Here is a 130913-nt window from a genome sequence, read left to right on the forward strand (position 1 = left end):
AACCTTCCGCCGCGGGGGGAGAGGGGGGAGGGGGAAAGTAGTCCCTTTGCGCCCTTCTCCCGGGCCGAGCCGGCGGCGGCCCCGCGGCCTCTGGCGTTCCCTGCGGGCCACGCCGTGCGGCGACCAGCCCGCCCGCGCCCCCGCCGCGCACTGTGCGGAGCCCTCAGCCCAGAGGCACTCGCGGGCGGAGAGATCCCGCACGGCGCCCGGCCCGGCGCTACGCCTCCACCTAACCTCACAAACGGAAGCGCCGGGCCTTGGCGATGGACGGCGGGCGACAGCCAATGAGAGAGCGGGATGGCCTCCCAAAATGTAGGTTGAGCCAATGGGAGCGCGGGTGGGCGGGGCCTAGAGACGGGCTAGCAACGCAGGTTGAACGGAGTCCCAGAGCAGGGCTGGGATGAGCCTCAAAGTTCGGGGCGATCGCGGCGGGGGATGTAACGCCGCCGCCCCGGCTCCCGCCCGCCCGCTGCCGCCCGCCCCGCCCGCCCGCACGCGGCGCCTCCCCCCCGCCCGGCTCGCCGCCTCCCCCAGTTTTTAAACTCCGTTGCCCCCCCCCCCCCCCCCCTTCCCTCTCCTCCCCCCGCGTTGTTCTCCTTCCCCCCACCCCAAATGCCAGCCATGATCGAGAAGGGCCCGGAGGTGTCGGGGAAGCGGCGGGGCAGGAATAACAATACCTCCGCCGGCGCGAATCATAACAATAACGGGAATAACAAAAGTTTGGCTGCTGCCCCCAACGGGAACAGCAGCAGCAACTCCTGGGAGGAGGGCAGCTCGGGCTCCTCCAGCGATGAAGAGCACGGTGAGCGCGGCGGGGCTGGCGGGCGGCGGGCGGCGGGCGCGGCGCACGCGGTAACGCTCTCTCTGCTCCGCAGCCGGCGGCGGCATGAGGGTCGGCCCGCAGTACCAGGCGGTGGTCCCCGAGTTCGACCCCGGTGAGTCGTTGGGGGCGGAACTTGGGCGAGGGCGGGCGGGTGGCAGCCCCCGGTGTCCCCGCGCGGTTCCCTCACCCCCCCTCCCCCGCGATCACACCCCGCGTGGGCTGACCCTCGGCCTTTCTCGGGGCGCCGACCCGCTGCCCGGAGCCGTGGTGCGAGGACGGAGCCCGATGCTTTCCGGAGGGCGCTTTGCGGGCGGCACCGGGAGCGGGAGGCTGCCGGCCGGGAGATGGCAGTTGGCTAACCGATTCCCCCCCCCAACCCCCCCCTTTTTTTTTCTTCTCCTTCTCCCTTCCCCGACTCGTGTGTTCAACCAACTTATGAATGCCTTTGTGCCTATCTCGGTCCGTATTTTTTTTATTGTCATTATTTTATTTTTTTCCTCTCTCTCCATGAAGCCCTCCGACTTCCCCCCCAGAAATATTTTACATTCCAGCTATTCTGCTGCAGCGCTTTGTAAGCTAATTTAAAGTGGTAGGAGAGCAAATTTTGAGCAGACAAAGGAATTGTGGCTGTACGGAGAGGCAGGTGCTGGCTGCACGGCACTGGTGATGCATCTCGGCTGTATCTGGGCGCATAAAGACAGCCCGGTGACCTCCTTAGTTTGAAATGTAAGCGAATTTTGTTGCATTGTTCCTTTGTGACCTGGGCTGAGGCTACCAAAGCCCTCCTCCCATCTGGACACCTCACGTTCGGAGTTGTCCCTCGCCTTGCCCAAACTTAATGCAATCCGCCGTCCCTCTCTCTTAAAACAAAAAGAAGGATTTGGAAAGCTGTGGTGGCTCCTGATCGAGTAACCCTGACAGCAACTATTGTGTGCGTTTGGGAGGAGCGTTCCTCCTGGCCGCCCTCGTGCTGCCTGCTAATACGTTGGATGCCCTTTTATTATTATGTGGTACATATATGTCTATTTTAACTGTTAACACTCTCTGGAGGTGAATGTTTTTTTTGTTTTTTTTGTTTTTTTTTTTTCTTTCTCAACTTCGGTGTTACTTCTATTGATTTACAGTGTACTTCTTCCCCATTCCTTTCCCTGTGTTTCTCACAAAACCCGATGCAAGCTCTGGGCACATGGGAGTTCCATGGCTGCTGGACCAGGAGGAGAAGCTGTGTGGGTGTTGGTAGTTAGCTGCAGTTGACACGGTTTTTTCACTCTGTAGGTCAAATGCAGCATCACTGTAACGCACCACGCACATCGTGCTGGCTATCAGCCAGGTATTGCAACAATACTTGGGCTTTTTGGTCACCACTGTAAATGATGTTCTTTTGTGCAATTCATTTCTTTAACATAATAGGGGGGGGCTGGGGGGGGGGGGGGGGTACAGCATGCTTCTTCCTCTCTATTATGCGTTCAGTTATACATTGTTCTGATTTTAACTTTTAGATGTGCTGTGACCTATACGTAGGTTATTACTTTCTTCACTGTGTGTAGTGAAAGGGCGGGGGAGTGTGTGATGTGGAGAAACCACCTTTTTTCTGAGTAAATACACCTCAGCACAGCTTCAGCAGGCATGCTGGTTTGGCTGCACAGAGGGCAGCAAGCCTTAAGTACATCCACCTCAAGTACACAAGCAGTTTTCTAGTGACCTGAATGGGCACTGCATCCTTTCTTTACTTCCTCCTCCCCACCCCTCCCCCCTTTTTCCTTTTTCTTTTTAAAATGTATACTTTTCAGTTAGTAAGCTTCAGGTGAACTTTTGTCTGCTCATGTACTGGAGCCAGTGTTGCCCGTCAAATTACTTGAGATTAATTTTTCATTGAATTGTTCCCTGAATTCTGTGACTTCTCAGTCCTCGAAGCTAAATGGCTGTGGTATGCTTATTGATGTGCCTCTTTCTCGCTATTTTTAGGAAAGCAGATCCTAAATAAGCCTTAAAGAAACCCTAAGCAAATCTGAATACACTGCACTGAGACCCTTTCAATAAACTGTAAAATTGGCCCATCTTGCTGATAATTTCAAAGTTAAATGAGTGGAATGGTGTTATCAGAAGACACTGTATCTGTTTCTTGGTAGAAATGTTAGGGACTGCTTGACCAAAAGATCCTAAAATTTGAGGGTTACTTGGTGTGGAGTCCTGGTGGCTTTCACCTTCAGATTGTCTAGCTGATAAAACGCACAGGGCTCTTGCTGCTCCAGCTGTGTGTGAGGTGAAACATGGCATAGAACAGGGAGTCTGTGTGTGTCTCTATATATATAGAAAGAGAGATACGCAATGAATTTAATGAATAAAATAATGAATTCAATTATAACTTTGGTTAGATTGAGGTATATTTGTAGTGCTGACTCTTACATCACCATTTTTACGTGGGTGTTCCTCTGTCCCCACGCATAAGGGCAGAGAAAGCATTTTGTTCTGTTTATTTCTGAGCCACAAGGTAGCTGTGGCAAAGAGCAGGTAAATAAGGAAAGCTTTCCTGAAATCTTTGTGTGAGGCTGGGGTGTGCAGAGAGGTAGGCAAGGCTATGGCTAGAGTACAGAGAAGTGGTGGGATGCCAGTTTGGGCCTCATGAATGTAATAGCTTCAGTGCAAAAGTACTGAGCTGAAGGGGCTGAAAGTGGAGTGTTTCCACAGTTCTTGTCTGGGTTCACACAAGAATGGTTGCTCAGGATGTCTCGATGTGGAGGACAGTGGTTGTCTCTTTCTGGAGCAGACGGGGAAAATGATGAAGGATTGTGTTTCTTTTTTGGCATAATTCTTAAACCCAGCGAGTTTTTAATGCCCTGTGTGGCCAGGGAAGGGCTGTGGATGCATGAAGCTGGCAGTCTGGCTCGTAGCCCCTCAGCTGCCCCTTTAGAGGTGGCAAGGCCTGCTCTGGTGCTGGCAGGGCCTATGGCTTCCTCACTGCCTGCCTTCTTTCCTGTCCCAGGCCGCCCTTTGGAAACAGTTCTTGCTGCACTGATCCCTGCTTCTCTAGTTCTCTCAGAAACAAGTCACCCGTCTGTTTCCTGTAGTGTAGGACTTAAACTCTCTTACAGAGTAGTTGTTCACTAACAACGAGGCTTGTGCAGAAGTAACATTTGTATTTGATGAGCTGATGTAACTAACCGGGAGGAGAACAGGCAAACTTCTGGGTTGAAAATACTGTGCCAGAGCTTGCTAGAATCAGTAAAATTTGTACTTCAGCTGAGTTTCCCTGTCTGGACTCTGTTTCACAAACATAACGTGAAAATTTGCTGTCAGCTCTCCTGTGCCTTCTTTTATTAGAGTTCATAGTCAAATATTTGACTTCCACCTGAAAATTGTGTATGTTGAACAAAGGCTGTTATCACCAAGTCAGCATTTCTTGAGAGTTCTCCATCTGAGACACTGAGGATTTTGAGGACAGAAAACTATTATGGTTCTTTTAATCTATATATATGAAACCCACATGTCCTATTAATGGAAAAACTTGGTGGCAGGAAACATTGCATATCCTAAAGCTAAATAAAAAATCTTTCATATGGGGAAATACTAATACTGTACTTGACCATTTTACTTGTTGCTTATTAATTTATATGCCCTTGCTGCTGGAGTATTGAAAATAGGAGGAAGAAAACATTAGTGAGCGCTTTCACTCGCACAGGGAATACAAAAGGAAGATGAAAGCTTGCATAATTTTGAGGAGTGTTAAGCCTCTCCCTTTAGGAAGTGATCTGTTCCACATTGTGGTGTGTATTGGAGGGCAGACCAGCATTTTTTTTCTTCTTTAGAGCACTACAACTTTATATTCCTTTCTTCCTCATAACTTCGTTTTTTACTGCCATGATATTGTGTGTCTTTGAATATCATTTTTGTCAGTCATCTTTGCAAAGTAGAAATAGATGAGGAAAAGCTGATTCAGTTCAGCAGTGTCCTGCTGTACAGATCCAAAGTTGAGCTGTGTCTTCAGTGACTTGTTTCCAATACTGATCTCTTCCTGTTATTTCTTTGTCACACTCTAACAGTTTAAACAGTGGGAGGAAATACTCTATAGTGCTTCCAGATCTAGGTGCCTACTGGAAGGTGCTTGCTGCCGCACGTCAGTGGAATCCTTGAGGATCTTGTTTTCTGTCCCACGCAGCTAGCTGTACTGCATGCTCCTGTGCAACCAATCTTCTTCTTTTCTTTCACAGCCAAGACTGTGTTGTTTCAGTGTTGCAAAAAGAAGGGGGGGAGGGTGTAACACCCAAAAAACCTTCAAACAAAACCTTATCTTTCTAACAGTCAGAAAGTGTTAATGCAGTCGGCTGAGAAGGAGAGAAATGCTGTCTGCTGCCTCTGATCAGAGTGCAGGTAGGGAAGTGGTGGTGCTGTGTGCTGTAGAGGGAGGTGCCTGGAGGGAGTTGGGATGCATTCATCCAACTCTGGCTGTAAGCATGGCCACCCTCCCCCTGTTTAGGATCAGAGGTGGGAGGTTATTGTGGACCAGCCCCTAAATGGTTGACACCTTTAGAATAGCTGTATTTCTTTGTTGTAGGGGTTAGGTTGTGTCTTCAGCTACTTGGCAGGATTACCCAGAAAGGTGCAGCTGAGTCATGGCTGCAGAGGCACCTATTAGGCTACACAACAGGGACTGCCACTCATTTAACAAGGGATTGTTAAAAGGCCCCTTATGACTTGCACTTGGCAAGCCCAGCTTCCAGCCAGCTTGTTCTGTTTCTTTGTTTGCAAATAAAACTGTTAGTCCTGTACCTAACAGTCTTAATAGTTTGCAAATAGACGGAGCACCCAGTAACTATAAGAGAAAATGGTATTTAGATAAGTGGACTCATAAGAACAAGAAGCAGAAAAATAGTGTGCTCTTTAAGTGAGATGTTGGGATCTATATCTAAGCAAGTGGAAAAGGCGCAACCACGCTCCTTCTACTGGAAATACTGGTATCCTGGAAGGCTATCTCATTTCCTCAAATGGCTTTGCCTTAAACACAACAGTCAGGAACTCCCTTAGTGCAGCAGTGTGTTTGGGAAAGAAGAGAGATTAACGAGGATGTTTGATCTAATCAGAAATACCAAACAAAAATATGATAATGACCAGTGTGTTTGGGCTGACAGAGGCCACATAGTTTCTTGATCAAACCTGTTGTGTCTTGATCTTTTCACTGTTACCTGGGGAGACTTGCACCATCTCCAAAAACTGTTTCCCCACTTTGGTGTTGGATATATGCTTGGAAATGAGGTGGTTGGGCTTTTGGAAAAGGGGGAGCCTTATGAATTCTAGAGAATGTGATTAGATTGTGGGTCTGTTTGGAGAAGAATGGACACCTAAAACCATTAAGCTTTGTTACAACATAACTTCCTACTTCCTAACTTGAGTTTTCAGGTAGTATCAAGTGTTTTAAATTCTGGTTGACCTTGTTCTCCTCTGCCCCCCGTGAAAGATTTAGCTACTGTGGCTTGTCTTTGCAACTTCCTGCTGGGAGATGCCTCCTCTAGTTATAGTTTGCTTAGCCCCTTTCTCCATCGTGGGCTGTATTGGTCTTGCCCTGCTCCTGCCACAAGGCCAGCCTCTTTGTACTCCCTGTACTGCAGAGCAGACAAGGAGCTCCTGTTGAATGCCATTGCACAGAACTTGATTTTTCAGCTGTCTCAACTCTATCTAGGTGTAAGTGGTTCTTAAGGCCAGGCTGGTCCCTGCTGCCCCAGGGGAGGGGAGATGGCTTCTGCCTCTCCTTGCTGTGCTGGTAGCTCTGCCTGTGGCTGGGGGAATGCCTCTGCCAGTCTTGTTCCTCATCAGTACATGAGGCTCACACAGTTATGTGGCAGGCAGTTAGGGAGGGTGAGGGGGGGAACTGCCTGACCACTTCCAAATTAGGAAAGTGGTGGTCACTTGTAGATGCTGGCACTATTTTATTTTATTTTATTTTTTTAATTTCCTTAAATCCAAACTGGAGACAAAGGTCAAGAGAGCGGAGCTTAAGTTGAGGAATTTTCGATCTATATCTGGCACCCTAGCAGGAGCACAGCTGTAGGTTTGGTGCTGTACCTCTTACCTATGAGCTTCTGTCCCCATGGGGACCATGTCTTAATCTGCATGGCTCCACAGTTAGTTTTCAGCTCACCTGCCTGTCCTGTGAAGGGTGCAGAGATCCCATCCCACCTCATCCCAAGGCAGGGTTTCAGAGCTCTCTTGTTCCTCAAATAGTACAAGAAGTCCCTTCCCAAACTTGAATGCTGTAGTAAACAAACAAGTCTCTGGTGCAGCCAAAGCCTGTGGCTTCCTTCCCTGCCTGGCACATGTAGTGTTTGTATGGGGAGGTAATAGCTGCCTCATGCACTGGCAGGTGTATTAATGGCAGGACTGGAATTAATACTAGGTAGAGGGAATGCTTTGTTCTTCATAGCTGGTTCCTGCTGCTTAATGAGTTGCTCTTAAAACTCTTGTTTTCAGTTTTCAGCCCTGGTTAGTTCTGTGACTTGGCCGAGTGAGAGCTTAGAGCTCCCTGTGATTAGTCATTATAATTAGCTCAGAAGTCTTTGCCTCTGATCAAGGTGCACTGTATAATGCGGCTTACAGTGGGCTCTAGTTCTGTCACATACATTCAGTGTGCTATAAATGACAATGCATTGTTAGACATCTGTATGTATTCTTTTTTTAACCTGTGTTGCAACTTTAATAAACTTCACTGTGAACTGGGCAGGTAAATCTGAGTAATGGCTTCTCAGAACCGTGGTACTTTGTGTCTCTAGTTCCCTCAGAAACAACAACTTCTGGTTATGGCAAAGACTCACCGTGACAGCTGTAAGTCAAAGGCAGTAGTAAAGCACTGACTGATCCCATTGGTGAGGCTGGAGACTGAAACAGAGAGAAAACTTTGTGGTGGCAAAAAGAGCACGCTTACTTCCCAGGAAGTGTGTACCTCTGTGCACTCTGTGCACTGGGGAAGCTTCTCTTTCGAGGCTCTGATTTGGCTGTGTGACATGATGAGCAATGCCATGTTCTGAAGTGTTTAAGCTCAAAAGAAGAGTTCAAAATGCAGTTCTTCAAAATATAAAATTGATGTGTAAACTGACGGTGATCTTAACAATGCTTTTATAAGGAATCTTAGATTAGGTTTCTCTCCACAAGCTTTAATTTATAGTTCCACATGAAAGTTTTGACTTCTTGCTTTTCGAAAGTGCAAGAGGACGTGCTGTGCTATGCCTTGCTGAAGGCAGCATACTCTACAACTGGGTTGCTTTTGTGCTCCCGTTACAGTTTGTTTTGAAATGGAACAGACTGATGTGACTGCTTTTAAGTATTGTAGTCAAACTTGCTAAAATGGCTTCACTTCTCGCTAAAGGGTTTTAGACTAAACAAGTGTGTTTACCTTTCCAAGTATCTTCAGAAATTCAGCTCTGTGCAGCAGCTAGCTCTTTGAACTTCATAAAGGAAGTATTGGTAAACGCTGCCTCTCTGGGGGGAGGAGGCTGCAGCAGTGTGATAAAGTGGCAAAAATCCCCTCTTAGAAGGAAATTCTCTATGCTTCCCCCTTCAGCACCATCTTTCAGTTGTGCAGGTCCCCCTGGGGGCCATCAGCAGGGCTCCCCAAGTACTCTGTGCATGTGTGTAACCATGTATCTCTACAAGAATGCTCCCCCATCCATCAGAGACAGCAGGAAAAGTCATTCTGGCCTCAAAGTTAATTCAACTTCCTTGCTACCTGCCTTATTTCTGTACTCTTCAGCTGAATGGATTTTGTGAATAAATCTCTCAATCATCTGAAGAGAGCCTAAGGCTTGTGGTGTAGCTTTTGAATGGGAGGGATTGAACCATGCAGCTGCCTGTTGCAGACCTGCTGTCCGTAGGTATCTTGGTAGCCCGTCATGTGCAATTTTAGACAAGTAGATGGATTGGGCTTTATCTTATGTAACTAATTCCATTTGAAAGTTGGGTATTGAAAATAATTACCAGTGTATGTGACTTGGAAATGGAGTCCTTTCAGACTGCTTAACCCTCATGTGAAAGCACTGCTTGACAAATGTGGAATCATACCTTTGGCTTCTGGGTTCAGAACCCCCAACTAGCATGTACAAGCAAAACTGATACTTGCTTAATGTGCAGCCTCCTCTGTTAACTGTTCCATAGTGAGAGCCCCAGCAGAGGGGCTGCGAATGGCCAAAGGTTTGGAAGAACCACTGCTGTGTCAGGAATGGTCTTTTCAACTGGGAAGCCAGGGCTAGGGAAGTCTGGTTTACATAACAGCATTGTTTCAGAAGCAGCTCTTTACTCAGAGCTTGCATTGAAATAGAGAACATTTCTGTTTCTTCTCCATTGTTTTTGTTGGGGGTCCAACCTTGTCCGCTGCTCTTGTTAATAGCATCATTTTGAGTTTTGGGTGTGTATTGGGGGGAGGTTTTTTTTTTTTTTTTCTTTTTTTTTTAACTGACAAACCTCTCCCACTCCCCATTTTAATTGTGCTAAAAGCTATCTTTCCCACATACCATATAGCCGTTTGCTGGAGTTGCATTTTTCTGTGCTTTGGTTGCTAACAGCTGTGTAAGAAACTGAAATCCCAGCTTGTTGTGCCACTCATTGTATACGATCTGGAGGTGCCAGCAGGTATCTGTTCCCTTCCTGACAGCCCTCCATACCTGTCAGGATGTACCAGGTGCAGCATTAGTGCTGCTTTGGTGCTGTTCTCTGTCTGTGAATCCCAAAGGTGCCCCAGTGAGACCCTCTGCAGCCACCAGGTGCTGTGCACAGCAGTAGCCATGGGAACACAGGGAGGATGACACAAGTTTAAAACTTCAACTTGTTGCTAGGCAGACCCAGCTCGATGTGGGGATTAAGTAGTCTTAACAGCAACAATAAATCACCTCTGGTATTCCACCTCTTGTGGAGGGAAGGCAGCTTGATGCTCTCCACATTTTGACTTCATCTTTGAATGGACAGGATCAAATCTGTGATGGAAGGGTTCACTGGCACCAGCCAGCTCTCCAGGAAACCTGTCCTGAGCAGCTGTTAACAGAGACACGTTGGCTTGCTGAGAAGAGGGAAGGGATGGGGCAGAGTTCTAGCAGGTCAGTTTTTGTCCAGCTTTTCCTTAAAGAACAAAGTGCTGCAAGGTAAAGCCATGCATCGTCCCATGCAAAACTGTTGTGTGGCTCATGCAGTCTAGAAGTTGTGGCCTGCATTAAAATAGATACTGCTGAAAGTGACGTATGCTCTAAACAAAGGTCACAGGCTTAAAATATCACAAGATTGCTTTTTAACTCTGGCTGTAAAACCTTAAAATTATGGCTAAGGCAAGATAGACACTTTATAAACTCAAAATGCTGTTGCAGACTGTGTTAGCCCAGCTGCCAGCATGTGTTGGGTGAGCTGGGTTAGAGCTTTTAGCTTGGGCACTTCTGATAGCTCACCTTGTGTTTTGGCTCATCCCGTTTAATAAACAAGGGCAGCATTCCCTCGCGTTATTTTAGGAGTTGATGCCTGACAAAGGATGTATGGTAAATTATAGGGACTGCAGTGAAAGGGACTGCAGACTCAACCTCTGAGGAGAGCTGGGCCTCGTGCTCCTTGAGGACTGAACTGCAGCGTGCCTTTGTCTCTGCACCTGTTGGTTCCCTGTACTCGAGCAGTAATTGGTTCTGCTCTGGCCACTGGTTTAAATGGATCTTTTTATTTTATAAACATTTGCTGTGCAGTAACTGTCAGTCCTGTTGGAATAAGGCCATCTGTAGAGATGCTCCCAACTACCACCTGCTCGTTTTCTTAGGAAAATACACTCTTACCTAATTTAACCTCCCCCAGCAACTGCTTTGAAGTTGTTTTCCCCCTTCACACTGTGGCTCACTACTGCCCATTTTCCCTCTGACCACTTGAACAAACTGCGATTGTCCTAGCCTGTCCTTCCAGAAATTCCTTGCTTTTGAGGCTGAAAAATGGTTGCATGGTTTGTGCCCAAATATTTTTGTAGTCAACTCACTTAGAAGGTTTCTTTCCTTTAATGTGCCTCTGCCTTTTTTCATCCCCAAGTTGCTGTTTGTGGTTCTCCCACTTTTATTACAACTAGTGTACAGCTTGCAGATCCTATCTGTCCACCTTGTTGTCAGCCCAGCCCTACTCTGATTTCTGCTCTCTGTGTTCCCAAGACCTCTTACCATGTGCTCTGTCACTTCCTAAGAGGCACCTTGTCTATATCAGACTTGTTCTCTGAAGTTCCCTCTTATCACTTGAGCAAATAACTGAGCCTTGGGATGGTGGGAGAGCACCATCTGAGAGCCCAGGGTTGTGGCAGGGTGGGCAAGTGCCCTGCAGCACTTTCTTTTTCTGCTATAGGCTTGGTTGCAAGGCTCAGCTTTGGATGTGCTGAGCTTGGTGGTGCAGGGGGAGAACAGCTGGATCTCATCTGGTGTTCCCATTGCCTCCCTTCTCCTGGTGAGCTCTGTGCAAATATTGAATGACTCGGGGGAGAGGCTTGCTGGTGGGAGCTTGGTGGCAGAGCGAAGGTTTTTCAGAGCTGTCCTCAGGCTTCCAGCCTGAGATCTGAGTTGCTTGGCAAATTGTTTCCTTCTGTGTGTGCTGGCTCTGAGCAGCGGGGTTGCTCTCTGGGAAAGTGCCACATTGTGCTCTAGTTCCTAATGTATTTTGGGTGGGTTTCTGGTTCTGTAGATTTAGTTCTGAAGGTGCACTCCTCTGAAATCTGGTTTGGAGAGGGAGTGAGTGGGATTGCTTTATTTTCTCAGGCACCTTCAAGTGAGGCAGGAAGCTGTCCTGCGCATGCAGTCCATGTACTGTCCTTACAGTGCAACCAGGGCAGGCACAAATCCTGCCAACGTCCTGTAAATTGGCAAGAGTATCTGGTTGTGTATTTAGGTAACAAATGACTTTTTTCGTTTGGTGCTGAAGCAGAGGCAGCTGGAGCTGGTGCTGTAGGTGTGCATAGCTGGTGCTGTGATGCAGGTAGTGACTTGAACAGCATTGTGTGCTGGTCTTGGAGCAGAGCTTTGGTAGCCTGAGATGGGCTGTTGTTGTTTGAGAGAGCAGGTGTGTGCTGGAGGAGCTGTGTGAACTCTCGAGCTGCATAAAGCGTGTGTGCAAGTAGTTAAGTTAGGCAAATCAGTGTCTTTTATTGCAGCAGTCTTGTTGAGGTTGTTTTGGAATATAAGGGAAAAATAAATGCAAAACTTTGTAAACCCTTAATAAAAATATTTTTAGAATTCAAGGAAATCAATAAGGCGTTGGGGGAATTAGGCTTGGCAACAGTCCTCATTGCTCTGAAACTTGCAGGGAAGGGGACTGTTTCACATCCTCTTTCCTAAGTCCTTGCAAAAAGGCTGTGGGACAGGACTCCAGCCTCCTCTTCAAACCAAAGTCTCCAGCTCAGCTGGGAGGAATGCTGCTCTGTCTGGTTATCACTTGTGCTGGCAGCTGCCTTTTTGCCCAGAGCAATGCCTCCTGAGCGGCAGCAGCGTGTCCTTTTGTGGCAGCTGGAGACAAGGGGACTACTGGGTGCAGCAGCGCTGCTTGCTAAACGATTTCGGTGTCTGCTGGGGCAGAGGGTGGGAGTAGGTGTAATGAGCTCCTGTGGAAGAGCTGGGCAGGAGAAACCTTTCCAGTGACTATATAGTGCCGATATAAAAAAAAGGCAGCATGTTTAATTTGCTGGAGGTTGGACCAAGCTTGGGGCAGGTGCACACCCAGACCATTCTTAATGTGGATAGGTACCTGCTGAATTGTTTGTCAAACGTGAGAATAAAAGGCAAAGGGCTGCGTTTAACCGTTTTTGATGCTGTGTCTTAAAAATAGCTTACATTTCTGAAGTGAGCAGCAGTTGTAACCAGGGTTTTAAAAATTGGCTCGGTGCTTAGAAGCCATAGTGGGAAACACCTGTGCTGCAATACGCCATGCAGCATCAAGGGATAGAATGGTTGGGTACTGCTCGCTCACTGTGCTGTTGGTTGGCTGCTGAGGGGTTTCTCCTTGTGTGCTGGGTTTGCCTTAGTGCTCCTTTTGCTGCTCAGTTCTTGCTTTTTTTTTCATCAGTAGAAAAAAAAAATCATGGAATCATAGAATGGTTTGGGTTGGAAGGGACCTTTAAGAACTTCTAGTTCCAAACACTTGCTGTAGACAGGGAGACCTCCCTCTAGACCAGGTTGCTCAAAGCTCCATCCAGCCTGGCCTTGAGCCCCTCCAGGGAGGGGGAATCCACAACATCACTGGGGGCAGCCTGTTCCAGTGTCTGACCATGCTCACAGTAAAGAATTTCTTCCTAATATCTAGTCTAAACTGGCTTGATATCTGTATTTCACTGCTCTTCAAGTGATGCTGAGCCTCTGGAGTGGGAAAGAATGGATCTAGTTTGTCTTAGCTCAGTTTTACCCGTGTAGAGCTGTGGCATGCAGTTGAGACACCGATGCTGTCTTCAGACTAAGGAAGACACTACTGCACTAATGTGCTAATTTTATACTCTCTCTTGGCAGGTTGCCTTTGTAATCAAAGGGCTGGAAATTTTTCAGTTTGAACAAAATGTTCTAAGTAGCTGTTCTCTTGGTAGAAATGGATTTGGTACGGGATGCTACCTTCAAAATAAATCCATCTTTCCATATCTCCTTGGGCGCAATATTTTTAACTGTAGTTCCCTTTCTGACTAAGTGAAATTGCGGTCAAGATCTGGCTGAGACTTAGCTGTGGAGTTTCTTGAATGGAGCTGTATGTCACTGATCTCTGCCCCTCTGATGGGAATGGAGATGGGGGTGTTTTTAGAAATGGTGGTTCTAGCAAATTTCAGTGGGATCGCCCTATTATATGTGATTTCCACTCCTGCTTGGTTAGTAACTGCGTACAGCCTTGGTATGGTCAAAATACAAAAGCTTGGTTTGAGCATTTGCTGTATTCTGGTGAGTTGTACAGTACCCAGCATGTGGGAAATTATGCAGCTGAGATTTGCTGTCTGCTTCTCATCAACAGTGTAATAGTAATTAAAAACATCTCTTGATTCCTTTGGGATTTTTGTCCTTGGTTTTAGGGAGTCGGTGAACACTGACTAGGGAACATATGTATCCACATTTGTTTTTCCCAACTGAAATATCCATGAGTGCAGAACAGTCACAGTGCGATCACATTTTTAAAGTGGTTAGAAATGAAATGTTAACTCAAAGGCCATGTTCTGTTACTAGAAAGCTTTAAACAAATGGCAGAATTGCTTCCAGGTTGTAGGAAACTTTTGTCCTTCTGTTGCCTTTTTAAAAAGTATTTTCCAGTATTCTTCAATCTATATAGATACTATAATGAGAGCTGGCTGCTAAACTTTGTTGCTTTGAGTTTGAGATGAAACAAAGCTCTGTATGCCATATGTTAAAAGGACGAGCAGATTTGACAACAAGAATGTGTTCCATCTCCTTGCATTTTGGCAAGGCTCTGTAGTCTTGGAGGCTGGCTGTACGGAGAGGGGAATCAGGGAAGATGCAAGAGGGACACAGCTTCCAGCTCTGCTAACCTTGCAAGTGTTTTAGAAGGGGGCAAGAAGAGGAGAACCGGCACAGAAGGGTGGAAATGTGGCAGTGGAAAAATTCTTCTAAATAAAATCTCATGCTCTCACTGTTCTCTTTGAAAGGTATTTTGTGTTCCCGTTCTTTCATTGTTCGGTAGATTAAATAGGTAGTTGCCAGCTCAGGTGGGTGTAAATCTAACCTCCTTGCCCTTTGGAGAACATGATCTTGAGATGTATTTCTGAGACAGGAGATGTGAACTGGAGACGTGGGAGTGGTGGAAGGAAAGCTGTGTTCATGACAGCGTCTCAGTAGTCAAAGGCTGCTGTAGTTGATGACCTTGCTGAAGTGTGCTGGCTGCAGAGTGGACTGTTAATTGGTACTGCAGAGCTGGGCAGTGTGGTGGTCACCGTGGAGATGATGACTGTCTTGCTGTGACCTGTGATAAAGGTGTGCAGGAGGTTGCACGTGAGCAGTTCAGCTGTCCTGGCAGCGTGCATTCCTCTGTTGTTCTGAAGCCAGGCAGTGTTCCTTTGTATCTCCACTGGGGTGCAGGGACCTTTTGTGTAGTTCCTTGTGCTTCAGCAGGCCGTGAGGGAGCCAAATGGCTGCTGGCTCTGCAGAGCACATGGCAGCCAGCTGCAGGGAGAGCTGAGCAGGGAGCACCGTGCAGGCTGGCCCTTGGCACATTTGCTTGGCTAAGCAGAGATGCAAGGCATATGCTCTGCAGGGTCAGGTGTCTGAATTCACCTTTGAATGGATCTCCTCCAATCTTGTCACTTCAGGTGGGTAATACAGGTCTTATTCTTCTATCTTTATGTACTTTAGTCCTACAGCTTCTTACCTAAACATTTGTTTGGCTTAAATCGCAGAATCACAGAATCACCCGGGTTGGAAGGGACCTCAAGGATCATGTAGTTCCAACCCCCCTGCCTATCAGGGCCACCAAACACACACATTCAGATCAGGTTGCCCAGGACCCCGTCCAACCTGGCCTTGAACACGTCCAAGGACAGGGCATCCACAACCTCCCTGGGCAGCCCGTTCCAGGGCCTAACCACTCTCCTTGTAAAGAACTTCCCCCTAACATCCAACCTAAATCTTCCCTCCCTCAAAGGGTCCCTATGATTCTTTCTCTTTCCACCTCCAACATCTTCTTTCACCAGACTCCTTTGCCTGTCTGTATGCTACAGCTGCTGCTTTATGCCTGAGCTGCACAGAACACAGTATCTCTTTCAGGGGTGGAAATAGTACCTGTATTCCTGGAGCTCTGTGAGGCTGGAATGGGGCCTGCCTAAAGTGATCACCTGGGTCATGCCAGTTCCGGTGCCTTACTCCATGCAATGACTCAACCTCCTGCTCTGAAAAATGAGCAACACAGCCATCACTCATGTGCCACGCTAGTGTGGTGCATTCATTGCATGAGCCTCCTCTGCTCCTTGGTGTTCTTTCAGCAACAGGTGGTTATGCTGATGCTTGATTTGGCTAGGCATAACCAGGGCACTCTTCTTTAAGAGTAGGCACTTTATGCTGGCATTGTTAGGCACAAGATCCCTGTCCTACTTGGATCACAGTACTGTTATGCTCTGTTATTTCACAGATGTGTCCGTGTCAAACAACTAGGGTGACAAAGATCTTGTCAAAGCAGGTGTTCAAGTGGCTATTTAGCTTGCATTGCAGTGAGCCGTCTTCATGTAACCACAACTGAGTGAATCAGAAGTGCCAGTAAACTTTGGAGGTGGTAGGAATAGAGCTTCTGAATAGCATAAAGTAAATTTTTGGCTGTAGCCAAGCTGAGCTAGGGAGTTAGTGAAGCAAGCAAGGGGATGAAATAATGACTGTGGACAGACCCTGAAAAGAGCTGGATGGGGGAAGCTGCCAGCTCACCAGAAATGGCTGTTCTGTGTGGTTGTCTAATTGGCAACCATAGGGGAAAAAACACGTAGGACATTGGGATTTCATGCCAGTGTCTGAAGGGCTTGGGGGCTTGTTTGACCACGAGGTGGTTTGTGAAGCTGGTTGATCGTTTCCTTCCAGTGCTTAGAAATGTAATAAAGGGAGAAGATGGGACACTGAGGGGAGAAAAATAATTTGCTTTCCCTTTTTCGGTTGTTTGAGGCTTTGGACTGTAGAATTATAAACTTGTGTTGGGATTAGAGAAAATGGATTCTCTTCAGAGTTCATGGCTCTTGGTACCTCTCTCCTCATAGGGAATCACGGGATGCTCATGTGCAATGGGGAAAGTAGCCACTAATCGTAGTTAGGGCAAGTCTTTAGTACACAGTTAATCCAGATACTAAGATGAGCAATGAACACCTCTGCTCTGCATGTGTCTTCTCCATAGCTGACTCTTAATTGAGTTCTTGTGGATCTTTTTCTGTTAACCCCCAGCTGGGTCACCCCTCTTAATGCTTATGCAGTCTAGGTTGGGCTTAGGTGAATGAGAAACTAGTTGAGATTGTTTCAGCTTGGTATGCAGATATAGTGATATTTTCCTCTCCTTATTCCCCCTTCTTGTTCTGAAAACCATTCTCCACTTGATTTTTTTTTAATTTATTTTTTAAAACGAGGAAATATCAAGGCTCTTTTTAACAAGGGCAGGTAAGCTTGGATTAGGTTACTTTGCCCCACAGCGAGGAGCACTGACATCTGAAGATAAGGGGGGGGAGGGAGAAGAAAACTCAAAAAAGGGCTTGGCTTCATTAAGCAAAGTCACCTAAAATGTTGACATCTGAGAATCATTTCCACTTGGCATAGACTGTGACAGGTGTTCCACCATAGGAAGCTCATTACTTGACTTCCAGAGTGACCTTGGGCAGAAAGTTGAACCTTTTAGTTTTCCATTTTCCGTTGAAGCTAACTGTTGTTCAGCATGTGGGTGGAGTGGAGAAGCAGGCTAAAGCATTTCAGAATAAACCAGACAATGTTTTACAAAGCAGGACTGGAATCCCCCATATAATTTGGTGGCAACTAAGATAAGGGAGAGGAGATGCCAGTGTTTGTGGTCTGTCTTGTTGATGTATCTGAAGTCTGATCTGACCACAGTGGATTAATTCATATTGTGAACAGGGAGAAATTTTCCACTGTAATCTATCCTGCAAAAGTCAAAAGCATTTCTTATGGCAGGATAACTAAGGTGCATTAACTATTCCACTGTGAATTCCTGGTAGAGACAGTGTGCTTTATTGCAAAGCAGGTGCTGGGCTTGTCTAGCCATTGCATGGAGCTGCCTGTGGGGAAGGGGGAGAGAGATCTCCTTAGCAGGGAAGGCAGGAGCTAGATTTGCACCTTCTCTTACAGCCTGCTTAGAAGAAAGAGGGATACAAGGCAAATAAACGTGTGTTGAAATTAAACTCTTTTGCCGGACCAGTACTATGCATTGTGAATAGCACTGACTTCTCTCGAAGTTTAATCCTGTCCCTCTGCTCTTAGTGGAGTGATGAGGGCCTGGAAGGCTTCCTAGGCTGTCCATCCCTGCCTGTATAAGAACATGTTTCTTCAGGTTACCTGGACTCCTGGTTGATATTGCTGCCTCTTGTGCTTGCTCCTGTAAGAGAAGCTGCTCCTGGGACCACACGATGATAAAACCTTCCACCCTGCTTTTACTTTGTCCTGTGCTTCTAGAATATTGCTTCTGCAGGGGAAGCCTGGCATGGTGGAGCAACTATAGTGCTGGAGCTTGTTGGAAGAGAAACCTTCTTCCACCTTAAGCAGAGGGTTTGGAGGATGTGACTTGGCAGTTTCTCTTCCACACTTCTTTCTGTGACTGCTTCACCAGAGGGTTTCTGAGAATCTGAAAGCTTGTCCTCTGAAAATACCAAAGGGGAACACAGAATGTCTGAGAAAATAAGAAAACTCTTGAGGCAGTGTGTTCTGGCATACTGGATTCAAGCATGTGCCTGGAGCCCCAAATTTCCGGCACTGAGCCCTCATCTCTGCTAAAGAAGCAGAAGTGATGCTAACAGGAGTGTGTTCGCTTCTCCTGGACTCTTCTTTAGCTGCCTGCCTAAACAACACCCTCTGTATCACTCACACCTCTGTCTCATGCCTCTGAGCTAAGCTAATTTTTCCCTGTGATGGTGTAAAACAGGGAACAAATTCCAAATCTGTATTAAATGACAATTCTGTCACTATCCCCTACTAAGAGTTGAGAGCACAGCTGGTCTGTGGAGACACCGCAACATTTGTTATCACCGTGTGTAAGGTAGCCAGAGGGTGCTGAGTTCCTGCAGCATCCTGTGGAAGCCCTTGGTAATGGCAGTGTGTGGCACTGGTTCCTTCAGCCATTCCACGTAAGGTATGTACCTGTTATTTGGGAATCTTAACAGAGCTTATGTTCAGCCAGCCCTTGGAAAGGAGAGGGTAAAATAGGTCTTAAAGAGTGTCAGCTGTCATCTCTGAAAATCACTGTCAGTTGGATAGTGGGATTATCCTGCACTCAGTTACGATGGTGCCTCAGGGTACCCTGAAGGGAATAAAATCCTTGGCAACTCTGATACAGAGACATAATGCAAAGAGGCCATCCTGTGGTTCAAGGCCTACTGATGACCTGCTTTACCAGATGCTATCACGATATGGATAAGCAGGATTGGGTCCAAGGCTATGACCAAGTGCACCTTGCTGCTGTAGCTTGGCACGTATGTTAGGCGAGCGTACTGGTGAGCAGAGAGGAGGGCAGAAGATCAGAGCAGCAGTGAGGTTTCTGCTGGATCTAGCAGTTGAGCAACCATTGTCCTAAGCATCACACTGTGCGAAAGGTGCGCTGAGAGAAGAATAAAACCAGCACTGGCTCGGCAGCCTGCTTCTTAGTGTGCACACGAGTGTCTTGGAAATGGTTCATTAAGGTATATTGCTAGCTATACAGAATATCTTGTGTCTCAGAGGAATTGGTCTGTAGCAGTGCCTTGGTTATCGTATGACTTTTTGCAGGGTATATCTATCACACTAATAGAAATCATCCAGCTGTCATGTCTGGCAACAAAAAATCCGCGCTACTTTTTCCTGTAAACTTGCTGCTAAATGGTCACAATGTAAACAAATTGGTGGACTAAGCCTGAAATGCATGCTGCTGGCTTGGCCCTTGCTTGGTGTTGTGTGCAAAGGGGTCCCCAGGCACAGACTGGGAGGCTGGCTGCTTGCAGCTTGTCTTTTCAGCACTGAATCATAGAATACCTGTGGTTGGATCGGACCTTTGCTGTTATCCAATTGCACCCTCCCCTTGCTATGGACAAGGAATCTTCCTACCAGCTCAGGCTGCCCAGGGCCCTATCCATCCTGGCCTTGAGTACCTCCAAGGATGGGGCATACACAGACTGGGAGAAGAACTGCCCTACTGAAAAGGACTTGGGGAAATCTGTGATTGCCGTGAGCCAGTGTGGCACTTGACCTTGCTGAACTTTGTTAGGTTCTCATGGGCCCACTTTTCAAACTTGTCCATCTGGATGGCGTCCTTTCCTTCTTTCCATGTCAACTGTAGCACTCAGCTTGGTGTCATTCTTAAACTTGTTGAGGGTGCACTCAGTCCCACTGTCTAGGTCATTGATAAAGATGTTCAAGAGCACTGGTCCTAAAACAGACCCCTTCGGGACTCCACTCACCACTGGCTACCACCTAGATATATAATAATTGACTACAGTGCTCTTCTTTATGCTTTTCAGCGAGTGATCTTTCTCAGAAACTGGCTTAGAGATATGGAAGATAGGGGTGTGCAGCACCATGTTGTGGCTGTAGTTCTGCACGTAGCGGAGCAGAAAGTGATGTTCCTGGAGTTGTGAGAGCAGTCCTTGAGGTCTGTCATTAGTCACATTGTGACTGGCTCTGCTTGAGGGCTTGCAGCATGGTACTGCTGCTAGTCTGCAGAGCTGTTTCCACTACTTGGCTTTATCAATCAGTTAAAAATAAATTCGGAATTTCTGCATTGGCTGTTTGCTCAGCATTGAGGTGTAGGTGTAGGTTGGCTGCTGTCAGGAAGAAATCCCTTATCTGGCTGGGAAAACCCACCTTTCTACTGTCAAAACTTGCTGGGAGATGGTTTGCTATAGTAGTACAAAACACAGCTCTGCCAGTGTAGCAGGAAATACAGTGGGAATGCTCTGGGGATGGTTTTGTACTTGACTGCTATGAAGTAAATCCATGAACTTCAGAGCATCAGTGCCATGAGCCAAAGCCCGGTGAGGTCAGTGGAACAAGATCCCCAGGGTCAGAGAACTAGGCTGGGCCTGCACCTTTCTGCTTACTCTCCCAGATTGTGGCGTGATAGTGTTTTTCCCATCTCCCTGTAGTGTTTTTTTTTATGTAGCTGTGAGATTTAACACACAGTATTGTTTAAGTGGTTTTTTTTTTATGTAGCTGTGAGATTTAACTCACAGTATTGTTTAATAATATCACCTGCGATCCTCCAAAATTATAGATTTGCAAGAGACTTGATTAGAACATAATGATGCATTAAAAAGTGCTTTCTAACTGGTCTTGGAGCTTTTATACGAATAAAGGAGAATAAGATACAAAATATTTCATTTTCGTTTGTGAAGTTTTTTTTTTTTTTTTCTAATAGCTGTCTTTAGCAATCATTTGCAGGTGGCTCACCTGGTGATGGGGTAAGACTTGCTGCTCTGAACTTCTCAGGCTCACTTCTGCCAGCCTGTTTCATAAAGGCTCTGCTGTCCTGTTCACACTACCTGGCTGTAATAAATACACTGCTGTGGTGCACAAAAGAAGGATAGGAAATGGAGGGACGAAACTTGTATTCAGAACTGTTCTGTTGGTAGTTGCTTGCTTCTGCTTCCTTCATTTTCCTGTGCATTAGTCTTCGGTGTACTTATTGCTGGAAAGGATAGGCGGAGGTACAGTTTTTTGTGTTCTGTGGTTTAGCAGTGATAGATCATTAGCTTTGCTAACTAACTTACACTCCTTAACTACTGCATTTTCTTCCTGGGTTTTCCAGAAGATCTTGCTGACTTGCATCAAAACAGGAAGTCTGCAGTGCTGTAAACAACCGGGTGGTTCGGTCTGATTTTTTTTTTTTTTTTTTTTTTTTAATCCAACATTCTACTGGCCACATTAGAATTCCTTTTAGTGGCTCCAGTTGTCCTGAGCTAGGTGTTTAGACTGCCTTGTGACACACAGTAGCCTATCAAGGGTCATTGTAGAGGTATTTGAGGGAGAGTGGAGTTGGCCCTGCCTTGAATCTCTGTAGTGTTTTGGCAGTATTCCGTACAAAGGTGCCATATTTGAAGAAATAGCACAGTGTCGGAGCATCCTTGGACTCAGCCCAAAGGTTGCTGTCTGTCTTACTTGACTGAAGGAAGGGGAGGCTTAGTCCAGCAGCCTTTGAGGAGGAGTACACCGGAGGGACACAGGATTTTGTTTCTGCGGCTCTGTTGACTCAGTGGTACCAGTATGACCACAGAAGCCTCCTTCCACCACAAGAGTGGATGTGAAATGTGGTCTGACTGCTTTTTCCACTGAGTAAAACTGCTCCGTTTGCTCTCATTTTCAACACCTGTACAGAGATTTGGATTATGTCATGACTTCCTGCTTGGAGTAGCAGCTATAGGTGGGCATACTGTACTCTGCAATGAAACCTCTGGATGTGAGAATGTGAGGAACTCACATATATACTCCCTCTATAGGTCAGATATGAAGGTATCATTCTCTTGCAACGTTGTTTTAAGTAAAGTTTAAGGTGTGTAGCATAACTCTGGCAACAGATCTGCAGAGGCGTAGGGTTCTGACTTGTTCTTTGCTGAAAAGCTTTTCCTGTGTGAGCTGAGCTAAGGTGTAAATCTAATCTGCTCTACTTATGGCTGTGTAACTGTTGTGGAAAATCTCCAGCCAGTTGTGGATGGCTTGCTTTTCCCCCATCCTTTATTCTCCTTCCTTTGGAGTCTCCTGTTTAGGAAGGGATTTTATGAGATCTCAAATGTTGTTTGTGAAGCTGTAACCTTTCCTAGGTAGGCAAGGTATCTCATGTACCAATTTGAGGCTGTGAAGCTAAGGTCACCTTTCATGGTGCCGTTGGAGTAAAAAGTTTCTGTCCCCTCAGGCCAGGAACCATTTTAGGGAGACCTCTGATATCTAGGTCACTGGAATGGCTGATGTGAAGCAGGAGTCCTGTACAACCTGCCCAGGTAACTGGCCTGACACCGGTGTCTGCTCCCACCTGCACTGGAACTGGATGGACAAGTTGCATTTGCTGTTGGTGTCTGTACTGGATAAATTATGAAATAATTAAGGGTGTGACTGCAAAGCTGCCCTGCTGCAGAACTTCTTTTTTTTTTTTAACCTCCTCCACAGGCAAGTGTGGTGATCTTGTCTTGGCGAGCTGTTAATACTGAGAGAGAGTTGTGTTAAATGGAATTCTATTGCCACGGTTATCTCCAGGAGGTTGACACTTCCCTTTGATTTGCTTCTCAACTTGGAGTGCACTGTGGTGAATATGCTCCCAAGGACTGTTGGTGCCTGTCCTGCATGCATGTGGCAGTGTTTTCTGCCGTGGAGCCTGGTATGCTGTGCTGGTGATCTTGTTCAGACTTTCTGGCACTGTGCGTGTGTGTCTGCAAAGTGCTGAGTATTATTGCAAGTTTGAAGGCTGGAGGAAAATCAAGGCACAAAGGAAGATGGTTCTGCCCGGGGAGCAAAGCCTGATTCCCTACAGTGCATCCCTGTGCCATGTATAGCGCTTCCGTGAATGGTTCTGTGGAGTATCTCAAGTCCTTTTATTTCTTGTCCTCAATCACTTTCAGTGGTAGTTGGAAATAAATCCATTTTCATACAGCTTATTCTTCAGAACTGCAGTGCATATGCTTTATAGCAGACGGTCTAAGCTTCTGTTGTAATGTGCTCAAGAGAAGACATGGGTCTCCTTTACAGCTCCTGGCTGTATAAAGGTAAGGTCTTCATAAATCAGTAATGAAATGCAGGGATTCCCATTCTGAGGGACAGATCTTTAAGGTCTACAGGAAGAAAATAGTTCACTCTCTTCATTTTAATAAATAAAGAGGTGATTTTCCTGCTATATTTAGTGTTAGGGCAACCTCACCTTGAACATGAAGTGCATTTCTGGGCTCCACACTATAAAAAGGTTGTTAAGGTTATTGAAAGCCTGCACGGGAGGGCACCTAAGCTGATGACAGGGCTGGAAGGCAATGACCTGTGAGGAAAGGCCAAAGGCATTGGGCTATCCAGGCTGGGGAAGAGGAGGCTGAGAGGCAGCCTCACTGCTGAGGGAGGTGATGGAGTCAACTGTCTCTGGAGATGTTTTAGAAATGTGGAGATATGGCACTGAGGGACATGATCAGTGGGCATGGTAGGGATAGGCTGGGATTGGACTAGGTGGTCTTAGAGGTCTTTTCCAACCTTAATGATTTTGTGATTTTGTACTTCCATATAGCTCCCTGAGGAGGGGAAGCATAGAGATTCTATGCTCTGCTCCTGGAACGGCAGGATGGGAACGGCACAAAGCTGTAACAAGGGAAGGTCAGACTGGATGTTAGGAAAAATATCTTTCTTGTAAGAGTGGTGAGACACTGGCATAAGATTCCTGGTGAGGTACCTGATGCCCTGTGGCTGTCAGCATTCAGGAGACATTTGGACAATGCCCTCAGTAATGTGCCTTAACTACTAGTTAGTTCTTAAGCGATTGGGCAGTTGGACTTGATGATCTTTGTGGGTCCTTTCCAAATGAATTACTCTTAAGTGTATTTATGGATGTCTTGTAAATTGTGGGCTTGAAGTCAGAGCTGGCACAGAGACTAAAAGCCAAGTGGATGATACCTTTGACTGGTTCATCAGTTCATCAACATAGCATGGTGTTCCAAGAGGGCCAGATAGTTCTGTAGGGAAAGATGCAGTACATGAGACAACATTTAGTCTCTGTGGAAAGGTCATGGATGTAATGTACTAAATGTGAGAACTTGATAACAGAGGAAGAGTAAGTAATTTGTGCTCAAAATCCACTTTCTTCTCCCCAAGTACAGCATGGAAAAATCAGAAAGGGTTAGAGGTGAAAAAGCTTTAAAAGGAGATCACTGCTGCACCCAAGTTGTTCAGAGGATTTCTTGTAATTAATTAGTTACAATGTTTGCTTTGTTGAAAACAACAATTAAAAAAAAAAACCAAACCAGTATGTGAAATGTTATTGGTGAGTTGTGATTGGACTTTCCTTTAGTCCTTGCAGTTACCATGTTACAGCAAAAGATATTTTTATTTAGACTGGGATACTGCACTTGTTTCTTTACCCTTGCCTTAGGTCTTTATGTACTGGTTCAGAGCGGGGAGTATATATAACTTTCTGTTTGAGTTAACAATATGGATACTTTCTATTTCTGATGCTTTTCCTCCCTGCTTTGTCTCAATTTAGAGAGATACCAACTGGCAACAAATACGCTTGTTACCTTACTGTGCTGTGATGTGCTGGTCTCACTTCAGAATAGCAACAAATGTACCTTGCCTTGAAGAGTTTTATTTGAAAGCATATCTGATGAAAATTGATGTGCTAACTCAGTTATGCATGACGTGTTTCTAATTCCCAGGCTAGTAAATGAAGTTCATGTTCTTGCAGCTGATTTCTTAGAAAAAATTCTGGGAAAGAGCGGGTAGAAAGAAAAAAAAAAAAAACAAACTCATTTTCCCTGTATATCTCAAAATTTCAAAGAATGCTGCCTCTGGGTGATGCATTGAGTGATCAAGAGTGATGTTTATGCTGTAGTGTACCAGGACAGATGGTTTCCAACCTGTGAGAACACAGGGTATGGCATACACCTTTCCCTTTGTCCTCTGTGTCCCACACTGCCAACGATTTGGATGTCTGGGACAGTTGCCTTTCTGCTTCACAAGTGTTTTTAGAGGCAAGGCATTGTTGAGAATGGTGATTTCAAGGCCATGTACAATAACACCATGACAAAGAAAAGGGAAGAACAAAGGAAACTCCCCATATTTTTGAGCAATGATAGAAGTGGTAGAGTTTTGTGGTTACAAGGGAGATCTGTACAAAAGAGCCAAGCTTATGTAGGAGGAGACTGCTGGTATAGCTAAATTGTGAACTTGGGGATGATGATTGCTGCTTCTATTTAAAATAAACAATCCCTTATGTTATGGTTTTTAGTGCCCAAAACTGATGGTTCTGTAGGAACAACGGGAGGGATCTCAAAAATCTGCTTTCTTAGCAGTGTTAATAGCGCATCCTTGACCTTCACATCTGACTTGCAGCCTCAGTTTAGGAAGGTTCACAGTATGGAGGTTGATGTGAACAATCCTAAACCCGATGAGAGAGCACAGGTGACCACCTAAAGAGGCTCTGACATGGCACTGTAGTGGTCTGGGTGACTCTGATGCATATGCATACAGCTTGTGGGGGGGATAGCTCTGCAGCATTCTTCCTTCAGGAGAAGGCTGTAGGAGAAAAATGCTTACATTTTGTCTCTATATACCATAGCCCAGTACAACATTCCCTGTCTGTCTCTCTTCTCCTCCTACAGGGGAAATTCCTCCTTGCAGGTGGTGCAGTACAGCAAAGGCATGGTGCCCTTGTGTTATGTGGAGTGTTACTGCAGGGCACAAGCTCAGCCTGCTGGCACGTGACCTGTTTCAGGAATGGAGAGGCAGCCTAGAAGCTGTGTGTGAAGGCTTTATCTTTCCAACAGCATCACCCTCAGCTAAGCGAGGATTGGAAGAGAAAGGGTGGTTACTCTGTTCCCACATAGACTGCTTGGGTGGGATCTTCAGAAGAGCTTTGATCTTGACTGGGAAGTGGGGGAGGGGAGGTTACATTGCTGGTGTTGAATGGGAACAAGTCTTCCAGCCCTTCTGACTGCAGGCAAAGAACTATCCAAGGGCAGTGAACAGGAGGTGTAGAAACTGCGGTGCTCTGGTGTCACCTTTCCTAGAAATTGCTGCAGAGTTCTCTACTGGAGATAGCACTGATATTTAAACATGCTGTGAAGAGGGAGTGCTGTGTTCTTGGTGCATTGCTATAGTCAAGGGTGCAAGGATTCTCAAATACAGTACACATCTTATATGATGTTGCTTAAATTATTGTGCCTTCTTGTGAGGAATAATTTAAAACCTGCTCTCCCAGCATCTGTGCTAGTCTCATGTGATTCTTCTACATACTGACTGGTTATTACATAAGGAGGAGATCCTCAGGGGGATTTCATCAATGCCTATAAATACCTGAAGGGAGGGACCAGAGAGGATGGATCCAGGCTCTTCTGAATGGTGCCTAATGAGAGGACCAGAAGCAGTGGGCCCAAACTGAACCATAGAAAGTCCTGTCTGACCATCAGGCAGTGCTGTGTGGGTGATGGAGCAGTGGCACAGGCTGCCCAGGGGGCTGGAGAGAGTGGAGTCTCCTCCTTGGAGGTCTTCAAGAGCCATCTGGACGTGGTCCTGTGTGTCCCTGCTTGAGGGGGTTGGAGCAGACGGACCCAGAGGTCCCTGCCTACCTCAGCCAGTCTGTGATGCTGTGAGGTGCTGAAGTTGAGGGGGGAATATGTTGGGGCTCTGGTCCTCACCCTAGAACTGCTGTTGGACTGATGTCTTTGGATGAACTTGTTCATATGTTGCCTCTTATGGTGAAGGGAAAATGAGGGCTTTTGGAGAGGATTTTGTTTGCAAGTTAAGACCAAAACTAGTGCTAGTTAGACCAACTAGCATCTAAACTTTCTTGCATGTAAGCTGGTGCCTCTGATTCAGGACCAGCATCAGGTGCAATGGGATCATCTTGTTGAGCAAGCATGGGACAGCTGGTAGTGGATGTGGAACACCACAGTGAGAGAGCAGATTTGTAAAGTTTTTTAAGAAAAGAAGCTTCTGTCTTCCTTTCTCTGTGATCATTTGAGGGAAAATATAAGGCCCCACGAAGTCAGGAGCCTGGCAGTTTGATGTACTGTGTGCAAAAGGTGGCTACAGCTCAGGTCTTGGTTGCAAGTTGGCTCAGCTGCACTAAGAGTGGTGGTGGCTGGTCCCTGTTTCACAGCCCCTCTCTTGTTGCACTGAAGGATAGACTACATACTTCTCATAAAGCAAGAGACATGTGAAATCCAGATGTCAGGGAAAAGCATCTTTCTGCAAATGCAGGACTTTCTTTCACTCTAGTGCTATGGAATGGTGCAGGCCAGAGTGGAAACAAAGAGAGCCCTGCGTTTCTGATGAGGGTCCTCTTGGTGAAGCCCCTCTCTGCAGGGGAACACTGCATGCTCCCTGGCCTGCCGTGCCCTGTGTTCTTCGACAGCCAGCTTTCCTGTCTGGTGCCAGGGTGTCACAGCTTTTCTCTGCTCCAGCCCACATCTTTACCCATGAGGCTGTTCTGTTCTCCAGGGAGCTCTGTGCAGATCTTTTTTTTTTTTTTTTTTTTTTTTTTTTTTTTATTCCCCTGAAGGCCCCAGAAACCTAGCAGGGTTTAGCTCCTCAGTCTCTAATAACTCTGCTTTTCTAAATACTGTCCCTCCCCTGAGGCTCTCTGTCCTCTTTCTGTCCCTGTGTGTTTTGTTTCCCTCGTTGCCCTGTTCTTGTTGCTGCTCTTTTTTTTCCTTCTTTTTTTTTTTTTTTTTTTTTCCCCTTCTGCATGGATATGTCTAACACCCTGTTAAGCACTTCTCTGCAAGCTGGGTGAGCTGAAGTTTGGCGCTAAGAAGGCAAAACAATAAAATCTGCATGGGTCACCGATGCTGAGAAGGTGATGGTGTGGGGAAAGTGCTCCGGTGGTCAGGGTGGTAGCACAGGGTTTGGTGTGGAGAGAACTGCAGAATGCTTCCCAAAGCAGTTAGAGCTCACTGTGGTGCCCTGTGGAGAGCTGCTTGTCGCTTATAGGGAGTTATCCAGTGGTCACGGGGTAAAGACAACAAGCTTAACAGTTTTCAATTTGTCCAATACAGTGTGGAACAACCTAATTGATGTATGAAGAGACACAGCTGTATTCCTATCAAACAGCTGCTGGAGGCTGGCCACTGCATTTTTCCATTATGTAATTTGTGGGAAAGGAAAACGAGACCTCTTGGCTCTTGCATAGGCAGAGATGCTCTGGCTAACATGATGGGTTTTGGAAAGAAGGAGAGGGATTCTTTTGCTCTGAGCGTGAATTAAATCTAAAAGGAATTTTTTGAAAACTCGAGAAAACTGTGGAATTTTCAGCCTCAATAAAGATGCATTTAAGTCCTGAATGGGATTTTAGTCCTCAGATTGGAGAGAGTAATGGCCCTGAACACAGTAAAATTAAGTTAATTTTGTGGCTGTATATCAGCATGTGTGTAAGGGCTGCACTGCAGCACGTGGTGCCAGAGACGTGCTGTGGGACAGGTAGGTGTGCTGCAGGCTCCTTCTCCTGCTCTACTGGGCAGCTGCTCCTCCTTCACTCCCGGGGCACCGGACCAGGTTCCACCCTCGGCTTCCCACCAAACCGCACTCTCCTCCTTCCAGCAGCAGGGCTTGGCTGCGTTTATCTGCATTGCCAGGCTGGCACTTGGCTGCTTTCTCCTTATCTGCCTCACCCCCTCTGTCCCCTCGGTGCTCCCTGCCATGCAGTCATGGCTGCAAAGCAGCGCTTGGTCTTCCTATCCCCCTTCCCCTGGCACACTGCTTTTTTCCCTTCTGCTCTGTGTGTGAGTGCTGCTCCAGTGCTTGCCACGTGGTTACTGCATGTCAAAGGCTGTGTGTGCATGAACTTCTTTCTGTGAAAGGGAATGGGGAAGGGGACCATGCCTCAAGTGTGCATGTGTGGGTACATTTTCACTGCTTTGCTTTTCCCTGAAGCAGCGCAGAGTGCTCTGAATGCTATGGGACTCTTTGTGCTCACCTTCTTGAACATGTCCTAATTGATTTCTTTGCAAATATGCTGTGGTATGCAAATGCTGGCACTGCTGAAGTAGCACTTGTAATCCCAAAGCGAAGGCAATTCAGGAAAATCCAGCATCCTTTCAGGGTTGTGACCCTATTTGCTCCTCTGTCCACCAGTGCTCCTGCTGCTGCCCATTGCCAACATCTCCTCTCCCCCAGCCATGGGTCCCTGGCACTCTTTAGGATTGCTTATGCTTCAACATGAAGTGGGAGTGTGGGCAGAACTCAGTGGAGAGTGTGTGCAAGGAGCAGTGAAGAAGTTATCATGCTCTGAAGTTATTAATGCAGGTGCAAGACAAACTTGTTCTGAGAGTCTTTTGGAGGCTGGGGGAGGAGAAGAGAATCCAGCAGACTTGTGTCGGAAAGTCATCTAGTGAAAGGTGAATGTTAGAGACAAAGTTATAAGATCTGTCATGTTTCCTAGCTGCATTTAAATATAGTACTTACTACTTCTCCAAGTTTGGCAAAAATGAGGGAAAAAACCGCCTGACTTGTGAAATCCGTAGGAAAATTGTGATCTAGTGGCTTTCAGGAGCTGCCTGCATTTTAAGGACACGTTAAATCCAACCTTGCGTTTTTGGATATTTATCCTTCTAGCACCCAGCGAGGTGTGCAGGCAGCAGGAGAAGTGCTGCCTGTGCCTTGGGGAGCCTGCGAGCTAATGAATACAGCAGTCATTTCCAAGGAGAACCGGGAGCAGATTGAGGCTTTACAATCTGATTTGAAATACTGAATGTGTTATTTATGGGCTCCTATTTGATTTTGGCATTTCTGAGAGTAGGATGATGAGGAAGGATGACCCATAGAGAGGGCTCTAATGCAGGTCCTAGGAAACCTGGCTCAGCTTCTGCATGCCTGGCTCAGCTGTTCGTATGCTGATAAAGGCTCCGGTATGACGGCAGGGGTGTTGTGAGGATAAGGACCTGGGAGACCGTCGTGAAAGGGGGTGAGAGGAGGATATGTAGCTGTCACAGATGTTTAGAAGTCGGATTTGTGTGGGTTAAACTGGGCATGCTTGCAGCCTGGTGACTGCAGTTGCACGCCGTGTTGGTGCGTGACTCAGATTGTGGGGTGGGATTTGATATATAAGCTGCTCTTACGCTCGTCTTGGCCTGAGGACAGGTGTCTTCCTGGAGATAGCTGCATCAGTATAGCAAGTTGGGGCCTTCTTTCAGAGGCTGCAGTCTCTGCCGCTGTCAGCCGAGGCACTCATGTAACCCATGGAGAACCAGCTGGAGGTAGAATTGGCGGCATTAGGTGTGGTAGAGCAGAGTTGGCCAGCCCGGCCAGGGTCCTTTGGGATGGCTGCACTGCTTCTTGTCCTCCCCACGCAGTGGTCAGTAGTACTTTGAGTTAGGCAAGAATCTGCGTTTTATAATGCTGCTTTCTAGGCACTTGTTACTTTCACTAATCAGTGTGAGCTATCTCAAGAGGATGCTGTAGTGTGAACTTTGGATGGGTGGGAGGGGAAGGGGTGTTGCTGAAAGCATCAAAAAGTAATCTCTTTGCTAACATGGCTCTGACTTGCTTGCATTGGGCGATAAACTGTCCAGCTGGTCCTTAGCATGTGGGAAAGCTGAGTAAAATGGTGCTTGATTGGGTTGCAAATACTTGTGTGTGCTGTGAAGTTTGAAGCTTTACAGGGAAGCTGGGCCTGGTTTTTGAATAAGGAATTTCAGGGCTTTCTGAAGCTGAGGTTGTGAGTGTGTCTTTTCTAAGCATGGACAAAAATCCTGTTCACCTCTGCCCTGGTTTATTCCCAAAAAGTGCTGGGGAATGGGGAAGGGTGGCTGAATCTGGCAGGTGGGGCATGCTTCTATCAGTGGTCTGAATCCCTGCCTTCAATGGGGAGGGGATGGGGAACCCACAGGCTCAGGTAAACCTCTGGGCTCTTTGCTCCTCCTGTTAGGCCATCTGCGAGGTGGTTGGGAAGCCCAGGGAAGCCAGAATTGTCCCACAACCTGTTATAGAGCAGCCACTGTGCACTTCTCACTCTGGAAAAAGCAGCACTTCTGTACTCTCCATTTGAGATGACACTTTTTTTTTTTTCCTCTCATTTCTTATTTTCACTATTAACAGCTGAATTGTCCCTTCATCAGTATGTAAAGACGGTATATGAAAAAGGAGGGAGTGGCTGGGGTACTGTGGATATTTACTTGTGGAGGGGAGAATGGGCAACTTGTTCAGTCTTGTGACAGCATGGCAATAAAAATGATAGGTAAAACTTGTTGTTTAGTGCTAAACAGTATTTAGATGGGGTGGGGGGGGGGGGGAAGAGGATGAGTGAGAAGCAGCTACGTATACAATAGTGGTCTCTAAATTAGCTGCTGCATTTCTAGATAGAGATCTTGGGAGTCATAGTGGTTTTTTCATCAACTCAATGGTAATGGTGAAAAGGCAAGTGTATTGTTAAAAGCTGTTATGAAAGCATCAGAGAACAAAACAGAACCTAATTATGGCGTGTTTTATAAATCCGTGGTGTGCCCTCTTCTCGAACAGTGTGTGCAGTTCTGGTTGTGCCCCATTTTCATCCCTCCCTCGTGCATACATGCTTCTCAGAGCTGTGAGATAACAAGATAAAGTGCAGAAATGGTTCTCCTTCTCAGTGCCAGAGAGAAGCAACACCCAGGCTGTCCTGCCTGGAAAGCAAATGAGCGAGAAGAGTGTGGTAGAGGGTCTGTGACACAGTATGAGACAAGGAGGAGGTGAGCAGGGCACAGTTACTTCTGCTTCTCATGAGCCAGGAAATGGGGCCACCAAATGAAATGTCTGGGTGGCAGCTTCAGAGCTGAGAAGGGAGTGTGTGCATGGGTTTCTTTGTTCTTCTTCAGACAGTAAACATATAATTAAATTGTAGCACTCTACCACAGGATGTTGTAGATGCCAAAATTATAAATGGGTTCAAAAAGAATTAGACAATTTGATGGACTTTTTTTTTTTCCTCCTTCCATGAAAAGCCATTAAATCCAGTGATGCAGACGCAGTGCCAGGCTCAGGAAGTCTCTGCTCTTGCCCTGCTCTCATACGTTATCCCTAAGTGCTGTCAGTGAATAATCTGAGCAGCTCTTCTTGGTGGGGTGGGGGAGCATGGCGGAGGAGCTGGGTAGTGGGTGGGAAGAGCTGGGGGCTGGCTGCACAGAGAAATGGGAGGCCGAGTGGGTGCAGAGCTGTGTGTAGGAGTCTCTGATTGCCAAGGAAAAGAGGAGGCAACAGAATGACGATCTATGGTGGAGAAAGGAAGATGTTTGCCTTAGATTTGCTTTCTTGTCAGTTTGGCTTTCAATAGGTTTGGCAGCACCTAAATATTTGTCAGCGTTGTAAAACTGGCACTTGAGAGAATCGTGCAAGGATTGTTTCTTTTTATAATTCTTTCAGTGTAGGTTTCTGTATTCAGATCTTTCTTGCATGCACGTAGGCATGGCGTGGTCACTGAAATGAAAGTGGAAGGGAAATAGCGTGGAGGAGGGAAGGAAGGAATCCTCTTGTCAGGTCAGCGTTCAGGGAGACTGAACAGAAACCAGCAGCAGTTGTCTCACTGGGGCTGTGGCTCACCAGTATGTGTGCATTTACCTGCTCCTGGCAGGCTTGGTGCTCTGGGTGAATACTGTGGGGCAGCATGCTGCAGAGGGGCAGGGAACCTGCAGGAGCTGCAGCCTGATGTACATGAGCATTTCTCTGGTTCTTGCTCAGGACTGCATTACATACAGCTACCAGCCCTCCTCCTTCTGATGATAATAATAATAATAATAATAATAATAATAATAAAAAAAAAAAATAAAAAAAAATCAACGTTGCAAATCTACGTTTTCCAAAAGGCTTGTGAGATCTCTGGTAAAATCTCATCCAAACATGCGTTTTCTCCTCTTAATTTAATAGTTCAACGCTTTCTTTAAAGAAACTCTGCCCCTTTCCCTCTCTGTACCAAACCCGGCCGTGTCTAGACAAAAGCCTGCCATGATTAGCAGAGGTGTGATTCTCAGTGCTGCGTGTGGGGGGGTGTATCCATACTTCTGATGTTATGCTAATAGATTTCCTGCTCCTCCAAGGGTTGCAGGGCTTGTGTATGCAGAACTCATGGCAATGCCTGGATTGGAATTGCATGCATATAGAAAAATAATTTTGCACTCTTGAAGTATATGGTGAAGGGCTGTTTGCTTGTATAGTTATTCAGACTTCATCTCTGGCTGCACATTGGTGCCACCTGCTTGCAGGAAAGAATGAGTGGACTCATGTTATTCAGGAAAAATGTGAAGGCGAGGCCTCAACATCTGCTCGGCTTTGTTCAGCCTGGCCTGGGCTGCGGGCACAACGCAGGCTTGCAGCTTCTGCTTTATTGCTGGCATATAAACTAGCGAGGCAGCTTGGGCCAGATATGTGCTTAAGCTCTTTTTAAGCTCTTTTTTTTTTTTTTCTTTCTTAAATCCTAAGATGTGAAGCACAGACTGAGTGCTTGAACTTGGTTACTTGGAGAGAAAAAAAAAAAAAAAAAGAGAGGAAAAAAAAAATGTGTACAGCAATATAGTTTCTTTTTTTCTCTTCCAACCTTTCTAATGATGATAATTTTTTATCGCTACAGAGTGACCTTTGTAATCATTGCTGGATGATTAATCTTTAACGGGGTGATTTTTTTTTTTTTTTTTTTTAAAGCAGTGTATATATATATATATTTTTTTTACACTGTTGTGAGGTGTGAGATACTGTGGGTTTTGCAGCACAGTTACACCGAAGGAATAGGCCCTTCAGTCTGCATGTGCAGTGCCATGGCTCTGTTCCTAAGCCCAAATGTGGCCTTTGTCTCCCCAGGCAGATACAGAAATGTCCTCAGAACTTTATTTGCATATAGATTGCAGTGCCAGTCGGGTGTAGTCAAGTATAGGAAGAGGTAACTGCTGCTTAATTTATAACTTCTTAATTAAAACCCTTCCTTAAGTTGCAGGATTCCCGTTTAGAAAATTCTGCTACACGTGAAGCTGTGTTGTAGCATGTACAAATATAGCATTGCTAGGAGGCATGGGCTGCTGAAGCCAGGCAGTTCTCAGAAGGCAGAGGGAAGGGGATTGCAGCACTGTGTGCTGAGCTGGAAAGTCACGTGCAGGAGGAAGGAGCCGGGCAGCAGAGTTCTCCACGTGGCGTCGAGCTGTTGCTTCAGACACCAATGCTAGCCGCAGGGAAGGAAGGTGGGGATGGCTTTTCTCCCAGCTCTTAATTTTGCTTGAATTCTCTTGTGCCCCATCAATATTTCTTTGCTGTAAATGTTGTGCGCTTATGAGTGTGATGCTATGAGCCCAGGCAATATCAGTGACCCAGTGGAAAATGGCTTTTCAAACTATGGGAGCTGTGTCTCCTTTGTCTTATTTTGCTTCATGAGTGCTGTAAACAGGGGTTTTACTCTATGCAGTAAATATAAGATCAGCATCAATAAAGAAAGAACAGAATTTGGGAATGGAAGCACTTGTTTAGTCTCGCTTCACTAGAAGTAAATACATTTAGACCTAGTCCAAAATCTCTTTGAACAGCATTCAGCTACTAAGTTACTCTGTATCAGCTCCAGCATTTCCCCCAAATAATGAAAGCATACGTTCACCTCCGTATACTGTGCAGTTTTTGTTTCATGGATGATGTCAAGGGTTACATTTTAAAAGTAAGAGGGTGCTTCTTAGACCTTTTAAAAACTTGCAGTATTTGATTTAATGGTGAATTAATGCCACTTACTGGGAGGGAGGAGGAAACAAAGTGCTATTAGTAATGCAGGAGCCTTTGCAGGTGGGTATTCTGCTGTCCTGTACCTTTGGGATTTCAGTCTTGGTGTAAACTTCAATAACTTAATGAAATATGTTGTTTAGATCTGGATACCTTTTCTTAACTGATGCCTGACAAAAGATCAGTCAGTACCTGAAGAATTCCCTGTTTTATGGAAAGTGTTGGTTTTGTTTTGTTTCGTTTTTTATAAGCTGTGTTGATTTGCTCTTTCTTTCCTGCCAAGAAAGATGGAACAGCGTGTATCTGTATCAAGCACCTGGCTGTGCTTTCTCTGTGTTACCTTTTGCTGTCTTAGCTAACAGAGGAATTCAGTAGCAGCAGATGCCCCCTCTTTGTGGCCTGTGTTGCAATGCTCTGGTAGTGATGTTTTGCAGTGTATTTTTTCTCCTTTGAAACACAGGGCTCCCATAGCTCTGAAATGCCTTATGCAGGCAGCAGAAGGAAAAAAAAAAAAAACCCAACCCACTACAGACTGCTGGAAGGGTTACAGAGGGAGGGGTGAGGGCTGGGAATCCTCCCTTGCAGCTTCATCCTGACTTGGGCAGGGTGGAGGTGAGAGCAGTGTGTCTTGGCATCTGCAGGAGGCTATGATCATACCTCTGAAGAGTCAGGAAAGGTGCCAGAACCAGTAGAGCGTGCTCTTGAATGACGCAGCCACGGTGGGAGAATGCAGCATCCTTGGGCAGAGCTGCAAGATGGAGCAGCTCTCTCAACTGCAGAAACCCAGGTGTGAGCTGGCACTGCTTCTTCATGCAGAAGCAGAAGATAGGTGATGGTGGTGGGTGGCTTCCTGAGGAGCCTTGGCTCCCTCTGAGTTTATTCTGGCACATTATGCTTCTAGCTGGGAGAAGAAAAATGAAGTGGGATGTATCAGGCTAGAACTGCGCAGCACTGGGCTGGCTGGGGCTCCAGGTGTCCTGCCTGCCGTCTGTTCCTGTGGGGATTGCGCACGCAGTCCTTCAGGCAGCACAAAGCTGTGCTGCGCCGGAGGGAGAACTTCTGCCTGTTCCCTGGTTTGTTTCTGCCCGGAGAGGCTCCTGCTATGGCTAATGGCAGTGGGATGAAGTTCTGCATGAAGGCAGAGCCCCCCACATGAGTCTGCTGCTCCCTGTGCACCCACTGTGCTGTTTGATCTCACAGCCAACTGATTTGGTTTAATAACTCAGGGAGAACTCTGTTTGTTTTTTATTTTGCCAGGTTAGTTTTAACAAAGCTGCTTGGTTCAGATCGAAAGGAGGAGGCAAGCATGTGTGAGGAGAGTAGGGTGATGCTGGCAGGGCAGGGCCCCTCTTCCTACAATAGCACCGAGGTGTTGGATGGGCTCTTGCTGTGAGATGCTGCTTTCACCCTTTGGCCTTCTGACTGAGGTGCTCCAAGGTTCTTGGCTCACCCCACTGAACGGACGTCTGGCTGGGATGAGGAGTGGTATTCTACAGCTTTCTTTCTGGGCTGATGACTGCAGCTGCTCTATGGCTCAGACTGGGAAGGGGTTGGGATCAGTCATAGAACCACAGAATTGGTTAGGTTGGAAGGAACCACAGAGGTCATTGTCTATTTCCAACCACCTGAGGAAGACACTGTGACCTGCAGGGGAGACTTTGCACCTTTGACACTGCTCAGCACTTTAGCAGTGGCCTTTTTAGTAGTTTCTGTTTGAGAACCCCTCCATTTCCCTCCTTAAAAGAAATCTTGACCTCCCTGACACAGGCTGGGAGAGAATCACCCTTCTTGCTTGTGGTACTGCTGTGTTGGCAGAGTTTGTGCATATGGAGCATGGTGGCTGAGGAGCCTGCAGGGCATACATGTGTGTCCTTGCTCTTACTTTGCTCTTCCCAACACAGATCTGTGGTTTCATGCCAACACAGGTGTATTCATGATGACAAACTGAGCAGCATGTTCAGCACTCAGCTTGTTCATGCAGTTTTAATTTTAGCACTAACACAGCTTAAGCTTGCATGGAGAAAATAAGAAGTTACAACATATGCAGGAAGCCCGTTACGATACGTGCATACATGTATGTCAGGCTGCTGGTGAGGTTATGGGTGTTGCTCAGGGACTGGAGGCTGTGCTCCTTGGTCTGAGAAGCAGTTCCAGACCCCAGGGATGAGTTGATACATGTATAGTGGAATTTGCAAGGGTGTTTAGGACTCAGTGACTGTAAGTTCCTTGGAAGGAACTTGCAAGCTCTGCATTTCTGCTCTGTTTCTTCAGAAGGTCCTGGCAGGGCAGAAGCTCTGCTTCCTCCTTGGAATGAATGCAGCAGTGCATTGCTTGAGGAGGAAGGGAGAGCTTTAAGAATCCTTTCTGTGTTGACCTCACTTTCCTTTTTGTTTTCTTCCTGTTTTCTGAGCTGGGATCTCTCATGTGGGGTCTGAGCTAGACTTACCTCTGAGGCTTTAAACTGTGTGGGTGGCAGTGGCAGAGTGGGGCTGACGTGTCTGTATGTGAGTGCAAATTGAGCAGGCAGATGCTTATGAGCAAAGCTGTCTCTTGCAGCAACCTTCACAGCAGGGGAAAGATGCTTTAAAAAGACTCAGAGGCAAGACATATTTTGTTTTAAATCAATCTAATGCCTCTTGGAGTCCGACTGATGCTGCTGAATGAAACCTCCCTCTTGTGGTTTCTGTTTTTCTTTTTTGGTTTTTTTTTTTTTGTAGTTGTTTTGTTTGGTTTTTTTTCCCCCTCCTTTCTTTGTGGAAATCATTGCAACAGGTTTCCAAAAGCTCGAGAAGAACTGTTGCTGGGGCTTGTCAGCCTACAAGCAGAGGAATGGTAACTCAAACAGCAGTGTTGGCTCTGCTTTGCAAATGCACTGTGGTCAGCTGCATGTTGCTGAGATGTGTCCTCCCAGCTCAAAAACAAAAAAAAACACTGCTGCTTTTAGGATAATGTTGGCTTATGGATAGCATGTCATGCCTCATTTTTTTTCCCCTTGTACTGGGTGAATTGTTTGTGGGCTTGTGCAGTCAACCAGATCTGTAAATAGGACTGACTTTAAAAATAACCTTTTCTTCGCATAAAGAGTTTTAACCTGGATTTGTCGGTCTTTCACTTCTTTGTGCAGTCCATCAAAGAGTTGTCTGTGCCCCGGAGGATATAGGGCAGGGTATGTTCTGGGGAAGCGGGATGGGGGTGGCTATGGAAAAGAGCAATGATCTTGTGCCTGATCAGAGGAGCTGGGCTGCCCATCTCTGCTTGGTGAAGGCAGTGAGAACTTGCATCCCCTGTGAAGTTTGGCCCTGGATCAAAGCTAAGGAGGGGCTGCTTAGAACAGGCCTCATGCCTTGGTCTCTAAGGTGAGTAGTATGGATGAAAGAGCAAGATTAACTGAAATGTCAGGTGGCCTTGTCTGCCAGTGTAGTTTCCTGAAAAGCAGGTTGTCCTGCTATAACTGCACTTGCGTAAACAAGCAAAGTGACCCTAAATTGTTACCCTAAAAAAATATAAACCTTGTCTTCTTAAGTGACTGTTTTTATGTAAAGTATGTAACGGATCACATTCATTTAGCTTTTCAGTTTTGCCACTAAAGTGTAGAGTGTTTGAATTCACCCTTTGTGCAGGTGAAGAGATGGGGAAAGGAATTCCCTCATGTTTGTGCTCCTTGTGCTGTGTCCCTCTCAGGAGGGGCTCGTGAGAGCTGCAGACTGTTCCCTCTTGGACTTGATCCCATGGATCCCTTCCAGCTCAGGATATTCTGTAATTTTCGGGGGTTCCTGCAACTCCGGCGGTGGGTTGCTGGTGTGAGGAGCTGAACTGGGACTGACACTGGAAGGGTTTAACTTCTGGAGATCCTATTGGTTTCTGTAGGTATTTTTAGGGGATGTGAAAGTGCTTTTCAGTGTGATACAAAGTGAGGAGAAAGCTTGCTTTCTTTCTCCACGTTTCAAACCCTTCACTGAACTAAATAGCAGGACAGATTGTGGAGTAGGGAGAGTGAGGAGCAGAATTTAATGAAGCAGAGGTTTAAGGTTGTCTTTTTCTTTACATTCCTGACCTAGACTTGATATGGAAGAGAAAATAAAATTTAATCCTAAAAGTTGCAAGACTTTTTGTAAAGTTTAAGCTATGTAGTTTTAAATTCAGACACCTTTTGTGTTCTATTTGGATGCATTCTCTACCAGAGGCTGTTTTTGCATTTCTCACTACTGATTTTCTGCCTAGTATAGATCGTAAAGAACACAGACTGTGTACAAAATATGTTGTGTGTGCAGTTGCTATCCTTGGATTAAAAAAAAAGGTATAAAAGAAAAAAAAGTGATATAGAAGTTCTGTATCTACTGCCAGGCTTGCTACGAAAACTGAGAAAATGGTGGTGAAAATAAACTTTGTTTTCTGGCAGGGCTTAGGAAATAAGGTAGGCTGATGTCTGGATAATTAAAAGTAAAATTTTAGTTCCTTGTTAGTATTTACTGGTCTTCCCTTCTCCAATACTTGTTATATTTGCTTTAAACTTGATGTTGAAGTATCTTGTCATCTAACCCTGTGTGTTCTTAGCTGAGCAGATTTGGTGTTAAGAACCTCTCTGTTGCCAAGAGATGTGGTGGGTGCTCCATCCCTGGAGACAGCCAGGGTCGGGCTGGATGGGGCTCTGAGTACCTGATGGAGCTGTGGGTGTCCCTGCTCACTGCAGGGAGTTGGGCTGGATGGCCTGTAAGGCTCCCTTCCAACTCAAACAGTTTTGTGGTTCTAACAGCGATCAGACCATGAGCATTCATGGTACTGTAACTGCTGAACCTTCTGACCTGTTGAGTGGCCAGGAGCTGCTGCTGGTGCATTGGAGATGAAGGAGCAGATAGTGCTCTGATTTTGTTGCGCGATGAGATGTCAGGGCCCTGGCACTACATCTTCTGTGTCACTAGTTTTCTGACCTGTTGTCTTTCCATGTATCACAAAATGGTGGTGCAGAGAAAATAGCGCTGTGTTGAAATGTTGCATAAGGCTGCAGCGTTACGTGGAGCTCTGCAGTGGCAGGAGTGCTGCGGGCACCTAATGTGAGCTGCAGGTTGCTCTGGGCCGGGGCGGCTGGCTGAGCTGACTGTGCTACTGACTCACAGGGCAAGTTTCCTTCTCTCCTCCTCTTCTTCTGATTGCTCAGCACCCAAGAACAGTAGCTTCATGAGAACATGCTGTTGAAACTTAACCTTTACCTTGAGGTTGCTCTCTTCCTAAGTACGTGCAGCTGTGGTTCTTTGCTTTTGGTGCTCTCGCTCTCAGCCGGTGCCAAGTTGGCTAATGCCAGGCTGGTTCTCACAGGTGTGATGCACAGCGTTTCTCTGAACTGGCTGAGTAAAAGGGCTGATTTGAGACACTCTGATGTGGGGATGGAGGGATTTGAGGCCTTTTGGGATAGAGAGGAGGTTCTCAAAAGTGAAATCTGGGAGGTTCATGTGTACGTACCCTGAAGTGTTCATCTAAGTGACGTGACCAGGCTTGGGGCCTGCAGCCTGAGCACTGCTCCTCCCTTTTCATTTAGCAATGGCTGGAAGAAAAACAATCAAGTATGCTGGAAGAGAAACCTTAATTAACTTTTAATTTAGATCTAATGTATGCTGCTTAGTGCAGTGCTTGAAAGAGTGAGTTTGTGCTATCTGTCATGTTATATAGGGAGTGATGCTTTGGAAAGAAAGAAACAAACAAAAAAAAAAAACAAACAAAAAAACAAAAACAAAACAAAACAAAAAACCAAGGAAAAGCCTCAGGTCTGAATGGGAAGATGGGGTTTTTGACTCTACAGATGGGTTTCATAGCTTGATTAAAAGCTGCAGATGTGTGGTAAGTTACTTTAGTATCCATTTTGCATCTGAAATGACTTTCTCTATAACGTGGTTTTTATCTGTTTTCTCTGAAGCCAAACTTGCCAGACGAAGTCAGGAGAGAGAGAACCTCGGCATGCTGGTCTGGTCGCCTAATCAGAATCTCTCTGAAGCAAAATGTAAGTCTCTTCAAATTCTTCTTTTTCCTCTTAAACATACAGCTTAAAGAATATGAAGGTACCACTTTCAGTACAGAGGTTATGTCTGTGACCTTTTCATTATGCTTTGAAATGAATTTGAGCATTGGAAAAAAGAAAAGCCTATAAAGCAATCCTGAAAAGAACTTTGTTCCCCACTGGGCAGCTGCTCAGTGTGTCGAATCCATGGATGCAGGGAAAGCAGCAGAAATGTGACACTTTCTTCCTTGCTATGAATTCACGATGCTTATCTGCAGGCCTACACGATATTCTTGTTTGCTGCTGGTGCTGTAGAAGATGATGAATAACTGCTGAGAGCTAAATGAAAAGTATTCTGGAGGTGGGGGTGGCAGAAATCTCTGGCGATTTGTAGTACCTTTTTCTGATAAAGACACAAAATTCACATCTGGAGCTCATGGAGGTTTGAATGCCAGAACAATTGCAGTGCCTTGGAATTCCACGTGAGGGCAATTATCAGCTCTGTGTGTGTATGTCTGGGAGCAGGTCTCAGTGCTGTTGCCAGATGGCAGAACTAGTGCTTGAAAGGTTTGTTGAGCTACAGTTCTTCTCGTGAACAAGCAGGGCTCTCTTGATTAAAGGGCTGCTGTTCGTACAGTAACTAAACCTGAGGAGGCAGATGAAAGGAGCTATTTTTGATTTTGTGCTTATTCCTTTTTAGCTTTCTGACTCTAGGATCAAGAATAAGAATCGTTATATGCCTATCTTCTGCAGTTGTTTGTGGTGATAGTATTAAGCTGACCACCAGTTTTCCCCTAGATCCAAGGACTAGGATCCATCACAGCAGTTACGGGGCTTCTGCTAATTAAAGCAGCAGAGACTGTACATAAACTGTGCCAGGAAGTCACTGAGGTCTGCCCTGGGGCATTTGTTCCACTGAGGAAGTTGCCCCTTAAATTATGAAAGGATTATACTGTGATCTGAAGATGAAAAGGGCTTTGCGAAGATGATGTCTGCCTTCTCCCTTTCCAGTGGGTGTCTTGTCTGCTCCCTGCTGGCTATTGGATGCTGAACTAAGTAAGACTGATGAGAAGTGAGATCTACTTGACAGTTATCTATGGTTGCTATATACCTTTTCAGAGGTTTCTAGCAAAACACTTTTGCCTTCACCAGAAGGAAAGACTGCATGGGTCATTTGTGACAGAGGATTTCTGTAGCTGCCTCTCAAGTGAGAATCTTGTGAATCTCAGCTGTGCTTGGGAACATTCAATTTCTGTCTGATAGGAAAGGAGTTTTTTGAAGACAGAGGGAAGTTGGAAATGGAATGATGATACATGGAATTGAGTAAAATGATCCTTGACACAAAACTATGGACGTATCAGCTAAGATACCACAAACCTAAGAAATAATTAAAACTTTAATATGACTAATTTAAAAGCTAGGTAGCAGTTGACTGTTGCTGGCACAACAAAAGTTGGGAGAAACTTTGTGCGTGTAAGGGCAAGATAACTATGTAGACACATCAGTGATTTCACCACCTAAAGATGCAGAATAAAACTGTAAGTATTTCAGACTGTGTTTGGGGCAAAAGAAGTATGACCCTCCTATGTGGTATGCAACATACAAAATATCTCTTAGGCACCTAACTGTGTGGAGACATGGTTGTCAAACAGCGTCCAGAAGCAATAACAACAAAGGGGCACTGGGAGAGGTGGCTGAGGGGACCTGGGATGTAGGAAAGCTCCAGCAGATGGGGGAGAGCTCTGCAGGGAGGGAGAGGGAGGGAGAGAACTGAAAAGTAAGTTGGTTGATCATTGCTTTGTCTAATTCAGTACCAAAAGAGATAACGGTTACTCCTGTCTCAACTTGGCATTATTTAAAAATTACCTATGAAAAACAATTTCTCTTGAAGATGAGTGCTTTTATTCCATGAGTCTAGAAATGGATTAATCTACAGAAATAACTTTATCTCTAATGTATTCAGCCAGACATTGATTTGCTACTGTGTGAAAATTTGATTCAGTCTCCCTTTCTGGAATCCTTGAGTAATCCTCCTCCAACACCTAGCATTCTGCAATGTCTATTGGGCACTTTATTATGAATAACAAGCAGAGTTTCCTGTTTTATGGTACATGAAGATGAAGTATCGGGAAAAGGAAGCCTCTTCAGCTGTTCTAGTGTTCATTTATAATTTTTGGCGTTTGTTGATGGTGAATCCTAATTAAATGAGGTCTCTTGAGATATCCAATAGGACTAATGATCCACATTTCCATCAGCGATATGGAAGCTGATATGGGATTGCAGTGGAGAGAAATTGAGGATGAGCCATAGATTGATGGGATGGGAAAGTGAAGACTACTGCAGTCTTGTGGAGTGCTTTGGGTTTTTTCCTAGCTTGGACTGCTGCCTACATGGTGAGTTCTTAATGACCCAACTGCAGAGTTATGAGTCTCAGTTCTAACAGTTCTGCTCTTACCTTCTGCATCAAGGCTGATGTTTGGAAAGAAGTAGCTGGGAGAGCAGTTTTAGGAGCACAGTGAGCAAGTAATGTGACAACACTTCCACCATTGTGCTTGGCCAGGAAGATGATGGGGTTGTAAAGAGTGAGGTGCTCACTGGAATGGTTTGCTGCTTCTGAATGCTGCAGTGTTCAGGAAGAAAACTTCAGATCAGAGGCTCTAATACTGAACACTTCTGTTCAGCTTACTGAAAAGAGACTGAAAGGGGGCTTAAATTTTCACAGAAGGGAATTTGGGCGTAGTAAAAGATGTGCATAATGCAAATTAAAGGCTGCAAGAAAAGTTCACACATGTTGAAATGAAATGCCTGAGTACGTGCTCTTCATATTGTGATTTGCTACTGGAAGCAATGGATTCCCTGTTTTTTTTTTTTGATGCCTTTCTCAGCATTAGAATGGATTTCTCCTCCTCCTTGGAGGGGAGAAATCAATAGCTGCATGAAGCAGCAAATGGAAGGAGTTGTGCTTTCCAGGAGATTGGTGCAGCCCCCTTGAGCTGTAACTGCCGTGCATCCCAGCTAGTGCATCTGTTCTTAGCATGTGTATAGGCTGAAGTGTAGATGAATGAACCCTTCCAGTCAGCAGCGTTTTGGTACCTGTGACTACTTGTTCCATTTGTCCTCCAAAACTTTTGATCCATCCTGTGCCTTTTTTTGTGGTAAATTCTGTAGGAGTCACAGGACTTTTCTCTGTGGCTTTAGTTCTCCCTGTTTAAACTCTGTTTAGTTCTCTCTGTGGCTGTAGTTCTTGTGGCTGGGGCTGCATGTGAAGATGGAAGTTCATGTGTAAGCCAGGATGACCTGGTGGGTGTCTGCTCCAGGCTCATACAGTTAGTTAAAACTTGCTGTGGTCCCATGTGCCTTACAGACTAGAGCAGTTCTGTAATCCCATTGGAGCAACCTGTTGCCTGGGTGCCATGAAATAATGGATATAGTGGAGAAGATTTTAGATAAACAGACAACTCCAACAATCCACCATCCCTAAAAAACCCCCACAAAACAACAAGAAAAAAATCACCTAAACAATGATTGTGCTCTGCTCCCCTCCAGCAAATAACCTGTTGGCACACTGGTTGCTTAGCTTTTTTAATGTTGTGCCTTGTTAACCAGTCACTAATCCTGGTACAAATCACTTTCTGCCTTGCCCTATATTAGTATGAAAGTTCTCTATCTACTGCCAGGCTTTTGCATTTGGGGGATCACGTGCCTAGTAGTTGCCAACACTAGTGAGTTCACAAAGTTAGCCTGAAGCGAGAAGTCTGTTTTCAAGAAAGGTCACTGTGCAGTGTCTGAACATCGGACTTAAAATAACCACTCCCCTTCCAGCTGTGCTCCAAGTACCCCGTGTCCTGTGACTGGAGTCCCACCTCCAACAAAGGTTGCTCTCAGTGACGCCCCTGAAGACTTGGTGCAGCTGAGGACAGCTGCTAGGGAAGGGCGTGAAGAGATGTGTGAGGTGACACTGAGGAGCAGGAGCAGCGAGGTGGAAGGTGGACATCTGCCCTCTGAGTGGCACGTGGGAAATAGGGAAGGAGAGGGAGATGGTGAGAAATGCATCGTAATGATGCTGTGGAAACTCTGTGCAGGCTAGAGCTGGGCCAGTGTGAAGCTATTTATAAAGCAGCAGTGTCTGTCTCTGTGCCAAGTACTCCAATGGGTGGAACATAAAAATGACATTGGGTTGGTTTAGAAATAAGTAAGTGCTGGCACACTGCAGCTGCCCAGGAGGAAGGAATGGAAACCAGGCAGGAGAATGGGATGTGATGATTGCTTTCACACATCTGTAGTTCAAAGGTGAACTACAGGAGGAGAAAGATGTATTGTTTAGCTTGAGATAAGCTCAGTTTTGGAAGTGGTTTGTCTGCTCTGGCAGAACGTGCCTGTAGCTGTGAGTTTTGGTTTCTTGCTGTTACCAGGTGTGGGGATGTTGTGGTGGGTGTGACCAGTGGACTTGCTGTTGCTGGGCTGTTGCTGAAGTGATGGGCACCGTCCATGTTACCTGCAGGAGGGTGGATCATGGGTGGCAGCTGGTCCTCTGTCTGACCTGGTGGCTCTCCAGTCCTGTTACCCTGTGGCATCTCCTCCTGCCAGTTTGCTGCTGGCTGCCTGCTGTATGCTTTGCCCACACTGGGTCTGAGTAAGCTGTAGGCAGCCCCCCTTTTCCTGGGGGGGGAAGGGGAAAGTGGGTGAGCCTGAAGATGTAGGGTCAGAGGAATGCTGGAGTTGCAGGAAGCAGCGAGTGCTTTCCTCAATGGGGGCTGGGGGGGGGAGGGGGGGGAAATTCTTAAATGTGCTGCAAATGGATCCTGGGAAGGCAGCAGCATGCCAGCTGAGGCTCTGATAGAGTGCTGGTTGCTATGGTTACGGAGGATGTTAACCCTGTAGGGTGCGTTTTGGCAAGGTTTGGAGTTAAGTGCCACCCACTCATGATGATTGGAATGGGGGGGGAGGGGGAGTGCAGAGCAGTGGTGCTCCACCCTTAACCTATGAGCTCAGTGCTGTGTCCCATCCAAGTCTGGATCATGTGCAGGGTGTTGATGTGCCTGTTGCCCTCTTTGGGATGAGAGAGTTCTGGTGGCTGTACTTGGGTGTGATGGAGAGGTCGATCCCAAAATTTTCTGAGAGCTGGCTGCCTTTACGTGACTAGGGAATGTCTCTGTAGTTCATGGGTTAATCTTTGCATAGAACAGACTAGGGTTATTCTTCCATTTCTCTTTTAAGGAGACTTTACACAAGCTTGAAAATTCTTTGTCTGAATTTTCTAACCTAAAATGACTGACAGTATAAAATGTGTATCTTCTCATGTTTCTGAGTGTGCCTTTGAAAGGACTCAACACAGTCTGTGAAGAGTTCCTGTTTTCAGCACATAGCTGAGCAGGTTGTTTTAAGAATGGCTTCTGTGTGGATAGACCCTCTCACCCTGGGCTCACTTATTTTGGCTTCTAAATTCTGTGTGGGCGTACGATGCCATAAGCAATTATCATCAGTTCTTATTTTCTTGGGGTATAGTGTGCCTAGGAATAAATAAATGTGAGGGGAAAACCTCAAATGGGAGAGGCTAGACTGGGGAAAGCGGTCATAAAATCACTTCTAAAAAATGAAGCTTTTATTTAGCAAGATGTTTGAAATGGAAGGGGTTATTGCTTCAGAGGTACCCAAGGACCATTCCAACCCCTGCCCCATGCAGCAGCAAGAGAAGGAGGATACAGTCAGATGTATGTCAGCTGCTCTAAGTCCCTTCTCTCCAACGTGCTGCAAACAGCATCCTTGAGGTGGCTGGAATGGTGGGTTTGATTTCCACAAGTGCCCCCCCCCCCCCTTCCCTCTTATTGAAAGATGATGGGGCAGTGATCTGGATGGCACTTGGTGGGAGTGCAGCCCTCTTGGCTCCAGAATGAGAGAGTGGGGGCACCTGAGGCTTTGCCACCAGAGAGGTAGTATGAGCTCTTAGCAGAGCTTACACTTTGGTATTTGTGCTGTGGGAGGCTCCGAAAGTTGGGGTCCGTGTATTGTGCTCTTTCTGCTTGGGGGTTTTCTGCTTGTTTGTGTCTGAGGTATGGTGGTGGCTTTTTTTAATAGTAAGGAAAGTGTTAGCTGCCAGGTATGTGTGAGGGGAGGACTTAAGGGACTGTAATACTTGCCTGCAAATACACGCTCACCTTTTGTTGCTCTGGACAGAAAGGAAACAAAAATTGAAGATGAGCCCTCTTCCTCCCCGGGCCCCCCCCCCCCCCCAAAAAAAAAAAAAAAAAAAAACAAGCCAGAAAACAATTAAAAAATTAAAAAAAAACAACCAACCAAAGCAAAGGAGCAAGAAACAAACAAATGAAAAAAAATCCAAACCCAGCAATGCACCACTTCTGATCTTTCTGTCTGTGTGTTCCTTCTCTAGCAATAACGCTTTTGCTGTCCCAGTGACAGCAAAAAGGATTAATGGAAGAGCAGAATTGGGTTTGTGTTTATCCCTAATCCAAATTTCAAATTCTGCAGCAAACCTGGCAGCTGTGAAGCTTGGATGCAAATACAGTAACTGAAGAATACAACTCCATGAATCCAGAAATGAGATAACTGGTGTTTAATTTAAGATCCTACTTGAGTGTAGCTGTAGAAATAATGCAGTCATGGCCACTTCTACCAGCAGCTGCAGTTGCTGTGCTTAAGCAAACGCTCAGAAGATGAAGATGAAGGGATACAGTATTTCATGTGAGCTGAAGCAACTGGTAATGCTTGAAGTGGCAATATTACAAACAGCAAAAAAGATAGCAGGCTTCAAAGGCTGTGGGTGTCTCCCAGAAATGGCTGGGCTGCCTCAAACTTCGCTGCAGTTCTCCTTTGTTCGTCGACTGCTGTGCTCTAGTTGCTGTTGCAGTGCTGTGTGGAAATCTCAGAGCCCAGCTCTTTCATCATTCTTACCGCAGGTTGATGTTTCTGGATCCTGAATGCATATTTAAATGAGGATGAGGCTTTAACCCTTTCACAGTGGTTTGTATTAGAGCTGGAAAAGCAATCTAGTTTATTTGTGTCGTTTAAGGTACAATGGATTTGTTGAGAAATATATATAAGAATAAAAACAAAAACTAACACCTCCTCTAAAAAAATTCCTTAAGGTAGAAACTGTGCTCATGAGTATCCAGGAGAAGGCTGCCTTGTCTAAGGTAGCTGAGTAATCCTGGAGGAATTTTGTGCTGCTGTGCTGGGAGGGTGGGCAGTCCCCAGTATCCTCATGTGCCTTGTTCTCTCCTGCCACCTGTTTGTTCCTTATTCTCACTGCAGTGTGAAACAGGCCTCTGAACGTGCGGAGATGACCCAGTTTGGAGGTGCCAGCTGCCACTACTGTTGCTACTGCAGGGATTGAACCAGGGCTGGCACTAGGAAGAGGCGTTTTTATAAGAGAAGTTTAGAGGCAAGATGATGTGGATGTAATGGAGTGATGATGGCAGCGTTAAGAGTCACCCTGGCAGCAAGCCTTGATTTGAAATGCGTTTGGGAGCAGTCCTAGCCAGCCTGATAGGTGCTGTGCAAGTTGTAGGACCAGTACAAGGAGAACTGGCAGGCTGCGGCTACATCCTGCTGCTCTGGCACAGCCCTGGAACAGGCTGAGCGTGTCCCTGCCTTGCTGGCTTCAGCAGGAATGGCAGGCTCTGAGGGTTTCAGAAGGCTTAGGTCTCTTTTTCTGACCTCTTCTCTCTTACTGTAGCTTTCAGGTAAGAATAAGAAGGGTCAGCATGTGAGAGGTAGCTTTTATTCTTTTTCAATCCTAGAGCAGGTCAGCAAAAGCACCAGTGGGTGCATATGGGTATGTGATGGGAGCCGTGTGTGGGAAGGAGGAGCTCTTGTATGTATGTCCTTCATTGACAAATGCTTGAGGAAGTCGTGGCCATAAGTTGGCTGTGATGAGTTAGTACTGCTGAGTATGGCTTTTATAGAGGTGCTAGCTCAGAAGGCTGAGGGTGTGTGCCAGAGCTTCCCTCACAGGAATGTGTATGCTGTAGCGTTATTTTTTCTAATTAAGAACTGCTCCTGCTGATTATTTTCCCATACTCTTTTTTTTACTCCCTACATTCAAGTTTTTTTCGGATCATGTGCTTCTCACACATACATGCAGTGGTAGAGGTAGCTATGAATTTTCTAACACTGCAAGCATCAGAAACAATATAGAATCATAGAATCACAAGGTTGGAAACGGCCTACAAGATCATCCAGTCCAACCGTCTCCTCATCACCATTGCCACCACTAGCACTAAACCATATCATGCAGCACGTCATCCAGACGCCTCTTGAACACTGCCAGGGACGGCGACTCCACAACCTCTCTGGGCAGCCATTCCAGTGCCTGACCACTCTGAGAGAAAAAGTTCTTCCTTATGTCTAATCTAGACCTCCTTTGATACAACCTGCGGCCATGACCTCGTGTCCTGCTCGTCCCTATGTATCACTCCTAGGGAAGGACTGGGCTTCTAAATCAGATTAAAGGAGTTGACCACCTACCACTGATATTCCAGGATCTCCTAGTTAGTTACATTGATTTATTGCGGGTTTTTAGGATCAGCCTTCAAGAGAGGATGTTGTATGTAATCTGTGTGTCAGCATGTACTATGTGGATCTGTAGGCTGGCTTTATCTAAACTGACTTAATTTCATATACTTTTTTTAGTACCCTAATACCTGTCAACATAATGTACTTTGATTTCCAGGCTACTTTGAAGTGTGTGTTGTCCAAGATCGGGCTGTGTAAGCCTGCTGCCTTTCTGTAAGGACCTCTTGGATGGGATAAAAACACTTCTACAATTCATTGATTTCAGACCTTTTGGAAATGGAGTTAAAAAAAACAAACAAAAAAAAACCACCAACAACAAATGAACAAGTATAGGATTGGATATCTTGAGTGTTTATGGTTCCTGAGTGCCAGCTTGTCTACAGTAGGGTAGTCTGAATGTTTACCCAAATGCAACTTCTGATGTCCAATAGAGATGGTGTTTTTAATGTAAACCTGTTTTATTTCTTGTGTTCTCCTGTTGTCTGGGAATAAGGTACCAGGAATTCTGTGAAGAACTACAGTTGTTTGTTGCTTTGGTTCATGGCCTGTCGTGTTCTGTGGTGAAGCAGCTGACCTGTTCTTGCAGCAAGCGGGAATAGAAATGTTCAGTAGATTGATGGGGCAGACAGCTAGAGGTCAGAGGCCCAGCCACCCTTGGGATACGTTGCTACCTGTAAGTTATGCAGTACCCTGTGTGCTGAGTTTCTTGTCTCTGTTGTTCTGTTCCCTTGTAGCTTTCTTGCACCCAGGGGATAATGGGGCCTTTCAGGTAAGTCTGAGAAGTAATTTTTGATTCTCAGCATCCAGATGTAATAGTGCTAAGAGTGTTGTTGTGGGAAGGTACTCACTTTCTCTGGAGGGGTCAGCCCCAAACATCTGAAAATGAGTTTTTAGCTATAAATCTAGCAGTACTTCTCAGCAATACTTCAGAAGCTACAATGAAGGATTAGTTTTCATCCAACATCAAGCTGCTTTCACTTACTCCCTGTCCTTTTTGATCTTGTTCCACAACTTTTTGTCACTCAAGTGCAGAGCCCTTCTGGGTCACTGAGAACTGTCTCAGTGGTCTGCTCCAGACCATTCTTTCTCTTCCAGCTGGGCGTTGGAAAGAAGGGCACCAGCAGCAAAGAATAACTACAATTATAAGTGTTGCCTTTGTGACTAAACCCCTTGCCATCCAGGAGCAGAGGCTTCTCCTGTTCCAGCTGCAGTGGAGCTGGGGATTGTGACCGCACAATCCTGCTTCCAGCAGCCATGGGTAGCTCCTCAGCATGGCTCTGACTTTTCCTCTTGCTGTCTTGCCTGGTATGTCCTATCCACCTAAGTGACATTCTTTAAGGAGATGGCTAAGGGACAAATTGTTCATTTCTTTTGCCTTTGTGTGCATTATAAAGGGGGTCAGCATGGCTTCTACTCTCTTGTGACGGGTTTTATTATCAGTAGCATTAATAATGAGCTGTGATTTAACCTGATGGCTCTTCTGCTCCCACACACCCCTTCTGTGCGTGTGCCCTCATGCTTCACAAAAACCCTGGGCTGTGCTGTCTAGGGAGCTTGGCTTTGATATAGTGGGTTTTTTTTTTTTTATGTTCCTATGATAGAGCATGTAACTGTTTTGATTTTAGGCAAGAGCTCTCAAAATCTTGTTGAGTGTAGGAAATGGACCTTGTGGAAGGTTTTGTCCTCTTCAGAGGGCTTTGGATCTGGGTATTTGTTGGTGGCTTCTGAGACTGGATGACAGCGGGCTGCTTGATCAGTCCTTCTAGTAGTCTCTGCTGACCCAGAGTGAATGCTCTGTGTGTTTGGTTTTGTTTTTATTTTTGTGTATGAGGCTGTTTCTGTCAAGAGTTACTTTGCTCACTCATTCAGAAAATGATTTTCATGGTGTTTTGTTGTTTGATGTAATTCGAAACAGTAATACAGCCATTTTGCAGTCTACAAACTTCAGTGTTTGCAGCGTAACTGGAGAATGTTCCTAGGCATGAGACCAAGGGTGGACCTTACATGATACAGCTAGTAGTCTGAATCTGTGGCTTCCCATTCTGACTCTGTCATTACTATGTGACACAGTTTATTTTTTTCCCAGAGTAATGAATCTGTGGCTTTTGGAAACGAGGCACTGGATCGGCTGTTATTTAGGAGTGCGAAAATGAGTAATTTACATAATAAAATCTTGATGAATGAGTCTTCTGACCCATGTTAATGTCTATTGCACTGAACCATCTGATGAAATGAAGATTAAAAAAATCTACTACCTATTGTCACAAGTGTATCAATAATGTTATTTGCAATCAAGGGCATGCTCTTGCCTTGAAGTATATAATCTGAGACTGTATAGTCTTCCCTTAGAGTTACCTCAAGCCATGGTTTGATAGCAGAATAAATCTGGCTTTAGGGATCTTCATACCAAATTGAGAGCATTGTATTGAATAATGTGGAGAACCGCTCTGTAAACTTGCTTTGTTGTTCAGGAATGTGCCTCATTCAATTATCCTGTCTGTTGACTTCTTATCTGTGTCTTGGAAGGTCATACATGGGATGGAGTATTCCCTTCCTACTAGCAGGTACTGCATAGTAGTTTGTGTTCTTACACAGCTCCAAACCCAATGCTATGTGCTCTAGTTAATTACACTTAATAAAATCAAGTGTGTCTGTCTGATTTAGAACCAAATTTGCACTGCTGAATGAGCAAACCTTGCTCAGATCCCACATGCTCATCATGGATTAGGTTTCCAAAGTGATTTGATTGTGGCTCTGCCTATTCTTTGCTGGGTCCCGAGAGTACTGTTTCCTCTTGGCTATCAGATCTTCCTCATCCTTCCCTTCTACAGAAGGTGTGCTGCTCCTCGAGTACAACAGTATTTGCTGTCAGGACAATTTCTAGCTGAAATGTGTTGCATGTGTAAGAAGAGTCCTCCATGTGCATCCTTACCATGACCTTTGAGGCAGAGCAGTAGCAGCATTACAGGGTGAGGGAGGTAAGTGTATATAGCCGGCTGGCTTTCCTTCCTTCTGGTGGTCCTCATTAACACCTTCCTCCCCCCATCACACACAGTGCATCTGTACCAAAAGCAGTAGCTGAGCTTTTCTTGCCCTGATGTGATAGCATCAACTGAGGGGGCAACTTTAGGAACAAACTTGTGTTGGTAAAAGCTTTAAAAGAAACATGCATGCTAGCAAAAGGCCTTTCCTGGTAAACAGCTTGAAATAGTTCTGACAAGCTGCAAACAGTGTGCTGGATTTCAGTACAATTGTGTCTGCAGTACAGCCTTCTTGTTGATGCAGCAGAGCTGAAAGGCAGGTGGGTCAGATGGTTAGCCATCCCTGGAGCTTCAGCTTTGGGCTTTTCTCTGGCCATGCAAGGGGGGGGACTAAGAAGGGGAAAAAAAGGTGGCTAATAGGTATGTTTCTTTGCTGGCATTCATGGCTTGCTGAAGTCAAATAAGGGAGAAAGCCTGCCCAGCTGGCAGTGTGTAGGATTGCCTCTTCTGACAGCAGCTACTCATGAGGGCATTTCAGTATCTTTTGACTAAAACTCAGGGTTTGTATGACTTCACTGCAGCTTGGGTTAGGGTGCTAGCACAGCAGGAATATGCTATTTTTCACGTGGATCATGTTTCCAGCCCTGTTCCTTGGGGATTCAGGCAGATGTCTGTGCTCCCAGGTGGGATGAGGTGGCTGGGGGGGAAGGTTGTGATGTGCAAGTGAAATCTGAGCTATGGGAGGTAAGTACGTGGATGAGGAGCTGCAAGATATGGTTTAGAGCTTGTGGTAGCAGTGGTAATGGGAGGACAGTTGGGCTAGATGATCTTGTAGGTCCTTTCCAACCTTGTGATTCTCTGATTCTAGGTGGGTGGGAGTGTGAGGCGTGCTGTGCAGTCCCTTGGCTTGGTACTGTTCCCCTGCTGCAGGGTATTCCATCTTGTTCCTGCTCAAGTAAGGTCTGTTTTTCTTTGCCCTGAGGTTGCAACAGTCTCTTGGCTCACAGGCCTTAACTCAGTTCTATCTACAGCACAATTCCTCTCACACCTTCACTCACATGAAGTGTGTAAGCTGCCTTTGTGTCACGGTCACTGGTTCCTAAACCAGTCTTGAGAGGAGGGAAGGGACAGCAACGTATCTGTGCTGGCTCTCCTTTCCTCCTGCCCGTGATGCACTTTTGTCTTTCCAAAAAGATGAAGCAGTTTTTCTGAGGCATACGAGCTTTTTAAAGTAGATGGGTTTTGTTTGCTTTTGTAAGTGATTCTGCCCAGGAAAGTGGTCAAGCCCATCTCTCTTTGATCTCTGCCTGCTCCCTGCTGCCTCCTGTTGCAGCTCACTTCAGTGAGGCTCTTGTCTGAATTCCTTGCTTTTTGTTCCTTCCTCCCTGTGCTGTGGCCACGAGGTGGCAGGAGTGTTCCACCGAAGCCATGAGACGGCAATGCAGCTGCTGCTGTTACAGCCGAGGTAGAAACTGTGGTTAGTTGTTTGTGTGCTATCATAACTGTGTTTTGAAATTTGGAAAAATTTTGCATGTATATGTCTAACCCATGCTCTTTACTTCCCTTATATAACACTGATTTATTCTGGGGCTTGACTTTTTTCTGCTCTGAATGAAGAGGGAGAAGAAGGGGAGATGTACAGCCACATCCGAAATTCCTCACAGGTTCCAGAATTGATCAAACCCTGTGAAGCACGTTACCGAGGCTGTGAAGGCTGCTTTTTGTCCTTATTTCACCCTGTTCTGTCAGGGTATTGCATCACGTAATATGCAAAGTGTTCAGAGCTCCTGCAGTACCCCAGTAATAGGGGTGAACTGAGGTTGCAGCAACAGCTCTACCTCTGCATTCCTGTTGCGTTCTGTGGGCTTTAGCTCTCCTGCTTCTGCTGCAAACCCTGCTCGGGGTCAGTGAGTCCACTGAGCATGATGTGATGCTTGTGGGGTCTTTAAAAAACAAATAGGGTGCAGGGCACGAGGAGAGAGAGTTCTTCAAAAAGACCCACTTGGAGTGATTGCCTCATCTGATGAAATGGTGATGAGGGGAGTCATCGCTTTCAGGCATTTCTCTTCTTAGAGTTCTCCCACCCTGAAATTAATGCTCTTGTTTTACATCTCTGAATTCAGTGCTCGAGGATGCAGGACTGAAAATCAGCAATGCAGTTGTTTGCTCATGTCAGGGAGAAGCGTCCCCTTTCTTTTGCCTCTAGTGAAAAATTCTTGTAGGAAGGTGGTTAGCAGGAAAAAAGGCTGTGTGAGAATATGATCTAGAAATAATCACAGCATTCAGGGGGCTGAGGGCACCATTTCGGTCACATGCTCTTCTCTTTCTACATGACAGAGGGGAGGCATCTTTCTTTGCTTCCTTTCTCATTCCCTTACATCTCCCTTCCCTGTGTTAATGCTACACTCAGGGTTTCTAGTTGTCTTATTTTTGGTCATCTCCCTTCTTGTGCTAGGAAGAGGGGATTTTTTTTAAGCATCTGAGCACTCTCTGCTGTGACGGTGTATGCAAAGCTCTGTGTTCCCATTGTGTCTACCTCTTGTGCTACTTCAGCCCTCCTGAGCATAGCTAGCTGTAGGAAGGAGCTCTCTAGGTTAGTGCTCATTGTGGGATGGGCAGGGGGGTTCTGCTAATCTCCACACTGCTAAAATGTGTACAGGATAAGAAATGTAGCCAAACTGGTAAAAAAACAAAAACAAAACAAAAAAACAACAACAAAAAAGCCAACCCAGTTTATTACTCTGTTCTCTGTCCTCCCCTCATCTGGTTTCTAGTAGCAACAAGAGCCTGCACAGGAATGGTGCATTTCCTGTGTCACACATCTGTCTCTATCCAAATGTTGTCTTTGTGGCCTGGTCTGTGTATGAATTTCTTTTCAGAATTGAGAAATGAGTTGCATGGAAGGGAGAATGTTCTCATCTCCTTGGTTTGGATAAAGTTATGCTGTTAGAAGAGCTTGTGGAGGCATAGCTGATGCTGGGGAGAACGGGACAAGACTGCACTTCTGCTCTCGCTCTTCTGGAAAGCAGCTAAGAGCCATGCTGGCACACTGTCTCCTCTGGTGCAAGCAGGGCTCTGCTCCAGGCTCCTCTGGCGCTGAGCTCTGATGTCTAAACAGATTGGTGGGTTACACGCTGAGCATGACTGAATGCCACTGAAATGCAGTGGAGCAGAATTTCACGTGCCTGCTGCCCTGGGCTTGCTGGAAGTGCATCAGGGAGGCAGAGATGGAAGAGAACACTTATTTATCTAGCGTGGCATGTGAAGCATTGAGCTTGTGGCAATTCCAGGCTCTACTGGTATGAGAGACTAAAGGGATCCTGTGACTCAGTTGGTGCCATGGTCTTTCTTGCTCGCTTCGTATACAGGGAGATGGTAAAGAGGAGTAAGCGTAGGGATTGCTTAAGAGACTGTCAGACCTCTCAGATGGTGCAAGCATCAAAGCAAATGAGCCCATGATTAGCTGAGAAATGACAAGCAAAATGGGCTATATCAGCTCGTTGCCTGCCTGTGTACCAGAGTAAAGTACAATGGTATACTCCTTGTCTTATTTTTTCTTTGCCTGCAGATGCTTCTAGAAGGAGCTTTCCTGTGTGCTTGTGGTTGGTTAATGACCTTGTTGTCTTTCTCTCTTCCTCCTTTGTAACAGTAAGGTGTAAAGCAGCCCCCACCATGACAAGAAAAGCATCCTATCTCCTTTCAGCGTGTCAGATTGCTGATAGGCTATTTGGCCCTGTGGCATTCTGACTTCATTCGAGAAAAGTCCTATTGGTGTGGGGAATCCTTGCTAATGTCCTTGTGGGGCTAGGAGAGAAAAGACCACTGTGTTTTTGGGGAGTAGGAAGCATGGGGAGGAAGAAGGAAGTTTTTCATTGCTTTTAATAATCTGGCATAAGCACGCTAATATGCTGAAGAGGAGAACGACCTCATCTCTTTTCTGCATATGTTAAAGGATGAGACGCTGAAGTCAAATCAGGAACTGTGGATCTTTCTACAGTGAAAATGAGCTGGTTAATGCAGCAGTGCTTAGCATTCAGGGGCTTAATTCAGCCTTGGACTTTAGAGAATTCAGCTCCTTTCCCTCCCCCTTCCTTCACCTCCCCCTCAGACAAAATATATAGCACTGCATGTGGAATACCTGTCCTAAGGAAGCCAAGAGTACTTAGCTGAAGTACTGGGAAATGCCGCACTTAGGATTTCCTGGCAGCTTTTGCTTTTGGTATGGTTATGAAGTTTGGGAGCATGAGAAGTTGTGCATCTGCCCACATCCTGCTGATGTTCCCTTTGTTGCTCAGTGTGTGAGGAGGAGGCAGTTCCCTTTGCTGTCCCCCATGCAATCCTGCTGGATCCTGTTGTCCCCCAGGGTCTTGGTCTGCAAGCTTTTTCTTTCCGTAGCAAAGCTGGCTTCAGAGGTTCCTACCTTTCTGTAATTCACAGGATGTTCAATTAAGCAATGCAGCAATTTCACTCAGCTTCTGTCACCTCCACAGTCTGTGCAACTGTTTTATGTTTGCATAATGCAAGAAGGGATAGTTATTGTCCCTTAGAAACAATTTGCTGACTTGGAAAGACAGATGTGTTTGTGCTGCAGGGGTGCAAATGAATGGCTGTGGCTACACCATTCCTCAAAGGGCTAATAAAACTTTGACTGAACCCCTCCAGAACATGATCCAACAGCAGTTCTGTCAGCCTTTGGGAGTGCCTGTTGTGCTCTGGTGAGTGGGGAGAGCATGTGGGAGCTTGGGTGAGCTGGAGCTCGGTAGGGTGTCCTTGCTGACGTGCAGCTGCACCCTTGCTGACTGTGCCTGTATGTCATGCATGCTCTTCTCCTGCCAGAACATGTGGCCTCAACAGACTTTCCTATGGCACTTAACCCTTTTTTGCAACACCTTTGTGTGAAAATTAGTTAATGCATCTTGCTGCCAAATGAAGGGCTGGTGTTGATATCAAGCGCACTGTTGTCTAATAAGGTAGGGTGTCTACTTCAACTACCTAAGTTTTATTTGTCTATAATGATGATAGGCTGAGAAGAGACTGTGCCTTTTCTGATCTATCCTATCTTTTGCCCCATAATTACTGAGCTCACTGCTTAGGTCTCTCAGTTGAAGAAAAGAATTGAGGAGTGCCCCAATGTGAAGAAATGACTTTAAGAAATGCCACAGACTCACTGTGAATTCTCACAAAGGCCAAAAAAAAAAAAAAAAAAAAAAAAGTGGGAGAAGCACATGTGAGAGCTGAAGTTAATCATGAGGCACAAACTGTGGGAATTGTGGCTTCCTCAGCTGCAGTGCTCACAGCCTCATTTCCTTCCTTGGGTGCTGCGCATGCTCTCCGTGTCGGTATGGGAGTAGGGTGCTCAGCACAGGAATCTCACTGCATCCCTCCCTGAGTATCTGCAGAGAAACAAAGGAGAGGGGATTTTTGAGCTCGTTATTAAGTGACTCGCCTTAGAGTTCAAAATAAGTATGTGAGTGAATTCTGGCTATGCATACCTATTTGAAGCCTTCCGGGGGACTTGCACATCAGGGATCTTATGGTCGACCACTGCTTCCAGCGTGCTTCCAACAGGGGCAGTGGGAGTCTCACGTTGTTTTTAAGGATGCCATCTTCTCAGTGTGTCAAATAATGACCAAGCACAAGGTTCAGAAGAATGGCACTGAGTGCTGACTTTGATCTTGTCCTCAAATGGGTGCAGTTGGATGTAAAGTAAGCTCAGTCACTCATACTAAAATAGACATTTGGGTTTTAGTCCCATCCATACAAAATATAACTCCTCAGGGCATCCTCATATTATAAAGGTTAAAAGCTCGCAGGGGCCTAATAATTCATAGAAGTGGGGTTTGATCCAAGATGAGAATTGCTGAGGCATAGGACCTGACTAATTTGCCAAGATATCTGCAGTGATTGTGCAGCACCAGGATTCTGGTAGTATTGGTAGGTATGGGTTGTGTTTAAGTGTTTTGTTCTTAAGAAAACAGCTGCTTTGGGGTGGGGGAATTAAAGAAAAAAATGGGATGCTCATATCTCTTTGAAAAACTCATGGCTATACAGTCTGGTGAACAAGATCTGTATCAGAAACTCTTCAGCGAGTAAATGAGCAGACCATAGGAGAAAGGCTTGTGCTTTTAATGCAAAAATATTTGTGGTTTTGAAATACTATATATGATGTTTCATGTTACTGACCTGAGTATCATGTATCATTTAGGCGTGTTATGGATCTAGGTGTTTGTTTTTCTTCTGTTTCCTTCCTTTCTTGAGTTGTTGGATTCAGTAGCTCTTCACCTGAGTTCTTTGTGGAGGATACAGTGACCATGATTGCAGTCACAGCTGCAGGACTGGGTTTTAGCCCGGGGAGAGGAGATGAGATCATTGTATGAAATGCCCTTATTTCTTCTCTTTGTTTTTCAGTGGATGAATATATTGCCATTGCTAAAGAGAAGCATGGATACAATATGGAACAGGTAATAAACCTTTGAATACTTACCCTACTTAAAAAGTTGTTTTCAGCAGATATTGAAACTTGTCTTAAAGTGGCTGCCTACGAGTGCCTCTTTCTTCCCCTTTGTACTGCTTGTGTTTTTTCTTCTGCTTCTCCCTAAACTGGTTGTTTGCAATGGTAACCTGTCGTCTGGGAGTGTAAAGCTCACCCTGAATTTGGCATAAGAAGTCAAGATAAGAAAAACAAAACCAGCATCATAATTTCTAGCGGAGTTAGGCCATGGGCACTACGCTTCCTGTGATGACCACTCCTTGAACACTTTTGAAACCCCCAAACATCATGAAAAAGACTGGTTAGTGGGGATGGCTCATCTTTGGATAGCTGCCTGCTTGTGTTGCATTTTCTAATTGATCACTCCACGTCTGCTTCATGGATGTCTTGGCAGTTATTAATGAATGAGTTGTTGAACCACCAATATCTAGGGCTTTTTACCCTGAAACTGTATTGCAAACTGTATTGCAGTTCACAGATAACAGCTCAGGTGTCTAGCTGTCCCTAAGGCTAACCAGTGTGCCCTTAGCTTAGAGATTGAAATCCATTTTTGAGGGGGCAAACCTCTCCTTTCCTTGGTCTAAGACTGTGTACTGATGGTCTCTGTAACTAGCATCAATTTTAACACTTGTCAAGGGAGGTGAATTGTGACTGGGAAGTTTTTCTGAGCTCTTTTTGGAGTTTCCATATTCACTAATAATTTTCCGAAAAGGTAAGGCAGGGAATTGCATGATCTTCTGTATGAGCAAATTGCATACTGTTTCTGCAGAGAGATTCTCAGAAAACTTGCAAATTCATGAAATTCAGGCACAGGCCGTTAGCATAGAAGCCAGTGATTTGGTCAGGCAGGGGTTCTATTTAAATGACTCTGCTGTCATCTTTGAGTCAGGCTTTCAGTGGTTGATAGTCATCCTCAAAAAGATTTCTTGTGGGATGTGAGGATTGAGTTAGCCAGAAAAACTTTCAGCAAAATCAGGGATGATCAGAGTGTATATTTATAGTTTCTAAGACTAGAAAATTGCAATAAAAGGAAGAAAAAAGTACCAAAAGCCTGCGGACGTAAATCCAGAAAAAATCCCTGATGGCTCATGTCGATTGAGCTGGGTATATCCTAGTACTGGAAATAGTGGGTAATATTTGCTAAGAGAGATTGCCTTAGGGTTTTGTGATTTCAGTGGAGAAGTATCCACCAAGTAGACTGATCCAGAAGATGGATGAAAATGAGGCTTGTGATTTTTAAACAAACTGAATTCTTCTGTTTTGGAAAACTTTATTTGGCTAACACAGATTTCTTTTCCTGTAAATGCTACAAATAGATATCTCCCACTCTTCAAGCATCTCTAGCTCATCTGTCTTCCCCTTGGCCCCTATCTCCTGAGTACAGTAGAGAAGTTAGGGGACTTCCAATCAGGACAGAGTAGTTGAGTTGTATGTGTAAGTGCTCTTCCTAACTCTATTCTCATTCTTTCCCTAGCACTGGTGCTCTGGAGATATGTCCCATGTCCTTTGGGATGTACATGTGCCCTGGATCTTTTAATATTTACTGGGCAGCCAAGCTAGGCACTTCTAGGAAATAGCTGGGAAGGATCTGTCTTCCATCTGCAAAGCACATTCTCACTTTGTATCAGAGGGACTAGCGTCAGGGCTTTCAAATCAGGATGATTTGTGTCACCAAGGGACACTTCCTCTTAAGCAGGTATCAGAGTCACTGTTGGCTGAGTAGCTCTGGAAAAGCCCATACAGACTCTCTGGAAGCCAGTCAGAATGAGCTTTAGGATTTGGGCTTTGCTGGCTGGTGTATTCCTGCCCACACACATCTCCCCAGACAGCCATTCTCCTCGGGCCACCGTGCAGGTGGCTTGGCTAACACTGTAACACGGATTCCCATTCCTCCATCTCTGTCCCCTGCTCAAAGCCTACCATTGCTGATGAAGACGTGTTGGCTTGTTGAAGTGAATGGTGAGCTGCCTGGCTGGTGTCCGGGGCACGCACCCAGCTCTGCCCAGAGGCTCTCCCATCCAACTGGCTGCATCCGTGCTGCGAGTGGCTCCTGTACTGTTGTCCCTACTCTGCCCGTGGCCCAGCGCCATGCTGTAGGCTCCAGTGCCAGCAGGTGACTGATGGGGGCTTGGGGCCGTGCTGCTAGGGCTCCCCTCAGCCTTGCCAGCTGTGGGCAGGTGAAAGGCAGCCTTCAGCATGGCAGCCTGTTTCAACTGGTGCTGGCAGGCTGTTGTGCTGAGCTCTGGGAGCACTGCAGTGGGTTGGCTCTGTGCTGTGCCTCTGCCAGCCTGGATCATGCGTCCTGGGACAAAGGAGGCTGGAAAAGCTGAGTGTGAGACTCCAGAGTGCTCTCCTCAGGGAGGATGGTGGTGGAGGGGTGTATACGAATATTGTTGGTGCTTAGGCTTATCATATACATCTGACAATGCTATCATCTTTGCTGTGTTTTTTTTTTTTTTATTTTAATGCACGTGGTTTTCTTGCAGCAATAAGGAAAGTCTTTCTGTATTTCATTTGCTTTGTGTAAGCAGCTATCCCGTTGGCCCTTACTAGTAATTAGCAGTATTTAACACCCAAGTGGCTCATTCCATGTTTTTCCCTTGCTTTCTCTTATGGAAGTTTTGTATAGCACTAATGTGAAGTTGGTGAGGATGATGAGACAGAAAACTTGGTCCTTGATGCCTGCAGAGAAGCTTCTTTCTCTCCACACTTGCCAAAGTAGATGGATGTAACTGAGTTTGTGGCATCTGGGACACCTTGAGCAACTGTGTTGTGACCAAGACTTTCTCTTGTTCCAACTCTTGGCGAAAGGGGGCTTGTGAGTGGGGGATAGAAAAGTGCTCTGACAGCTCTGAAAGGCCAGCAGGGTCAGGGCAAAATCTCGGGTAAGATTAATGATTGTAGTCTTGCCCCTCTGCACAGTTTCAGTGAAGCAAGAATCCAAAAAGGAACTGCTTTTTGCATAGCAAAGCATAATGGGGAAGCCCCAAATTCAGAGTGATTTAGTAGCTCTGAGTGGAATGGATGAAACTACTAGGTGGGGATTACTGAGGCTGTGAAACCCAAACTGAGTTTGCATATGACAAGCAGGTTACTCTGGTGTTTTACTCAGCATGTTAGGGGTTGTTTTTTCTTTGCAGCCCTTGTGCAAGGCTGGTTTCCAGCTCTGCAGAGTCAGGCATTCCCAGAATGACTTGCAGTGGTCAGTGCTGTGCCAGATGCAGCCATGTGTCATAATGCATGTGAGCTGTGTGCCCTCGGGAGAGGGGTGGCTTGAGATGCACGTCTGGGGGATACAGGAGGGGCTGTTTGCAGGTGGTGAAGTAATGTTCGTACTTGTCTGATTTTCAGTTCCACAGACTGCTGCAGCAAAGTGAGAGAGACATAGCCTACAGAAACAAATGAGCTGCCCCTAAATGAGATTATTTTCTCCTTTCAGATGGGGACACTTTAGCAGCAGGTCAGGGTTGCACGCACTGTTTGCCCTGTGCTTTCCTGTGTTTTCATCCATCTTCTCACCTTTTCTTGCCCTGCCCCTCAAAAATAAGCCTCTAAACAACCAACAAGAACCTCTGCCACCAGAAGAACCTCCAACCTGCAGCCCTCCTGACTGTGTGGGAAATGGTGACAGTTCAGCAATGTCAAGAAGCTTCCTCAAGTTCAGTCTGGCTTTTAGGTGGCCTTCTCATGGCTTTGCTTAGCTTTTCTGTGCGTATAGTGATCAGTCTAGTTGGAATCACTTCAGTTTTTTCTTCTCCTGTCTCTCAGCTGTTACTCCTTCCTAATTTTACTATCTCCATAATTTGATTAAATTTCAATTTGCTCAGTGTGTAACAATGTGGGTCAGATTCCAGGTTTCTTGCACACACACGTGTCTGACATAGCTGGGAACTGAAAATTATGGTTAACCTGGTGCCTGAAAAAAATCCTGTAGCTGTTCCTTTGCAATGATAATGCTACTTGTGATTGCAGTTGTCCCTGTGGTGTCCTTGTTATTTCTAGGCTCTTGGGATGCTGTTTTGGCACAAGCACAACATTGAGAAATCTTTGGCGGATCTGCCAAACTTCACTCCATTCCCAGATGAGTGGACAGTGGAAGACAAGGTCTTGTTTGAGCAGGCTTTCAGTTTCCATGGGAAAACCTTTCACAGGATCCAGCAGATGGTAAGTAGTGTCAGAGGGCTGAAAAAGCAGGGCAGACAATTGGACAATCTTCAGTGCTGAGCTGCTGTGTAACACTTCTGAGAGAGAGCAGGCCGAAGGGAAGATTGGAGGAAAAGTAATATTGTGACTAGATAAAAACAGCACTGCTTCTGGAGTCCATACGGAAGTGTTTTCCTGAAGTGCTTTGCCAGCTCAGTATAAATTCTGACTGTGCAATTTTTATTGGTTGGAAATTATGGTTTTCAGTCCCCTGTGTGCTGCAGTAGTGTTTGTCTCAGCTGGAGTTCAAGCATGGTCTGTACACACATGCCCACCCACACATGGAGTAAAGATTATCTCCGTGCAAAGTTGACTCCTTTCCTGCAGCTTGCTTTTTAGGAATTCATTTTGAGCGTGAAGTCTGTGCTTAATGTGATTTGGGACTGTCAGTGGATGTGTGGTGAAGGTTTGTATATCATGTCAGTCCTTTGCTTTCAATTTCTAACAATATTTTTAAAACTGTTATTGAAAGCTTCAAGGGTAGGCTTTTGCCTGGAAAGGGAATTGCTGGGGTGTGCGTGGGTAAGGGCGCAGGGTGTCAAAAACCCAACTTCAAGCAAAAGGTGATGAGGCTGCCTTTTGAAATATAGAGATGATGGAATGTAGATTTTTATTTTCTGAGTCTGTTTTTGACTAGCTTGCCACCAGAGAGAGAACCAAACTCTTCTCCATGCTCCTTCAACCATGATTGCGACCCATGTGGTTACAGTTTGTTCATCTCTAAGGTGGAGGTGAAGGCCTGCATTGCAGATCCTATTGAAGGTTAACCTACCTCCCAAGCATGAAGGGAGGTCACTGAAGAGTCAGGTCCCTTTTTTACAGAAGGTGGCAGAATAAGAGGCTTGTTCTCCTCATGTCCTCCTCGAATGTCCCCTTACTGTTCATTTGTTCTCAGAGTCCTGTAGCACTCAGTTGCATTGGTTCGAGGCTTGCACATGCTCTGGGCAGCTGATGCAGGCAGTCAGGAGAGTTCAGAAGTTGTGGACTCCTGAAGGTCGAAGCAATTTTCTTCTTTGTTCCTCTGTTTTTAATTTACTGCTCAGGGGGAAAGAGCAGGGGCATGTCCTGTGGGGGAGGAAGGAGTATGACCTGTTGCTCAGTTTAATGCCAGAGCAAAAAAATTACAACTCAGATTATGTGCAGAAACATGATGCTGTCCCTGGGTGAAGTGCATCCAGTACAGGGATGCCAAACTCGTACACTGTTCCCTAGGTATATTTTTCTTTTACTGTTGCTCCCAGAAAAGCCATCCTGTATAAAAGGAATTAAATGGCACAAAGCTTTGTGTTTAGCAGGGGACAGGAATCCATGGCTCTGGAGCATGTTAGTTTCTATCTGTTGGCCCATTAGCACCGGTGTGGCTTGGAACCAACGAGAGAGTCGCTGAAGCCAGGGAATGGAAGATGAGTTTACGTTATTTACCGGAGCTGATTCTGATGTTCTGGCACTCTTAGCGTGTGCTTATAGCCAAGCTGATGTTTGTGACAAACAGCCTTGTCCCTGAGTTTGTTCTGTGGAACTCTTTAATTCCAACGTAGCAGCCTGCTGCATGGCTATTGGCAGCCCCACATCCAAATAGCTCACTGTGCAGGCACAGTGTGTATTTTGGCCTGGGCAGATGGATTTATGCCTGAGTGTAACTGTGGGCCAGGGTGGTAGTTTGGTGTGATCCATTAGGACTTAAAGTCAATATGCAGTCTGAAAACCAGCTTATCTCAAGTGAAGATTTAAGCTCTAGTATCTCAGTAATTTGGCTGTTGCTCAGTTTTGTTTTCTTCCCACTCGTGCGGCCCTCTGAGCTGAATCACAAGCTCACCTAAAACATGTTTTATTCAGCAAAAGGCTGGACTTTTATCTTGTAGAAATCCTGTGTAAGAATGTGCATGCTGAATACCTCCCAAGCAGAGTTAATGTAGCTTTAGTCAGTTCTGAGGCAGACTTCTTATTCATAACCACAGGGTAATGACGTTACAGTAAGAGGACTAAAAAAATATCTGACTTGTGGTTTTCCTATATCCTCAATTAACCATACAGTAATGTTTCACCTTTTGAAAACATCTTTTGCTGAGACCTTTGAATATGCTTCATCACATGAGTGATGTGAATGGGGCTTTTTAACCCAGTAACAAAGATTTGTTTGGGATATAGCCTGCCATTCAGCAATTCCTACATTTGCTTCCACATGCCTGTGTTAGCTTTTAAAACTGCTTGCTCACTCTCAAGGTCCTGTTTTGGGTTTGCTTTTGCTATGTTCCCTTGATGTGAAGAGAAACAGCTACCTGGCATGGTTGGTTGAACGCTTGAGGAGATGTTCTTTAGAGATTTTAATGTCACAAATAGATGATTTTAGCCTGAAACAGTGTTTTTGTTTTTTTGTTTTTTGTTTTTTTTTTTTTTTGCAAGGCTGCAGAACTGTCTTTCTTGACATTCTGAGAGAATTCAAAGTAGAGAGATCAGATGTTCCTTGACAAAAACAGACCAATTGTATGTGTACTCCTGGGGATACCTTACATATAAGCGTATAAAAGGATACATGTTTAATTTGCAGCTTCCTGACAAATCAATAGCCAGCCTGGTGAAATTTTACTACTCCTGGAAGAAGACGAGGACTAAAACTAGCGTGATGGACCGTCATGCTCGTAAACAAAAAAGGGAGCGTGAGGAAAGGTAGGTTTGCAAGCAGAAAGGCTGGGTATTGACACACGCTGATTTCTTTAGACTATCTCAGACATTACTGTTAGCTTGTAAGAAACTAGCCATAGGATTTTTCCTCATGTTTTCTGGTACCATGCCTTTTCCCCCACCCCTGTTATGCGTGTTTTGCTTTACTTAAAGCCAGAAAGAATGTGTCAGCAATTAGGTGTGCTCCCTTCACCAACACTGTGCAATTCCTGGTTGCCCTCTAGTGCAATGGTCACCATCCCAACATGCTAGGTGTTGTTTTTTTTTTTTTCCTGATACTGCTTGGAGGTGGAGAAAATGAAATTAAAACTGATGTTTACAAGCTGTTTAGCACTGGTGTCAGCAGGGCCAGAAAACGAGTAGCACAACGTAAGTAATAAAAACTAGAAACCTGCCTTTATTTCCTCTGTAATACTCAGGAGAATGAGAACATGCACTCAGTGTGGCATAGGTTGCAGTGCAGCACCTCTGAGCCCATGCATGTGCACCCACACCCCCTTTCCTCCGCCTTTCACATGAAAACCTGTGAGTGAGGTTTTCAGGTCAAGCTGTATTCCCTGAGATAAGTGAAGTCAGGCCATTTTTTATTTGAGTGACTGAGAAGAGGTTGCAGGGAAGCTTAGGGTAAGCCCTTTGGCAGGGATGCCCCAAGAAGTACTAGTTGTATTGAGATCTGAGGGTGATGGTAATCGGAAGCTTACTAGCTAGTGAGCTTTTAACTCCTGCAGGTACAGCTTTCTCTGCATGTTTGCTCTCTTGGGTACCCCTGTGTGCCACTTACAGAGGTGGCTCATCCAGAGGTCTCGTGTCTATTGCTGGAGATAACTGCAAAGTTACTGCCACTTGGTGATTTTGCCTCATTCTGGAGCTCTAAGGCCTCAGAAACATGGTGGTCTCAGACGTTTTGGAGGTAAAGCCATCCCTTTAAACAGCAAGAGGTCTGTCTGCTTAACATAGGTGCCTTCTCAACCTGTGCTAAAATACTGCTTGTGTCTTTGCAGCCAAACTTGCCCAATCTTGAAGCGTGTCTGGCTTTGGTAAACTCCTAAGTTGAGCGAAGTTCTGTAAAAGCTTTTCCCTCCAAGGAGTTGCTGCTCCAGCTGTGTGCTGGCTCCAGGGCTGGATGACGGAGCCCTGTTTGGGAGTGGGGAGGAAAGACATTTCCAGGGTTGAGACGTACTATACTGAGTCACTCAACCTCTCCCATCCTTCCACTTGATCAGCAGTGCTTGTTTAACAGGCAAGACTGGGGAGAAAACTACCAGGCAGCACATTTGATATTTGGCCTGGCTTTCTCTTCCTCACTGTGTTCTTCAATGCAGAGGCTGTCTTGATTTTCTTCTTCCCATCCTGCTTATTTCCTACTAATTTGTAAGGAGGAAAAATGTCAGTTATAAGAAATGTGTGTTTGTCTAGTACTATGTAGTTTAAAATTTTTTTTTGTCTATACTGCCTCTCTAATTTTGTTCTGTGCTCATAAAATGGAATCACTGCCATTTGGAAAGACAATTCTCTGGTCCATATCCTCTGGCCACAAGGAGGCTGGGGAAGAACTGTCTGGCCAGCCTTGTACGGTGATGTTGGAGCCTTTGAGGAAGGCAGCTAGATTGGAAATGCATAAATTTGCATTACATCTACAGCTTGATGTTAGGCTTCCCTTCTTCCCCTCCACTGTGTCAAGTAGTCAAGCCCCTACAAATCCAAGCGTTTGTCAGCATACCCACGTGGAGTGTGGGAGCAAAACTGGGTGAGTTCACGATACCCAAGTTTTGATGTAGTACTGAGCCACTGGGTGTTGGCAAAATCTCAAGAATGTCCTTCAGTTAATAATGATCATTGTCTAAAACTGCAAAAGTGAGCGAGTGGGTTTTGATCTAGTTCGTGTCTGGAGAACTTGTTGGAATTTGAGAGCAAACTGCCAGCACAGTGAAGCCTGTGGGGTTTGGTTTCTGCAGAAAGGTTGACAGCTGGGCCCGGTTGAGAACACGAGGCAGCTCTGCTGGGGATGAGGTTAAGGGAAGAGGCAGCCTGAGGTGTCTTGCTCAAGTGCTGTGCTTTCTCTTCTGTGGCTAGGCAGGGAAGTTCACCTATTCTTCAGGTTATCATGAAAACAGCTCCCAGTGCATTTGGAACCAGGTTTTCAGGAGCTCTTGCTGGTTGTGTGCAAGGGGTCTTGTACATGCAAATCTCAGAGGGGTCCTTGAGAGTTGTATTCCTTGGAATTGTGACTGTACAAATGAAATATCCTGTGGGTCAGCAGGGGGTTGCAGGAGTGGCTTGTAAAGTGGTTGTCCTCATAGTGATGGACGTCAAGTCACCCAGCAGTGAGTTCCTTAAGTGACACCTGCACAGCTGCAAGGAGGCAGCCATGAGTCACTGTTGTGAGTATTCCTTAGCACCTGCCTTACCTGTGGCACACGCCAGCCTGTTGTTCCCTGCTCCTCCAGAAATACCCACACTGAGCACAGCTCCCCTTGGGTTCTCCTGCCCAGCTTGGAGCTGCTGTGACATACCTCTTCCAGCTGAAGTTCCTCCTCCAGGCTGTGAAGTTTGACATGACAAAATAGACTTTTTTTTTTTTCATATAGTAATTTTAAAAAAACGCTTTGATTAGATCAGCTTATTTCTTCAGTTTCTGGGCATCATCCCAAATGGTGCAATAACTTTAGTTGTGTACAGTACAAAAACTCTAAACGGTGAAAATACATTCGATTTAATGTCTGATTAAAATTCCAATGAAGCCAAACTGTCCAGGTGTGCCAAGGTCACTTTCAATATGGCCCCAATTTCATGCATTTTATTATTCTGTAACTGATACCTCATTTTCTTTTCCAAAGGAGGATGAAATTGGAGATTGTGACTTAAAAAGAACCCAACATTTTAATGTTTGTTCTTGAGGGAGTTCATCTTGTGCATATCATTCTGGTTAAATGTTAGAGTTGTATGAAGTCTGTGTTAGAACTGCTTGCTGGTATTCTAAGTCTTTGTTTCTGTCTGGGTTTGCCTGAAGTTAGAATTCTCAGTGTCTGATGTTCTTTTAAAGAAAATTTGTTAGCTATGTATCCAGTCTCCACCCAAGCAGACTTATTTTGCATAAGTAGACCACTCTCCACTTTCTCTAAAATAAATATTTCTAGTGTCTTTACAACTAAGAATTTTTTTTACTTAAGAAACAAATAAATGGGGCAGAAGGGGAGGGGAAGCAACAAACCAAAATTGCAGACCCCCGAAGAGCCCACCCTGGTCAAAAAATATAAGGAAAGCTGCTGAATTGCATCCGTGCATTTTTTGGCATGTTATTTATAGAGAAACGGAGCCTCACAAAGTAATACAGTACTATTTACTTTTGTATTTCAGTGAGGACGAAATGGAGGAAGCAAATGGAAACAACCCTATTGATATTGAAGTTGAACAAAACAAGGAGAGCAAAAAGGAGGTATAGCTCTTTTCTTACTACTGTGCAAATGAAAGTGTTTACTTACTAACTGCTTGATGTAGAAGCTGACAGTATCTAATTTTCTTTATTTGTGCTTTGTATGGTTGTCATACAAGAAAAGAATTGTCTTCAGAATTGTTCTTCGATCAAGACAAGTATAAATAAATGAGAACAAAAGTGGAAAATCTGAAGACTTTTCCAGCACATGCTAGTATACTACATGGATGTTTGGAGTCTTTGTTCAGAGTTGGCTGTGTTAGCTTGAAGCACTCTCAGTGGTGGTTGAAGGCAACCTAACTATTTGCCGAGATGGAGTAGGAGCACTTCTGTCCCTCTGTGGATGGCTTGGTGGAAGGGATATAAATCCTTTAAACCTTTAAACCATTCTAGATAGACTAACAGGAGTATATTTGTCTATTATCTAGGCTCTAAGGCAAATTCCTGATCTACTGAAATCCTTGGGGACAGTCCTGAGGGTTTCAGTGATGCCAAGATTGCAGGTACAGTTGTGAATGATAGAGGAGAGAGTTTTTGTATGGACAGTTTTTGTCTGGCAGAGGCCTTGTCATTATGTGCAGAATATTGTGCTTACTTAAAACATATTACTTGAACCTCACTTGAGATGCTTTAATTTTAAGTTGGCATAAAGTTCTGGATGAAGCCATGCAGATAGACGTACACTTCTGAAAACTTAACTCCGTGATGCTCATCTGAAAAGCATATACTTTATTTTCAGGCATGTAACTTGTGGGTTATTTGGCCCCAAACAAAAGAACCTTGCAATTCAGCAGCAGTATGGGTTGTATGTATTTATCAGTGCTACAGGAAGGCGTTTACCCTAAACCCTTCTCCTTGAAGTAACTCCATCTGCTGGCTTCATGTAGCCTGCTTTCTCTCAGTAATGACATCTGATTTATTTTTTTAATAATCTTTAAAAGAGGCTATTTATAGGAAAACAGCACTAAAATTATTTAAAACTGTGACTGCACAACAGGCAAGAGCAAGGACCTAGAGCAGTGTTTTTTGTCAGTCACTATCAGTGAGATTAATTCTTCTAACAAATTATTCTGAAGGGAAGCAACTGGAAAAAATCATAGCATTCTGGTCTGTTCTCTACACATGTGGAGTGCTCCATAGGCTTCCCTGGAACAGCCTTCCACCATCAGTGTCTCTGATTTCCTAGGAGCAGGGTTAATGTGAACATATTTATTCTTACAAGAAGCTGAGTTGTTGAAAGCCTTAACAACACCCTAACTTGAAAGATTCTGGTTAAGTATCAGTGGCATACTGTGGCTGTCCAGAATGTCTTGTGAATAATTAATAATATCATTTGAATTCCCATTTTTTTAAATTAAAAACGTTTCTAGTTAGTATTTCACACTTTATTTTCTGAAAGACTGCATCTGCTACAGACCTTTCAATCCCTTTTATTACTGCTTCCTTCTCGAAACGCCGTCTTGCTGTGAACTTGCTGCAGAAGGGGGGAACAGTAGCTCTTCGCCAGCTTTGCTGCCTCTGCTTTAAGGCCAGAGCAGAGCAGATGGCAAATAACTACCATCAAGATATTTGCAGAAAGTCTTGCATGGGAGTTGAATGCCCCTCTTTGACGCTGCCCTCAGCAACAGCGTGCTCTAACCCAACTCAAAGGTCAGTTGAATTCACCGACTGTGTGCATTTACGCTGGCTGTAAGGGCAGGCAGCCTTCTGGGGGCTCTTCTGGACAGTGACTGGTTGTAGTGCTGGCCAGAACAAAGCTGACAACCAGCTTTGACTGAGTGGAGTTAATTCAGTTTTGCAGTACTTCAGCCTGGGGCTGATTTAAAATGCCTCGAGAGAAGGGAAGAGGGGCTGTTCCTGGTAGTTGCATTTAGTGACTTGGTCAGCCACGCACCAGCAGCCCCAGACTGTTACCGTAAAGAACCTCCCTGTCCCAGCCCCGTGGAGACAGTTTTTCAGCTCTTAAGATGTGTCACTTACTGTATGAGCTGTCGAGAAATACTGGGACTTCTCAGAGTATCTGAAATCTCTCATCTGTGTTTCCTCTTTTGGGGATCATTGGAGGGGGAATCTTCCCTTTTCTTAGTACTTTCAGTATTACTGCAGCTGCTCAGGTTCCCTCAGATGGTGACTCCATAATACAGATGTCAGGGTCATTTCTTAACATCTCTTCCTGAGGCAGTTGCTCCTAGAAATGCCTCCCATTTCATCCCGTGCATGGATTGAGCTTGGTCTTTCCTTTTTAAACCATCAAATCTGAGGAAGCCTTCTTTGTATTAAAGGGGTTTGTATGAAGTGTTTTAGGTAGCAGTGGCAATTTCTGAATAGAGGAGTACTGCTAAATTCTGCATTTTAATTGTTTTTCATGAGTTGATGGTGGCCAGGAAAGCAAGTTTCCAAGATAGGGTAGATTTCCAAAGTCTGTGCAGTATCACTGGAGCTTAGAGGCATTTGGAGCTGTCAAGAACCATTCTGTGATGGATCTGGAGCACAAGTCTTATGAGGAGTCGTTGAGGGAACTGGAGTTGTGTAGTCTGGAGAGGAGGGGGCTCAGGGAAGACGTTATTGCCCTCTACAACTGCCTGAAAGGAGATTGTGGTGAGATGGGGCCTGGTCTCTTCTGTGTTACTGGTGATAAGACTGCAGGCAGTGGCCTCAAGTTGCACCGGGGGAGCTTCACTTTGGTGGACGTTAGGAAGAATTTCTTCTGCAAAAGAGCAGTCAGGTGCTGCAACAAGCTGCCCAGGGAGGTGGTGGAGTCACCATCCCTGGAGGTGTCCAAGAATGTTTAGATGTTGTACTAAGGGATGTGGTTTAGTGGGGAAATGTTAGTGGTAAGGGAATAGTTGAACTCTTTGATCTTGGAAGTCTTTTCCAACTCTGGTGATTCTATGATTCTGCCAGAGCTCTGGCTTTTTGTCCACAACATGGATGAGCTTCACTTTTTTTTTTTTTTTTGCACAGTGTAGAAAAGTCATCTGAAACTTGCTTTCATTTTTACTTGAAGTTGAAGCTTCTGAGATACTTGCAGTGCCAGCATTGCCTGTTGGTCACCTTGTGGCTTGAACTTGATGGAGACATTACTGCATGATCCTGTGAAATTCTGTATGCAGATGAAATATGAATAAACCTGAAACATCTAACCATGTTGAATAATTTACCTGGCTCGGTTATCAAAGTGCTCACTTCTGAAGCAGAGTGCAGAGCTTACCTCATTTGTTTGTAACTAAGCCAGCCTGATTTCTCCTGCTCCCTACTCTCCACTGCAGAAAAGAAATCTGGTCTATCTCCCACAACAATAATAGTTATTTCTTGCTCCTGGGCTTGCCTTAGGCATCATCTCTCATGAATTTCTTCATGCTAGAAGAGGCAAGAAAAAAGTTGAGAACAGACAATTGTCCACATTACTGCTCCAATATGTCTCCTGAGTCCGTGCAGAGTGTGCAGGATATTGTTTGCTGCAGCTGCTCTGGGCTTTTCCAGGCTCTGGGAGGCAGAGCCAAGTGCTTACAGGGGGCTTTGTGCAACCTTGTGTGAGTTTTAGTGTTTGCTAATGAGCAAATGCCACAGATTGGGTAGAAACTGCATGTGGCTGCAAATTAGGAGGGGAACAATAGTGCTAACTGAGGCCAATGTTTTAAAACTGGCAGTGATTGAGTGGAGGATTTCAGATGTGTGGCCTCTCCTCCCTGCTTTCTCTCCTCCTGCCTGTCTTCTTCTGTTCTGTGTTCTGGGCAATATTCCAGCCACTGGATAATAAATCTTGGGTGTGTGTTGCTTATTGAGAGTAACTTCTGGAAGAGATGATTGGTATTAGGCAATCAAACGTGCTCTTTTAAGGTTCTTTAGTATTGCATCTTACCTAGCATACCTGTTAGCAGCGTGCGGCTAGTGCTTTGCTTTAGCCAGAATGCATACAAATTAGTGGTGTGTGAAGTATTCCCTTTTCCAAAAGAGAATCAAATTTTGTTTGTGGGCAAATGGCATTACTTTAATTGAACATTATATATCAGTGCGAGGCAGGAAAACTTAGCTTCCAAGAAACTGCTTAATGATCTAAGAACTGCTTTGTAGTCACCTCACTGCTTCATCTTTAGCTTTTAAATTAGTTTGCTATATCCTTTTCCTGTCTGACATAGAGAAAAGATAACTTTTTATAAACTTTGCTAGCTGTGTTTTTCTCCCGTCTCCAAGTTCCACTTTGCTTTCTTCTGCTGTTCAGCTAAAGTAATGTGTTGAGACCTGATGTCAAAGGCAGGAAGAAAGGTTTTGGAGTCTTTGCAAGTATCCAGAATATTTAAAGGACAGAAAATTCCCAAAATGGGAATGTGCCGAGAAACCGGCTTCTGCTGTGAATGTTGAAAGCTGGCTAGAAGAAAGATTTGTATAAGACAGTGTATGCATGACGTGCTACTTATAGCAAAACAAAATCTTCCCAATTTCAAGCTACTTCTTTCATTCTGCAAACTGAGGATGACTGAAAATGAGCACCTGAAGTATCTTGCTAATCTGAGAGCATAAATCCTTGTTTGAAAAATGACTGGTATCTAGAATTGTGTTTTTTGTGATCACTCTAGAATTCTTGTACAGAGCAGCCACAGCTTGTATGAATATTTACTTGGTCACTCAAAGCTTTTTGCACGTGTTTTATAAAATCTTTCCTAGGTGCCTCCTGCTGAAACCGTTCCTCAGGTGAAGAAGGAGAAGCACAGTACACAGGCCAAGAACAGAGCGAAGAGGAAACCTCCCAAAGGAATGTTCCTTTCTCAAGAGGATGTGGAGGCCGTTTCTGCCAATGCCACAGCTGCTACCACTGTACTCAGACAACTGGACATGGAATTAGTCTCAATCAAGCGACAGGTATGGGTGATGTAGTTGAGGAATAACTGCTAGTTTTGTTGGTACTGCATGTCACATCTGCACAATTCCCAGGAATGTGTAGCTAGATGATAACTGTGCACATCATTATGTGGCTTAATTGACAAGCTGCTGGCCTTATGCTGTAAATTAATGCAGCCTTGTGCTTTCTTCTCTTATGCTTTTGTTCTATGAGATGCCTACTTTGTATCAGAAGTGAAGCAAAGGAAAATCCATAGCACTGACCTGAAGGAACTTCTTCTGGCTCTTGGTGTTTCTTACAGTTCAAAGTTCCTTCCTTTTAACTATGAATTTCCTTCAGATATCATTGATTTCACAAGTTTGATTTCAATCTGCAGCAGTCAATTTTCTTTATCTTTTCCTATGGCACTTTTGGAACAGACTAACGTGCTTTTTTTTTTCTTCTTCTTCTTTCCTAGACAGGCATCATACATACTTTCCTACATACCTTTTGTTAATCTGATGGATCTGTCTTTTAAATGGTTATGGACAAATGTTACGAACAAATGTTTTTTCAAATATCTATTAGTATAGACAGGTTTACTACATGAGTCTGTTTCCTGGATGAGAACATTTTCAGTGTTTTTAAAGTAGAGATCTGGCTCAAGCTCTTTATTAAACTTAATAGAATTGGTATTTTGGCCTGAAGCCTTCTTGGCGCTCTGGGAGAAGCAGAGCTCTCTAGCAGTTTTTGATTCATTACTTGCTGTGAACAGGGCTTTCATCTTATACTGGGCTCTATACAGACCTGGAAGTTGGAGCAGTTATTGCTCCAAACGAGTTGCAGGTAGGATAGAATAAAATAAACAAAGTCTTCTAATATCTTCTAATACTGTAATTGCACCTACATTCCTTTATTCCAAGTAATTGTTTTAATCAGGAAAGATAGGTGATGAGAAGCAGGTTGCTAAGGTGGTGTGTTTCTCCCTGGGGCTGCTGGGAGCTGGCCTGCCAAAGGTCTTCATCCTTGTTAAAGAGATGAAATTTTCTTTACAGATTCAAAATATCAAACAGACAAACAGTGCTCTCAAGGAAAAACTTGAAGGTGGGATAGAACAGTACAGACTTCCGGAGGTAGGATCATGTTCTGACCCTTGTTTCTTGTGGAGATGAAAGCTAATCTGTATCACCATATCAGGGCTGTTCATCTGGTTGGTCAGCTAGGACCAGTGTCTTGTTATCAGGGTGAATCAAGACCTACACCATGTTCACTGTTGTCGTGTAATGGAAGTGGGGATGAGAGGGAAGAAGGAGCAATGCTTTACATGTGCAAATGGATTCTAGCAGAAGTACTAGTATCCCAGATTTTTTTTCAGTGTTGTATCCCCATGCACCTGTGAGATGTGATTGCTTTGCTCTGTGTGCTGAGAAATGAGGAGGTACATTAACGGCCTGTCCTTTCTCTTGGCACTCAGTGCTTTGCTGTTTTTCTTCCAACTCTGGCACCTCATGATGGAAATAATTTGACCAAGATTACAGAGGGTGCCTGTGATAAAGACAAGTAGGTGCTTCTGAAGAGTTTGTGGCTCTTGGTTATCTGCTGAGACTGTTCCCTATCTTTTTATATCATCCGGTGACTTACAGGTGCCGTGTGTCACAGTTAACTGAATAGATGCCACACGCAGCTCTTTGGAGACAGCGCTGCCACTAAAATGAGTGATAGTTTGACTAACAGTGAATTAATTGCTGTGTTTTTGTGAGGCTTTTATGAACTCAGTTACAAGTGGAAGTTGCTGGTTATGTTAATACAAGCTATCTGAATTTTTTTATGCCATCTAGGTTGTTCAGAAATTTAATGCACGTTGGACCACAGATGAGCAGCTTCTTGCTGTGCAAGGTATGGCACTACAAGTGTATTTGTACTTCAGGAGGTTATAATCAAATCTCTTGCATTTCATAGCTGTTTCGGTGCAGCAGCTAATGAAGGATTTTGATGTTGTTTATTAATGCATAAAAAACAGAACTGAACAAGGAAACTGTTGTCAGCCTCTCCCTCAACAATATGTGTTTTACCATATGAGCACTTGCATCTAATCTCTGCTTGTCCCTGCTTTCTGAAAGGGAAACTCTGCTGCGTCCCTGCTTTGCTCTTTGTCTGTGCAACTTCTCAAGCAATACAGCCAGATTTACACAGGTCTTCTAGATTTCATTGTGCCTGTCTGCTACAGCTCCTTTTCCTTCTGCGGGGCTAGTCTTAATTGTGCCTCATGCACAACTGAGACTGTTTCATGCTGGTTTAATCAGAGAAGGACTTGAAAACTAGGCAGAAGTTCAGCTTTGGATCCTTTTGCTGTGACTCGAGCCTGATTTGTAGTCTTTGTGAAAATAACACTTTACTTTTGTTTTTCTTCTTGATGCTTTTAGCAATCAGGAAATATGGACGAGACTTTCAGGCAATCTCTGATGTGATTGGTAACAAATCTGTGGTGCAAGTGAAAAACTTTTTTGTAAATTACCGACGTCGTTTCAACATAGACGAAGTTCTACAGGAATGGGAGGCAGAACACGGCAAAGAGGAGACAAATGGAACCAATAGCCAGAAGCCCGTAAAATCCCCTGATAATTCCACTAAAATGTCTGAAGAGGAAGACGAGGTAAATTCCATTCAAAAATGACAAAGTTTCCAATTTGAGCTCAGTTCATACACATATAGAGGGGTTTGTGTGTGTATCTTCAGTGAGTCAGTTTTTATTTCTAGAATAAATAAAGTGCAGCTGAGATTATTTTGCTTCGGCTCTACAGATCCCAACATTGATTTTGGGAATGCTAGATGTATATGAAAGTGGAAAGAGAGCACTTAGTCTGCAGCCCTCTGATGGTATCTCATCGGTACGCAGACGTTTTAATGATTCTTGCTGCTGAAACCTGATAGGTATTTATATGACTTGGATGTTTTCCCTGCACGCAGTTCTCCAAGCAGTTGTTCTAGGTTTGGCTTTGTGAGACCTCACAGACTTCTGAGGCAAAGCTGTCTTTCATTTTGATCATGGAGTGGTTTCACTTGAGGGAAGGGAAGAAGTCTATAAACAATGAAGTGTGTGATACTGTTTGTTCTGGAATTACCTAGTGGCAAGATTTCCTTGAATTTACAGCAGTTTCTGTGAAGGCATTCTAGAAACAGCCTTTCTGCTCTCCTTGATGGAGGCTCACTGAGGTACTATTTTTCAAAAGACAGTGCGTGCTTAAAGTTGACTAAGAGATTGGTTTAAATACCGAAGTTGGCTATAAAAATGTAATATTGACACATTATTGCAAAAGAAAACTGCACTTAAAGGTTTGTATGCTTAAAAAAAAAATAAAATCTGATCAAGGGCTTCTTTGGGGCTAGTTTTACAAGGCAGCTTGGTGTAAAAGCTGCATCTTCTCAAATGCAGTCAACAATAAAAGGCAAATTTTGGTCTGGCATGGGCTGAATAAAAATAATTGTAAGATTTCTCCATCTACTGGATATTTTTTCCTAAGTTGCCTTGATTGTGGTTGGTTCACTTGTAGATTGCTTCTTGTTCAGATGCTCTGAGAGCAGAACTTCATTGCTTCACAAATCCTAGTAGTATGCTCTCCTAAGATGCTTATGTCTAAGGGCTGGGTCCAAAGATAAGAACAGAACCAAACTCAGAAATACGTGCATTCCTAGAAGGAGGGGAATGAAGTTGTCCTGTTTCTCTGGAATTGGAGGAGAAGCAAAGAGGCAAGTGTACTAGTCCATAGCCATCTTTGAAACGGCCAATGTCATTGCCTTTTCCTGTGACCAGTAGAGCTGTATTTCCTTGTCAGTGCTGAACTTCTGAGCCATTGGATTTTCTGTCTTCAAATGCACTCTTGCTTCTCAAAGCTGAGATCCAAAGAGTGTCTCATTTGCGGTAGAAAGCAAATGTCTGTTAATGGCAGGAACTGGTGTGTGTTGCTGCAGCTAAGTGTTTGGATCCTGGAATGAGGTGAATTCCAGACTAGCTGGCTTAGAAGGAGGAAGGAGACTGGAGGCATGACAGCAAGGTCTGGTGATACGGCTTTGGGACAGAAGTTACAGTGCTCACGCTAACGGAAAGCACCCGGCTGGAGTCGAGCGCGTGCTGAGTTGGTAGAAAGTGGAGCAAAACAACAGGCTGGTGGGAATAGTTGCAGAGCCCAGATAAAAGGAAGATACTGTATAACAGTACACTGTGCCTGCAGTACAGGAAGGGATAGGGACAGCTTGTCTGCACCAGGCTGACGCAGGGTGGCAGGAGCTGCCAGCCGTGACGTACTGCATGTGCTATAAACTAGCACCGTGTGATGTGGCTTCTGGTTCTCAATGAATCCTCTTCTGGATGGTAGGAACTGCTGTGCTGTTGCTGGGAGGAGGGAAGTGCTGGCAGTGTGAAGAGGATTTTAATTACTAAGCCCTCAGCTTTTTGTAGCAGTGCCAGAGTAAGGGGCACAAGGGTGTCCCGTGGTGGAGTTCTAATGCCCACTGAGTTCTCTGAGCATATCAGACCTAAATTTTGCTGCTCAGTGTAGAGCTCCTGCCTTCAGAGGTAATGTAAGCACAGTGCTGCAAGGAGCTGGCTCACTGGTGCCTGCCAGAGTGATTCTGGGCATGAGGAGTGTGACTTGGATTATCACGTAAGCGATCTCTTTGGGCTAGGAGGGGCATTCCTGGCCTGCACTCAAGAGTGCTTCTTTCACAAGCTGCTTGGGTGGGCAGGAGATGATGTTGCTGGCCTAATGCTGCAGTGCCTCAGGTACTGTCTCCTCTGGCATGTGTTGTCTGCATGGCCCCAGCTTAACAAAAGCTTCGTCAGCCCTCTGACTTTTCTGGGCTTTCCCCTTTGGTCTGTTTTCATAGCAAGTTCCTCTTTTTTTTTTTTTTTTTTTTCTTCTGCCCTCCCCTCCACTTTGAAGTGGGAAGGTGAGACATTCTTGGGTCTGGTCTTAATCCTGGTGTGGTACAGAACAGGGGAACCTGCCGTGATTTTCCCCACGTTTGGCTGTTTTGTTGCTTTCAGTACTTGGCGTAAAGTTTGAAAAAGCCTGTGTATATTCATTTGTGAACTAAAAATCTTTTTTTCTTTTTTCTCCCCTTCCTCCTTCCTTCCAGGCTACTTCTGTTCTTGATGTCAGATATGCATCTGCTTCATGAGAAGGTGCTGTAGCCTAGAACAATTTGTGTTGACTACTGTGTTATCCAGGATATCAGGTATTAGCAAACCTCAGACAGCCATCTGCATCATATCTGTGGACAAGCAGCTATTACCAAAAAAAGGCAAACGCTTCCAGTCCTGTGCTACATCTGCCTTAATCTCCCCTCATTCCTTCATACTGCCTCCACTTTCTTTCAAATGCACCCAGATAGCTCAGCTCTCCATCGCATCAACGTCCTGCTTGAGCATGGGGATTTCTAGAACCAGTAACACCTGTCTGTAATTTCGACCAACCTGCAAAACAAAAGGAGCTCCTTAGCAGCCCCACAGTAACTCTACATGTTAGGAGTTCTTATAATACTTGGTCTGTAGGGTATAAGTACGTATTGCTGCATGGCCTTGTGGTCTCTGCTTCCTGTGTATTCTTACGATGACACTATTATTAGTGAGCTTTCTATAAAGGAGAGGCCTGTGCACATGCCAGTGGTGTCGTGTTTGTTCTGAAATGACGGGGCATGTTAACAAGCAATCTTGAATAATGCAAAGTGATAGGAAATGTTATCTCGAAGGTTTGGTCATTCCAAGGTTGTAAAAGTAATCGTTACACTGCTGGTTTGTGCAATTCTTTCCACTGTATTTGTGTGTTCTTGCTTCATAGAAAGCTCCCTAAATGAGCATTTTATTCCTGTATATTTTAATGGCTTTTATTTAGTGCAAAAGGGAAAACGTAACCTGAAACTGTTTGATATGCTTTTTAAACCCTGGCATTCAGCATTTGCATTGTAACTTGTTAAATGAGTGCTACACAACTTTCTTTTTCCTGATCTTCTGCGGGATTAAGTCAAAACAACTTTCTCTGGTGCCTCTCCTTTTTGGAATATGTGCCTTTTTTACATTTGGCTACCATAGGTCACTTCCAGTCCCAGTGTCTCATCCCTCTTCAGGGCGCTGTTTGCCAAAGACATCAAACTACTTCTCCCACTGGAAGTCTGGGCAAGGGTTGGAGAACAAAATTCAACCTTCAAGTAGTTTTTGGTCTCTTGGAAGTTTATTGGAGAAGAGCCGGGTTAATTTCATTGGCCATTTTAACCCCTCTGAAGCACAAGTCGCTTTCATGTTCTGAACCAAAATATGCAATTTAAAATCTAAGAGGTGCTTTTCCAAATACTTGGTGAACGCAGCTTTCAGAACCCCCAGCCCTCTGTGCTGTGATCTGTCTAGCTGGCTTGAGCTGGAGCTGTTCTTGGAAGTCCTGTGTTAGGACTTTGCACCTTGAGCAAGGCAGTTGGCTGCTGAGCAGACAGTATTTAGAGGAGCTAGAAGCAGTATTACTTCTTGCCTGGTGGAAAGCTGCAAAATAACACTAGTCACAAAGCATTTAAAAAATGGTTAATTTAATGATGTTGGAAGAAACCAACAGGTGTCTTTGCGGGTGGAGAAATGGACCTTTGCCTCTCTTCCTCTACAGAGGATTAGGGTCAGGACAGCACGCAGCAGTGTGCGGCACCAGCTTCCTGATGCAACCTGGAGTGAGCTATTCTTGTCCTGCCCTACAGCTGAGGTGCAGTGCTCAGGTCTAGCCCCAACTTGGTGCTTGAGTCGCTGGGCCGTGCTGCGGTGGCTCAGATTTCTGTATGTAAAGCAGCTAGGTCAATGCCAGCTGGCTGCCAGAGAGCTGCAGTGACATCTCTCAGTGGTCACAGCTCAAGGAAAGGCAGGGAGGTGGCCTCAGTTACCTTTGAGGTTGTCTCTTCCTCTTGTGGGGAAAGTGATTCATCGTCAGATATCGTGGTGACACGCAGGTGAAGGAGCAGGTGGGTATTTCTTCGGATGTGCTGCAGCGTTTAGCCCCAGAGGGGCCTGTTTTCGTCACTTCTGCAGCTATTTCTGGGTGTATGCATTGTGGCAGCTCCAGAGAGATCCTTAGAGTTGATGAGGGGCTGGAAGGGAACCAATCCTTGTCTTCTGTTGGAAACTTCTAGTCTCTTACGTGACCCAAGTCTGTGGCAGCATCCCTGCATCTGTCTGTGTGAAGTGGCAGCTCTGAAGGTGGACCTGTGTGCATCCCATTGGTCCTACAGCTGCTGGATAGGACACCGGTTAGCCAGCGAGAGGTAGGACTAAAGGTGGGCAAACAGTACTGTGAACTGAGCTGACAGTTGTGGTGCAAAGCAGTGCTGCTCGTTAGAAGCACCCTAGTGCTAAACTTCCTGCTGATATCAGTGTGCAGAGACAGATCTGTGCCAGTGTGAGGGGACTGTGCAATCATACCAGCTGGTGGAGCTCATCAGTCTGGGCTCCAGCTGGCCACTGAGCTACCTATGAGGACTTCTCAGTTTTTGCCCTCAAATCTGTCCATCTTACAATCAGAAAAGTTGTGTTTTGGCTTCATCCCCAAGGGGTAAGGGGAAACGTGTATAATTTGTGATATTAGGAAGAAAAAAGTTGTTCAATTACTTTTCAGTTGACAGCTATCTTATTGTAGTTGAGACGTACAATATAATAGCACTGTATTTTAAAGGCTTAGTTTTTTTACATTCTCTTTGTTTTTAAATGCGATAAAATCATTTTAGCTTTTGAAAGTTGAGATGGTTTGGTCTTGTTTAGGTGAAGACCCTCTTCCTTTTTAAAAATGGATCAAGCATTAGCTACATCAACTGGTTGCATTCTGATTAGAAGGGTCCACAAAGATAACTACATGAGATAGAATATTCACTTAAATTTTGTTTCTTAAACTATCAATGTGAATGTCATAATTATATATATTTTGTGGAAAATGGGAAATAATTTCTCCTAAGTATAAGTTATTGTGCAAAATATGGTATCGTTAAAGAAAATGATAGTTTAAGTTTTAGTTTTAGAAATCTTAAAGATATAAAAGTGTATTGCATATGCATAAACAAATTTCATTTGTTCTATTTAATTTCTACGTAGTCGTGTAAAGTGCTAGGTAACTTCTTTTTTCCACTTATCCATTAAACAACCTTGTTACTTGAATATGCGTGTTTAACTGGTTTGAAACGGTGATCAATTTTGGTAGTATAATCTTACAACCAAGGGAAAAAAAACACACGCCTCAGTTGTGCTTAACAGTGTAGCAACAATGTACAATCAGACGCGTAAGACTATAGCAGCCATAACTGGTAGTGCAGCCACCGTGGTTGTCGGGATACACTTAATGCCGATGGGGATAATGGAATCCTAATATATTTTTATGAATTTGCAGCCAGGATGTCCCCATAAATATTCACTAGAACACTTTTTTAATAGATGCTCCAAGAGTGAAACTCTTATTCTCTCGCAGCAATGTCCTGACGAACATTTTTCTTTCCTGTACGAAGGCATCTGAAACGTTATGTAATAAAATACGCTCATTGTCACTTTAAATTTCAGTTCTTACTCTCTGAATTGCTGAAATGCTGTCGGTATTCTTGCACACCAAATATGAGCCAAGCAGTGCATTACACTAACTCCAACACTGGGTTTGTCAACATCCATCCCCAAGACAGTGAAGCGCAAAAAGAGTCCTAAGAGATTTCTCTGATAATTGCGTTCTTTTTTTCCAGCCTGTACAAAACTGTGCGTACCCCATTCGATGGCCTGATACTTGCTCTTAAAAAAAAAGAAAAAGAAAAAAAAAAAAAGAAAAAAAAGAAAAAAAAAGTTCTTAGCTCCAGCTTGTCTTCAGCAAGTCAAAATCTAGCGATCTTGTGCAATGCCCCCAAAGCAAATACTTTCTGCCACTCCCTGGATTAATGCAGCTTTTCCTGTTGATAGTAAAGCACAATTGCAGCGAAAGTTACAGTTCAGAAGATGGAAGGTCAGTATAGTCTATGCATGTTGTATAATAATGAGTGTTTACATTCATATTCTCCTAAAATAAAATTTATACTGGAGTGTATAGTATTCCATTATGTAGATTTTATCAATTTTGTTAACTGCTTATAGATTGCTTAAAAGAAGTTTTTTCAAGATTTTAAAAGATGTATAAGGTTAAGTTTGCAAATATAATGGAAATGCTGTATAGCTTTTGAAGTGATAAAATACTCGTTGGGATTTTAAAGAAAGTATGTTGTAATAATGCTGTTGTAAGTAATATTTTAAATGTCTTTTTTGCCTGTTTTGTATTATTCAGCACACTTACTGTGATGAATGTTCATAGCATTATAAAATTGCTTAGCCACTGAAAAGTAACATTTGGTTTTGAATTATTTTACTGTACGAGGAATTATAGTGGGGTAAATTCCTTTGTGAAATTCTACATAATTCATTTTTCTATGATTTCCAATGTTTGCTGACATCAAATAAAAAATTTTTCAAGCCATTGATGTAATAAAACATGTAGTAAAAATGTGATTGATGTAAAACGCCGTTCAGAAACCCATCAGCTGCCTCTCATGTTTGGCCATGGGCACCACCCGGGGGCCTGCCCCATCCTTAGCTGTGGGTTTCCAGTGCCAGTAAAGTGTGGGGCCAGCGATTAGTCACGTCTCCATGTATGAAAAAGCAAAGAGGGTGGGGATGGCGACTGGCCTGGTGATGTGGAAGCACAGGCAGGTTGGGGAGTTGAGGGTGTTCTACTGAAAAGCATCTCTGTCATCTCCCGGTGGTGGAGAGTGCTGTCCCAGCCCTATAAGGAGGCAACTGCTTCTTCAGTGGGGTTTCTTTGACGTGGCTCCTGCAGCCCCTAACCTTCAGAACAAACTGCCTCCTCCTGCCCACACGCTTTCCCCAACCCCAAGCGAAACCAAGAGGAGCAATCGGTATGCAGAGGTGAGAAACCCGGAGCTCACTGTGCCTGAACACTTACTTGGGAATTGCCTGAAGCAAAGGTAAAGCAAACTTGTGTTCCCCAAGAATGTGCTTCCAAGCAAGCGTGGTCTTTGTTCCGTAAAGAATCTGTAAAACAGTGTCCTTTTGGAGAGAAAACTGGGTATCAAACCCATTGTCTTGTTCCCTTCTATACGGTGGTCTGGCTTGGCTGCTGCATCATCTGTGAACGAGTAAGAAATGTCATCTCTGATGTTGCTTTTAGTAAATGGTAAACAAGGTGTGTGATCTTAAAAACCAAACAAAAAAGGCTGCTGATATTTGTGGGAGAATTGTTTGCTTTTGCTGGAGGACTGGGGAGGGAATTACTACAAAAATACGAAGGGAGCTTGTTGCTGAAGTCATCAAGAAGGGAAAATCTTGAGGGCAGTGACATGCAGAATGTCAGAACTTCACCAAAAATGGAGAAATCACCTGGAAGTTTCCCTTACTGAAGTGGGAAAGTTTGCACACCCAGCCTAGAAAATGGCAGCAAAGAGCAGTGACTTACAGAATTGCTCAGCTAGTGTTCAACCAGAGATAACTTAAGGGAGAGGTGAAGAGCTGTTCTCATTTTGGATGGATGTTTTGCTGCAGTTTTCTCTAAGGTAGTTTGGAAGACAGCGTGTGAGATAATGGAAGTAAAATAAACTTCAAAAAATTTAAGAAATGGGGGAAACTTCTGTCCATCTGCATGCTTTGGGAGAGCAGATACATACTTTGTCAGGCCTAGCACGTGGAGCTGTATGGCTTAGCAGGACCTGAATGTGCTTTTACAGTGGAAGATGATTTGGTGTGTCTGACAAAAGTGAGCTGATATCCAAAAGGAAAAGATGAATAGGAGATCCAGGCAGCTGCAGTCTTCTTTATTACCTTGTGCATGCAAGATTTAGAATTCTCCTGATTGAAAGGAGGCTGAGGTGGATTAATAAAATAGAAGAGTCGGCACTCTGGGTTTGGCAGAGGAAGGCTTGTGCCAGACTAGTCAATCTCTCATCAGCACGCACGGTTATTGCCGCCGAGCTTGCTGTCCGTAATCCCTTAGAGAAAAATAAGCTTTTCTAGGGTGTAATTAATTTAGTCCTAAATTATGTGTTGAAAACTGATCTAATGCATTACATCCTGAAAGTGCTCATTTCCCACCTGGGGCTCTGCCTTAGCTGTGGGTGATGGGCACGGCCGTGCTCCCAGGAGGGGATGGGGATGTGATGGACCTGTGCATGGCAACGCTCCGTGTTGGATCTCCAGCTGGATGTTTTTATTTTGTTTGTCTTCACATGAGATGAAATGATTCATTTGAGGAAGGGTTGGTTTGGAGGAATCTGTTTATTTTGTTTTCAATACTTACTAAGTGTTGAGTTTCCCCAAACTGCAGCCTGGCACGTCCCATAGGCTTGTCTGTCTCCACCACTGATAACTGAATTTCTTGTCCTGCTTTCCTGTAGAGAGTCCTTGTCCTCCTTGATCCCGCATGGTGAAGCATTGGCACAGGCTGCCCAGAGAGGTGGGAGAGTCTGTATCCTACAGACAGGAACTGGGGAGATGTGGCACTGAGGGTCATGGTTAGCGGGCAGTGTGGTGGTGGGAGGATGTGTTGGAGTAGGTAATCACAGGGGCATTTCCAACCTTAGTGATTCTGATTGCCCTCCTGCCCTCCTTGTGAAGGAGGAGTAAATCTGCTTCCTGCCAAGAGGCAGAGTGGGAAGTGTGGACCAGCTCTGTGAACTCCTACAGTTTCTAGACAAGGGTGTCCTTGGGAGGGTCCCAGATTTTAACAGAGCTGGCACTCCTGTGACTTGGTACCGTACATCAACTCTGGAAATATACTTGTGCTGAGGGGGAAAAGCCTCACTGAACCCAATTTCTTTCTATTCTCTTGGGCCGTGTGTCCCACTTCTCTTGAAACACCTCCAATCAGGACTGCTCAAATTCACTACCGATAAAATTATTGGTATGAATTTTCCATTATCTTTGGCCTTTCCAATACAACGTTAGGGACTGCTTTGCTGATGCCTAAGTGACTTTGTGATCGGTATATTGTGCTGAGAGATTTGTTTGGATTTCAGAATGTTGTTTTATCGCTCTGTTATTAATGTAGCTGAGAAAAAAAAAAAAAAAGCAGTTAATTGGATATTCTCCTTCAAGCTAATTTCCCTTTGTTGCGTCTTCTCCCTGTGTGATCAAGTCTCGCTGGCACAAATATTCCTAGAAGACACCTTTTAAGCTTAATCAAATTCTCCTTTAAAACGATTTGTGTAGAGATCCCGCTTTCACAATTAATCAGGCGAGGTTCAGCAGTGCCACGCTTGGAAGCAAACGATCCCCAGGCTGTGCTCCATCACAGCACTGCTCGGCTTGACTTCCACTGAGTGACCCAGGACCACGCTGGGACTTAAAGCAGAAAAGCAGTTTGAGAGAATTGTGATCCGGGAATAAGGAAGATAAACTAGTCAAGCGATTTGTTACCAGCGCTGCCTGCAGCCCGAGGCATGGATGGATGGCTTCTCTTCCTCCAGGAGGAACTCCTGTCTTATTTTTGTGCATCGTTAGCAGTGAGTGCTGGGATCTGCCCATGGCTCCAGGTTTGTGGCTCAATCCGGCGCCAAGGAAAAGGAAGTGTAATAAATAACCATGAACTGCCTTGCGTCTTTAGTTTATTGCGGTAATGTGAGAGTCACTGTCCTTTCTGCTTGGCTCCCGATGCTTAGAAAATCTTCTGAAATAGGAGGAGAAAACTTGATGTATACAAATTAATTAATTGCTCCTTAGCTTCTGCTGGGTTTTTTGAGCTATTTTTGTTTAACGCTTTAAATTTGCAAGTCTTCCCGCAATGGGTTGTGCACTAAATTGTACAGAGTCTAATTTGAGCCTTTTCAGCAGCTTTGCCACAGTTTGCAGTTAGAGTTGGACTGGGAAAAGCAAATAACTTCACATCTTTAGAGAGCAAATGCAGTTTTAAATGATTACCTGCCAGCATCTTGTTAGTGTCTCAGGTCAAGCAGAAACTGACAAGGAAAGCTGTGCCCTGCCAGTAAAGGGATGAAGCAGCAAGATTCCAGCAATGCTTTGTCAAGTGGAGAGGGCGTCTGGTGCCTCTTCTTGTGTTTGTTGGTTGGTGAGCCTTTTGGGAGATCTTTGAGGAGGGAATTTGTACATATATGCATACACAGTCAGCTCCTTGCCCACTGGAGGTGGTCATTTCCTGGATCACAGCTGTCACAGGCACAGGTTGGCATAGGTTGGTGGTTGGACTCAGTGATCTTAGTGCTCTTTCCAATCTTAATGATTCTGTGATTCTATGAAAGGGTAGTGGAGTCATTGCTTCATTTCTGTTTTCTTGCAAAGGTACATCTGTGGATTTTTTTTGTTTAGTAACTCAGCCTTGCTCCTCCAGCCTCCTGGGATGGGGAGGTCACAGTGCTGCATAAATGAAAGCTGAGTAATTGAGATGGTTTCAAATGTCTTTGCACTTCACTAAAAACTGTAATGTTTACTTAATGCCCGTAAACACTCAGGAGAATAAGCCTTTGTTTAGAAATTCAGAACCTGGTAAAGGCTGTGCGCCTGGGGGGACTCACAGCACAGAATCATTAATATGCTCATGGAGGAGGAGCAAACTGTAATTTCTGCTTATTGCTGCTAGAATTAAGTCAACATTAACTCACCTGTGAGCTCAGAGTGGAGGGCAGCAATGTCAATGTGATAGCAGTGCTGTCTACACTAGGTGTCTGCATTAGATGTGTCCTTCCCACTGAGGTTAAGTCCTCAAACAATGCCCAGGTAAGGCTTGGATTGCCAGCCTGTGCAGTAACAACTTAGTTAATGTTGCACAGTTGTAGAGGAGCAATTACATACACAAGGAAGAAAGCATTTCCTAATAGCTGTTTTCCACAAAGCAACTCATTTTACGTAGCACATATAAATACAGCATCATACCGGAGATTTGTGGTAGATTACATCAGGTAGCAAAGGATTGCTTTTTGTCTCGTGTCGAGCAAGCCTGATGAGAACTCGATGCTGGTGCAAAGGTGGTTTGACCCAAGGAGCTGCACGTGGCCCTGCGGGGGAACATGGCAGGGGCTGAGGCTGAGTACTGGAGCACCTGGCCGGGGGGTGAGGCGTTGGCTGCAAGCAGGAGACTTCTAGAGGGAGATGTCAGCATGGGCTTGCTGCTGAAGGACGATGTTCCCTGATGCTCAAAAGGTCTTGCCCTTGATGTTGTCTTGCTCCTTGATGGTTATGGCAGACTTGGCTGTGAAGTGGCTTGGATCTAGGGCCTCTGCCTTGTCCATCTCTGTGACAATTCCCAAGCAGTGGGTGATCACTTGGCTTTGTTTCCCACTCTGGGTCTGGTTACGCACCTCAAGATTTGTTTCTCATGACAAATTTTATAGCAGGTTGTTTCCTTAGAATAGCTGGAGCTCTGGAGAAGGCTGTCCAAATGTCTTCAGCGTGTGACCATTTTTGATTCTAAATGAGTTGTTTTGTTGGTAGACCCCAAGGGCTGCTTGCCTGGGTGGCTCTAGCTTGTTTTATTTTATTTTTCATCTATTAATTATTCCTATGAGATTCAGTTTGTGATTTCTGTTCAGCTGTTTCACAACTGTCTCAGTTGTGAAGACAAAATAATGTGTCATTTAAGTAAATTAGCATGTGAAAATTGAGTGTCCTTAAGCGTTTGATTAATGGTAGCAGAAGTCTTTGGAAGCCATGTATTTGCAGGTGGGAGCCGGCAGTGTGTGCTGCTATCTTAAATATTACCTACAGCAGAAGCTTGGGAAGAAGCTGTAGATCCTACAGGAAGAAGAGTCATTGGATGTGTCCTTACATTTCCTCTCTGCTTCCTCCAGTAGGAAGAAACTATGTGCTAAGCTTGATTCTAGTCCAGATTCCCCCAGCCAATACCGAAATCACCTAGTAAAACAGCCACCCCTTGTCCAGTTGGGAAGCTGTGGCTTTGGAAGGGCGATGGCAGGAATGAAGAGTTGTTGGAAGAAAACGGTACAGGTTCTTGACACGTGGGGAAGAGTCACTCGGCGTACGTTGCAGAGCTGAAGGACTTGTGTGGGACATGGCTTCTGGTCATGGAGGGTGCGCAGGTGGGAGCTTCAGCCCAGGCTGCTATAAGGCTAGACAGGAGTTCTTGACAAAGGAAGTCCCGGAAATAAGGTGACAAAAGCAATTAATCATTAGCAGAACTGAGTGACAGATGTCACTTCTGTATTGCTGTGAAACTGAATTTGGACGTCTTTCTGCACAACCTGTTCTTTGACAGCTCGTGTTCAATGCAGGGCTGCCAGGTGGCACTTCCAGCCTGTGCCTTGCCGGAGTCTGCACAGCTCTGAGGAGGAGATGGGGAAGGTGTTCCCAGTGGCTCCTAAAGCTATTAATCTTGTTCAGATGACAATCCAAGCAACGCATAGCCCAATGGGTTGGGAAATGCTCGAATAAACTACAAATCACGAGTGATTTATTTTGGGGTTTTCTCTGAAGAGAAATCTAGATGAGTATAATTTGAGGAGGAGGCATGATCTGTGCTGGAAAGCATGAAGGACCCACGCCTCTGGCGATAAATGATCAAGTGGGATGAATTTGTATAAGTTTTGAAAGCCAGTGAGGCCCATAGCAATGATTTGTGAGCATTAACCCACCCTGTCACCACTCAGATGTTAATAGCCTTAATCCATCTCTCAGAATCTGCCTGAGACCTTCTACATGGGAGCTCCTACCCAGCCCCCAGCCTGGCCTGGGTCACTCCTCCAGACCCTTTGTGTCCATGATCCACACACACGTCCCTCCAAGAAGGGTTTTAATGTTGCAGCTGTCTTGCCATTGACAGTGGTGATTTCCACATGGTTGACTTCCACAGCTGCCAGCGATAGCAGCTGGCCCAAGCCCGTGAAGCAGCACATGTGTGCAGCTAACAGGAGCTTAGTGGGAGCAGACAGCACATGGAGCGTGGGTTCTTCACGTTGCACCGGTGTGAGATGGATCCTCCATTTGAGCAGTTTGGTATTTCACTGATGGACCTCCCCAGGCTTCCTGAGCCCAGTGGTGCTCAGAGGACAAACCACCTATGGAGGCACTGGTGAGAGCTTGCTTTAATCCCCTTCCTCCCTTTCCCACACACTTCAGCAGTTCTGTTGGGTGAGGAATGCCAATTTATTTGTAATGGCTCCTGCTTGATGTGACTGTTTCCCTGGCGTTCATCATATCTGTGCTTCCAGAACATCCGCTCTGTCACACCTGTAATTTATTCTTGAGCTATAGCTCTTGGAAAGGTGCCCGGGTTTGACTTCAAGCAACGATGAATTTGCAAGGTCCCTAAGCAAGTAACTTCAACACTAAGTTGCCTTTGCTGCCTTCATTTTTTTTCTATTTGGTGTCTCTCGTTGAATTTCCTTCTAGATTAAAGGCCACCACCAGGCACCTCCTTCCAGATGGGCGCCTGCAGATGAGGATCTGGCTGCGTCTCAGACTCATTTTGAGTAAAATTCAGGTTGGATATTTGGAAAAATTTCTTCTCAGCAAGAATAGTGATGCAGTGGTACAGCTGCCTAGGGAGGTGGGAGAGTTACCATCCCTGGAGGTGTTCAGGAACCATGGAGATGTGGTACTGAGGGACGTGGTCAGTAGGCATGGTGTGGGGATGGGCTGGGATTGACTGAGTGATCTTAGTGGTCTTTTCCATCCTTAATGATTCTGTGTTTCTGTGAAGTGTGGGTGTTTTATGTTTTTTCTGTTCTCATGAAAAAGCAAGCTTTACAGAACCACAATAACTCTTGTCACCCTCTGTTCAATACTGTGATGCTTGGTATTGATCAACACATAATAATGTTCACCTGTGTTTTCTGGGATGAATTGTCTGGTAGTTTTATTATCAGATAGGTTTCTGATTTGTAGTTACACTGAAAATGCAAGCAGTGGGGTTGGAACAAGATGGTAGTTGAAGTCCCTTCCAACCCAAGCCGTTCTGTGATTCTCTGTAAGTTTAATATGATCCGGTTTACAAGGCTTCTTTCTTACAAAACTGATTTCCTTTCTTTGTACCTGTCCTTGTGTTGGCCACAACTTGCATGGGCAGTAAACATATGCGTGTGGCTGTTGTGCTCATGGGAACACATCAAGAGCCCATCTCCCACCGTGGTGAAGGATACTGCGTGCAGACAGTGATTAAATGTTTGCCTAGCAAGCAGAGCAGTGTATTTAGCTGCCTGGAGGAAAAGCAGGCTTGCGGGGCTGGAGCTAAACTCATTCATTTTCTGATTCCTGAACTAATCTAACCGAAGAAAAAGAAAAAAGAAATACAAAATGAGAACATTTCTGCAGCCTCTGCAACTATGCCTCTACTTGGCAGTGTTGAGAAAAGAGGCTTCAGGTGCTAAAAGCACAGTCCCTATAGCAAAGGGTGGTTTGCTGCTGATTGCCTGGGGGGGGGGGGGCTGACACAGGATCTGGGGCACCCCTGGGAGAGAGGAGATGCTCCCACATCCCTTCTGTGGGATGCCCGAGGTGGTGAGGAGCACAGCAGACTGGGCTGTGTGAGGAAGAGTTACAGAAGAGGCACAAACGCACGGCGTTCCCACAGCGCTGTGTTTTCACCACTGTAGGGAGGTTTGGGGAAATGATTGCCGCCAGGCAGCGAGGCACTGCGCCCAGGCGGCTCATCAGTATGCCAGGCAGGCTGGCTTCAATGCAGAACTGCTCCTCCTCCTCCTCCTCCCCCCATTATCTCCTGTACCCACCTGTTGCAGTGCCTTCTGAACAGGGAGGCCAGGAAGCCGAGTGCCGGAGCCCCTGCGAGTGAACGCTGAGCTCTGGGGGATTATTAATAAGAGCCCTGTGTGGACTTGTCAGCAGGAAATGCCAGGCACACAGAGGCGAGCGCAGTGCTGAGGACACTTGTCAGTGCGTAGTCACTGTAGTAACCGACTGCGCAAAAATAAACACGGTTCTAGCAGCGTTGCTAAATTGCTCATAAATCTCTACCCGACTGACAGCACGGCCTGTGCTGTTCCAGCTCAACCCAAGGACAGTGGGTTGAAATGGGGAAAGGGCAGCGGGGTGCTGGGCTCCCATCGGAGCTGGTTCGTGTTTGAACCTTCGTGAAGGTGAATTCCTGGCTGGGATGGTGGAATTGTAGTATGGCTCGGGTTGGAAGGGACCACAAAGGGAGAGCAGCCCTCACATCTCATCTCCTCCTGGAGCATTGCTGTGTTGACGGATGCGTCTCCGGAACCAGAAATAACTGGGAGCTATGAAGGAGGCTAAAGGAACAATAAATGAAACTATGGAAATCTCCTGCTAGCACTGCTGTGAAAGCACAAGTAGGGCTTTGGCTGGTTGGTGAGGAGGAATCACAATGTAGATGCTTGGCTCCGGCCAAGTGGGATTTATTGGAGTCAGCCGGCTGCCATCCGTGAACGACAGACAGGAATTATGTTCTGCACTGGGAGAGAAATTTGCAAACCCCGGTACAAAATGAGTAATAAGGGTAAATCAATTTGAGATGCACCGTGCTTATTCTGGGAACAGCAGAATGTGCAGCGCAGCGTTCAGTTCAGTTCAGTGGTGTTAGATAAAATGCTGCATTTCATACACAGGCATTTACTGGTACTTCCTTTATTTTTAGAAGTCGGCTTGGCTTTTATAAACATTTTGGTGCTGCAAAAGAGTGAGTGGGAAGAGGACCAGCGGGGTGGTGCTGAGTTCCTCCTTGTGCACCATCCCTGTGTTTCTTTCTGCCATGGAGTGCACCCAGTGTGCACCTAGCTGTGCCATGGCATCCGTCCCTGCTGTGGAGCAGACACTGCAGAGGATGAATTAAAACCATCGTGCCTTTATTTTTTCCCCCTTTAACAGAGAACTGTAATTAAATGTCCCTTTTCTTAATACCTCCTATGGTAATTTGAGACAACTTATTAAAGGCTCAATTACTGCTGGTACTGCACAGCCTAAGCGTGCCCCTGCACCACAAGCAAGGTCAGGGCTGTGCTAATGCACATGGGGATGTGCCTGGGCTTTAATGACCTCGTTCCAAGCTCAGAGCTGCATCCGTGAACCCCTGGAGGAGGCCTTATTTTAGAAATCCTTCCTGAAAAATGGGAACAAGAAGAATACCATATTTCTCTGATTGTGTTTAAAGAGAAAGGGTAAATTACTGGAGGTGTTGTGGAGAACTTTGCTAGTCTGTGCTCGGGCTCTATTGGTGGGATGGACCAAAGAGAACAAGGTTTGTTTAGGAAAACAATGTTGCTCAGTAGGAAATTTCCTATAAGAAAATCTAACCAAGTGAGAGCAACGGCGTGGAGATGAAGCGTCGAAACGAAGCTCCAGCTGTGGAAAGGAAAATATATAGCAGCTCTGAGCAGAAAATGAAAGTAAATTCATCATCCTTTTACATGCATGCTTTGCTAGGGATGTCACCGTTCAGTCAAGCTTCATGGAATCATTAGGGCTGGAAAAGACCCCTAAGACCATCCAGTCCATGAGCGTCCAACTTCCTGCCTTGCCTGGGCTGCACTGAGTTGGGTAGAGAGAAATTGTCTTGGGTCACATCAATGAAGGTTGCTCTGAATGTAATGCCTCCTATTTTATGGTGTTGGCCTTGAACAACAGAAGTGGATGTTGATGGTATGGCAGCAGAGGCTGAATCTTCTCACAGATATTCCATTACAGAATTCTGTAGAGATTTCTGATGAAATGTTACTCTTCCTGTGCTTCATCCTTGGAAAGAGTGGCCCATAAATGAGCGTACTGCAAAAAGCAGCGGTGTGAACCAGCGTGACTGAGGTGAGGGGTATTTATCTCTAGTAAGAGGAGGCTTATAGAAGTCCAGCAAAGAGACATGATCAGATTTTGGATTGCAACTCTACACGTTTCATTTGAAAATTCTCAAGTAATGCATTTATTAACTTGACTCAAAATGAATTTACAAATAGACCAAAACGTTGATGATTTTTGAGCAATCTTCAAACCTGTCCTCACATTCCTTTATCACAATGGGAAGCACGGCTCCACACGTTTCACTGTTCATAGGACTGTATTTAGCCAGTGTGTCAGAATGTGTAAACCTTTATCCTCTGCCATCGCTGAACTGGCCCTGCCCTGCGCCCTGCTTTCAGCCCAGCTGGGGTTAGTAGTGCTCTGTGCTGTGGGAATGACCACAACGTGAGCTGTACTGGGCCGTGGGTTGGACAGGCCTGGCCCACTCCAACCCCAACCCACCCCCACCATGCCCACTGCCCCTCGGTGCGATAGCTGTATGGTAACTGAACACCTCCAGGGACAGTGACTCCCCCATTTCCCTGGGCAGCCTGTGCCACTGCATTTCTCTCCCTGAGAAGACATTTTTCTTAATATCCAACCCCCACTTTAAATAAAAAAAGAGGAAGAAAATTAGCAGTCAATTACAAATCAACCGTCCCATGTGCATGAGTTCAAGGGATTGGGATGTTTTTTCTTTTAATGTTTGCTTCGTGCACTTACGCTAATTGAAATGCTAGTTACATTGAATGAGTCTTTAAAAATGGCCCAGCTACGCCATATCCTAGCAAATGTCACGGGAAAAGGACATTTAATTATAGCCCGCTTCAGGAAAAAAAAAGATTAAATTAATACTAATGTCTATTTGAAAAATATAATAAATGTTAGACTAGGTGAGGAAGCATGAACAACCACCCGAAGCTTTGCAGGATACTGCTGCTTGCAAATTCATGGGGAATTAAAACCCATTAGCATCTCAAGCGCTTTGTCCATGGAGCAGTTTTAGCGGAAGCCACAGCGATCCCCAAGGGCCACCGAGGATTCAGCCCTGGTGTCTCAAAGGGCCTTTGGAAAGAAGGACCTGCACAGCATTGCAAGAGCAGAGCATAGAATCCTTGAATTGCTTGAGCTGAATGAGACCCTTAAAGGGCTCCGAGCCCAACTCCCTGCAGTGAGCAGGGACACCTGCAGCTCCATTGGGTGCTCAGCGCTGTACGTGTCCCTGTTTGTTGCAGAGGAGTTGGACAAGCAGCAGGACTTGATGGTACCCAGAGCTAGCCTCGCCTGTGTGCATTCCAACCACCTCTGCACCAGCCATGGAGAGAAGGACTTGAAGGTTCTAGTGGATGTAAAGCCCAATGTGAGCCAGCAGTGTGTGCTTATAGCCCAGAAGGCCGCCTGCATCCTGGGCTGAGCTGGGAGAGGGGTGGCCAGCAGGAAGAGGGAGGGTATTGGGACTCAAGGGCTTGATTCAGTCACTTCTTATTTTCCCCTATGAAACATTCTAACTTGTTACAAGCTGTGGTTGGGTAGCTGCTGTTTCCATCGCTGTTATGCAATGACTGACAGACATTTTAAATAGGTTACTGGTTTCCAATCTATAATAATGTTATTTTTTGATTCTAAGAACAATCAATATATATTTTTCCCAGCATAAACAGGCTGTGCCAAGCTTGGATGGTGAATCTGTCTTCCTTCAGTATGTTCAGAAACATTCTTTTTTTTTTTTTTTTCTTTTTCAAATTCTGTGTCTCTTTACATTGAGGTTTTGTTTTCTCTATTGCCCTTGCCTGCTATTGGGATCTGGGCTTTTCTTTTGTTTTTCTTCCCTGCCTTACCTGTGGGGCTTTTTTTGCTTGTTCCTCAGATGCAGGCTTGCTTTCAGCACGGTGAGCTGAATCCCAGCACAGTTTCAGATGCCGATGGCCAACCGTCTCACACGCACGTATCTGATCCGAGTTCACTTGTTCAGCACTGGTTACATCTTCTTTTCAACCCCTTCACTGAAACTTCAGATAATCCATCCTCACACAGTTGCTTGAATTCTAAGGCATCCTGAGGTTCCCACTGATGTTTCCCCAGCGGTGCCTTGATCATGGAGATGTGGCACCGAGGGACACGGTGAGCGGGCAGCGTTGGTGGTGAGTGAACAGTTGCACTGCCTGATCACAGGGGACTTTTCCTTGATTCTATGATTCTCCTCCCGTCCTCTGCTGCATGAAGGAGAATTAATCTGTATCTGCTGGGCTGTGGGTCTGATATAAACCTGCTATTTCAGACCTTGGCAGGCTCTATCTATGTATGAAACTGACATCCCTTGATTTTGTTGGTAAAACTGCAGTGTTCTTCTGTTTCTTTTCTCATGTAGTCTAATAACCTGCTTGTTCTTCCCACTTGACTGTAGACTATTGAGCAAAACTAATCTTTTTGACTGTGAAAAATTATATTTATTTTAAAGCCATGCTTTGCTTGTCTTCCTTTTGAGCACATCTTCATAAAAATAAGATCTTGCATGAGCCTATTTTGATGGTATTCCTAGTGCTGGGTTCTCACTGTCTCACCACTTCCAAATTCTCGCAGGCAAGAGACAGGCATTATAATCCATTAATTCATTTCATATCTCATTTCTCCTTCACCTTTTCTGTTTTTACCCGCTCCCTTCCCTGTGTTCTTACAGCTTTGTGTGTACATGGCCAACTTTCCTGCAGTAAGGGGAAGTGATTACCCTTTTTGAGGAGTATGCTGTGTCTGTGCTGTTCCCCTGCCTGATCGCCTGGTGTGGCTTAGAAGTCTTTTTCTTCCCTCCCCTAGTACATGCAGTGAAAAAAATGGATTATTTGAAGCAGATATTTCCAGCTCTCCTAATCCATGGGAAAAAGATGCTGTAGTATTTATTGGCCTGTCAATAAGGTTGCCTAGAGAGAAGAAAGGGAGTTCTGCAATACAGATATGGAAAACAAATATGTGTATAAATGTATAAACAAATGGACATAAAAATGTTTGTTTTTAAAATAGTTATATAATGTTTGCTTTTACATATGTTTACATATACAATATGTAGTGCCACGTGCCCATGCTCTGTAAAACCTAGCGGAGGGGAAGCAGAGCCGTGTAGCCACTGCCTATCAGCAGGTGTCTGCATCAGAAGAGCATTATCTCTTAAGCCTTCCCCAAAGCTGCAAATCAACATTTTCAGAGCTGAGCGAATATAAAAGAAGCATCTCTGCATTCCATTTCTCAATTAATTTATACAAAAGCAAAAAAAAAAAAAAAAAAAAAAAAAAAGGTGTATATGCCAAAAACTTGACAAGTCTCCAGGCACCCCTGCTCTTGTGCAGTATTAGCAGCCTGGGTAAGGTGAGGAGTTTCCAGCGGCTGTGAGGCTGTGAGTTGCACTTAGGGATCATGATGTGTCCCTGAACTCTAGGGCACACTGCTAGAAGAGCATCTCAGACTGCGGCAAGGACAGAGCTCCAGGTCCAGGATAGTAAATTGAGTTATTCCCTGGAATTTGAACATCCCAAGTTCAATTTTTCAGGGCAGCTGATCCTCCAGTGTTAACTGGAACATTAGTCATCAAAGCAGTGGCACCAGCCCTGGCTGGTTGCCCTCTGCAGAGAGACTACAGGACAGCGTGCAGCATGACCCACACCAGAAGGCTATCAGCTGTGACTTGAGGAGCAGCCAGACGTGTCTGTCACTATTGCCAAGGAGAGTGACTGTGACCTGGACCCAGTGCCTGCTTCACAGGTCCCCAGCACGCCTGTGTCAGCTGCAGGCTGTGCTTTACTATCTCCTGGACAACTTGGCAGTGTGTGGGTCAGCTCCTGCCAAAATATGATCTACAGCTCATTGCAATGTGTGCGGAACTGAATGCTATTGGCTGGACCCAGCCTTTAAAGGGAATGCAAAATGGATGTTTCAGATAAACCCTCTGTGTTCAATTCACACAGCACAGTTCCTTAGGTATGGAAAATAGGTGTGCAGTGTAAGGGATTGGGACTGGGTATCCGTGTTATCGTATTTCATATCGCGGGGAGGGTTCTGTGCACATAACCAGTGATAGCACTGCATCCACTCAGGTTAGGACTGACATCATGAGGCACCCTGTGCTCATTGGGGTTCTTCAGATACTGCTTTCAGTGTAAGAGAAAGCAGACAGTAGTAAAAAGATAATCAAACTCTTATAATCCATCTGCTTGGAATGCATAACAGAGATACTGATTCCCCCTTATAACCACACACAATTTAGCTACTGTTTGTTTCCATGTCTACAGGGTGTCTGTAGCTCCTGGGCTGCTCTTTCCCCACATGTAAGGTAAGTTACAAGTGATTTGAAGAGAGGAAGCCTGCTAGTGAAATGCTAAACCACCGCTCCGCCTGACTACGTTTCATTTGGGTGTCTTTCATTCTCCGTTGTGGACCAGCAGCCAGCTGTGACTCGGGTTCCAGATAAGGCACTAAACACAAGCAGCTACTGTGAGCAGCCTGCCCTCTGCCTTTCAGCAGCTCTGGGAGCAGATGGCCCCAAGAAATGCATTGAATAACCGTGGACATTAAGGTGCAGCAATCCAAGAGCTCTGCTCTTCAGGCCAAGCTGAAGAGCATCTGTCTGTCACTGCTGACCAAAGCCCTGAAGTTGTTGTGGATGTCTTTGATGTGGAGAGCTGTGTTACTGGGCTATGTGGGTAATTCACAGGTAGGGATCAACCTAAGCAAAAACCAGGTGTGAGTATTGGAGATCAATACAGGTCCTTGGTTTTGAAGCACCTGTGCTGTGAACTCCTGAAAGGAAATGTCAGTTCCACCCCCTCTAACCAGGAACTCAGGAGGGACTCAGTTTTATACATCCAGATGTTGGTGTTGTCTTTCATAGAACTTTTATCACCTCCTTTTCAGAGATAAATAATTAAAAAAAAAAAAAAAGATAACAATCCTAAAATGTGGCAGAGCTATTTACCACCAGAATTTGGGTTATGACAGGAATTGGTGAGGAAAAAAGATGCCAAGAAGGGCAGGGATACAGAGTTCCTGCTGTGGCAGAGATGAAGTCCAGGAGGCCAAGAAGACCGCTGCTGGTGGGAGAGAGGTGAGGAAGTGGCTTGAGAATAGTCCAATTTCTGAGTGGTCTTGTGTGGAACCAGGAGTTGGACTCCATGATTCTTTTGGGTCATTTCCATTATGATTTGAGGTGGGACAGGAATGCAGTGACACTTCTCAGGGGTGACCACATGACATTAAAAAAACAAAGGGCCAAAAAGGAGGCAGGAGAAGTTGCCTAAGGACAGAAAGCCGAACAACCTGCTCCCTATTTTTGGTGAAGGGGAACAATGCATGTGCTGAAATCCTGCAGCTTGGAAGGCAGCATGCTATGTTTAAAACCAAAGGTAGCTTCATTAGAGCTGTTATATTTAGCCAGTTCTGTAAAGACTCATATTTCTACGGAATATTACATAGAAACTGTTGCTATGTACAACACACCAGAAAAATGTGCTTTCTGTCCCACAGAGCTTACAATATGCCTCTGCAAATTAACTTTGCTGACAAAGGTTAAATGGTAAAAGGTAGAATGTTTAACTATGTGAATTATCAAAAACATGGATGGTGAACTCAGGGGAGAAGATCTGGCTGGGAGACTGCATCTCCTGTGCTTACATGATCATAATTCTGAAGTGGTGGAGGCTTCCAAGGATGAGCAGAGCTGGGCTGAGCTCTGCACTGGAGAGAATGGAGAAGTTTAATGGAGTTTAATGGAGTTCAATGCAGAAGAGGAGGCACAAGGTAAGGGAAGGTATGAAGAGAAGCTGGGTATGAAGAGAAACTTCTCTGAAAGAGTGGTGATGCAGTGGCACAGCTGCCCAAGAAGGTGGTGGAGTCACTGTCCCTGGAAGAGCTGAAGAACCATGGAGATGTGGCACGTGGATGTGATCAGTAGGCACAGTGGTGATGAATTGGGTTGGACTTGGGTGGTCTTAATGGTCTTCTCTGATCTTAATGATTCTATGATTCTGATGAAGGTAACTGGCTCTGGACAAGCTTTGATAATGTGTTCAGATGCTGATTTGCCTGTCTGGATGTTATTAGGAATCGTGTATGTCATCCAAAGAGCAGGTGTTATTGCTACTGTTGGACATACTTAATGTTTGGCTGAGCAAACTGCTCTGCCAGCCCTGGCGTCTCAAATCCCCCCGCACTACAGAAGACCTTGCTCAGCTGGGTGGAAGTGCATGCAGCCCTGTTGCTCCCCTGCTCCCTCCTCCTGCTTGGGGTTACACCTGGTGCGTTGAAGCCCTCTTGTAGATCTCAAGGAACTTGCCTCAATTCCCCAAAATGCTGAGGAGGCAGCAATAAGCTGGCAGAGGGAAGCTGGAGGATATATTGTGAGAAACGTGTGCTTCAAAACTACCACTGAAACTGCTTATGCTCCCTGGGGAAGGCCTGCAGCTGCGTTTCCCCTTGCTGGGCCTCCACCCAGAGGTGAGCCTAGAGCCCTGGGGGTGTGTGGGATGGTCTCAAGGCTGGTGCAGGGCCAGCCTGCAGAAAGCTGGGCCTTCTGCTGGCCTGTGTGTTAGCCAGGAGAGACTCTTTTGAAAGCAGTGTGCCCTGAAGCTTTGGTGAGGTGGAGATGCTGAAGCAGCTATCCATCCCCACGAATGCACTTTCAGCAGCACATCACTGCTTGGTCCAAGCACTTTTGGAAGGTGGATACAGAGGAACCGTTCAAGGTGTCAAGTGATGGCAATGAGCAAAGAAATACTGCAGGGAAATGGTTAACCTCGGCTATAAATACTCAGTTAAATCACCATAAACTGGGTGCAGTAATAGCTTAAGATGCTGCGAACAAATAGTCAATCGCTCAACTGCTGAATGTGGCTCCCAACCGCAATCAACAGAAAAATGCTCTACCTCCAGCAGCCAGGGCTGCATCCGATCATTCTTCTGTTTGGAGCGATATCACAGCACTGGAATGTGCTTCACCAGCTTTTTAGCTGCTGACCATAATCAAGTACAGCCTTTTTCAACGTTCAGGGAGAAATGGCTGTGTTGTCAGCAGCAGAGTCTGAGCCCTGGGGAGGGGAATTCCTATGGGGACAGCGCAGCTGTGAGCAAGAGAGTTTCAGGTCTGATTGCTGGAAAGAAGGGATTTGGAGGACCAGCTGCACGTTGTGTTCTGCCTGGGCCCTCTTGTAAGGTGGTAATGTGAACTCTCATGACAGGAGGAGGAAAGCGGGATGAAGAGAGGCTCCAGGGCTTTTGCTTGTGTAGATGGAGCTGTGTATCTAGTGGCAGAGCAGCAGCACATCAAGTTGTCACTGGTGATATGCATATCCAGCAGGGGGACATGCCAGTAACCTCAAGTCTGGATGCATGATTTCCTTCCTTCTCTCAAAAATCTTTCTCTTTTCAAAGCTCCCCTAAAATCTGTCAGCTTTTGGTCATTGATGCCTGGAGAGGCCACAGGCAAGGGCTGATATGGGTTGGACTAGATGATCTTACTGATCTTTCCAACCTTGCTGGTTCTGTAACTATATGAAAAAGCTTTGCTTTCCTGCGGTGTGTTTATTTACTCCACAATAAGATTTGCATAGAATTAGAGTGGGATGGCCGCTTGGCACATTTCCTACTGAGAAGCTTCTTTTCTAAGTAGAACCTGGTTCCATTCATTTCCAGCAAGGATCTGAATGCACCCAGGTTTGAGTAGGTCTTGATTTATGTGTGCCAGCACTTGGTTAGCTGGCAGCCCAGGGCTCTGCGTGTAGAAAAGCCTCATCCTGAAAATGATTGTTTTAATTTCATTCTCACTCTAAAGGTAGAGGACATTAGAAACCAAAGTCTTAATGGATCACGATAAAATATGGAATAACAACTACCCATTACATTTGTTATTGTCTCTTTCTTCTGTAAATCAATATAATTGAATTTCTCCTAACTTCTCTAGTATTGCATGCAGCCATGTGCAATCACAGGGGACATTGCACAAAGATGAATAAGCACAACACCGTTTTAAATGAGAAAAGCATGCAGTAGCCTCTACGTGAGATTTGCTTTGCAGCACACTCACGTCCTCCTGAGCCGCCCTGGCTCTGTCCTAGGGGGAGGACGCCTTTCCCTGCAGCAGCTGGGACTTTCTACATTATTTAAGGTAAAATATGAACTTCTGCTTGACAGCATTGTCCCAGTCTCAGTAGCTGATGAGACGTTCTGCTGAGGGTGTCAGTGAATGAGCTCCCAACTAAGGCTTGTTTCTGCCTCTTCATCTGTGTCAGACATCTCACCTGGCTGTTTATTTCTTGTCCTTTGCCAGAATTACTGCTTCCCTTCCTTTCCACGATTGGGTCAGAATGGTGCCCACCAGCCCTTATTTTACAGAGAGGTTTTACAGAAACTGAGGTACGGAGTGAGGAGTCTTATACTGGATTACTGGGAGGCAAAGGTGGTACTGGAGGCAGAGAGTGTTTCCCGAGCTCCATGCTCTCATCTCTGGGCTGCTGCTAGCTCAGATGCCTCTTACCAATGTCTGTGCCAGTCTGGAGGGTAAGGAGGTAGAGCTGCAGCACAGCTCTTCCCAAAAGCTTTTCCTCTGTGAGCCCACAGCACTGATTTCTTCCTATCAGTAAGTACACCTCTCCCTTAAACAATAGCATCTAGAGGCTGAATCAGCCTCTGATCCTGAGTTGGTCTTAGCTGAGATGCAGGACAAATCTCTTCAGATTTGCAGCGCCAGTCCTCTCTCCAGCATTGTAAACCACCCGGATCATCTCTGACGTAGCAGCGTGTAGCTGAGGCTCACCTCTAATCACAGCAATGACACAAAGTGGACTTTGGTACAGGATGAGCTCCACTCAGGTGGGTAGGATGGTGCTCCAGTCACTCCAGTTCCCCTCTGCTGCAGTGGCCTGGCTGGGGGCTGGCAGCGTGTCACCATGGGAGAAGCAGCCATCACTTCAGAAAATGTGCTGGTAGAAGCCAGCATTGCAGAACATCAGCTGAGGATCCGTCCCCGGGGTTGGCAGGCTGCAGTCTCCCCTGCATTTTGTGGATTAAACCATGCTTCTGAGGCACGTTACCCAGCCTATGTGGCTGGTGATGCTGTCAGCTCTGGGTGTCACTGGGCGGTGGAGCACTCCAGCAGGCACATCCACTGACTGGGAGCTGTTACACACAGTGCCCAATGGAGAAAGGCTTCAGCAGGGTTTGCTCACTCAGTGCAAGGGCACAGGCTGCACTTTGTCCTCTTGACTTGCTGCAAAGCCAGCCAGCGTGCTTATCAATCATTTACACTCTCCCCCACCACTAAGAAACTCCCTAAAAATCCCAAACCACCATAAAAATGTGTTGGCAGAATATGAGCGAGTCATGCAGGGAGATTTGGAAAACAAGATCTTGTTTTCAAAATAGATTAATGATGGCTTTGGTGCCGGGCAGTCTGCTCCTCCCCCCTCCCCCCCCCTGGAAAAGCATTACAGGCAGGTCTGCAGGCTGGCACTGTAACTTCCTAAAAAATAAATAAAACGCTGGCTAATAATAACAGCGCCGCTACTACTGCTGCTAATAGAGCACTTCTGGCTGGCAGCAACTGCGCTTTTATGAGTCTGCTCTGAATGAGAGGAGTCGGAGAATGTGGAGGTCACAAGCTCAATTAACTGGGCTCCACCCCGGCAGGGGCAGCAGCGTTTGCTGATGGGAAGGGATGGAGTGGTCAAACCGATGCCCTGCTGGATCCTAATGCAGCCCACGGCGCTTGGAGCGCCAGCCGAAGTGGGGAAGTGAGGGCTTCTCCCCGCATCCTGCTCGAGGCCGGGCTCTGGCCGCACTCCGCACTGGCAGGGCTGTGCTGGCTGGAGCAGAGGGCTGGGGCTGAGCTCCACGGGCTCAGTGCGGCAGCGGGGGGACAAGCAGTCACATGCTGCTGCTGCTGCTGCTGCTGCTGCAGGGCTGGAGGAGAATCCTAACGCTTGCTGCAGGATTCCCACACCCTTGCAGCACAGACCGGCACTGCATCCTGGGGGCCTCTGATTCAGCTCTTTTTCCCCTCGGTGTAGAATGCGGCAGTATGTTTCTATCAGGTGTCGTGGGCTATAAAGTGATTTTCTTAAAAGCTGCTACTCAGAGCAATCTCCCTCCACCCAGTGCTATTATTTAATGAAATCAATACACAATATTGTTACGTCTTACGTTGTTTGTAAGCAATATGCTTTCGAGCTGAGAATTGTGTCAACATTATACAAAGCCTTTTGAATTCAGTATTCCTGTCAACTGATATGCTGATTGTGGTGTTTTGCCCAGATAGCATTCACTTGCTGAACCATAGGAAGGAAGAAATCTGGATATGCTGACAAGAAGGATGAGAGTCAGCACTACCTGCAGAGATGTGGCTGTGTGTGCTTTGGTTTTGGTGTGTTACTTGGTTTGCTCACGTACGCGTGGAGCTGTAGCACAGGCTGTCAGACTGCAGCACGGGCTGCTAGCTGCAGTAACAATCCAGGGGTGAGTCTGCAGAGGGGCTGGCGGTGGCTCTCAGGCTCAGCTGAGTGTCCCCACTTGCTCTGCTGAGTGCTGTGGCACCGTCAGGGTGCCCCCATCCTGTGACACCTGTGCCTCTACAACAAGGTGTGTGAGAGGGCACGGCTGCTGCCAAGCCAGGCGTGCTGCTTCCCCTTCCTGAGATGATTTTTGTTTTGCAGTTGCATTAGCGCACAGCTCAGTATTGAGCTGCTCTTCTTCATGTGGGAAAGGAGAGGGCAAGTGAGCTCTGCTTAATAATGCTATTGACTAAATGGTCCCAACTCATCCATGAAGTTCATTGCTCATTACGATGAACAGGCTGCAGCAATGTGTTTGGCCGCTCGCTGCTTCCAGCGGCGCTCCACAGATGAAGCAGCAGTACTGCAGCTATCACAGAGAAAAAAAACTACCTTTTTTTTTTTCCCCACACACAAAATCATTCAAGCCTTTTTCCTTTTAAACAACAGCTTTGTGGCTTTCAACAAGAATGGTGGCAATCTGTTGAGTTACAGGCTCAGCGAGGTGCCGAATGACACACTGCTCACAACCCTCGGCTCCTGCAGCCCCTTGTGTTGGCTCCCACACGTCACTAGGGCTGTACCCATCCCTCCCCATCCTCAGCAGAGCTGGAGCTGTGTGAGCAGTACTAGGAGAAAGTGGGGATCGAGAAGAGGACATAAGAGGATGATTCTATTCAAGAAGTGTCCTGTGCTTCTGTTTTCCAGCCTAGTTACATCAGCTGGAGCAGCGGCTTTTTGCCCTTCTCAGAGCAAAAGAATAGTTGTGCTGGCAAACATCCCTGTGCTGATGCAGTTGTATCACTCACGAAGGACTTTGCTGGCACTGTTTGCTCTCTCTCAAGAACCAGGCTGAGGTTCTCTGATGGGCTGCATTTCTATGCGGGGATTTGCTGGGAGATGCTTACCTGTAGCTGGGGAAGCTGGAATGTTGAGAAGGGAAAAGATCTTCTTTTTACAATACTCTCTGTAATCAGAAGAGCAAAGAAACACTGCACCACATGCTTTTTAAATCCCTGCAGTTCCTGTGGGAGCCAGCCTGAAGCCCACTTGTACCTATCACTGAGCACCCGAGCCCTTGCAGGATGTTACTGGTTGTGTAGCAGTGGAATGGAGTCTCTATCTCAGCTGCTCCAGCTCAGAGCACTGCTGGGAGCCCAACACATCTGCACTGAGCCAGGCCCAGATGTGCTCCAGAGAAGGCAGCTGAGAGTGTTTTTTTGATCTTGGAAAGCATCAGTCCTTGGTCTTGCAACTCTAAACTTAGCTCTTTATTTCACCGTGAGACCAGTCCCCTGACTTCGGTGGGCCAGTGGGGAAAAAGGAGTAATGGGTACTGAACCATATGGAGGTGTTTTGTTCAGGGTGTGTGTCACACCCTCATTTTTCCATGGCAAACACGGTCTTATGGCACAAGTTGTGTTGCCCAGTCCTCTACTCTCAATTCCTACCACTGAACAGGAAAGAGGCAGTATCTCATCCTTGTCTAGGTGTCTAAAAAGACTCCAGACTTGCTTGAAGGTGATGTCCATAGAAAACAATCTGTCTGCCTGCTCTCAGTGATACCCACCAGCACCAGTAGTGTGGGGCAGTCCTTTCTTCACGTCCAGATGATCACAGGAAATTCCAAGCCCCTGTTCCTGGCGCCATGAAAAAAAATGTGCAGAATTCTCTGGACTCTGAGCTCTCCATGGAATTTTGATCCAATTTCTGACCTGGTTCAGCCATCACTGTGTATGTGTAGCATTTGAGAAGTGCTTCTGTTCAGAGCAACATTTGATCTCTGTCGGCCGGAACAGTCCAAGGCAAGTGTGTGCTACACAGGTGGAGCCACGTTCACCTGAGTGTGCTGCTGCAGGCTCAGAACATCCTGCTCGTTTTTCTCTTTGCTTCAGTCGCAGACAAAGAAGAAGAGCACCAAGTCTACGTCCTTTGGGTCCTGGAGGAATGCTCAGCAGACGAGCAGGGGATGGTGTGAAAGCATCATCTCAGGGCTCCTGGCAAGAAGGAGAAGGTGGAGAAGAAGTGGGAGACTCTTTCCCCATGGTCCCAGAGACATGAAGGGAAGGGCTCACCCTTGGCATGAGCTCTTACCCCAGCACATGGATTCACTCAGCCAAGAGGGATGAATTCCATTTTAGATGCTGAAATTTAAAAGAAGGCATAACTGGAATGAATGGACTTTTTTTTTTTTTTTATTTACACTGGAATCTTAAGGTAAGAAAAAACCTTACCTTAAAAATCTGGTTCAAAAATTAAATCCTGACACTGATCCTCATGTGGAAGTTGGTAGAGGTAGAGGTTGTTCTTTAGTAGCATTTGTGGCAGGATGCACTTTAGTGCAGTGCAGTGTCATAACACACAGTGCATTGACACAAAGGACATATTTTAAAAATTAAACATGTGGTTTTAATTTGCTTTTAAGCTCGTGCTTTTCTTTTATGCTATTTTTAAAATATATATATAATTCCCTGCTTTCTTCGATAGAATTAAACAAAAATCACCACTTATTTTTAGAGGGAGGTTTGTGTGTCTTCAATACATGAAAAAACTCATTAGGTGTAAACCATTGGTTTTTACTAGTGCTAAAAGGTTACTACTGACTTCAGTATCACACTACTTTTGCCCAGAGGAATTAAAAAATCCCATTTTTCTTAGTATATTCACCAGTTAAATTTGAAGATATGTTCTGTATAACCAGTTTCACTGTTATCTGCATGTAAAATCAAGTATCCTGTTTCCCCTGAGTGATAGTTGTGGGGGACTATCATTGAATGAAAAGGAAGCTTAGACTGAAAATGCAATTATATCCACAGACTGTTTAGTGTAAAGAGAAGGGCCAGCTGCAGCACGTGGAACTGCCCATATTTTCTGACACTTTCTCAATATCAGACTGAAAATGTTCCATGAAGATCATGGGCATCTTAAAGTAAAATCTTCAGCAGCCTGAAGACTTTCTTGCCTTCGTTCATATTTTGGTTAGGTCAGAGAATGCATATTTGCACTATTCATGCTAATTATTCCCTGTGAAACAAAACTCTTATGAAATAATGCTGGAATTTTTTTTTTTTTGGTCTGCCCTCTGTGGTGAGCATTGTGTTTGCTTCTATTGCACATTTTTTTCCATTTGTTTTCATGCGCTTTTGTAGCTCCTGGGGGAAAAAAAAACACAGCAACAACAACAAACACATCATGTTTGCAGGATTACATAGAACAAAGTATTACCTGCATAGTATATTTCATAGCACAAGTAGCATGCACAGCTCATCCAGCAATGCTGTCCTGTGGCTCTAAAGGTACTTTCTGTGGTGTAGTGTTATCCCACTTAGATAATTACGTACATGCTATTGAGCATCACTTTGAAACAGTCAAGAAGGAAAGGTGAAAACTTGAATTATCTTTGCTTTCACACATTTTGGGATGTTGATAGAAAACTCAAGTCGCAACGTGAAGAGAAATGTGCATTTAACTCTCAGGAGTACAGTTTCAGTTGGGTTTGGTGGATCCCCCAGAAGCAGTTGTGAAACCAGATCTTGTGCTCATCCATTGGATGGCACTGGCATGCGTGTGCTTCTTACAAAAGCTGTTAGGATTAGATTAGATTAGATTAGATTAGATTAGATAAGAGAGCACTTTGAGGTCTGAGCACTGATGCTACTCCTGAAGTTTCAGAGTGCTGCCAAGCAGATCCTTGGGTAGAAGCTGAAGGAAGGCACAACATTACGAGGTACACTGCACACATCCACCAGTAGCCAGGGGACAGGATACATTCCCGATCTTACTGATGTTGGTAGGGGTTTTATCATCGGTTCAGTGTATTTTACTCTGACTGTCTGGTTCTTTGTGTCCAAAACACACATTTTTATCACTTGTGCAGAAAGAGAGCTCCTGCAGCTGTCGGTAGTGAGAAGTCTCTTCAAGTCAGTCACTAGGGAGCAGCTTCACTCATCTGGGAACACAGAGCCGATGTAATGCAGGATGTCAGAAAGTGGCTGTGACCAGCATCTGCAGGCACGCCAAAGAAGTCAGTTCTCTTTGACTCTGGAGAGGCAGTTCTGTGTTGGCTTCCAAAGAAATTTCCTTGCATGAGAACAGTGGGGTTTGGCCTGGAAAATGTTAGAGCAAGATAAAGGAAAGTGCAACTACAGCTGCAGATCACAGACGAGGAGTGTCTGTTGGGATGTGCCATCCTTCCTTTTCCAACCCAGAAGAATTGCTTGGTCTGGAAAGCACAAAAGATGAGGTATGAGATGGATTTAAGCTTCAAGTGTGAATTAAAGGTGGCCAGCTGCAACACTTCAGAGAGATGACAATGATCCTTCTTTCTTTTTTTGGAACAATTGAGTGTGGTGGCTCTGTAAGAAAATTAAGCCCAGAATTTTGTTCTGCACTTTTGAATGATAACTGAACTAATGTTGCTGGCAGTGACAGAGCTGCTACTGAGTCAAAAGGCAGCAGAGATTCCTGTGCTTGCCAGCAGGCTCCCAGTGGGCTGAATCTGGCTGGCAAAAACAGTTCCGTGTGTTCCCATATACCTATATGTGTACACATGTGCTCATGTGTATGCATACATATATGTAAATAAGAGAGGTTTCTTAAATGAAAAATGAAAACTGGGGAAATAAAGCATCCCAGCCCAAAAGGCTGTCCTCACCTAAAAATGTTGTATTTTATAATATTTGTAGTAGTTAAAAAGTATTGTCTGCAAGGCCTAGATTCTAAAGCATGGTGCTAACAGACTGTGTCTTTGCTAGGTGTGTGGAATGGCATATATGGTCAGGTTAAGTCACCAGAAATATCAGCAATAAGTTACACTAGTATCATGGCAAGTATCTGAAGAATATATTGAATTTTATGCTGGAATCATGGTCTGGTGAAGGGTAATGCCAGTACATTTTCCCTCAGTATATGTTGAAGTGAAAGTGGCTGCTCCTTTTCCATTATTTAAATATGGGACAGAGAGAACTCTGTATTACTTGTCAATGGAGATGAATTTGGGTCTCTGAATGGGTAATTTTTTCTAGCAGATGACATAAGAGGAAAGTGAAGATGAGTTTGTTGGCTTTGTGCACTTTGGCCCTTCTGTACATCCTAGTTAAAGTGGCTTGATGATAGTTTGAAGGTAGTATTAGGCTCATCTGTTAGTCAGACTTTGAGTTAATTAACCAGCCAGCCCACTCACACTCTACGGGCCCGTGTGTGAGCATGAGTCACCCACTTGGGTAACTGATATTTGTTTATTTTTAGGCAGACTACGAGGCACCCAGACGCTATGGCAATGGGTTCCAGATCAGTACTTTAAATATATGGAATATATGGGTGATTTGGATCTTGCAGATGAGAGCAGAGTCTGCTTGCTCACAACTGCTCCCATTGTAGATGATGAGGTCAGGCTCATCACATGAAGACAAATTCCTTATCCTAAGTATAGTTAAGGCTCATTCCCGAAATATACATAAAGCATTATTTTGGGATGGATCTGTGTGCGCTCTTTCAGCACTTGATTGGCCCTATACTCATAAGTGAAAAGGTTGGTCTTAATGGTATAAGATTATAAATATGCGAGGCATTACATTAATAGTTTCTAACTTTGCATTACACTTTACTCTTGAAGCGTGGTGCAGCTGAGTCCATGAAAGCACGAGTGGCTGGCAAGGGGAAGCTCAGCAAGATCAGTGGGATTTGGGAATGGCCGTGGGGGTCTTTGGGACTCCTGGAATATGTTCCCTGTCTTTGTGGGTGATCACACCACTTAATCCCTTTAATGAACGCTCCATTTCACACTGAATTAAGCTTCTGCCCCTTGCTGCTCCAGAACTGCACCTCTTGCTTCCACTTTAAATGCATTCATGGCCTCTTCAGACCCATTTGTTCTCGTGCCAGTGCTGACTCTGCTTCAGTAGCTTTTGTCATAGAGAATGTTTCTATTTGTTTCATCAGGAGCAGGAGGAAAATTGTTCTCATCCACAATTTTGTATAGGGCATTCGAAAACTGAAGAGAGGCTTTGTCTGGCTGGGAGTCAGTGCCTTCTCCTCAAATTCACTGAAGTAATTTTCTTTGTTTCTCCTTCCTTTCCGCAATGTTTGCCACCTCACTCCTTTTCTTTACGCCATGTTTCTCCCATCGGTCCCTAGTTTTGCTGTTCTTATCCTCTAGCACACGCGTTCCCTGTCATTTCTGTCCCCATGTTGCTCCCTTTTCTCTCCAGCACCCCATCCCTCCTGGATACTGACTCTTTCACCCTGGTTTTTTGGGTTCCTCATTCAGCTCCCTCATTCCTGCTCCACCTGGGCCCGGGCACTGCTTGTAGAAGTGCCTGAGGATTTCTGCTGGTAGTTTGAGCCAGTGGTCAGCACTTAACAGCGGTGAGACATCACCTCTTCTCCATTTCAATGAAACTGCTGCACCTTCAGCCCCTGTCTCACCCCTTCTCACTTGTTTCTCTTTGCCACCTCTGATGGATAGCATCTCCCAGATGTGGCCTCAAGTGCAATGGGGAGAGAGGCGAGGGACAGCTCTGTGGGATAAAACAGTAAATGTGATCAATTTCCCTGCAGAAGTGGATTTGGACTGCAGAGAGTGCTGGGAACAGAGACAGCTGTAGTTAAATACAGTCCTGATAGCTTGTTCATATTTTTGGATGTCTCCCATCCCATATATTTAATTTAGCTGTGAATGTGAAATATAGAGCACTATTTAAACCATGCAAATAAATCATTTATTTATTCTTACTCTATGGCAGGAAGAAAATATACTAGGAATGAGGTATCTTCTTGGAAAAGTAACGTTCTTGTACGAATTGCATTAAAGAGAATGTTGATTTAATTCTGAATTTGGTTTTTTTGGGATTTTGTCTCAGTATTTTAATGTCACTGGTGTTCGCTTTTTTTTGGGCTGTATTTTGTGTAAGCAGCCTCTTAATTGGCATTGACTTCATTTCATTACTACCAAGTTGATTTCTGCATTTTCTTTTTTTATTATTATTAGCATTGTAATTGCTGAATCACATTATTCCCTTCAGTTTCCATACCAAAATCCCTTAGTTTTCATTTTCCTGAAACAGAATAATTTAAGATTTTCTTTGAAATTGTTTTGGTGTTTGCATTTCATATTGGGTCACTCCTGCAATTCAATTTTTATGAGCTTTCATTATAATAGTTTCCAGGGCAATAGTACTGCAGCACGAATCCCGTGATTCTGGCAGTTGCAATGAGAAGATTTTTTCATGGACTCTTTCTATGCTATGGTTATGGTAGGATCTGGCAAACAACTTCTGACAGTTAGGGTGAAATTAAAGATGCACCCCTTGTGCTTTTGCCCCAGGGTTTAAACCAATTTGGCTTCTGAGGCAACTTCTCATGGCTGTTACAGCTTCATCCCAATTGGTTGAGCAGGTTGGGGGAAGATGCTAAGGAGGTTTTGTACTCTGTGATCAGAAAGGGATTTTCTGCAAGCCATGGAGGCCTGGCAATGGCAGCGCAATGGGGGAAGCTTTTGCACATCCCTTCTGGCTCTTGGCTCAAGCCAATAGCACGGATCTCTTGCTATTGCAAACATTCAATTAAGTCACCACTTTATTTAATAAACAATTTAAAAATATCAGTTGTAGCAAAACAAATATGGAGATGACAGGATCAGTTGTGCTTTTAGAGGTGGTGGAGAACAGAATGTCCTTTTCTGGGAAACGCTATGCTTCCAAGAGGAAAGACTGCTCCTTCACAGCATGTGCATCTCAGCTTCTCAAGGTGTTGCTTTCAAAATCCCAGGCAGCCTGGCCTGCTGACACCTATGTGCCAGTGTTTGTAGGAGCATGTGCTGTCACTCTCCCTGGGAGTTTAGATCTGGCTCCTGTCCAAATGAAAATCAGTCTCGTGAAGAATGATTTGGTAAAAGCCTAGAAAATAAGTAATTTGGATAGAGGAAAAGAAGTGATTTTCTGGCTTATGCACTGCTGTCCATTTTGGAAAAACAAAACAAAACAAAAAATACCCCAAACTCCTGAGCTTTGTTTTGAAATCTTTTATTATAAACTGACCAACAAGAAGAAGAAAATCGCCATGCGTTTCACCTCGACAGCAGCACATTTCATGCTCATTCATCAGGTATTGAGGTACTGCTGTCTGTCCTCATTTGTTGGTGTGCTGGTAGAAAGGCTGGGTCAAGGAGAGTAGCCTACAGCTGTGATCCTGAGGGGATCACTTAACATGCAGCATGGATCCAGCAACTCTGGAAAGCTGCCTTAACTTGCCTGGGTATTGTTTTCCCAGAGGGTGTTGCAAGAATTTACAAGAAGCACAGAAATTACTCGATGCCTCACTGTATTTGTTTCAGTTCCTTATTCCCTTCTATGTCTGGCTCTAGCAGCTCTTTTGGGGGGACAAATGTTCTCTACAGGAGTCATCCTCCAGGGGAGCTTTACAATCCTTTCATCCTGGCTTAGCTACTAAATGCCTTGCAGTCTGGGAGAGTCCTGATGCTTTTACCTCTGCAAAGCAGCTCTGATCCTCCCGAATGGGCTGGATATCTTGATGGATTAGATCCCCTCCCGAGGTACCTTTCTTTTGTCATCATGCTCCTCAAAGGGATCCTCCAGGTACTGGGAACTGGACTGAAAGCTGAGTGAGTGAGTGGGGATAAAGAGGCTTAAAATGGGTATTTGCATGGGAGGGCAAGAAGTGACCCTGTGGACCCCAAGACCTTGTGTGTGTGCTGACACACAAGCATCACGTCTTCCCTGGGAGGTTTGGGAGTACCTAGGCTGTCTGAACACTACAGCTTCTGTATAGCAAATTCAATTGTTGGACCTATATCTTAAAAAATGCATTCCAAATCTATTGAAAGATTACTTTCTATTTCAGTAATGATTAATTTCTGTGAAGAATTGCTGGTTTTGTTCCTGTGCCAGTGTGCTCTTGGGCTACCTATGCTCCACAGCACTCATGCTCCTTCAGCTCTTGAGGTTTCTCTCAAAGCAACACCTGGGTTATTTAAAAAAGATGACAGCCCCAAAGCAAATCAATGCAGTGTGTGAAAGTTTATGGGGTTAAATATCTATTTAGCTCTTTTTCAGTTTTGCAGGCATAAAATGAAGATGCATAAAATGTCCTGCCAGCAGCATCCTCAGTTTTCAGCAGCCTGGTCAGGGTATGAGCCAGGACCCTCCTGCCAAACTCAAGATGTTTTTATCCTCCTTCCTTCCTTCCTGGGAAGTAAAGGGAGCAGCAAGAAAAGAAAAATCAAATCTCTTCACTGGAGTCTGGGCAAATAGCCGGCTCTCTGGTGCCTCCAAGTTCTTTCTGTTTAATAAAACACAGCAGAGGAGACTCTCAGGAGGCTTTCTTTGCTTCATTCAGTTCTTAAGGGTCAATGTTTTAACAACTTATTTTTTCTCACACCTGTACTATTACAATGTGTTTGTGCTGGTGCAACTCAGTGAAAAACAGGGAGAGAAGAATTGACTACTGGGATCCTCAGTCTGTCCCATAACATTTAAATGAGCTAAATGACACAGAAATATGTTCCCCCATAGTCAGCAGGAGTTTTCTCAAGCTGCTGCCTGTTTTGCAGAGGAAGACATGAACAGTGAGTGGCAGATCTGCGCTGGGTAAAGGGGAAACTATGATCCCTGCTGCAAGAAACAGGTAAGTTCTTCTGAACACAGAGGCAGGAAAGGCCAGGGCCTTTTGCAACAAACTACAAAGTCATTAATACAAGATAAAATGATGGAAGATTGGGATTTCTGCTCCTCTGGAGTCTGCACCAAGTGAGGAGGTCAGGATGCTGAGGAGGTTGTTGCCATCAGAGTAGCCCTTCCCAGGCTTTTCTCCAAGCCCCAGAACCATGGAGTCACTGATGGGTTTCTTTCACCTGCTCCTGGAAGAGTGATTTAGACAGGGAAACTGAGGGAAGGGATCTAGTGAAAATCCTTGTTTCCACCAGGCTGCCCTGTACTTATTTTCTCATTCCCTCTGCCTGTTTCCTCCCCTCTGTCTCCATGTGCCCCTGTTTCTGGGACGTGACTGAGTTTTTGTTACAGTGCTGTCAAGGTGCTCAGGCAGGCTGAGCAGTGTCCTAAACAGCTGAAAATTGGAACAAATCATCTCAAAGGAAATGATAAGGCTACGTGCTGTGCCCTTTCTTACACAATGAGATGGAGAGGAAGAATCGGCACCAAAACAGCTGCTGTGTTTTCTGCCTCTGCAGCTCTTCTCTCTCTGTCTCTCTCTCTCTCTCTATTCATGTGCTCTTGTCTATTTCTCGGGAGAAAGAAAACAACATCTGCTCTGGCCCATTTAAAATAACCTTTTCCCTTTTGTCGAAATGGACATTTGTTGTCACCTCCAGTACCTTATAACAGCTACCCAAAGAGTGGCTATTCCTGACATTAGGTCGTTCTGTAAGCAGGAAAAATAATGAAGCCTGTTTCTCTGCAGATCTATGTTCCTATCACGTAAAGGGCAGTATTGACTTTTAAGTGAATTATACTCAAGTCTACTGTTATCTCTGCATAAAGCATAAATGATATCGTGCTTGGCAAGTCCAGGTTCTCCAGCCATCCTGTCTCCCTGGCATGTTCATTGCTTTGCTGCTGCCATCAGCAGGCTGACTTTCCTGCTCATTTCCATTTTCCCTTCACCTCCTCGCTTCCATGTTTTTCTGCTGCTCCAGGCTTCTCTTGAGATTGTGTTGTCATTTCCTCCTCCTTTTTAACTCATTCTTTCCCCTAACACAAGCACTGTTCTCTCTGCAAGGTCTGTACTTGTTGCAGCAGGTAGTGGGAGGGATGTGGCCAAACAGCAGTTGCTGCCTGTGCAAGGGAACACCAGGGAACAGTGAGATTGCCCATCATGGGCCCTCCATCATGGGTGCTCTTTCAAGGCCTCTTACCCCCCCACTAGCCACAGCAGACACTCCAGAATTGGCTGTGAACAAGAGCTGGGACCCACCAGCCTCCACCATTCTCTGCTGGCCGTAACCCATTTCTCCTCCTGGCTGTCACTGCACTACAGGGACTGCAGCTTGTTCATGCAGCTCTAGACGGTGTGGGGCTCAACCCAGCTTTGAACAGGGGTGGGACAGCAGGTGTCACACTGGTACTAGTGACCAGCATGGCAGCTGGAGGCAGAAGAACTGGGCCACAACTGGATTTGTTCAATTCTTTTTGCACTCCCTCGTTGCCAGCTAGCTGCTATCATGCATTTTTAATTGATTAATTTTTCATCCTTATACTGAGGTCACGCGTTCATGGCAGTCACTGTCAGCACCCCATGTTCAGTTCATGTAAGGCTATATTTAGACATTTCCAGGATGATACATCCCTAATGTCCAATCTCCTTTTCTGGCTCGTGCAAGTCACGCTTCAGACCTTTAGAGCAGGGTTTGGGAAGTCCTTGTCCAGACCACAAGCCATGACTCTCAGGAGAAGTTTGTTGTGCACAGCAGCATGTCTGCAGTTGCAGAGCTACAAGAAATAACTTCCTGTTTTTTTCACGTTCTTGTGGAATTCTGCTAGCCTGCCCTCTTCTCTTAATTATCTTGCTTTGGTGTGCTGCCTGCTCAACCTTTACCATGATGGCACCCTGTATTTTAAAGCTAAGTGATAGTCTAGAATGTGGGTGATGTGAGAAAAACCACCTGAGGTCGACTTGGGAAGGTTCTAACCACGCTCTCTGCTTCCTGGCCGCTGGCATTTATACATCCTGTGGATATGTAATTATCTCTGAGGAGTTCTACTTTTTCTATTAAATGCTCTTAAGATTGGCTGATGGGGGAAAGATAGTAGGGAGAGGCTTGCATTTCCCAGTTGATCTCATAAGTCTTATTTCAATAGGAAATTGGGATTAAAGGTAATGGGAAATGGAGGAAGAAATGTTAAAAATTACCGCCTTGATCCTTTTCATGTCAGATGCTTTTAATATTTTCTCTCTCTTTCAGTGCATTAAGTAGGATACGCAGGCCTGAGATGATCTGTGTGAAGCCTGGGACTTCATTTAATAAGTTGAAGTTGAGTTAGCACCTTCGAGCCTTTGGGGCTGCATCTTGCATCAGAAAGAACAAAGCTCGTTATCATTCCCGAACTATGCTGCTCTCAGCCACTGCGCTAGGTAATGTGAGGTGATACGTGGAGGAAAACAGGATCTCTTCCAGCATATGTGAAAAGGTGGGTTTGACATAAGACTAAATCAATAGAGGGAGATGGATGAGCATTCATTACCTGTATTTATAGAGGCCTCTGTAGTAAGAGAAGGGAAAGTTTACCTTAGGACATGTGTTCACCTCCCTCCCGTTGTACAGCTGCTTGTCAGCCAGCTCTTTGGCTGCCACAGTTGGGAATGTGTGTTTCAAGGTGAACCACTTCCTATTTCAGTTTGCCTTAAAATGTTGCTTGGCAAACTGAGGTAGCTCAGAAGATGATTGATGAGCGATGAGACAAGCACGCAGCACGGACAGGATGGACAGCTGGGATGATTTCAGCCACAGCCCAGAGCTGATCATAGGATTTAAAGGGCAGGGTTGAGTTGAAGGGAAAACTGATGCTGAGGGAGAAAAGATGAATGAGGAAGAGAGAGAGACAATTTCAACAGCTGTGGTACAGTAGTCACCATAGTGATGATGAGGGAGGAGATGAGATGAAAACAAAGTCAGAAGATGGTAAAAGGCAGTCTGCTGGCTTGGTGTGAGTCTGCAGGTCACAAAGACTGGGCAGGCACCAGCTGGCCTCTCCACACCTTCCTGCTCATGTAGAGGTTTTTTTTGTTGTTTTTTTTTTTTGTTTTTGCCAAAGGCACATTTAAAATTAGTCTTTGGGTCATCATATAACAGTGACAACAACGTTTTACCTAAAGGCTATTCTGGCTATACAACTAAGGCTAAAGGCAATACAGCGGGCTATTGGCTATGCTTGGCTAACTTTGTGATAAGATTGATGTGGGAAAAAAAAATGTCTGTTCTACAATTATTGTAGAAGTATAATTTCTTCATTTTTATGGTCTTCATCCTGTCTTTTATGAATGCCCTCATGTTGTTCATGCTTTTATTCCCTGAGAGGGGAGAGTTGTCCTGCAGATACAGTAATAAGAGCAAAGAGATGCACAAGAACCCACAAGTCTGTGTTAGATACTTGATCTCCCAGTGCTTGCAGATTGTAAGGTAGCATCAGGAGTGGATTCATAAATGCCAGCATGCTGAAAAGCTGCTTACTTAAAACAGCCCAAAGGAGGCGCTGAAAAGAGAAGACCTCCTTAGCTGTAACTATTGCTTCAGAAGATGCTGCAGCAATCAATGACCTGATTGTCCTTTCAGTTGTTTATCATGTTTCTTCCCAAGATTACCACTGTAATTCACTTGAATGTTCCTCACCCGCTCCAGAGCAAAGTTGGTTTTTGCAGACAAACTATGTCATGAGCAACCAGGCAGTGCCTTTCTACATTTGAAATTCAAACTGGAGCTAGGTGCCTGAAACTTTGTCTTCCTGTGCTAGTCTTTTTGTTGTTGCTTCTGTTCCTTCTGCAGCTGCTGGGAATGAGACAAAAGGCTGGGGCTAGAGCACTTGACAAAAAGATCCACCTCCACCCATCAGCAGAGCATCCAGGTGTAGCTGACTCTATGCTGGAAGAGGAGACCCTGCAACCTTTTGAAGCTTTTCTCTGCAGCATGAAATAATTAGAGATCTTTGAGGTAAGGGAAAAGGATGGAGGAGAAAAAAACTGTTCTAGAGATTGCAGCACCTACCTTTGAGTCTCAGCATCCCAGGCCATCCCTAATAATTTAAGTTGTCACGCTTAGTCTCATTCTGTCTTGGTCCCCTCAACACTTTATGCCAGACTGCAGCATTTCTCTAAACTGTAGGAAAAGAGGCACATAAGCTTAGAGAGAAGAAGCAGCCAGTTACTGTGGAATACACCAAGGACCTAAACATTTGACATCTGTGTATTGTGTTACTGCTGTTACTTTGAGGGCTTCAGAATATGCTGCATTTACTCTGACCCTTTCACCTGCAAGTTGTGTTTTTTCTTACATCTTCATGGTAGAATCTGACTTTTTTGCTTGATTCAGAAATAAGATGAATTTAAGATTTCCAAACCTGTTCTTGATCTTCTTTGGTGTGGAAAGGCTTTCAGTCATATCACAAAAAAGCATAGTGATTTTTGTGTGATTCTTTTAGGGTTCAAGATGGATGAAGTTCCAGGATTTACAAAATTGTTTCATTGTATATCTTCAGCTCCAGTAAATATCTTCACCAGAATACTCCTTTCATTTAATGTGAGTTGTAAAATCGACTCAGGCTTTGTAGGAGAAAGGGTGCCCAGCACTATGAGCCCCCTTCCTTTGATCTGTTAAGCAGACAGGAACACAAGTTTAAATTCTTAATTTGTGGAGCCAGCAGTTCTTGATGCTTTTCAGGTTTCCAGTGCCCTCCTGTAACTATTTAAAGCTGCAGGTTCTGTGGAGTATATTGCATGACAGCCTGCAGAAAATGTCAAACTGAACTGCAGACAAACATACTAACCCTTACTTCTGCAAATATTTTCATAACATTTCAAAACTTGTGTTATATAGTATAGTGGCTCAAGCAACAAACCTGAACTCAGATTTCACCATGGCACCAATGTTTGTTTTTGTCAAAATTTTCACAGTGGTATCCCAGTGTAGGGCATGGGCACTGAGGCAAGAGAAAGAAAAAGAGAAAGGGAAATTAGCAATGGGGAGAAGGAGCAGGAGTCAACTTCACGGAAAGGCAGCTGTAGGACAGAAAATCCAGAGATGGAGGTTACAAGTAGGCCATCAGAGAGACTGGGAGGAGATCCCCGAGCGATGGATAGTGAAATGAAAAGAGTGGGAAAATGGAATAGAATGAGAATAAACAGGCATGTAAAGAAAAGAGTGAAGCAGGGATGTAGAAAGGTCCATACTAGGGTAATGCACACCAAGATGTGTGATACCCCCCATCACTGCATGGAAAGGTAGTTCTGCTGCTCAGCCTCTCTGTTTTGCTACCAATAAATAGCTGTGAAGCTGTGATGGCAGGATAGGTGCTCTCCCATCCAGAGTAGCTGGTATCATAGTACTATGAGCAGATACTCCATTAGGTCAAGCAGTAGAATTGTGTAGTGTGCAAGCAGTAGTGTGGATGGACCTAGAGTCTCCTCTTTCTGAGCTTGAATATATGAATGATTCTAGATGTCATGTAAAAAAAAAAAAAAAAGATAAAATCTCCTTCCTCTCACCCCCAAAATAGAAAACTATGCGTACAAGAAACAATGAGGTTGAAGTTCAGGTGATTCAGAAATTCAGATGACTCAGAAAAATGACAGAATAAAAATTGAACTATGAGGCAGGTCTTAATGGGAATACTATTTTTTCCAAACAACTCAATTTTTTTTTTTACATAGACATGAGATAGACAGAGGATCCTTTAGTCATTTTGTTTTGTCTGCAGTATTTAATGTGTGGTCCCCTTTATAATTTATAGACTTGTTTTAAAGACCATCTATTTTCTCCTAGGTAAGGATGGCATATTTTTTTCTCTGGTTCATCTTGCTTTTCTGCTCTTTGAATCCCATTCAGGTAGCTTTTTTAGTAAGTAACCAGGATTTTAAAGGATAGTTTGAGGAAGTTTTGGAGTTAAAGGATGTGAGAGCTACCATTTAAGACTTCTACTTCCCTTTTTTGCTGGTTATATGATAGCTCAAGTCTTAAAATTTTCTCCATCACTGCTGGTTTAGAAGGCTTTGCAAACATGCAATTCATCTTCATATCAGCCTGGCAAGTGTTTCTTTCTGCTCTGTTATTCTGGGGGAAAGTTATGTGGAGTTTTAGAAATAAATTTCATTATCAGTCTTTCAACTTTGATTATGGAGAGCATCCATCCCAGCAAAACCGTGCCAAAAGCAATGGGTAACATTCTCTGATTATAGATCAGAAGACAACAGGATTGACTTGGATCCATTTTTCCTCACAGCTATATGCTTTTCCTTCTTGTGTAAGGTATCTGAAGCATAACATGGTGAACTCTCATTGCAATCTTGGATTCCTTACCAGTTGATTGTATGAATACCCCATTTTACCTGCCTTCTATTGGTCCTAGTTTGTGTAATTCCAAGTAATTCTTTAAAGTGAAATAGAGATCTAGAAGAGTCTCTTGCTACACACACTATGTCCAACCTCTAGCAGAGCAATCAATTACACAGAGAGATAGAAGATCCTGTGGAAAATATTTGATCATTCTATCAAAGGCTTCAGAATTAATAATCAGAAGCAGGATAGAAGAGATATCTGTCAAACTGAAGTTGCACACTCACGCTTAAGTCTAGGACTTCCTCAATTTCCCAGTCACATTGTTCTTACTAGATTCTGATATAAATGCTGCATCTAGAAATGGAGTGGCAAATTCACTTAGCAGAACTGATTTCAATTCACCGCAAAGTATATTAGTTGTGGCCAATAAAGTCAGATTATTTTACTGGATTTACCTCAGTGTAACCCAGAACAGAATGTGGTCCTATGGGTATCAAAGTTACAATACAAAGAAATAAATCTCACCTATTTCAAGTTTTATTAGCTTCTCTTTATGCTGGGCCTTTCAATTTTTATATTTTTCATGCAGTGGGGTTTGGCAGGATGAAAGTCATATTTTTCCATTAGTCTTCATTGTGTCATAGAGTTTTAGTAAAGGAAAGATGATGTTTTAAAAAAGCCAAGAATAGACAATACATGTAATTGTATACAGTGAATTTACTCTTGGCTCAATTTAGCCTTTAACATGACAAAGAATTTTATCCCAGAGCACAGTCAATCTATACAGTATTGCCAAATCAAATAACTTAAAAATCATGAGTCAGATTTTAAAATAAACTTTTTAAAAAATGACATGGACTTCTGGTTTAGAAGAAGAAGAGTTTAGAAAAGAATATACATTCAACTCATTCTGCTTTGCCTTCTGCTTTCTGAGTATTTGCAGGTTGTTCAGGTCATAATTTTAAGCTTTCTCTCTGCAACCACGAGAGCAAGAAAATTACCAGCTTTTTGTTTAAATGAAAGAAAAACGAGAGGTTGCAGTGTAATCACTCCACTCCAGGAGCCGATACTTTGAGGAAAAAACCTCAAATATTACAAAACTTATGATAAAAATGGCGAGAATCGGCGATTCGTAGCTCCTCCATGGTGCCTGAGGTTTAGATATGCTCTTTTACAAATAAAGAACTTCCTGAAGTCTACAAAGGATGCAAGGCTATACTTTTGTGGCAATACCATTAGAAATAACTTCTCCAGGAAAAGACACAGACTGCCAACATCTCTCCACAACCACCTAAATTGGAGGCCTGGCTTGAGGAAAAAAAATTCCGATCTCAGCTGAGTCAGCAATCTGTTACCACAGTATGAATTGGGAACAGATCCAGGAAAGTTAGCAAAAACTTTCCACTTTGTATTTCGGATCAAAAAGTTTCCTGATACCTTGTGGAAATTGGAAGTGGCAGGGATACTGCCTTTTGGTTTTACAACTCTGTATTATCTCTAACAGGCAAGCAGATGTTTGGGGCTCCCTTCTGCACTGGGTTGCCAGGATTTAATTCTTCACCAATCGCACAACGACAAAACAGCACGCAGCAGGTAAGACCAAGCCCAAAGAAGAATTCAGCTTTTTGCAACTTTTAGTTCTGTACAAAGATAACATTAGATTTTGTGCATCTAAACTCACATTGATCAGCAGTAGGGAAGCTTTTCATTGCAAAGCAGCAAACAGAAGTTACAGAGTACAGAGGATGCGATTGATATGCTATCCCATACCTACCAGAAATGCCCACCACCAATAGCAGTAGGTCACTCATTTCTTGTGGAAAAAAAATGGGTTTCTCTGACAACTTTGAGCCAGTTTTTTCAGGCACACTCCATTCCAGTCATCTGAAGATTCCAAAGGAATTTTTCTAATACTTCCAGTTCAGAGCTTTGCAAGCTAATATTTCACCACTTTTACAACAGGTCTTTCAAGATCTGGCTTAGCAGGAGAGGCTTCTCTGGTGGACATGGCTCATGTGCGGGTTGATGCCAAAAGAATCTGACATCACCTCAGTTTTGAAGCAGCAGCCTCTACAGGTGCATAGTTGAGGCTGCTTGATGACAAACTGTCCAACAAGTCTGTCTGTTTTCCTGGTGTTTGGGCTTTGGTGCAGGTCTGCACTGGGTATTTAAGTAGTCCTGCACAATGAAGCAACTCAGGGTAGCGGAAGGGTTACGAGTACCTGAAAAGCCACAGCTCATTGCAAGTATCTGGCACTGGCCTTCCTTAGATAGAGGCCTTCTCCTTCCTTGTCCCTGCTCTAGCAGTTGTGCATCCTACAGCTCTCCATTTCATAGGTTCACAGCAAGCCTTATCCTGATAGCCAACACACATTTTTCCTTCTAAGCTTTTATCCCCCGTCTCTATGCTCTTGAGTCATTACTTTTTTATGCTAATAACTAGAGCTGGGTTCTTTCTAGCTCTCTTAAATTATTGTCTAGCTTATATATAACCCCCTCATACTGTAATCATAGAGATAGTAAAGATTATGCAAATGTTGATCAGGGTGTCACGTGGCTTGCAGAACATTTATCAGAGCTGGTGAGAGCTGAGAAGAAAGTAAGCTTGATTCTTAGGGGCTGGGCTCAATCTGTCCTGAGAACATTTAGATTTTATTTTCTTATTTGAAAATTGAACATATTTGATACAGAGAATATTGAAACTCAGCAAAAAAAAAAAAAAAGATATTTGCATATCATCATGCATCCCTGAAGATACATTTTAAGTAGATACATGGTCTTGGATCTCTCCTGTGCAGTGTGTTGGGGTTGCTAAGTCAGTTGTTTGCATCTCAAGACAGCCACATTCATCTAGATACCACTTGGAGACTTTCTATCATTTTCTTCAAATACACTGAGAAGAGAGACCTCCTGAGACACTCTGATAAAAAAAAAAAATAGGTGAAAGTGAAATTAACCAAAGTATGAGTCAGCAAATAAAGTGATCTTTCCTTTCTTAATTCTGAAGACTCAGGTGGATAAACAGAATCCCAGCTGAGAGATATCTTCTGACAAACAGATGGGTAATTTTTTTTTCCCCTAGAGTTGCAACATTTTCCTCATATTATCCTGAGACAGAATGAATGGAAGCTGGGAAACTTTAAATCTGAATAACTATTTATTATACAAGGTGAGAAACTGCCAAGAATATTGGGAAAACATTGCTGAGTAACAAGGGGCAGAACAACAGGGAACTACAAGCTTTATGCTAAAAGACAAGAGAGGCAGGATATCATACCTGCACATCAGTGTAAACATGTCTTGGATCCAACACGTGTGGATCCACTAGATAGCTTGAGATATACTAGGCAAAGGCTAGCACTCAATTGCTGAGGCCATAAGGAAAGTCCCAAAATTGTGTTTGTAAGGACTGAATCTGTGATGGAACATTCTTCCATGGGATTTTTATGTCTTGCTTATAGATAAGATTCGTGCAGTTTAAAAAGGAAATCAAAACTCCACAATGATAAGCTATAGCTCCCAAGAGAACAAAGCCGACAAATGAAGTTTTATTGTCCTCCAGCCTTCTAGAACAACTATTTTTCAGATGATTACTGCTACTGACTGGATTCTGTCCAGGATTCTGCCGGTATTACTGTGCAACGCACTGAGGTTCCAATGTGCAGTAACCTCTTCAGTATCAAAGCCAGATGAGTTTTCTGGGATCAGGCTTTTTATGAAGTCAGGGCTGAAGATTTCAGGGTTTGAAGTTTCGTCTTTTGCAGATTTGAAAATCCATCTTTTGAAACAGAGATTTTATCTTTTTCTCAAACAATCTCCAAAAATACTCTGAAATCTCCCTTTAGAACTTGCTAGAGGAATGTATTACAGAATTACAGAATCACAGAATCACAGAATTGCAAGGTTGGAAACGACCTGCAAGATCATCCAGTCCAACCACCCTCCCATTCCTATCAGTACCACAAGCTACTAAACCATATCTCGAGTGTCAATAATAAGGGAAAGTACATGCCTCTTAGTTGGCAGAACAGGAAACAAATCTGTTGCGATGCTTTCATGGTACAGGAGGAAAGGCACAAAGCTAAGTCGGAAGCCAAGGAAGTGATGAGACTCAATGACCACCTCCCAGTCACCTCAGATGCTCAAATTGTTCCTTAGTCTGACTCCCACGAGTTGGTTTGTGTTCCCATGACTACATCCAGAAAAGGTGAAAGTAAAAATAGTTACATCACCCTGAAAAAGCAGCTATTATTGATTACCATGAAGAGCTAGTAACAATTTCTAAAGTAATGAGCAATTCTCAGCATTGAAAGTATACTTGTTTGGTTTTTCTTCCAATAATAGGAGAGGTTTTTTTTCCTCCTATATGATTAGAATCTGATACTCTTGATGGAGAAAAGATTCTAATGATATTTTCAGAGATGGATGTATCACCCAGAAAAATGAGAGCACCTGGATAAATCAATACAGCTGTTACATTCATCTCAGTCTTTTACTTTGCCAGGTATTAATAGAATCTTTGCACTTGCTAGTTACAAACTAGCATAATCGCAGACATTATAAGTCTGAGGAAAACTTTTGGACTAAATCCTTGCTCTTGGTAAAGCTGCTTTGTACTGTCCAAAAGGCAGAAAATGGCTTTTAAAGTGGCCTTTAAGATGCTTTTACTGGTTATATTTTGGATTCAGCTGTCATGGGGAAATCTCCATATGGTGGAGAGCTGATCTTGCTGAATCTGCACTCTTCCAGTCACAGCTCTGGATCTGAGAGACAAACGTAAAGCTGAAACACTGCTATACTCTAGTAATTTCCTGCTGTGGAAACATGTCTCTTCTTCCAGGTAGAACTTGGAGTTCAAGTGAGCTACCCTACAGGTCTCTTTGGACATCCACTCAAAAGTTTCATTTGACTCCAAAGTCAACTTAACACAGGCAGGCACAACAGTAGTCTTGACTGTAGGAAAACCTGAAGGATCTCAACAGGAGAATAAGAAAGCCCTAAGATTACTGAGACATACTGTGATATGTCATACTAATATTTCTTGTCAGTCATGTAGGATATGTATAAGCTGACATGGGAATTACAATTAGCTTGAAAGAAAGGAAAAATGTCACATAGCATACACCTGATAGCATATATAACTAACTTCTGGAAGACTTGGGAAATGTTTCAGCTCAAACGCTTGTCATTTAAAAAGCCACCACTTTCTAGGAATTTAAAGTAGATAATCACTGCTTGGGCAGGGGAAAACTTCTCTTCCTTAAGCAGGAAGGCTATGACATTAAACATTATTGCTTAGTAGCTTCTGAAATAAACTCAGGGGAATCTTTATCCTGTGTATAGGATGGAATAAATAAATGTGTATTCCCATGATACTGGTTCTCCTGGGCTGAGCTTCAGCAAACAAAGGAATACAAATTTAAAGATGTTATCGTTCTATTAATAGGCATCTTCAATCCACAGCATAAGATGAGGAAGCTGCAAGTCAAGAAGCTTCCTCAGGCCAAACATGCAGAAACTAGTTTCTACTAAGTCTTGCTCAAATACACAATAGGTATTGATTAGGAATGAGATATTACCATTTTCTGAGACTATCCTGTAGGAACTGTGGAGAGGGCATGCACAGTGAACACGAGTTACAACATTGGAGTGAGCATTATGTACAGAAGAAGTGCCAAAATGCACCTGAAACAGCAGGGCTAATAGGGATGTGATGTATCATTACCAATTTGCAGTAGTTCAGCTGAATGACTGTTAATTTCAATAAACCAATTCACATGAGAAACAATGGTTTGCTCTCCTCTCTCTCTCTCTCTCCTTGTCTCATGTTTACCTCCAGCATTAAAAATTATCTGTTGATACTGCATTCAAGATGATAGGACTGGAAATTATCCATGACTACAATGGGAACAACAACACAGGAAGTTTTGCATAGGAGGTCTTACAGAAGAATTTTCTTCAGCCTTCACTCATTTGGAGTCACAAAGTACTTCTGAGTATCAGATAATAGCTCAAGGGCTGTGCTAAAAGACCAGACCTCATAAGCATAATATTAGAGAGGACTGCAACAGAACAACACCAGTATCTTAGAAGATACTTGTGGGAGTTTGAAGATATTAATGGGAGATTATGAAAAATTGGCAGTGGGAGAGGAAAGGCAACACCAAACTGAGCAGTGTGGCTGATACAGCAGAAGGAAGGGTTGCCATACAGAGTGATTGTGATAAGTTCAAAAGATGGGCCCTTGTGAATGTATTGAGGTTCAACAAAGAAAAGTGCAAGGTTTTGCACTTGGGTTGACGTAATCCCTCAGATGTATGTAAACTGGGAGAAGAACTCCTTGAGAGTAGCCCTGTTGAGAAGAACTCAAGTGTCCTGGTTGATTAAAAACTTAACGTGAGCCAGCAGTGTGCACTTGCACTCCAGAAAGCCAACGGTATCCTGGATTCTGTCAGAAGAGTAGTGGCCAGCCGGGACAGGGGGGTGATCTTCCCCCTCTACTCTGTCCTCACGAGGCCCCATCTGGAGCACTGTCCAGGTCTGGGTCCCCCAGAACAGGAAAGATGTGGAGCTGTTGTAGAGGGTCCAGGTGAGGGCCATGAGGATGATGCAAGGGCTGGAGCACTTCTCCTATGATGATAAGCTGAAGGAACTGAGCTTTTTCAACCTGGAAAAGAGAACGTTGCTGGGAGACCTTGTTGTGGCCTTCCAGTATTTAAGGGGAGTTTATAAACATGACAGAAAACAACTTTTTGCAAGGGAAGTTAGTGATAGGACAAGGGGGAATGTTTTTAAACTAAAGGAGAGGAAAATTAGATTAGATGTCAGGGGGAAGATTTTTACTCAGAGAGTGGTGAGGTTCTGCAACAGAATGCCCAGAGATGTTGTGGATGCCCTGTCCCTGCAGGTATTTAGGGCCAGACTGGATGGAGCCCTGTGCAATCAGATCTAGTACTTGATCTAGCAGTTGGCAGCCCTGCCTGTGGCAGGGGGTTGGAACTTGATGATCCTTGAGGACCCTTCCAACCCAAGCCATTCTATGATTCTATGAAAACAGACCCTTACTAGCCTCACCTGAAAGAAAAGGTTTCTTTGTGACCCAAATCTGTCAGTCAATTCAGCCATACTTCTATGAGCAAGATGCACCACAAACCATCCGACGATTTAATGTCACTAGAGTTCTTTCTACATCTTGCCTCTGACTAATTTTCAGCGCTTCTGAGGCAGCTGAAAAAGCCCTGACAAGCTAAATGTAGAAGGGGTGGAGGACCAGAAGATGCCCTGAAGTTTGGGAATGGTATAAGTACAATTGAAAAGGTTAGCATCTCAGTCCCCTTTAAATTCCCCTTGGATATATCAAAGTACCATGCCCTGATTTAAAGTCTTTTAAGTGCTTGTGCCTAGAGCACTGTTTGTTCACTCCTGGAATGGTTAGAAAGTTCATTGGCTTTCCAGTCCAAGTGTTTTCACGACTGATTCCTAACTTACATCTTTTTGCTTGTATAATTATTTCATTAATTTAAATAGTATTCCTTCTTTGATATTTACTCATCGAATGTATTTACAATGAATCATCACGCCATTTTGCAGCCTTCATTTGTCCAGCTAAGGAAGCTACACTTGCATGTTAAGCTCCCATCCAAGAGCTCAGATGCTCCGTTCCCCCGTCACCCCACTATTCCTCCTCTGCACCTGTTGCAATCTGAGTCAAGCTTTTCTGCTTGTAAGTCACCAGAATTGTACATAATTTTCCAGATGAGGGTCCTTAGCAATGCTGTGTGAGGCCACATTAATACGCTCCTGTCTCTACTAAAAATACCCCAGCTGGTGCATCATAGGCTCACACAAGCCTTTTCCATGGCTCTGCATGCTGGCAGCTTGTAGTTTTTTTCTCACTGAGTGATGCACCCACGTGGAAGGGCCAGAGACAGTACCATCATCACCACCTTTCTCCATTCACCACTCCCAACCTTGAACAAATCCTTGTTTTTCAGTTTGTAATTTTATTTGCCAGTTTCTTTTAATATCTGTGAGTAAAAATCAGCTTTGTCTCCCCTGGTCCCTTTGTGAGGATTTTTCTTTAAGTTCTGTGGTGTCCCAGCTTAGACAGATCCACATTTGTCCCTCTTTCAATTTAATAGGAGCTGAATTAGCCTGTGATTACTCAGTTCAAGATAAGATTAGAAACTATGGCCTTCTACAAGGCCCTTCTGCTTATTAATACAAGGCCTAAACCAGCCTCCTTTGTCATGGACTCCCCCTGTTTGCTTGAGAATCTTGCTTACCTCACACTAAAGCCATGCAACTTCCCAGTGGTATTTTCCATCCACTGACTGATTTTCTATCTGAGATACTGTGCTTTTCCATAGCGATATTCACTTGTCCCCCTTTCTCCATAGTTCTACACATAACAGTTTCTACCCAAGTCTGTAATAGATTACCGCTGGTATTACTGTAGATTCTTTTAAAATTCTGCTCTCATATAATTTTCCAAATCGTTGTCCTCTTATTTTACTTCTTTGAACCATTTTACTAAAATACAGTGCTACTCTGTACTCCTTTGCCGTAATTCCTGTTGTTCCAAGCACTTCTGCTGGCAGCGCTGCATGGCAGGTACTTGCAGTGTGCCACAGCAGCACAGGCAGGCAATGCTTCAGTAGCCACTGGAAACATTGGGTACGCCATGAAATCCCAAACCACTTGTAGGTTGGTCACCACCAGAAACATATTGCTGTAATAATCAACCATGTCCTGGGGTGCATCAAGCACTGGGAGGAGTTGTCCTGTTCTACGCTGCATTGATGCAGCCTCACCTCAAGTATTGTGTGCAGATTTTGGTGCCACAGTACAAAAAGAATATGAAACTCTTAGAGAGTGTCCAGAAGAAGACTATGAAGATGCGGAAGGATCTGGAAGGAGGACAAAGTGAATTCCCTTGGTTTGTTCAGCCCTGAGCAGAAGAGACCTCACAGGGAGCGAATGGGCAGCACCGAGCTCTGCTCTCTGACAGCAACAGGGCCTGAGGGAACGGCACGGAGCTGTGTCAAGGGAATTGCAACTGGGGGTGAGGGAAAGGCTCTGCACCAGAGGACTGCGAGCATGGAACAGCCTGTGCAAGGCAGTGGGCATGGTCCCAGCTGCTGGAGTTCAAGGAGTATTTGGACAGTGCTCTCAGATACAGGGTTTGGATTTGAGTGGTGCGATGTGGAGCCAGGGGTTGGACTCGATGATCCTTATGGGTTTCTTCAACTTGAGATGTTCCATAATTCTATGATATTAGAATTTTTTAAAATCTTGTAACTGTGACACAGAAAAAACAAGGCACTTGGAATGGGAGGTATTTAATCAGACCAACACTTCAGCTACTGACACTTTTAAATATGGAAAAGCCTCTGCTTGACATCTTAAAGATAGTATAAGAATTTGTTTTTGGTCTTTTTTTTGGGGGGGGGAGGGGAGGAAGATTACATTAGTATAACTGTCAAAGCTATTAGCACTGCAATCCTATTATGTTTCTTCCCTTTTTTCTTTTTTTTTTTCAGGGCAAATCAAGAGGACAAACACACAACAGCAAAAAGAGCAGCAAGGAAGGAAATTGCAGGCATGTTTATGATGGAAACTTATTTACAGCCCTGCTGCTGAAGAGATCAGGGCTCAATACTCAGTCCTGCCAGCCATGCCAGAGCTAAGCAATCCTGAGCAAGTGATGGGAACATTTAAGACATCGGTCTTAGATTGTCTTTCCGATCACAGGTTCACAGCATCTTTGCAAAAGGCGCAGTTGTCTTGACAGCTATGCCAGCCTCTTCCTGGGGACAGCAGCAAAAGGAGGGAAGGAGGGAGAGAGGGAAGGAGGGGGGAGAACAGAGAGGTGGGATGAGGAAGAAAAACAGCACACGAGGAGGGAATTAGCAGTGCCAGCCGAGCGTCGTGTTTGGGGTCTGATGAGGACACAGCGGAGCAGGAGATGTTTGGTTCGCCGGGCGAGTTGGCGTGGGCGTTGCACAGATGCGGGGGATGCGGATCGAACAGGGAGGGTCAGGATGGATTTGGGGACACGGGGAGATGCTGCAAGCAGTGGCTATGACGCGCAGCCCGCCCGTTCAGGATCACGCATCCCGCCGTTCCTCCCTAGCGATCCTCGATAAACAACGTACAAAAAGGACGGTGACCTCATCCCAGTGAAACCGGCCAAACACCAGCACATTTCTCCGTGCTCGGCTCTGCCGGTCTCCGCGCTCCCCACGTCCCGCCGCCCAGCACAGCAGCCCCGTGCGGCTGCAGCCCCTTCGCACAGCTCCCGCCGAGCACCCCGCAACGGCCGAGCCTCGTCCGCCGCTCGCAGCCCGCTGCGGGGAGCCGACAAGCTGTATCGTGCACCCCGCGTGAAACAGACACCTCTGACGCCTGTCAAACATCTGCCCTAATCAGGAAATAACACGGTACGAGCGGAGCTCGATGCAGGCATTTATTTCATCCGGCTGGCCGGGCTGCTAACGGCCGGCAGCATCTCCTCCTCTGCCGGGGACGCAGCGCCCGGCTCTGCCCGGGCTTCGGCACCCGCTCTGCCGCCCGGGGCGAGGCGCCCCGGCTCGCGGCTCCTTTCTGCTCTTTTCCAGACTCTTCTCCCCCTCCCTCCCTCCCTCCC

General features: G+C 44.9%; 1 protein-coding gene across 1 annotated transcript; it reads left to right on the forward strand.

Annotated features, from left to right (window-relative positions):
- Positions 1 to 573: 573 nt before the first annotated feature.
- Positions 574 to 83488, forward strand: RCOR1 (REST corepressor 1). The gene is made up of 12 exons (XM_042813745.1): positions 574 to 802; positions 876 to 935; positions 40751 to 40834; positions 58753 to 58805; positions 62837 to 62998; positions 65586 to 65704; positions 69077 to 69155; positions 73818 to 74012; positions 75027 to 75104; positions 75810 to 75867; positions 76395 to 76624; positions 79108 to 83488. Exons 1-12 carry the CDS (start codon positions 613 to 615, stop codon positions 79147 to 79149), a joined length of 1350 nt encoding a protein of 449 aa, XP_042669679.1. The 5' UTR covers positions 574 to 612; the 3' UTR covers positions 79150 to 83488.
- The last annotated feature ends 47425 nt before the right edge of the window (positions 83489 to 130913 follow it).

Source organism: Centrocercus urophasianus, unplaced genomic scaffold (assembly GCF_019232065.1).
Source record: "Centrocercus urophasianus isolate 14NV4802_14NV808 unplaced genomic scaffold, USGS_Curo_1.0 seq_14, whole genome shotgun sequence".
Taxonomy (NCBI): Eukaryota; Metazoa; Chordata; class Aves; order Galliformes; family Phasianidae; genus Centrocercus; species Centrocercus urophasianus.

Bases quoted from the DNA above. Each gene is read 5' to 3' on its own strand.
- RCOR1 (XM_042813745.1), top strand. From the start codon at position 613: ATGCCAGCCATGATCGAGAAGGGCCCGGAGGTGTCGGGGAAGCGGCGG. The intron at 803-875 runs GTGAGCGCGGCG...TCTGCTCCGCAG, and splicing joins CTCCAGCGATGAAGAGCACG to CCGGCGGCGGCATGAGGGTC. The intron at 76,625-79,107 runs GTAAATTCCATT...CCTTCCTTCCAG, and splicing joins TGTCTGAAGAGGAAGACGAG to GCTACTTCTGTTCTTGATGT.